Source organism: Amborella trichopoda, chromosome 11 (assembly GCF_054954075.1).
Source record: "Amborella trichopoda isolate Santa Cruz 75 chromosome 11, AtrichopodaSantaCruz75HAP2 v2.0, whole genome shotgun sequence".
In the NCBI taxonomy this organism is placed as follows: domain Eukaryota; kingdom Viridiplantae; phylum Streptophyta; class Magnoliopsida; order Amborellales; family Amborellaceae; genus Amborella; species Amborella trichopoda.
Window position 1 is genome coordinate 13,296,105 of NC_142346.1, and position 144,179 is coordinate 13,440,283.

General features: G+C 37.1%; 4 protein-coding genes across 7 annotated transcripts; 3 read left to right on the top strand and 1 right to left on the bottom strand.

The window, feature by feature from the left end:
- The first annotated feature begins 20,049 nt into the window (after nt 1-20,049).
- On the top strand, nt 20,050-33,544 carry LOC18426920 (uncharacterized). Its single transcript, XM_006835983.4, has 5 exons — nt 20,050-20,263; nt 20,560-20,813; nt 22,757-22,968; nt 23,107-23,374; nt 33,033-33,544. The coding sequence occupies exons 1-5, from the start codon at nt 20,173-20,175 to the stop codon at nt 33,342-33,344; spliced, it is 1,137 nt and encodes a 378-aa protein (XP_006836046.2). The 5' UTR covers nt 20,050-20,172; the 3' UTR covers nt 33,345-33,544.
- Nucleotides 33,545-46,927: 13,383 nt separating this feature from the next.
- LOC18426917 (GHMP kinase family protein) lies at nt 46,928-62,196 on the bottom strand. Of its 4 annotated transcripts, XM_006835980.4 has the most exons (10): nt 61,380-62,196; nt 60,095-60,293; nt 58,064-58,124; nt 57,729-57,792; nt 57,534-57,614; nt 49,251-49,337; nt 48,498-48,655; nt 48,312-48,360; nt 47,806-47,930; nt 46,928-47,343 (listed from the first exon to the last, which is right to left on the bottom strand). In XM_006835980.4, exons 1-10 carry the CDS (start codon nt 61,593-61,595, stop codon nt 47,124-47,126), a joined length of 1,260 nt encoding a protein of 419 aa, XP_006836043.1. In that variant the 5' UTR covers nt 61,596-62,196; the 3' UTR covers nt 46,928-47,123. The 4 variants fall into 4 exon arrangements, 3 of the variants coding, with proteins under 3 accessions (XP_006836043.1, XP_088708611.1, XP_088708612.1); XR_016044970.1 differs by lacking the exon at nt 48,498-48,655 and having other exon boundaries at nt 61,380-61,580; XM_088852485.1 differs by lacking the exon at nt 47,806-47,930 and having other exon boundaries at nt 61,380-61,580.
- A 10,803-nt stretch (nt 62,197-72,999) lies between these two features.
- On the top strand, nt 73,000-75,045 carry LOC105420097 (uncharacterized). The gene is made up of 3 exons (XM_011622357.1): nt 73,000-73,381; nt 74,015-74,411; nt 74,496-75,045. Exons 1-3 carry the CDS (start codon nt 73,000-73,002, stop codon nt 75,043-75,045), a joined length of 1,329 nt encoding a protein of 442 aa, XP_011620659.1.
- A 52,849-nt stretch (nt 75,046-127,894) lies between these two features.
- On the top strand, nt 127,895-131,973 carry LOC18426916 (protein trichome birefringence-like 36). The gene is made up of 5 exons (XM_006835979.4): nt 127,895-128,314; nt 130,031-130,202; nt 130,651-130,832; nt 130,915-131,073; nt 131,472-131,973. The coding sequence occupies exons 1-5, from the start codon at nt 127,920-127,922 to the stop codon at nt 131,773-131,775; spliced, it is 1,212 nt and encodes a 403-aa protein (XP_006836042.1). The 5' UTR covers nt 127,895-127,919; the 3' UTR covers nt 131,776-131,973.
- The last annotated feature ends 12,206 nt before the right edge of the window (nt 131,974-144,179 follow it).

Here is a 144,179-nt window from a genome sequence, read left to right on the forward strand (position 1 = left end):
GGGTCTCTTGACACGAGCCTGAAAACTGGATATCGCGGCCACGAGGTGGTCCATGATATTATTTTATTGGCCAAGAAGGCCTTTGTGATAAAAGTAGACCTGTAGGATGTCCTGGGGGCTATCAATACAGACTCCTAGGGAAAGAGGAAGTCGAATGATTTTGTTCCCCTATTGTCACCTTTGCAGAGATTTTCCAAGAAGGCAAAGATCTCAGGTTCTCATGAGGAAGCTACCGAAGCATCTACGACTCTTCTGCCGCCAACCTCTTTAGCCTTAGTCGTTCTCAGCAGAATTACGCAAAGCTCTATGGCTAAGGCGGCTTCTTTTAAGCCAGGGCTCCATCAGAAGACAACATCCAAGAAGTCAACGAAGATAGAGATCATTGAGATAGATTCGCTTGCCTCCCCAGATTCTCCGGGTCTAAACTTAGAGGTTCAGAGAGAGGATTCCCCTTCTATTGGTGAGAGGATGGAAACCTCTGTTGCATCAGATCGAGATGAGGGGCTTATTGATGCTTTAAAGGGGCTTTATCCTTTCCCAGGACAATGCGAGGGCTCTTCTTCGAATTCTAGCATGGCAAAAAGCCCTACTCCAAAAGTCAAGCGTACGGAGGATGACTTGAAGAAGGCTAAAGGAAAAGCCCATGTTGTGGAGAAGGATCCTCCACCGGTTGAATCTTTAACAGTAGTTGTTGTCTCGGCCGTGGGGTCGTCAACTGAGTCATTCCTCCCCTAAGTAGACGTGAATGAAGGGCTGACCATAGTGTTTGACAAATTAGCTGGAGGTGAGTTTTCTTATGCCGACCCTCCTGAATCTGGGCTTCCACCCCCACCAGTCGTGGTTGATAGAACTAAATTTTAGGGTATCTAAACTCTTTTTCTTCTTTCTTTTGAAAAGGATCTCTCGGTTCCACTATACATTTTGTTCTTCCCGTATATGCAGGGCATGTCTTCTCTCAAATAACCAATGGGGCTCTTATTAATACTCAAGCTTCTCCTGATGCGGAAGTGTCAAAGGAAGCCCGAAGGAATGCCGTTGCTGCCACCGAGGTAAGCATTGGGACTTCTGCTCTTGCATCTCATCTCAAGGGTAGTGGTTCTAAAGAGGCCGAGGCTAAAATCCATGAGACGTCAAGTGCAACTGAAATTCCTCAGATGCCAGAGACTGATCCTGTGGAGGATCTGATTGCGATTGTTGAGGATCTTGAGGGTCTTATAGAATCAGTGCTAAAAGGCCCCTCTCTGATGAATGCATTTCAGAGACAAATGAATGATGAAATGATAAGGACGATCTTCAGGGTTGTCGGCAACAGCTCTTTGCCCAGCTTTCATGATACCTTGTCGACACAATCTCTAATGATATCCGGTGCTAGGGCGATGGGGGCAGATGAAGACACATATATTTGTAAGGTCTATTTCAATTCCTTGATGTCTCACAATGAAACCCAGGAATTTCTCAGATTTAACCCCGAAGGCACACTTCAAAGGATTTTTCTTCAACTGATGCCTTCTCAACCTCTTAAACATAGCCTCCAGATCCGGGAGGTGAGTGGATCGATCATTTGACTTGACAACAAGGCCATCGACATAACACTCCACGACATCATGGAGAATGTCTTCAAATATGATTTTCATGGCGCATTGATAAGTGGCACCAACATTTTTTAATCCGAAGGGCACCACTTTGTAACAGTATATCTTCTTCGTTGTCTTGAAGACAGTCAACTCTTCATCTTCAGGGGCCATTCTGATCTAATTGTAGCCAGAATACCCATCCATAAATGAAAAGGCCTCACAAGCCACAGTCGAATCAATCATGATTTCGGTAAGAGGTAAGGGAAAGACATCATTGGGGCAAGCCGATTTGAGGTTACGGAAGTCAATGCACACCCTTATATGTTTGTTCTTTTTCTTAACTAGCATGATGTTGGCAAGCCATTTAGGGTATATCATTCCCTGATAAACCCGACTTTCACTAATTTGTTAACCTCAGCCTCGATCTGAGGCATTATGTCCAGATGAAACTTCCTTTGGGGCTACTTCACCAGCTTGATGTGAGGATCGACGACAAGCTTGTGAGTCGTCAATGTGGGGTCCAATCCAGGCATCTTATGGTAATTCCATGCAAAGATTTCTCAGTTAAGGTAAAGGAAATTGATTTATTGCTTTCTTTCCTCTTGGTCCAGAGATGAACTCAAAAACGTGGGTTTGTGGTCTCCTTCTTCACCCAACTCAATTTTTATTAACTCGTTCACTGTGGCTTGGCCTCCTTCCTCCAGTTGTCATAGCGCAAGCTCCATCTTATTTTCACCATCTGAATCTCAGCTGTCGTGGCTGCTCATAGATGTCACGGTGCATTGGATGACCCATTTCCTTTTGTGCACATTCTTTGAGCCAGTCTCAAGATTCAGGGTGTATCAGAGTCCTTGATGGTTGAATTGTTTCTGGGATAAACTCTCAACTACCTAAAAGGGCATTATCATCCCCTTCCCACCATTCAAGCCTTGATTAGTAGATAGGTCATATTCATATCTCTCATCATCTGAAGAGCCTGAGGGCTATATAACAACCATTGGAGTTTCGAGGCTCCGTCTTTCAGGGGATGAGTCTCATACTCTTCCTGTTGCCCCTCCTTGAATGTCGTCTTCAAGAGGGAGTTGATCACACCATCTCAAACATGGTATAGCATTTCTTGATCAATGTTTACCTGCACGATAGTAGTCAGTGGCCTGACTCCTTCTTCAATGTCTAAACCTTCGAAAGCTTTAATCAAAGCTTGCCCAATCTCGTGATCTTCATCAAAATCACTTTCAGTTTTCGATTCTTCGACAGGGTGAGGATCGAGGTTGTCGAGGTTGTAGAATTTGTCATCTGCATAATGAGGTTCCACTTTTGGTGAATGGTTTTCGGTATGTATTGACTGTGTGTTGCTTACCTTTGTGGAAATATTTGAAACACTAATGCAGGGTCGAGGGGATGATGCCATTGTCATACAACCATGGGAACCCCAACAATACATTGTAGGAAGCCTAAGTTTCAATGACCTGAAATGTCGTGTAGGACTCCAATTTACCAGTCTTGAGCTTCAATCTGATGCTCTCTACAGCTTGTTGGGTAGGCTGATTGAAGCCCTGTATCACCATAGGTCCTTCTTGCAAATTTTGGACATCCTTTCATATGGACTTCAACGTTCACAGCGGAAGCAAATTCCTAGCTCACCCTCCATCGATCATTATTTGATTGATACGAATGCCATGTAGAATCTTATCAACCATTAAAGGGCAGTTATGAGGTTTTGTCCCCAACTGCAGGTCTGTATTAGAGAAGGTGACTGGCATGGCATCAGGAAGGACTGTTGGGTCGAGTTCAACCTAATCGACTTCGATATGGAATTCTTCAGGAGATGAAAGGCTCTTATCAAAGCAGCCCGAAGTTCTTTTGAAAGCATGAGTGCATCATAGACGATTATAGCAGTAAGGATTCTCCTTAAATGGGAAGCCACACTATAGTCACCAGACTTTCGATTCACCAATTGTTTTGACTGACCAGCAACATTAGATGTTTCAACACGTACCTCTACTACGTGCATAACTTTCGTGAGGGCGACGTCTTTGGGAGGTTTGATCTTTACAGTTATCCTGTCGGACCTTAATTTTAACTACATGGTTTGAGGCTTAGAATCAACTTCGACTACCCATGTCATGTTAGTAATTGTTTTAAAAGAGGCTTCACTTGTCATCCTTTGTTCATGAAGCCATTCATCACCAGCAGTTTGGGCATGAAATAGTTCAAGGTAGGATATAGTGGTAAAGTCAACTGGGAACACTTGTTTCCACCTTTATTTATATGTTTTATTCCCCGAGGAGGAGCTTCCACAGCTATCCTAACTTGTGACAGTGTTGTTTCTAATGCCTTCAAACTGGCTCTTTTCATAGCCTCAACTTGCATGCGTTTCTTTTCACTGCGACTCACATAAGTGGTCCAACATGCTCCGAAATTTCCTCTATATCAACTAAAGAGTTGAGGGTCCCAGAATATTCTAAGCACACTCAAAGAGTTATGGGTAAGGGCAACCTTCAATTTTCTCCAATATAGGGACCTTGTAGATCCGATGTTTAAGAGGGGGAGCATAGATGACTATAGTCCCCTCATTTATTTTGTCTTATATTAAGTCCTTCACAGGCCAACAATCTTCCAACCCGTGAGTATTGGAATCGTGGTATCGGGAATAAGGAACTCTTTTCAGAGAAGGTCTCCTTCTTGATGTCCTCCTTCTTTTCAAAGGGGTGATGAGCCCCATGATGAGGAGATGGTCATATATGTTTGACATCATGGTCCTATCTAAGTCATAGGACTCTTGATATGAGGGGCCCTAAGTTGCCCGCGAGGGCTTGCTCTCGTTAATCACAAAGGAAACCATATTGGCCACCACAATTTCGATAGCTAGTGTTTCCTGCTCATCTGGTTTGATCTTTCCTTCCTTGATGAGATTCTCAATGATATCCTTTAAGGGATAGCAATCTTTTACCACATGTCCTACCATCTGGTGGTATACACATTAATCGGATCTATTTGTTTGACTAACTTGGTCAAGGTATCTTAGTGGGGGAATCGTGATGGTTCCGACCGCTAGAATATTTTCCAAGATCTCGGGCACTTGGTCTTTATTGAAAGAATACTCTACGTCGATGTGTCCATGATATATGCCTCTTCCACATCCATGCCTTGATGTTTGCAGAGAATCGTAGGTTTTGGGTGGGGCGTAGTTCTTTCCTCTCCCTGGTTGGGTGACCACATAAGTAGTCATAGAAGTCTTAGTCTAAGCATTTTTGGTTTGGCCTTTATCCGCATCTCTCCTAATGGTCACTTGCTTTGTGCCAAGCCCAAAACCTCCAAAGGCTTTCAAGATTCACTGCTTTACTCACCACATCATTGAAAGTCCGGGACTGGAAGTAAGCAAGGGTATTGCAATATCAATTCTCATGTTTTTAATGAATATGAGCAACTCTTGGGATTCGAGGAGCAGAATCGCCAGTCCTATGCTGAGATTCCTCGAGTGGGTGATATATTGGTGCACAGGTTCGTGATCCCTTTGCTTTACGTTGAGAAGTTCAGCTAAGTGAACCTCTCTTTTTGTGTGGTGAAATCACGCTAGAAATGCCTCTTACATTTGTTTCCATGTGAATATGATTTCAGGAGGCAGTTGCGAATACCAAGTGAAGGCCTGTTCTGATAACGACTGTACAAATTGTTACATCAGAAGGTTCCCATTAGTGTCTGTATCGACACATACTGATACCAAGTGAGCCAAACATTGGTGAGGGGAGTCTTGCCCATCAAACTTCATAAAGTTTGGGTGTTAGCATCCCGAGGTACTTCATCGACATATGTTGGATATAGCTTTTGATAAGTATCAAGCGATTGCATACTGGGAAGGTGAAGCAATCGCAAATTTTCCAATACCAGATCACGCACCGTTTCTGCTGTCAACGTAGTGTTGGTTATGTGCAAAGGTCAATGCGACGTAGGCTCATGGGTTGACCGGTTCTTTATAACTGGGTTTGAGGATTGTTGCCTGAAGGGTCACTTGGATTAGGAGTTGGTCTGGTCGTTCTCAATGCTTCAAGCTCGGCAGTTTGTGCTTGAAGTTCAGCTTCTCTTTGGGTCAACATTGTCCTAAGGCATACCATCTCTTCGGGGCTCAATTGGGTCATTCCCTGCGCCGACCATCATCATGTTTACGACAGGGTCTTGCTTGAGTTGTCCAGTGGATTCACTATCTGAGATTGGGATGGTGAATTCAAGTAGCTCGAAGGGGGAAGACAATGTAAGCATGATGGGCTCCTTTTGTGCCTTGGCAATATAGTGAGTGATGTGAGGATTCACGGTAACTTGATGGCGTTTTGACTTCTTTGCAGGAGGCTTTACAGGCGAGGGTCCCTCATTGGACGAGAGAGATGAGATGTCATCAAACCCCAGGGCCATCTTTCCCATCAGGGTTTCCTCATTTTCATCGAGTTTCTTGGTGGTAACCCCTATCATATTACAAGGTTATATTTTGAGAAGATCGTCCCCTAGATCATGTGAAATCTCCTTCCAAATTGACCTGGGCCCTTGGCCCAAATTTTGTGATCCCGTACTGATCATAAAATGATGGTCTGCCCGCATGGCTTCCCTTACTCTCTCAGGGATGAACTGAGTAAGGACCCCATGTGCGTGCTTAACGACACTCTTAATATCCATCCTTTGAGCTTGGTTGTACTTCTTGGATTCTGCCTTGGAGACACGGGGAGGCTTATAATCATCTTGTGTCAAGTCACATAAACACCTGGATGTCTGGTAGCAATTTGCACATGGTGGTCTAGGTGGATTATCATCATGAGGATATCTAACCCCCAGCCGGTGAACGTTATTGGGACTATGTGCGGTAGCATTATGAAAATGCTTAACTACTAACATATGAGCTGCATACATCAACTTAGACGGATTAGTATCGAGAGGATTTCGAACCGCCACCCGATGAGCGTTATTGGGACCAAGCGAGTTAGCGTTATGGAAACGCCTAGCCACCTGCATATGAGCTGCATACAGTGAGCTTATTGAATTAATATCACGAGGATTTCTAACCGCCAACCAATGAGCATTATTGGAATCAGGTGAGTTAGCATTGTGGACGCTTAACTGCTGGCATATGATCTACATATGACAATCTTGTCGGATTAGTATCGAGGATTTATAACTGTCAGCCGATGAATGTCCTGGACAGCTGAGCACGGAACCCTTATGATTAGAGGTAACAAACGAGAGCTCGGAGGTAATGGAATGGAGGGCTTAGACGGCGAGGGTACTGGTCTGAACCTTGCAAGAGTGGCGTGACTATCCTTCTTTCGTGCAGGGATGGTTGGTTTCGCGGAGCACGATGGTTGTGCATATTCTAAACCACTACGAGCCATAGCATTATTATCGACTTGTGTTTGCTGACCGTGGTTGGGGTAAGTAAAGACTACCGTCAGCGGTCTGCTACTTGGGACTAAGTCCACCTGAGCCCAGGATTTTCACGTCATCCTAGCCTTTGAGGTTCTTGGCTCGGACTCTTGTCCTTCAGTCGTTGTCCTCTCAGAATACATCCTAGCCACAATATTAGTGAAGGCAGATCGACCCCTACTTAGAAGGATGTTATTACAATAGGCATTGTCACCTCTGACAACCTATGATTGACGCAGTCACTCGTCAGGGTGAATAAAGAAGACATGAGAGTAACATGGAAGATATTGTGAATCAAGAGAGAGAGAGAGAGAGAGAGAGAGAGAGATTCAACTTCCTAGACTCTTCTAGAGATGAAAGGTAAAATTTTCCCCAGTGGAGTCGCCAGAGATTTGGAAGCTCCAAAATGTGGATGCTTAAAATGATAATGTTTAGAGAAACATTAGACTCCAAATAGAAACCCAAAGGATACCACATTCAGGGCCAAATTCACCCATGCACTTCATATAAAAAACACATGTTTTATAATATCTCGAGCATCGAACAATTCCATGTGTGTGATCCTCTGTTACAATTTACATCGACTAAAGAAAAATAAGCCAAACAACTTTGATTCTGGCCTTGAAACTTATACATTAATTTCCAAAGGAAGAAAATACATAGACATATCAAAAGGGAAAAGATACCATCGAGGGAATACTGGCCCATATACCTATGGATGTATGCATGAATATTATCCTTCGAGACTAGTCTTCCTAAGAGAACGGGTCTCAATCGAATCGTATGAGACGATTATCTCTCTCGTTGTGTCATGAATATTTCACTATTTTCCACTTTTATTTCTTACTGAGGCAAAACCTTGCAAGAACACTTATCTCTACTGAACTGTGTCTATAAGATATATGTGACCCCTCTTCAATCGAGAAGCCCCCTCTTATACTCCTAAATTATGGTTTTCAATGGATAACTATGCATTTCCCATCTTTGAATCTTTACCCTCCATCTTTATCTTGGATTTTTCCATTCATTTGAATCATAGAGTCTGCAGGGCGTAGTTCTTATCTTCATAGTGTTGTGTACATCTAGTGTTTATCTTTTAACGTCACTTCTGAGTTGTTTACGCAAATATGATCGTTGGCATTTGTCTTTGAATTTCAAACATTCGAACCTCATGATCTCGTGGGAGAAAAATCAAGGATTCATCAGTGTTGTTAATGGGCTGCAACCACTTCTGTTGTTCAACTCAATCCATGCTATACATTTTAAGGGTGACAAAGCAAGGAGCCAAGAGTTCAAAGATGTTGATTTCATGAGAGAAATCCTTGTACTGAGGATACAATTTCCTCATCGGTAACTGAATGTCTCACAATACATAAAGCTTTTAAGGTTTTAACTGCAGAGCAATGAGGATGATAGGTAAGCCATCTCCAGACAGCTTTAGACTGCCGATGATACTGAGATGGGTTAAGCCATCTCTAGGCAGCTTTAAATTGCTGATGATACTGAGATGGGTTAGGTCATCCTTAAGCAGCTTTAAACTGTTGTTGATACTGAGATGGGTTAAGCTATCTCTTGGCAGTTTTAAACTATTGTTGATATTGAGATGGGTTAAGCCATTCTTGGGCAGCTTTAAACTGATGTAGATAGTCAAATTGGCTAAGCCATCCTTGGGCCACTATAAACTTCCATTGATATTGAGACTTCAAGGGAAGGCTTATAATTCCTTGAACATAAACCTTTGAGAATCCCAACTTATCTTCAGAATACAAATGCATATTCCAACTAACAGTGGATGAGGACATGGGTTAAACCAAGTCCAAATACCGTCAAGAACACATTTGAGTGGTGCTATTAAGAATCATGCTTATTTCTGACCATTTGTCAAAAACAGTCATCCAATGTACATTACTGTCTTTGATGTATGTCTTTAATCAAGCGCTTGTTCGCAACGAATTTAGTCTTGCATGGAGACTAAGTGATGTATCTTTAAAGCAAAGTTTGTTAATAACTTTATCTGATGGCCACTGGCACCCCAATCTTCGACAAGTGTTCACTGGATGTATCTAGTTCTATAGAGACTAAAAGTACACCTAACAGAGAGAGACCAACACTTAGATGAAAGGAGACCATCACCTTGTAAATAGCATGGTTGTCAGGTGGTGTGGGGTGTGTGGATGGTATGGGTATGGTGTATGGATGGTATGGGATGGGATGGTATGGGTATGATGTATGGGTAGGTGTGGTGTATCGATAGATATGATGTATGGGTAGGTTTGGTGTGCGGGTAGGTATGGTTTAAGGTGTATGGAAGTGGGGAGTTTGGAAGTGTGACGTATGGAAGTAGGGAATTTGGAATTGTAGGTATGTGTAAAATATTCTCTCTCATCTCTATCAAGGATAAAGGGTTTTCAACAAAGCTAAAAAGAACACACACTCTCTCTCTCTCTAATTTCAACTCATTTCATTCCGTCCATCAAACTTTTCCAACCTAGGTTACAAATGAAGTAAAAGAACCTATATACGATCATCGAAAGATAAGGGTGGATGAGTAAAAGACAATATAATTACTAAAAAATTATATTAAAATGAATAAAATAATTAGTCCTGTTTTTGTGCACAATGACCATTTTGCCCTTAGTTGGAATTTTGGAAATGACAAAACCATCCTTCAAAAAGGGGCCTCTTGCCATAGCCATGCTTCAGGGCCTTTTTCAATGCCTTCTGATGACTTTTCGAGTGATCTAACACCGTAGAAATGATGTCGTCTCGAGACGATCGATTTGATACCCATTATGAAGCTTGAATCGAACTTTTGAGGTTGAACCCAAAATCCGACCGAACCCATAATCTTGATATTTTGATTCTTCAATTGGGTTCAACCTCAATTCTTCAATGCAGATTTTTCCAAGATTTGTGGTTGGAAAAATCTGCATTTTTATGGTTTTCGAGCAACAATAGCTTGTTGAATATTGGGATGTCGCGGTTCCAATTCAAATATCAGATGAAACAAACACTAATTAAGAGCATAGTTATCAACAAGACAGCCTGCAGGTGTAATCAAATTCAAACGAAGATATATGTTTATCATCTCCAGCTAAATCGTGCAAGATAATGATATATGGTCAACATTTTGGATAAGGATGATGAGTTTTCATGATTATCAACTTGTGGTCTCTTTATAAGCCTCACTTTTCAGTGAGAGGAGAATACACACAGTGGGATACATACCATTTTCCTGTTATCGTCGTGAGAGAGAGAGAGAGAGAGAGAGAGAGAGAGAGAGAGAGAGAGAGAGAGAGAGAGAGAGAGAAACCAAAGTGACTGTATCTACTGTACGTTAAGGAACATGCCAATAACTTTGCCATTCTTTAATCTATGGTGCAAAAATCTGATTGAGAGAAAGAATTTGTTTAATTTTAGACTCACTTGATGCTCGATTTTGTAGGAGCAGACCACAGGCAATACCCCTGCGATTAGTACAGGTATATGGGCCGGTGTTACCCACATATTGATATTTTTCCATTTGTCTGTGTATTTGTCTTTCTAGAGTTGTATGTATAGGCTTCAAGGCTCGAATCGGGGTATTCAGCCTAACATTTAGGTTGATATAAACTGCAACAAAGATTCAAGTCTTTAGAGTTCCTTTGTGTCTAGTATACATTTGTAAAACCCTTTGTTTCTATAATATACAGAATTAGGGTGAATTTGTCCTTGATTATTTTGCCCTCTGGTTATCCCTTAATTTGGAGTCATATTGTTTTAAACATTTTCATTAAATGCGTCTCATTTTTAAAGCGACCACTAGATCCCAAGGAATGCCTCAACAACATATCCCTAAGGGCTCAGAGCTAAGTTTTTTCGATATTAGAAACACCGGAAGAATGAGGGACCAAGCAGACATCAGAAATTTCTACCCCCATGCACTCAATATTTATCATTAACCAGATGAACTTCACCCACTCAAAACATAAAAAGACCTCATCGATGGTAACAATGTCGTCAGCGTCATTGTCAGTTGCGCTAAAATCCATAATGTTGAATTCAAACTCTTCATTTCGAGGACAACTTAGGGCGTCACCATGGCCACAGAAAAGAAAAGAAAAAACAGGAGAAGAAGATACTCGGAACAAACACTTCCTTTTCATTGAAACCAAAAACATCCATAGGGACGGTTACATAAACACAAAACCAAACCAAAGCTACAAGAGAGAAACTATGCAACAAGCAGAAACAAGCTAAAACTAGTGCAAACAAAAGTGAATACATGGTTTAAAGGAATGAGCAAATACGATCCAAGGGCTTCCTAGTTGCCCATCTCAAAAAAGGCACAATGCCTCCTCTTCAGACCATTCATTAAATTGGCCGCCCTCATTAAGCACTGCATGCCTCACCAAAGGGGGAACTCTCTAAACTCCAGCTTGGAAGATGACAAGTTTCTCATTTCCTCCTTAGCCTAGTCTAATAGGATCCCGGTCCCTCCGATAACCCTCACAAGATCAAATGTGACGCTATCATTCCTAAGGAATGAAGCTCTAATGCGGATTTCCAAATCAGCCTTGAGTTTTGCAACATTATCTTGACATAGGAATAAGGGATCGCTAATATGAGAAAAGCCGAAGCAGGGGCTCAATGGATGGAGTTCTTTCCTTAAAAATCCAATTTCTTATCTCAAGAACCTCCCTTGCTTAGCAAGCTAGTCTAGCCATTTCCCCTCTAGAACAATGGATGGAGTCCTTTCCTTAAAAATCCAATTTCTTATCTCAAGGGCTTCCCTTGCTTAGCAAGCTAGTCTAGCCACTTCCTCTTGGAGCGAGTCAGTGCCCGGAATGCCAACTCAACCAGCCAGTCCATTGATTACCTCAAGAAAAAAGGGGACATACCAAACTCATGTATGGAAGCTTGGCCCAAATAGCAATAAATGGCTTTAAAGATCTCACCACCTATCCCCACATCCTAAATATCAAAACTCATAAAGGTAAGACCCCTAATCCGATAAGGAAAAGGAAGACACGCATGCTCAATACAATCAGCACCGCTACACTGTGCTACTTCTGAATGGGATGCCAAGGGCAATAACTCCTCGTGATCATAAAGGATGGTGACCACCTAGTCGGTATCCCCATGACTCAAGGGCATACATCTAAGGGATCTAGTCGTACAATAACTACACATGTTGATAGGACGTCTAGATTATGAGAAAGCAAGAAAAGGATAGAGAAATTTGATTTTTAGATACTGAAGCTCCTTAGAATAGGTCATTTTGTGACTCCAAGGACCCCATTTTATAAACCTCGAACTTGAAAGGCCAATCACCATTGGCAATGCCACCATCGCAATTGCTAGTAGAGTCGCGATTAGGGTCACATCCCCATCAAAAGAAAGCTTAAGGCATCAATGTACGAGCATAGTCAGACTGAATCAGGCAGCCTGAATAAGAAAGGACAATTCCCTTGACAATGATGTTGGAAAAAGGACCAAAATACCCCTTAAGATGAACGCGGTTCCAATTATCGTTGGTGCCACTAAAAATGCCACCACTAGGAAATCTCTCCAAAATGAAAAGGATCACACCCGGATCCAACACAGATGTATATCGGATCCCCCCCAAAAGACTACCCTAATTATAGTAATGACATCCCAACAGGATCCTAATGATACATCCTCGGGGCAGTATCACACCAAAATGTTCATCACTGCACGACATTAAATTGTTCAGTCGGCTCCCTAGTCGCATGAGCCTAAACTGTAGACCACTTCATTTTCAAAATTATTTCTTTTTTACAAGCCCCACAGTGGAAGAAACCTTGTCTTCTTCAAAAACTTTAGATATAGGGGCAACTTGATCTAGGTATTTCCTAAAAATCTTTGTATATGTGATTTTCAAAACTTTAATTTCTTTGGTTTAAATGATAACCCGACATCAGTATCTATTTCTAGAACCTCCCTCTGCTTCCATAAATCTTCTTGAAAATGTTTTAAAAAACAAAGGAGTCAGATTAGCCTCGATAATGATGAACAGAGTGCACACAAGGTCACCCAAGTCCGAAAGCAAAAACATCATGGCAAAGAATATCACACTCCGCACACCTTGTTAAAGCCAGAAAAAGAAAAATAAAAATACCCCTATCATAAAACATATCAGCCTTAAACACCAAGGAATACACTAGGGCATGAGGTTGCCTAGGGCTCACTCTATCGAAATTTCTCCGCCCTATTATCTAAACCATACGAGTTGCCACAAAACTCAAAATTTCTCGAAATACTGGCACCACGACCCTAGTCGACAAAATGGACGGCGTAGTGATCGCTCAAAACGATGGCTAGATAACAACCCGGTCCCAGAGACCGTAGGCACCACAGGGTGACTGATGCTAACTTTCTAAGAGACGATGTCGTTTCGCACCATTCACGTGCCTCACCACCAAAATATGTGTCTTTGGCATCCACTTCTTTGTTGTCCCGTCTCGTACCACATGCGTGCGACACGAGTGATAAAGAGGGCAACTATAGACACCCCGGACCCGATCGAGGAAATTGTAGGAGAACAAAATATCTCGAGCAAGCCACCTCGAAACTTAAACCAATCACACCTAATTGTAACCAACTACAACCCACAACCATACATCCAGATCACTTGTCATAGCCCAAAACACTGGAGTATGCCCCATAAGATTGAGTAAGACAGAACATAACCAACAACTTCCAATTTGGAAGCCATCAGGAAGCAGAAAGTTTCGATGCCATTCAAACCTCCGACACAAGGATAACTGATCAGACTTCCAAAAATGGACAGGACACTGCATATGAGGCTAGCAGACTCAAAATAGCCCCAATGAGTATGGAAATGGCACTGGCACCATTGGCAGTAGTGACGCTCTTTGACATGTCAAACGACGAAGGCAACTTGGATGGACGAACAAGTGTCATTTATTAGTACGAACTTACACATTAGATATCAGTACGGGATGGCATCAACAACCTCATCAACCGTAGCATCTTCGAATTAGTTGAATGAAACATCACATCAGCTAACATACGTACGGAGACGCCTAATGATCAATTGATAACAACACGTTTGGGAACAGTGCCAACGACACTCCAAATGGCACTGGAACCTGATTGGTCAGTTAGATATACGAAAAAGAGCTCAAAGATTGACACGTGGAAACTTGTGTGGAAAAGGAATTCCAAATGGCGCTAACAACATTGCCAGTATTATTGGGCCTCTGACAGTCTACCCGCAAAAGAGTACCCGGTCCAAGATCACAGGATCCTGAGAATTAAATGATGTTGACCATAATTAATATTAATACATCACCATTGGCAATGGTGTCATAGTGTTTGGCAAGTGAATCATCACATGGATAGCCCAGATTTCATCAAAATTGACCAATGTTGATTATGAGATTGTTTTGCCTATAAATAAGGTGCTACCCCTAGATCAAAGAAAGGGCTGAAATAAGAAAGTGTGTAAGCTCTGCTGAACCAAATCTAAACCCAACTTGACCCAAAATAGAACCCAAACCCCAAGCTTTAAACCTCAAAGCCCACATTAAAAGCATTCAAATTGAAGGCGGTCTAGATAACCTGACTTTCCGGACCCTCTTCTACCCACAATCACTTTCCCAATAAAAACTCGAAGGACTAAGAGGAGACTGTGCAACTATCAACTCTGAACCGGCACCAACTTCGGGCATCGGGCCTAGGGGCCCAGCCTAAGGTATCATCTTCTTTATTTTTCCTTTGTTTCATTGATCACATATGTTAGCTTTCCTCTATTTTCAAACCCTACATAAATTATCTCTCCCCACCCCCCCACTAAATACTCGAAAATTCTTTCAAACTCTAAGGCTAAGGTCTTGTGACCCACTTTCACCTAAATTGTAATTTAACATAACCCATTTTGCTCTCTGCTCCTTTGACGAGTTTACACCTGAAACCAAGGTGGGGAGTGCATTCCTTGCTCGCATTTTCGAGTATAAACAGTTACTTACTTGAGAAACTCAAATTTGGGGCCTATATCAAGAGTTCGAGTTTATTTGCACCTTTATGCCTACTCTTGCTTTTTTGAATAATGGCTTTTGAATTTAAGAAATATTGTTCCTAGGTTTTGATTTTGGGGATTTTGTAGAGGAATTTCAGAAGAATCTAGGCTTAGGGTCTCTAGCATAGGGTTTTTCCTAGATCTAGGATTTCTAGAACCTAAGAGAATATTCTACGGTCTTCTAGAAATTTTTCCTAATTTTCTGGGGGCTTTAGGATTTTTCCTATTTTTCTAAGTAGTTTTGGATGAATTTTTTAGTTATTTTCTAATGGGGATCAAGGGGGTTATATAGGCTTGGGTTCTAGGGATTTCTCCCTAATTCCTGGGATTTTATGCATTAAAACACGTCCAAGAACGACTTAGGTCACCCTAGAAGGTTCTATAAAATTATGGGATTTTCTTGACAAAAATACAACTGAAAATGTATGCGACTCACCCCATATTGTGCAAGACTAAACTATTATTTTTCAGATGTGGTTAGCATGCGCCAAGCCCGCACACGGACAAATGCAGGCTTAGCAATGAATATATTTTTTAAATATAATTTGATCCTAATTTTTAGAGCATATATAATTTTTAACATGGAGATCATGAATATGAATAAATAAATAAACTTTGAAAACTAAAAATAATAATTATATTAAAAAAAAGCATTTGGACCCTTAGTTAAATTGTTTTGAGATGGACTACCTATTTGCATCCATCTTTAAGATGGATGCTATATACCTCTAGACCTCATATTGTACAAATGCGATCCAACCCGCATGAAACAATTGTTCTTATTTTTCTGAATAATTTTGCCTAGGCCATAACATTCAAACTGTAAATTGAATTCTAACGATTCTTGGACCATTGAAAATCTTGTGACCTCCTCTATAATTTGGAACTAAATTAGGTGAAATTTGAGTGACCTTTGAGGGACCTATAAGGCTAGGACTTCAAAGTCTCTATTTTAGGTTTCTAGGCATTAGTTTGGTGTTTGGATTAGTTTTCTATGTTCATAAGGCTTGGGAGTGTCTAAGATGACTATTTGAGGGTATTAGGATATTTTTTGGGTGATTTTAAGAGAATTCTAATATATCTTGATTCATTATAGTTCACTATGCTAAATATGGTCCTTAAAACTCAGAACGAAGGCTTTTGAAAATCCTATTAACCAGAATTTCTTTAAGGGGGCGGAAGTTGTCTACAGGGGCCATGCCTAGAAAATACAAATCGGGGGGTATCTTTAATTTTCTTTTTTTATTTTTGATATCAATCACTAAGTTTAAAAGGTTACATCCCAAAATTCGGAGTCTTAAATATACGTCTAGAGAGAATTTTATTCGAGGGAATGGGTGGCCGACGTGAGGGCATATAATCAATCTTTTGGCTTTTTTGTGACATTCTCTTGGTTCCAACTGTCAAATTTGAAAACAAAAGGAGCACTGTGTTTTTCAAATTTGAGAGGAAACGTAAAGTTCCAAAATTTGAGAAAAATATCATATGAAAGAAACTTGCAAACCTACAACGACCAGAGAAAGATGGTTAGCCACCAACTCGCGAACATGTCGACAAACCAACGACCCCCTAATCTTTATTGGGTGTGGTTTGTATAGAGCCTAGGCCTTAAACGATCAAATTAGAGCCTAACTTCAAATAATATCAAGATATGTGGTTTCAATACTGAAAATTTTTGTAATAGCTTTAAAATATATTTTCATCTTTATTTATAAAGTTTAAAGCTTCAAAAATAGTGTAGATCGACATATCTATGAAAACTTAAAATCTTGAAAATTGACGGTCCAAAAATGTGTTACAAAATACTCTATTTCCAAAACTTGGTAGGGACTTGTCTTCCTCATTGAATTACTCAAAAAAAAAAAAAAAAAGGAAGAAAGAAGAAAAAAAGAAAGAAGAAGAAGTGTGCTTGCTTCCATATTGATAAAGTGGATCTACATACTTACCCCAGGTTTCTATAAGGTTGTAACCTTAAACAATCCGATTAAGGTGCACCTTAAAATTTTATCACAATATGTAATTTTGTTATAAAACATTCTTAGTATTATCTTAAAATCCATTTTCAGACTTAATTAAAAAATTTTAAATTCCCAAAATGGTAAAAATCAAGTAGATCTATAAACATATGAAAATATTGAAAATGGACGGCTTAGATAATGTGTTGCAAGATACACTATTTTTGAGATTCAAAAACTTTTTTTTTTTCATATTCATAGATGTAGATGTTGAGATGATTGATTAGATGCCTTTTTCAACATTAAAACAATATTTCCAATAGATTTTTGAGGTGCATGTACATTTTAAGGTTGCAACCTTATATAAACTTTTCCCAAAACAAAGTACGAACTGAAAAAAACGTGGACCTATATTTTTTATCCTCACAAGATTTAATGGAAACTTACATTTTGGCGTTGTTGCGATAGTAACGTCGATGATTTTTTATTGATATCACCGAATAGATATTTTCTCCTTTTAAATTTATTTAGTGCGGTGATTTCATGCAACTATTTTATAATAATATAATTAAAAATACCTTAAAAAACCCATGTCAAAAAAACTGGTTTGACCCAAAATTTTTAGCGTTCACTTAATTCACAATTATGAACAATATCAACAAAATAAAATTTGCAAACACATAAGCAAAATAGACAAGAAATTAACCTACTCCTTTTCGTAGGTTTAGTATACGCTTAGGGGGAGAAACATGGGTTTTGGGTGAGGGAGGTCAAGGGGTTGAACCCTTGGTTTTTCTTTAAACGACACCGATATGGTTGTTTTTCTTGTGACAAAAAAAAAAAAAAAAAAAAAAATCAAAAACAAAAACAAAAACAAAACCCAAAACCAAAGCCAAAATGGATCAGATTTATCTCATACAAATTCTAATGGAGAATAGAATCTTGTGAGATTTATTATGCTCCTAGGGCATTTTGGATGTACTCTTTATCATGATCCACTATTTGAATAAAAATAAACTTATTGGTGGCTTTACATGTTTATTTAGTAAATTGGTGAAAATAAAGTGTTTTAACATAAATAATTCAAAATCTTAAAAATAATTAAATAATAAACTTGAATTATATATAATTTGAGGTACATACCAACAGGCAAACTAAAAAATATTGTTTAGAGTACATTGGCTTTAGACAAGATGGTCTCTAAAGTTAATTATCATGCATGGTTTTTAGGAGGGAAAAGTGTCGGAAAATAATTTTAAAAATAAAAAATTCGATTGAAAATGATAAAGAGAGAAAAATATATATGAAAATTTTTTTTTGTTATAAAGCTTGTAGATAACTAGAAAGATAGGCAATGGCTCTGAGATTTTTCTCAGTGTCCTGTAATGGGTGAATGAGCCCTGTTTTGTAAACATTAGAGCTTATATTCTTGCCACATATAGCAGGTTTTGCATCAAATAGTCTAGATTTATCTATCCTTATATCAATAGCAAAGCCTTTTTTTTTTTTTTTATGTTTCTCTCTCTTACCCCAAAGAAAAATGACTCGTGTAATGTGATCGCTAGAATATCATTAATGGGTGATTAAGAAAAAGAAAGAAATAAAACGAAATTTACCATCAATGGTATCCAAAAGATTTGAATGCAATGAGGTCATTATAGCATGTATATAATATAATTAAATTAAATTCAATACATTTAAAAATAGAAGGTAAGAGAGAGACCACCAACACTATGGTGGTCATGAAGCCTTAGTAGTCATACTCCAACAAAGTGTTACGTGAATCAGCCAGCTCTTATTATTCATGTGCAAGCTTCCTATAAAATATATCTCAAATATGCATTTTTTATCTAACATTTTAGAGTTCAATAATCTCAACCATGTCAATGATTTAAATTTAAAGTTTTTCTGTGTCAAAAAATATGAAAGCTCTTTTTTGAATTCTTTTCTTCACTTTCCATTTTAACTTTTAGTGGATGTAACATAATTTTGTAGGTTTTATGAAAACAAAATAAAGCCTCACCTCTAATCCCCGTCCATAAAGTACTTTCCTAGGCTTTATAAAAACAAAATAAAGCCTCACCTCCAATCCTCGTCCATCAAGTACTTTCGGCGATGGAAATTTCTATGAAGGCTATAGAATCAATTTCCAACACCGACAAAAAATTTTAAAACTCAAAAAATAGTACAGATCTTGCAGACTTGTAAATACTTATCTTGAAGGCAAAATGAACAATCTAGATAATTTGTTATAATATACATTATTTTTAGAGCTTGAAATCTGTTTTCACAACCTTAATGTTCAAGTCGATTTTTCCAATGCTTGACTTATAATTCCCAATGAGTTATGAGGTGAGGATTTACTATAGGGTTGCCGCCCTATCAAATTGTTTTGTATGTAGAAATGAGTTCACTCTTAAGAGTCTATTATTGAGATGGATTTTAGGAAAAAGTTTATATAGAAGGCTCTAAACAATCAAATTAGACCCCACCTCAAAAATTCCACTAGAAGGGGTTGTTTTGATGCTCAAATATCCTCAAATTGATCATCTTAGACATTAAGATGCATGAACATGAGAAAAAATGGATTTCAAGTTTTGAAAATAGTGCATCTTGTAATGTAATTTTGGACCGCCAATTTTCAAGATTTTCAAATTTTCATAGATTTACTCAATCTACAATATTTTTAAAGCTTTAAATTTTATAATTAAAGATAAAAATATATTTTAAGGCTATCACAAAGATTTTCAATATTGAAACCACATTTCTCGACACTATGTGAATGCGCACTTTACTTTGAGTATTTAGAGCTCTATACAAACCGCACACTTAATTTTATTTTATTTTATTTAAAAGACCACGTATGTCCTCCGTGCGATCTCGGCCGAAATATTGTCCGAAAAAAAGCTTCCTTTTTTTAATTCCAGTATATTTTCACTCCGCTCCGCTAAAATCCACTCCGAAATTTCAAGAAAAGAAAGTACGCTGACGTTCTCCGATTTTTCAAATAGACTCGGCAATTGTGAAAAGGACGACTTTTTAGTTTCATCTCATTTGATTAGAACCAGTCTTAGAATCCCCAGATCTGCTTCAGTTGAAAGCGACACTCGCCAAGCTCTATTGAGGCTACAAAAACTATCAGGGTTTAAACCCTAAAGTCATAATCTTTTTCTGCTCAAAATTTCAAAAAATGGCGGCTGTTAATCGAAAGATTTCAGCTGCCTCTGCTAGGTCTCACACCAGGAAAGCGAGGCAATCAAGTGGCTTTCGATTACCTTCAGGTTAATTCCACTTTTTTTGCCCTTACTTTCCGTTTAATGGAAAATTAACTGCTAAAAAAGATTTTCTCCTCTGCTGATAGTTATTGTAAATGGTTTTGAAGAATTGGGTTTTTGTTTCTCTTGTTTTCTTTCCATTTATGGATTGGTTCTGGATGGTTTTCATGTAAATTTTTTATTTTTTGGAAAAAGTATGAATATGGGGATTAGTCTTGGTTCTTTGTGCTTATGTTTGAGCTGCAAATCTTTTGCATTTTTTTGGTGATGGGTATTGATGCAAGAGTATTATTTGTTCTCAGGATTGTTTAGAAAAATAGGACTGGTTCTTTTTGTGGGTTTTGTGGCTTGGGCATATCAGGCTAGCCAGCCTCCACCCCATTTGATCTATGGTTCTACAAATGGTCCTCCTGTTACTGCAACTAGAATCAAACTAAGTGATGGGAGGTACTTAGCTTACAAAGAGAGTGGTGTGCCTAGAGAGAAGGCCAAGTATAAGTTTGTTATGGTTCATGGCTTTGATGGTTCAAGAAATATTCAATTGCCCGCTTCGCCGGTGAGAAGAATCTCTCTCTCTCTCTCTCTCTCTCTCTCTCTCTCTCTCTCTCTCTTTCTCTCTCTCTCTCTCTCACACAAGTCTGCTGATTCATGGCGTCTAATTTATGTTTCTCCTAAGAAATAAAGTTTGTGAATGAAAATTCATTTATTTCAATATAAAACGTTCCTGCTATGCTCAAATTTTTTTACACAAATTAGCCATCTCTGGATCATGTAACTCGGATTTTATGGTATTTTGTGGTAGTTAATAAATCCATCGGATGCAGTTCCAGTAATTTATCCCTTTATGTTTGTATTTCAATATAGTATGTAGTCCATAGTCAATGGAATTATGATGGACTGTTTTGACTTCTGTAATATAAGGTTTGACTGAACTTTTTAGCGAACTATTTATCTGTGTTGTTGATTTTGTGTTTTGAATTATTATATAGCATGTAAAATGTTCAAAAAAGTGCAGGTGGGTGCCTAGGGGTTTTGGGGGCCTAGGTGCCTAGGCGGCCGGGCACCCCGGAACAGGGATGGGTAGGGATTATTCACATAATAATTAAGATGAAAGTTAATGTAATTATTATTTATTAATTAATATCTATAAGATTTGGTTTTGGATATCAAATATTCGCATAATATCAATTTCTTCCAAAGTTTATAACTAATCACAAAATAATAAGTCCAAATTGATAAATGTTCCATCTACAAATATGTAAAAATATAAAAAGGTAAAACGAATCTAATAGGATATCAAAACATTACACATTGTACAAAATAAGAACCAATTATTTATAAAGAATTTGATATAGGACGAATTTCATCGTCCAAACGAGTTAATAATCAACTAATCACAACAAATCAATCTTTCCACTACAAACACATAAATTTATCATAAAAGGGAAAAAAGGCAAAAAAAAATCAAATGATTCAAAACATAATACGTTATAGCAAAAAAAAGTCAAAACCCTTATTTGAATATCATAATGGAATAATGCTCTAAAAATATCAAAATGAAAACGATGTCGGCCCAAACCTCGTCTATTCTATCGCCAAAGGTCCTCACTATCGGCCACTAAAAGCTCCGAAAACTACCACGAAGCATTGCCTTTCATTTCGGAAGAAATTGAAAAAATCGAAAATTTATCGGTCTTTCAATAAATCACAAAATAGAGGTTTTTTGGGAGTTTTTCTCTCTCTAGATGGCACGGATTTGGTTTTGGGGGTTTAGAATGTCCCCCAAAACCCGGAAAATTACTATTTTGACTGTAGCCGAGGGCATTTTTTGCCCCTTGGCAACCTGCATCGAGGTGGCGTGTAGGCGGCCGCCTTGAGTGTAGTGCTTAACCAGCGCCTTGCCCGCCTAGGCGATCGCCTAGACTCAAGCTGCCTAGGTGCCCCACCTAGGTTCCACCTAGGCGTTTTAGGTGTTTGGCCACCTATATACGTATGTATGTATATTAAAATTGAAATTAAAGTGAATTTTATGATGTTCTTACTGTGTGATTTCAAGTGAGGTGCTATTGTTTGATCATGTCATTTTCTTGATCATGATATTATAGGTTAGGACTGAATCTTGTAGAATCTTGTTTTATTCTTTTTTTTATCTCTCTTTTGTGCTTTCAAGCATATATGTGGAATCTAGAATAATGTTTTGCGTTAATCACCATTGCTTTTTCTCTCCTAAAATCTTTATGCATAGACTTGCCTTAACTCAAAATCACCTTCATGCTTTGCTCCTCTTTTTACAGCCTTTATTGATTTCAACTTGAATGTTTGATATTATCTTAGTTGATGCCATCGACAGTTTTGTGCATTGTGCTTTTAAAATGTTGCTTTAACATTCTTCTTCCTTTCTTTTTATACTTTGTTTTTCTTGAGGTGTTTGCAATATTTTTTGGTTTTCTCTGTTGATATGCATGACACAAAATGGATTCATGGGCGGGTGTATTGCAGGAGCTTGTACAAGAATTAGGGGTTTATTTTGTGGCTTATGATAGAGCCGGGTATGGACAGAGCGATCCCAACCCTAATCGTTTTCTCAAATCTGAGGCTAATGACATTCAAGAACTTGCTGACCAGTTGGAACTTGGCTCGCAGTTCTATGTACTTGGCACATCAATGGGTAGCCACTCTGTTTGGGCTTGCCTCAAGTATATACCTCAAAGGTAAACGCCTTTTCTGATATTATTTGTGTCTATGTGCCTTTTCTTTATCTCCTCTTTTTGCAGCCTTATATATCTAAATTTTGTTCATTTTCTTCATTGGAGACCAATCTCACGGTGAAATTTTTGAAGCATTTGCAGGATAGCAGGTGCTGCTTTAGTTGTTCCAGTTATCAACTACTGGTGGCCTAGTCTCCCTTCAAATCTATCAAATGAAGCTTATTATCAGCAACTCGTTCGGGATCAATGGATGGGTAGAATTGCACATCATGCTCCCCGCCTACTTTACCTTTGGTTGACTCAAAAGTGGTTCCCCTCATCGTCTGTGATGGAGAAAAATCCTATAATTTTCAGCGAGAAAGACAAGGAGTTATTATCCAAGTTCATAGAACTCAAGAGGAAATTTCCGGTATCAGCTCTCTTCAATTCGCCTTTATTTTCAGATTGATTGGCAATTGTTTTTTCATCAGTGAATGGGGAAAAGAAACTATAGCTGCAGCAAATGAGTGCCCTATGTTTCATGTGCTGGATGCCTGACTAAAATTTATTATTTTTCTTGGGTGATAAACTAAGAAAAATCTTTTATCCTTTTCTATATTTTAGCAAACTTCGAACTCAGTTCAGGACTTTGCTTAATCGAAATTTAACTTGGTACATGAACTAAGCATGATTTGGCCAATTCTTACACTCTTAAGAAAATATGCTATTATACAAGAGAATGGAACCATATAATCTCGCCACATGAGCTCTAAGTCATGCCTTGCCGTCCCTTGCAACTGCATGTCCTCCGCCATCCTCACCATCTCCCATCCTCCCTCCACCCCCTTCATTCCAGTCATCCCCAAGGAAAGAATCCTATCTTGTCGTTCCCTTCTCTCTATGATTCTTATTCCCATCTCATCCATACCAAGAAAACCTCCTTTCGCCCCTCACCCCTTGTCTCCTGTGCTTCTCATCCCAATCCCTAGCTACCTCCTTCTTCTGGGTATCATCATTCTTTCCGCCTGCCCCCCCATCCACCCCCCCACTCCAGACTCATAACAACTTTACCCATATCCTCCAAGCTAAATAACCTGCAACTTCATCTGTCCCTGTGATCCCCCAGCCTTAGGTTCATCCTCCAAATCCCTCTCCCCCTCTCTCTGCTCCCTTCTCCATTCCTGTGGGAGGAAGTCAAGCCACTTTCTTGGAGCAGGCATTGAGATTTTTGCTTATTGGTAGGTTCCAGCCTCCCTATAATGATGCCAAATTTATGCAAAGATGGGCAGCTGAAACTTGGGATTTTTCTGCTATCTCCTACTGGAAACTTTCATCTGGGGACTTCCTTTTCTCCTTCCCCTCAGATGAAAAGATGCTCGAAGTCCTTAGGAGCCAGAATGCATCTTTTCATGGTGCAACCCTTTCCCTCACTCGCTGGAACAAGTCGATGGGGGCAGCAATTCTGCAAAAGTTACGCTTGCTAGCCTCTTACCTTCCTCTCCATGCATGGACTATTGATCCATTCCAGCGAATTGGGGATGCCTGCGGAAAGTTTATCTCTGTGGATTGGAAGTCTACTAGTGTTCTCCCTCTTGGCTCCATTTAGCTTCTGGTGGAATCTCTTATTCCAGGCTAGATTCCCCAGACCCTCTGGTTGGAGATTGATGGGTTGTTTACAGCATCCCAATCTCATGGTCCTGTGCCTCGCCTCCCTTGCACCGCCATGTTTGAGACCATATGCCCTCTGCATATGGAGCACAGTCCAAAGTGATCAGGATGCCCTCCTCCCTTGATCATGAATGGACTATAGTGACCAGGAAGCCAACCCCCCCCCCCCCCCCCTAGTGAGCACCGTCCTTCTCATCATCGGAGGGCTCTTAGAGACCCTTCCCAAGAGTCTTTCTTCCTGCAAAGAAATGTGGTCCCGCCGGCTCATCCCTTGTGTCTAGCTGAGAAGGAGCTAGGGAGCGTAATTAGACTGTCCATCCCTCAGGGGGGATCGTCGCCGTCAACGCAGCCTACCTTATCTGGCGTTGTTCCTGGAGGCCCGACACGTATCCCACTCGTACCTAGTTCTCCTCGTTCCTTGCATCTTCTCTCGGCCCTTCTTGCATCGACCCTTGTGTCCCCCTCTTGCCAGGTGTCGACCCATTGCTCTGCCTTCCCTTTACCCTATCCCTCGCTTTCTCCATCGAGTTCGCCGCCTGTCTCGTAGAATTTTCATTATTCCCTACCGACCCCTGCACCCTCCCATCGTTCTCCTGCTCACCTTTCGCCAAGTGGTGAGCATCTTATGCTTCATCAGTGCTCTCACCTAGTCATCGATGGTGCGACTCCCATTTTTGGTTCCCACTGCTCCTGTCCCACAGTCGTTCGGTTTCTAAACTCCACCCTTTGCAACGGCTCTCCATCCTCAACCCCTCCTCTAGCCACCATAATGTTCTCCGGCCTGGCAAAACTGGTTTCTAAACCTCCTCTGAAGCCTAAAAAGTCGAAATCTCTAGTTGCTTGCCCGGGGAGTAAACGCTCGAATCTCAACAACGCAGTTACGTCGTCCCTCTCGACCTCATTTGTTCCTATGCCTAATCTCCCCTCTTCGATAATCCCTCTGTAGAATCTTTTTGTGCCTTCTTCCAACCTGCCTCCCTCATCTCTGCTACCTGTAGCCTCTTGGCCCCAATCTTCGCCCTCCCACTATTCTCTCCCTCTTTTAGCGGCTTCTGAAATTCTGAATTCAATCTCTCCTCCCAACCCCAATCTCCCGTCCCAATTTCTCTCACACATTTCTCTCCCCTCTACCCCCTTTCGCCCTCTCCCCATCCTTTTTCTAGAGCCCCTTTACCCCTAGCCGTCCTTTCCCCATCTTCCAAGAGCAGATCGTCTATTGTTTCTAGGTGCAACGTTTGACCCTCTACTCTGTCTATCTCATCCATCCCCGCTTCTTCTTCTGGATCAGCAACCCCTGGCAGTGCTCTTTCGGATTCAGTGGCCTCCGTTGACTCCTCTTTTGTCGATGGTTTGTACCGTGCCCAAGGCAATCCCCATGAAGTTTCAAAGGTGAGGGGATTCAAATTTAACGGCCCCAGGAAGGTGCCTGAAGACATCATCGACGCAGACACTAAGTCTCTCAGCAAGAAGAAAGGAAACAAGGGAGCTGTCCAATCTCCTCTCTTTTGGAATCAACGACCACTCTGGTAAGTTTTCAGTTCCATCCCTCTCGTCGACAATAGATTTGGTTTCCTCGGCGAGACATGCAACCACACACTGCTCAAGGCATACCGACCTGCCCCTAGGTCCCCAATGAAGATAATTATGTGGAACATCAGTGGCTTGGGCCACGCTCAGAAATGAAGGTCTATGCGAGATCTTTGTGCTAAATTCTCACCCTCCCTCTTAGCCCTTATAGAGACCAAACTCGCTACTACTAACCTCCGTACTATAGGAACAGTTGGGGGTTTAGACCTTGTAGATGGATAGCTTTAGGAGGTAATGGTGCTTCAAGGGGCATCTGACTTCTATAGGACCCCATCCTCAACAATTTGAGAGATTCATCCATAGGCCTTTTTTCGACAACTATTTTCTTCTCAAGACTTTTCGATGGGATGCAATGGAAGTGTACTGTGGTCTAGGGTCCCAATTCTGAAGGACTGAGACTGGCTTTCTAGGCAGAATTGAATTCCCTTGTGTCAAGAGCCCGTGCCACTTGGTGCCTGGGGGCGGGGGAGGGATTTTAATATAACCAGGTGGTCTCATGATCGCAACTCAAACCAAACTCTCTCTCCAACTATGGTGCAATTCTCTGATTTTGTATTCCAGTGTCGATCAATATCCCTTTGGAGGGTGCCCAGTTCACCTGGTCCAACCACTCCCTTAACCCAATCCTCTTTAAACTTAATAGGTTTTTCATTTCTTTAGAATGGGACCTCACCTTCTCGAAAACCTAGTCCTCTGTGTTATACCCAAACCTACCTCTGATCACCATCCTATCATCCTTGATACTGAAGCTGTGGACCAGGGGCCTATGCCTTTTAGGTTCGAGTCTTGATGGGTAGAGGAACCAAATTTCAATCAATTGGTGACAAATTCCTGGAATTCCTTCCAACCTAGGGTTCACGGGTGGCAGGGTTCTGGATCAAGAGAAAGCTTCAGTTGCTGAAAGTAGTTCTAAAATCTTGGAAGTCCCAACATCTAAGAGATTTTCGCGAGCAAAAATCATCGCTGCTCCAGGTATTAAATGATTTGGACGTGGTGGAGGAGTCAAGGCCTCTGCTATTGTCTGAATTTGAGTCTCGAGCCAAAACTAAGTTCGACTACCGGTCCACCTTTCGTAAAGAAGAGATGTATTGGTCCTAGAGAGCCAACGTTAGATGGCTGAAGTTGGGTGATCAAAATACTGGCTATTTCCACAAGATGGCGAACTGTAAAAGATGGGAGAATTCGATCACCCATCTCAAAATTGGGGATTCGGTCATTGATCATCCCACCCTTATCGAGCAAGCTGCTATTGCCTTTTTCTCGAACCTCTTCACCTCTTCTTCTAGTCCTAGACCTATTCAAGGTTTCAAAAAACGCTATGCGGCCCCAAGGAGGCCTGCCTAGCCCCTAGTGCCCAGCTCCTAGGCGGGTGCCCAGACCCTCGAGCGCCCCGTAGTTTTTTTCACTTTGGGGGTTTTCATATATTCAGGGTTTTTTTTATTTTCACTCTGGGGTTAAAAATATACCCCATAACGTTTTTATACAACCTTGGGGGTCAAAATGACCCCCTTTGCCCTTTTGGGCGATTTTAAAAAACGGAAAAGGCCTTACGGCCCTGGGCGCCCACCCTGGTACATCCGCCCGTGTAGGGCCACCTGGGTCTAGGTGTGCGGATTTTTGGTCCAGGCCGCCTAGGCGCCAGGCGGACCGTTTTTTAAAACATTGGACCTATTATGCACGACCTAGCCTTTCTCACCTTGATGCCGGAGGAAGAGAGTTGGCTAGAAAGGCCTTTTCCGAAGAGGAAATCATCCAGGCTTCTGAAGACTTAAGTGGTGACCGAGGCCCGGGCCCCGATGGGTATCCTATGGCCTTCTTCAAAACATTTTGGGGGGTCATTCGTTTAGATATCATTGACTTCTTTGCTGAAGTCCATGCTCATGGGCTAATATGCAAAGCTACAAATGCCACCTTCATAGCTCTAATTCCAAAAACCGAAGGGACAAATGAAGGACTTTCGGCCTATAAGTTTGGTCAACAGCTCTTTCAAACTTTTATCCAAAGTTCTGGCTTCTAGTTTAGAAGTTGTCTTACCCTCAGTCAGTTCCCCAACCCAAGGAGCCTTTGTGAAGGATCGTCAGATCTTGGATGGGGCTCTCATTGCCAATGAAAGCATTCATTCGCGGTCCTTAACTAAAATGTCGGGGTTCTTATGACCATGTGAATTGGTTAATCCTTGATGAAACTCTTTGACGGATGACATTCGAGTGTAAGTGGAGGAGCTGGATCTGTGGTTGGATCCAACCCTGTTTTTTCAATCATCATAAATGGCTCGCCTATGGTTTTCTTCCCTGCTAGTGGAGGCCTTCGTCAAGGTGACCTGCTGTTACCATTCCTGTTTGCTATAGTGGCTGAGGTCTTTAGTAGCTCAATATCAATACTTTAGCAAGCTGGCCTCTAGAGTGGGTTTCGCTCTAGCAACCATGGTCCTTTAGTATCCCATTTGCAGTATGCGGATGACACCCTCATTTTCCATGACTCCTCTGTATCCCCTGTGGATACTCTTTGGGTATTCCTTAAGTGCTTCGAGATGTTTATTAGGTTCAAGGTCAACCTGGGCAAAATCTAAAATGACTGACCCATCGATGGTCCTGTTTCTCTCCAACAGATGGGGTTGTTCTGTAGAGCAATCACCGCCCCCTTACCTTGAATTTCCACTTTGCCTTGGCTTGCCTCGACTAAATCAATGGAATCATATTCTCGATAAGTTTGATAGGAGGTTTGTGGGTTGGAAAGCGAGATTCTTATCCAAGGTGGGAAAACTCGCTCCTATCAAAGCAACTCTTGCTAATACTCCGGTGTTCCAGATTTCTCTTTCTCACATCCTGGCCTTGGTGGCTAATAGATTGGAGCACTCTATGAGGAATTTTTTCTGGTTGGGAGAGCATGGACATAAGTTTCATCTCATCTCATCAGATAAACTGTGTCTTCCAAAATCCCAAAGGGGGTTTGGGTATTTGGAGCCTCAGAAATCACAATAGGGGGCCCTCTTGGACAAATGGTGGTGGAGGTTCGCAACCCAACCCGGCCACCTCTGGACAGAGGTCATAAGACACAAATACTGTTTGTGGATTAGCCATTGGACCCCAGAATGCAAAACCAGTGGCCAGTCCTCGGTGGCCAAAAATTTCAGTTTGACAGGAGCCCTCAGAACTTGGAAGCCTCTCTTTAGGAGATCTATCTTCGACCATGAGCTAGCAGATCTTAGCTCTTTGGCTGAGAGAATCCACTCGGTCTTCCTACCTCTCTTTGGGGAGAACAGGATTATTTGACCCCCTCAGCCTCGGGTTCATTCTTGGTAGCATCCTTCTGTAGCACCCTGAATGCTCTCTCCATGCCTTCGGGTCCCATTCCTGTTATAGCAACCAAGGCATGGAACCCTTTTACTCCACCTAGAATTCAGGTGTTCTGCTGGATTGTGTTGCATGAAAGATTATTGACCATGGATCAGCTCCATAGAAGAGGCGTGTAACTCCCAAATAGGTGCAACCTGTCTATGCTGGATGAGGAGTCAAATGCTCATCTTCTACTCCACTGCGACTTCTCTCGAGCAGTGTGGAGGTCCACTCTGAGTTTGTTCGACTGGTTATGGGTAATGCCGTCTAACATTCCTCATTTGTTTCAAGCCTTTCTCTCTACACCATGGCCCAAGGCAAGCAGACTTCTTTGGAAAGCTGCGCTCTTAGCCACCATTTGGGTATTGTGGTGTGAAAGAAACCATAGGATCTTCAGGGGGCGTGAGATCATCGGTTGACCAGTTGGCAGAAAAAGTAAGAAACCTGGTGGCTTTCTGGGCCTCCAATCACTCTCTTTTCAAGTTTTCTTCTTTCACAGATTTTCACAGCAATTGGTCCAACTTATTGCTCCTTGCCAACGATAGAACCTCGAGAGCCTCTTTGTGGAGACCACCAGAATTGGGAGCTGTGAAGCTAAAATTTGATGGTTGCTCTCTTGGCAAACCCTGGATCCTCTGGAATTAAGGGGGCTTTATGGTTCTAGTGACGGTAGTACCCTGCTGTCATACTCGTGGCCTATTGGAATTGCAGACTCCACTCTTGCGGAGGCCCTTGCCCTTTTGGAGGGCCTGGCCTTTGCCCTTGTCATCATGGCCTTGGCATCTTGACAACATTTTTGAGGAGCTTCTTCATTTAGCAAGCAACTACAGGATTTCCTGACACCATGCCTACAGAGAAGCCAATTCAAAAGCCGATTGTTTGGCAAAAGAAGGGGCCTCATTGTACTCTCGGACAGTTAGGCTTCTGTGCCAACTGTCTGTCTTATGCCTCCCCCTCTAGCGGCTGGTTCTTGCCTTGTATTTTTGGGACCCTTCCAGGCTTGTATTGTGTGACCACTTTGGTCACCACCCTTTTGTATATTTTACCACTAAGTAATGCAATTATAGTGAATTTCTTTCAAAAAAAAGAAAATAGGCTATTGATTGATCCCAGTGGCTCTTAGATTATTTGTTTGATTAGTGAGCATGGAATTTCTTAAAGAATATGTGTGAGGTTATTGTAATAAATCACTTTTTGGTAGGAGTAATGCGCTCCAATGATAAGTTGAGAATAGCTATGGTAAAAACTAGTTCAAGACCTCAAGGATGATTCTTCTAGTCTTTTTTAAAGAATAAACAGAAGCCCAAGCTGTCATATTGTCATTTGTACAATTCTTTGTGCAACATTTCCTACTCCAAAAGAAAGGCAGCTGGTTCATGGGTGGGTATGCCAATAACCCCATACTTGAGATCGAAATAATTGATAATTATCTACTAAAATATCCATTTGGGTCAAGAATGTCAAAAGTCTACAAATCTTGGCAGTGAAGATATGGAGAATTACTGTTCATGAAGATAGTTACTATCCTTATTCCTATGGCAAAGAATACTCCCTTCCAATAAAGTCTCATATCTGAAGCTTAATTTTGATCAGAGTTTCATTTGGAAACATGGGCCTTTGACTGTGGTAGGGGACTCCATTCACAAGAGTTGTTTGGTGAATATGGCTTTCCCTAATTCTTGGAGACCTGTAGATGTGAGGGAGATACATGAGAATCCTTGCTTACCAGATATCTCGTTCCTATATGTTCTTACTGAAGCCAATGGAGATGCAACCTTCCTAGCTCAAGGTTTCAATGTAAGGATTGATGTTCTATAGTAATTCCCGTGTGGCTTGACTTATTCATCTGTACTTCTGCTATTTCTTGAACAATCAATAAAAATTAAAACTAACATATATATGTAAACATATGAAGGATGACATCGTCTCCTCTGTCATATAAATGTCATGGACATCATTGTTTTGAACTTCCTCTTTTACGATGAGTATTTCCCATGTGCTCCAACACATGAACCATCACATTGTCTTCTATGCTTTTCCTATATTGATAAATCATAGTCATCTTTAATTAAATCACTGGAGTTGTTTCCTCTCTATTCCTTCTTCATTCCGATGTTTGGGTCAAGTCTTTACGTGCATTAACTATTTTTCATGTTTGGTAATTGGGATTATGTTTCTCTTGTATTACCATTTTGTTGGGTCTGTTTCTTTATACTTTGTTAATGACTTGTCACTTTCGAATTCCTTAGCCTTTGGCTGAAATTTTTCCTAATGCGTCATTAATATTTGTTTTAGTCATGAATTTTACAATTTTAGGTGTGTTATCTATTGCACACCCTTTTTGAAATTGATAAATCTTTGCATACTGCATGTTGTATTGTTTCCCTAGACTGTCTTATTTGCATCTTTGTATTGTCTTTGCTTCAACTCACTGGACTAAAATTGTTCCACTACCTCTCCCTTATTTCTATATATGTCATCCCTACAATTTCCACACCACTACAATTGCCACATTCATTTGTTCAACTTGCCCAATCTTTATTTTCCAATACATGATCTTCAATGAGATTAGCTCTTCTTACCCTCTAGCACACTAGCTCCCTGCATATCCTTGGGATATAATCGCCCCTTCAAGGACCACCAGTGCTGGTTATCTTACTCTTATTGTCTTAATTCCTGACATAATCTTCGATGAGAAAAGTCTTGAGTTCTCCTTTTTCTTTATTGAAATCTTCTGCCATGTTGGAAGCGCTTTCATCATTTGTCGGCGGTTTTCTCGATTAAATCTGCCACGTCATCCATCTTCCAAACCATATGGAGGAGAGTATAGCCATTTTTTACTTTTAGATATATGACTACCAATGGTGTGATACTTAATGAAAGGATCTCATTGGCACCATCTGAGCATGTGTTGTTTAGTTAGATTTATTGTTCTATTAATGAAGAGAAATATTTCTTAGGGAAACTGAGATTTGGAGACCCAAATTAGAAGATTGAAAATCAAATATGGTGAATGTTTATTATTGCGAAGTATAGCTCATATATTGCAAACATGGTCGAGAGTATTTATTAGATCAGCATATAGTTGGATCTCTTCTAGTCATATACTTATAGGTTCCAGCTAAATCACTAACTCCCTAGCTAATTAGGAGGTAACCATATGAAACACCTTCTCTTGCTCTCAGATTTGTCTATGTGCTTTGTATTGTGTTGTATCATCCATTGCATAAATGTAGCTTAACAACACTCACACAGGCATGCACATACAGAGATAGATATATGTTTTTTGAACCTACACAGATATGTTCTATACATTTTATTACGGTTACTTTCAGGTGCTAGTGTATATCATTATTTTTAATAACTGCATTGCTTCTGTTAATTTTGTTGGCCTTTTAATGGTGTATCGGCAGTGGTGCTCAATTTTTAATGCCTAACATTTCTCTTGCCTTTTCTCTTTCTTATTCTTTCTGTTTGTCTTTGGGGGCAAACTGTCAGGAGGAAAAACCGAGTCAAAATGATTTCGAGTCTCTGCACCGTGACGTAATGGTGGGTTTTGGGAAGTGGGAATTTGATCCTTTGGAGATCAAAGAGAACCCACTTTCTAAAGGCACCGTTCATATATGGCAAGGTGAAGAAGATAGGCTTGTGCCTTACAAGTTACAGCGCTACATCGCTGAAAAGCTTCCTTGGATTCGATATCATGAGATAGCCGAAGCTGGACACCTGCTGTTATTTACACAAGGCATGAGCGATGCTATGCTCAAGGCGCTTCTTCTTGCAGAGGAGCTGTCAAATTTATCTAGCTAGTCCTCTCTCTCTCTCTCATATGAGTGTTTTGGCTGTTATTCTTGTTCGTGGCCAATCTTCTCAGACACCTGATATGAGTGCTGCTCCAATTTTGGACAGCGATTGTGTTTTCATTCTAATGTTGTCTTTAACTTATTTTCCCCATATTTATGTCGAAGGATTCTTAATGTTATGAATGCATTATCAGCTCGTTCAAGCTCTCTGCTCAAGTAAAACATGACTAGTGAAAAGTCATAGGTAGCAAGTTGGGGAATGATAATATATCGGCAAATCATAACCTTACTCAAATTAGTTTTATTCCAAAAAGTTGGAGGCTAAAAATTGAGTTAGAAATACAAAAAAATAAGGTAAGATAAAAAATTATGAATATTTCAGATTTGGTTAAACAAACAGAGTGAAAAAATCGGATATATAAATATCATATGATATATGATATAGAATTATGATTTGCAGTTATTATATAAATAGTTTAAAGCTTTTGAACAATAATTTTATGTCTTTACCTAGTATCACTAAAGTAGTACGTGACAAATTTTGTCAAAACTATCAATAAATCTAGTAACAATGCCTACTTTTTTTTGTCAAGACAAAACATCTAATGGGAGCATATGGTAAAGCAATGACGACAATACTAAACAGAAGAACTACACTAGTAAACAACGAGACCTATAACCCAAGGTATATGATTGCAGTTAACTAAAACAAAACACAAATACCCAATTATATAGACCTATAACCCAAGGTATATGATTGCAGTTAACTAAAACAAAACATAAATACTCAATTATATAAAGTAGTGGACCATCCAAAATGTTATGTTGTACGCAAAAAAAATAAAAGATAAAAAAATGAAATTAATTGAACTTCTCTATGAACAAAAAAAAGTAACAAAATGCTTAAGCAAATCCAAAAATTCAAATCTCACATTAACTCCTACCTGCTTAAATATTTACTGTTACTTAATTTCTCTGTTGCTCTTTATAATAATGCAAGAAAAATATTTTTCATTGGGCTATTCTTTTTCTAACTCTACCTATTATTTTAAGATATACGATTGTTTTGATATCTTACTTTTTTGGGGAATAAATTTCCTATAATTTTTTGTATTTTTTTTCTAAAGGAATTTATTGGTGAAACTTTTGATGGAGTTTTTTGTTAAATCAAGATTCTTAATTTACTTGCACTTTTAACGTACTTATCTCTAAATCAAAATTCAATAATATTAAGCAAATGAAGAAATAAAATTATAGCGAAGAAGTTCGTTTGAAAATGTTTTCTGAAAAAAAAAAAAAAATATAAATTTATATCGGTTCTATTAAAAATAATAATTTTTTAATATCTTTTGAAAAACTTGGAGTTCTTAACAGCATTCCAAAACTCAGTTTTTTTTTTTTTTTTTTTTTAAAATCATGTTTTAAATGGAGACTTGCTACCTATGGTGAAAACACGCTAACAATGAATAAATTCTTAGCGTCTCTCTCTGTCTAAAGAGCCAACATTTTAAAAATTGATAAACTAGACTGAAACCAACCGGTTGAGATCGAGAATCATTAGTGCCAGTTCTGTTGAACCAGCAAGTTCCCTCCGAAAACCAGCTAGCTCTGTCAGAGAATCACCTAACTAAATATCCTAAATATCAAGAACTAGCCAGTTCCCTTAAAAAACCAACCAGTTCTGTTTGAGAATCGCCTAACTAAATATGAGAATCACCTAACTAAAATAATTAAATATGAAAATCAAACCAACCAATTCTGTCTGAGAATCACCCAACTAAATATGAGAATCGCCTAACTAAATATAACTAAATCTGAGAATCACCTAACTAAATATCAGAAACCAACCAATTCCCTCCCAACTAAATTTAACTAAATATGATAATCGCTTAAGTAAATATCAGGAACCAGCCAGTTCCCTCCGAAAACCAACCAGTTCTGTATGGGCTCATTTGGGTCATTGGATTCAGATTTCCAAGCGTCCCTTTTCCTAGAAAGTTGGCCCAATCATGTTTGGTTCGCTTAGAATTGACTTTTCCGTTGGAATTGAGTTTTATGTGGGATTCTTGAATACTCATTTTAAACCTAGGTTTTGGAAATCTCAATTCCACCAAAATAGGTTGAATTGACATTTCATAGAAATTATCCATCTTGTTGTTGAAGAACATCAAAAATTGTAAAATTTTAGAGAAAAACTGTATCAAATTTTAAAGAGAGAAAACATTAAAATTTTAGAGAGGGAAACTATATCAAATTTTAAAGAGAGGAAGTATACAAATTTTTTTAGAGAGAAAATATACAAAAAAATTTAGTGAGAGAAACTATCTCAAATTTTTAGAGAGAGAAACTATCTCAAATTTATGGTTTTAGAGAGACCGTATTAAAATTTCAGAGAGAAACTATCTCAAGTCTTAAAGTTTAGAGCGATAAAGTATCTTAAAATTTTAGAGAGACAAACTACATTAAATTTTACAGAGTGGAACTACTTAAAAAATTTAGAGAGAAATATCTCAAAACATTTAGAGAGAGAAATGATCTCAAATTTAAGTTTTAGAGAGAGCATATTAAAATTTTAGAGAGTGCATATTAAAATTTTAGAGAGAGAAAATATCTTAAAACTTTAGAGAGAGAAACTATATCAAATTTTAGATAGAGAAAGTACTTGAAATACTTAGAGAGAGAAACTATTTTAAAAACATAGATAGAGAAACTATCTCAAATTTTAAGATTTAAATAGAGAAACTACTTGAAACTTGTAAAGAGAAACTATCTCAAATTTTAAGTTTTAGAGAGAGAAAATATTTTAAAACTTTAGAGAGAGAAACTATATCAAGTTTTAGATAGAGAAAGTACCTAAAATTTTTAGAGAGAGAAACTATTTGAAAATTTTAGATGGAAAAATTATTTCAAATTTTTAGTTTTAGAGAGAGAAACTATATTAAAATTTTAGACAGAGAAACTACCTTAAAATTTTAGAGAGAAACTACCTGAAAATTTTAAAAAGAGAAACTATCTCAAAATTTGGTTTTAGAAAGAGCATCTTAAAATTTTAGAGAGAGTAATTATATCAAATTTTAGAGTGAGAATGTACCTAAAATTTCTTACATAGAGAAAGTATCTTAAATGTTTAGAAAGAAACTATCTCAATTTTAAGGTTTAGATAGAAAGTATCTTAAAATTTTAGAGAGAGAAACTATATCATATTTTAGAGAGAGAAAAACTACCTGAAATTGTTTAAAAAGAGAAACTATCTAAAATTGTTTAGCGAAAGAAACTATCTCAAAATTTTTATAGAGAGAAACCATCTCAAATTTAAGTTTTAGAGAAAAAAAGTATCTCAAAATTTTAGAGAGAGAAACTTTATCAAATTTTAGAAAGAGAAAGTATATAACTCTTTCACTCATCCATGTTTGATAGAGCGTGTGTGGTAAATGTTAAGCAATGCCGGCCTAGAGCAAAAATTATAGGGTAGAAGCCGTATCAATGACTTGTTATCTTATCAACCGATCACCTTCGGTAATATTGGGAAGAAAAATTCCTAATAAGGTATGGTATGGAACTCCAAGTGACTACTCCGATTTAAAGAATTTTGGTTATGATGCATATGCACTTATTCCAAGTTGCCAAAGGAACAAGTTGGATCCAAGGTCAAAGAAGTGCATCTTTGTGGGTTATATCAAGGATGTAAAGGGGTACCGGTTATGGGATCCAAGTACTCGAAAAATAATCAATAGTCATGATGTGCATTTTAATGAATCCAAAGTATTGGCAAAAGAGATATTGATGAAGGACAATGGTCAAAAAATGCAACAAGAGAGCTAAGAATTTGAAAGCAACCTTCAAATACTTCCACCAAGTGCAACCCACCGATCATAGTGAAGAGTATGAAGGACTACGTAGTCAAGATGAAGAACCACATGGCCATCATGATGAAGTTGTGTCTTTGATATATCGACGTTCTATTAGAGAAACTTGTGTACTCAGGTGGCATAAAGATTATATGGATCCAAATACTTTACATGCTTTGATAGCCGAAAATAAAGAGCCAACATCATTTCGTAAAATCATTGATAGCAATGGTACCGAGCATTGGAAAAGAACTATAGAATAAGAGATATTGGCCCTTCCAAAAAACATTTGGAATTTAGTGGAGTTACCAAAAAGTAGAAAGGTCATTGATTGTAAATGGGTGTTCAAGATAAAGAAGGGGTTCGACGGCAAGCTCTAAAAATATAGGGCAAGATTGGTGGCAAAAGGTTTTTCACAAAAACAAGGCATTGACTTTGATGAAATTTTTGCACCGGTTGTCAAGTTGGTCTCAATTCACTTGGTGCTTCGGTTAGTTGTTATGCATGATTTAGAGCTTGAGCAAATGGATGTGAAGGAAGATTTTTTGCATGGAGAACTTGAAGAGGAAGTATACATGCAACAACCAGAAGGCTTCATAGAGAAGGGCAAAGGACTTGTGTATAAATTGAAGAAGTCTTTATATGGGCTCAAGCAAGCATCAAGACAAGAGTATATAACGTTTGATAAGTTTATGACGAACCTTGGGTACACAAGAAGTAAGTATGACCTTTGCATCTATTTAAAGTTCTTTGATGATGAATGGTACATACTTGATTTTAGTTTTGGGTGTCGTTTCTATAAAGTTGCAACCTTAAACAATCCAATTAAGACGCACCTTAAAATTTTATCGTAACATGTAATTTTATTATAAAAAATTCTTAATATTATCTTAAAATTTATTTTCATAGTTAATTAAAAAATCTTAAATTTAAAAAATAGTTAAAATAAAATAGATCTATAAACATATGAAAATCTTTAAAATGGATGGTCTAGATAATGTGTTGCAAGATGCACTATTTCGGGACTCAAAAACTCTTTTCTTTCATATTCATATATCTCGATGCCGAGATGATCAAGTAGACGGTTTTTTCAACATTAAAACAACATTTTCGATAGATTTTTGAGGTGCATCTATGATTCTACATTTTAAGGTTGCAACCTTATATGAACTTTTCCCTTTAGTTTTATATGTGGATGACATGCTTTTGGTGTGCAAAGATAATGCAAAAATTGATAAACTCAAGACTTCTTTGAGCAAAAGATTTGAGATGAAGGATCTAAGGGCGGCAAGGCAAATCCTTGGGATTGAAATTGAAAGGAATAGATAAAATGAAACTTTTTCATTATCTCAAAAGGGTTACATAGAAAGGGTATTTGAAAATTTTGGCATGAACGATGCAAAGCTGGTGAAGACACCCGTAGCACCTCACTTCAAATTGTCTTCAATGCAAAGTCCGAAGACGGAAGAAGAAAGAAGAAGCATGGCTACGGTTCTTTATACAAATGTGATTGGAAGTTTAATGTTTGCCATAGTATGTACAAGATTGGATATCACACATGCGGTTAGTGTTCTACGTTGGTTTATGGCAAACCCCGAAAATGTTCATTAGGGAGCAATAGAATGGGTGATTCGGTGCTTAAGAGGTATAACTAGTTATACAATCACATTTGGCAAGGGCTCAATTCCAATACAAGGTTTTGTGGATGTAAATTTTGCCGGTGATCTTGATAGACGTAGGTCGACTACCGCATTTGTTTTTCGATTTGCAAATGAACCAGTTAGTTGGATGTCAAGGCTCCAAGACAAGATAGCAATGTCAACTACTGAAGTCGAGTACGTAGCGGCAACAGAGGCATCAAAAGAAGTTGTGTGGCTTCAAGGATTAATGAGTGAGATGGTCATTGTATGCAAGCACATGGAACTATTTTGTGATAATATAAGTGTTATCCATTTGGCCAAAGACCCGGTTCACCACAAGAGGTCAAGGCACATATTTGTTCAATATCATTATATCTGACAAATTGTTGAAGATGGAAAAGTTCGATTGGTCAAGATCAAGATCGAAGACAACCTTGCGGATATGCTTACGAAGCCAATCCAAGTAGAGAAGTTAGAATTGAGTCTAATCTAACTTCTCTAGGTTTCAAAAAAGGAAAGAAGTTAAGGGTTGGCAAGACAATGATGTGATTTTGCATCAAGGTGGAGATTGTTGGGATGTGATGCAAACAATCACACCCTATGGTATTCTCCCTCTTGTTAAATGGTATTTTTGTCACTAAAATAAGCCTTTTTAGTGGAGGGTTTTTTTAGAGAGAAAAACATGGGTGAGTGAGGGAGTTATTATAAAGAGAAAAAGGAAATTTGGCGTTTTGCAACAAAATCCTAGCACCACCATTTGAGGCTCATCTTGAGCCTTTTTTGTCGGCATTTCTTCACAGCATCGGTGAATCGAAAAAAGGAGTCGATTGTAGGTGGTTTAGTGGTTGGAAGTTCTTTTGTTTGAGCTTTCTTTGAGATTATATGAGATAACTCTTCCTCTTTATAGTGAATACATATTTGCCGTCTGGCCATTGGACGTAGCCCATCTTAAGTGACCACATATATGTGCTTTGAAGATTTTCTATACTGTTTATTTTATTGTTTTTATATTTTTTCCAATTATATTGCAATTGTTATTGCATTTTGGGCATGTTATTTTAGTGTTGAATGATTGTGGTGTAGTGCTTACTACATCTAGTGGGATATGATTTGAAATATCCCGATTCGCTCAAAAGGGGTGATTGGGCTATCCTGAGTTTACGACACCCTCATGCCCCTATTGAGAAGCCCCAAATACCTCTGCTTCCTTAATGAGCTTCACCATATTTATAGCAATGCGATTCTAACTTCTATGAAGTGGGACTAAATTTCCATTTGCTTTGTAGGGTATACTATGAGACCATGTACCATTGCAACAAGGAGATCACAATTATCTGAAACCATCTGATGTAAAATCTGATAGCTTGGTCCCTAGTCAATGAAATAAATGTAGCCACTTAATTTCATATATGATGGTCAAGATTAATTGTGAACTCCATGTACCAAAAACAATTAATCTCATTAGATACTTTTCCCTTTTTTTTCTTCATAAGATAAAAGGAAAATCGTTTCATGGGGCTAGACTACATTTCTACAATGTGCGTTCCCAAGGTAGAGAATCCACCATAAAGATTAACACAAATAGGTGATCCATCTTAAAACAATTGAAAGTAACGGTCCAAATGTTTTCTTAATAGAATTCTTATTTCTAATTTTCAAAGTTTATTTATTTATTCACATTCATGATCTCCATGTTAGAGATTGCATGCGTTTAAAATTAAATCCAAAAACCATCTCAAAAATAGATTTTTAAGAGTTGACTCATTTCTACATGGACTCATAGAAACCATGTCCTCATATAAAATGCCTTTTTACCACATATGAAATGTGAAAAATAGCACAAATCAATGTATGTTAATTCATTATTTGAAAAGATTTGAAAAACCCAAAAAGATCATTAAAGAGATTAATTCTTCCCATAAAAAGCCCAATATCTCTATTGCATCTCAACTTTTGCATCGTTTCCACCTGGTGCAAATGATATTGCATCGTTTCCACCTGGTGCAAATGATAATGATGATGATAATAATAATAATAATAATAATAATAATAATAATAATAATAATAATAATAATAATAATAATAATAATAATAATAATAATAATAATAATAATAATAATAATAATAATAATAATAATAATAATAATAATAATAATAATAATAATAATAATAATAATAATAATAATAATAATAATAATAATAATAATAATAATAATAATAATAATAATAATAATAATAATAATAATAATAATAATAATAATAATAATAATAATAATAATAATAATAATAATAATAATAATAATAATAATAATAATAATAATAATAATAATAATAATAATAATAATAATAATAATAATAATAATAATAATAATAATAATAATAATAATAATAATAATAATAATAATAATAATAATAATAATAATAATAATAATAATAATAATAATAATAATAATAATAATAATAATAATAATAATAATAATAATAATAATAATAATAATAATAATAATAATAATAATAATAATAATAATAATAATAATAATAATAATAATAATAATAATAATAATAATAATAATAATAATAATAATAATAATAATAATAATAATAATAATAATAATAATAATAATAATAATAATAATAATAATAATAATAATAATAATAATAATAATAATAATAATAATAATAATAATAATAATAATAATAATAATAATAATAATAATAATAATAATAATAATAATAATAATAATAATAATAATAATAATAATAATAATAATAATAATAATAATAATAATAATAATAATAATAATAATAATAATAATAATAATAATAATAATAATAATAATAATAATAATAATAATAATAATAATAATAATAATAATAATAATAATAATAATAATAATAATAATAATAATAATAATAATAATAATAATAATAATAATAATAATAATAATAATAATAATAATAATAATAATAATAATAATAATAATAATAATAAATAATAAATCCCCTTATTTTTTTACATCATTCCAACAGTCTGGGGACTGTTCTTGTTTCGCATCCTCTCACAGGGACAAGACAGAATTGTTCTACTTAAGCTCGTGCCATGAGTACGGCCCTAAGTGCCAAACACAAGCTGGCCTTTATTGATGGAACTACACTTAAACCAGAGCCTTCTTCTCCATTTGGGAGAGATGTATGATATGATTTTGTCTTGGCTTCTTAATGCCTTGTCCAAAGATCTCGTAAATAGTGTTGTGTTTGCCTCCATAACGCATGACGTGTGGACTGACCTGCAAGATTGTTTTTTACCTAGCAATGCCCCACAACTTTACCAAATCAAGGAATCAAAGACATTGTGTGATACTGCCACCTTTTCTACGAGAACCCTTGCTGTGATCTGCTTGATCCATATTTATCTCAAAGATCCAAGGATTTTCTTTGAGGTATATATTCTTCTTTTTGTGTTTTAAACTTGATGGAACAAGTTCCGCATTGTGACTATGGTTTAACAGTTGACAAGCGTGGCTCCTGATGTGAGGATGGTTTCCAGTGATTCTCAATATCTTACTGTCATGTTTATCGTGGCCATGGACGTCGAAGGTCTGCAACTTTTCAAGGAGCAGAAATGATCCATTAGAGAGAGAAAGTTATAGATCGGCTTAATAAAGGAGGGGAGCGGTACTGTACAAGTTGTTAGGAATGAAGGGTTGAGGGTGGAGAGAGAATGAGAGATGGGTTAGAGAGAAAGTAAAAGGTTTTTTTATGGTTTTCAGAGATCACCGTATAGAGAGAGTTATTGTGATCTGCTCAAGATAAACCATGCATTAGCCATTTGGGGCAATCTGAGGAGCACTATTGCCAGAAGCTCTCGATCCTCGTAGGAGCAGGTTGCTTGGATTTGGGCTTGCTAAAGATGCTGGTGCTTCAAAAGTTTCGGATTTTCTTTTTATTTCTGTTGGCTCTTTCAAGTGCCTCATGTTTGATGATCGAAGCTTTCGATCCTAATTGATGATCAAGTTTTTCGTTACTTGATCATGTTTGGTGATTGAGTTATTCGTTACTCAATCTTATGGGATGATAGAGTTTTCCATTACTCCATCTTGTGTGATGATCGAGTTTCCGTTACTCAATCCTGTTTGATGATCAAGTTTTTTTTTACTCGATCTCGTTTGTTCCCGAGGTCGTCTATTCTGCTGTTAATAGAGTTTTTCGTTACTCGATCCTTCCTGAGGTCGTCTGTTCTTGAGGTCTGCTGCCGCTTTTCTGTGCTTGTTGTTCAAGCAATATGTGCTTATGGTTCAAGCAAACTGAAGATCACTACTCGTTTTTTGTAATTTAGTATTATTCAAACTCCAGTTGTTTTCTGTCAAAGCATCTTGAGTTTGAGGGGGAGATATCTCAGGTTCATATTGATATACATCATTATGGATGTATGGGTATATCTTTTGATAAGATTAGGTATCTAGAAGATAAGAAGAGACCAAATCAAAATTACTTGATCGTCAAATTAGTTTGGTGATAAAGTCTCATACTATTTACCTATATCTCCAAGAATCATATCATATTTATCTCCTATAATTGTGTGATTGTCATCTATATATAGAAGTACTTATTGATGTAAACAATCATCCAAAATGGTGAAGATGTAGCCCATCCGTGGACGTAAAGCTTCGGCCTGAGCTACGTAAATGTTGTGTTCTCTCTTCTACTCGCTCCATTATCCATTCAATGTCTGTGCATGTATGCTCCCACAAATTCTAACAAGATCACCAATCTATTTTTTAAAACCTTGAAAATAACTGAAATCTAGGGCGCATTCATTTCCGAACAAACTTTCTATGCTTCCCCTACAACATTAGCCTTATATACTTCCCCTTATTCAACTCTCCATTCCGATTGGACGATGGAGATGGCCCCAATCACCATGTCATACTTATATATATATATATATATATATATATATATATATATATATATATATATATATATATATATATATATATATATATACAAAATATTTTGACACCAAATTTTGGGCTTCCATTCCTCCCTTAAACTCACACTTGTTAAAAATATAAAACAAATATTCCCAATAAAATAAAATAACCAAAATACCCCTGAAAAATTCTAAGGATATTTTGACTATTATATTATATCAAAAAAAAAAATTACTATTTCTTTTAGGTGCACCCCATTGAGAGTATGAGACATACCAAATTTCATATTCATACAATTTGTAAAAAAAATTAAAAATAAAATACTTTAAAGGGTCGAATCTAGATCAAACGGTGAGAAGCGAATCCCTTGATTGAAATTGGACAGCTGAATGCTGTACGGGAAGTACTGAAACCTTTTAATTCATTTATGTCCTATGCCAATTGTTTCACGGTTTGCCTTTCTTAACCCACTCAATAACGATGGAAAAGCATGAAGAGTCCGAGGCTGATTTCCCCAAGGCTCCCGAGGTCCGTTAGCTCCTATCTCAACCAAAACCAGCTTGATTCATCTTTGAAGCATGTAGATTTCCTAGATATTTTAAGGAAAATAGTTTCATGTGGGCTTGACTGCATTTCTACATACTATGCTTCCCCTACAGCATACAAGCTTTATCTTTCGTCTTATCCAACTTTCCATTCTGAATTGAAGGTTAAGATTGACACAATCACAATGTCACGGCTCTACACTATTTTATTTTTAATTTTTTTCTATAAACTATTTTGATACCAAAGTTTGGACATCCATTTCTCTATTAAACTTGCACTAGCAAAAAAAATATAAAAAATATTTTCAATAAAATAAAATAACCAAAATACCCCTTAAATCTTCAAGGGGTATTTTGATCATTATATTTTATCAAAAAAGTATTGTTAATATTTTTTATAGGTACATCCCAATGAGAAGATGGCACGTACCAAATTTCATATTCATACAATTTGTATAAAAAAAACTTAAAAATAAAATACTTTGAAACATCGGATCTAAGATCAAGCGGTGAGTGGCTCTCTTGATCAAAATTGGATGGCCAGATGGTCGGGGAAAGATAGAATTTCTATATTGTAGGAGAAACATAGAAACCTTTCCCTTCTACAGATACGGTCCATAAAGTATAAAGAATCCATCTTTAAGATGGATGTATGTAGGTGCTCCATTAAAAATAATGGAAACTAACAACCTAAATGTTTCTTACTAGAATTATTATTTCTAGTTTTTAAAAATTATTTATTTTTTTCATATTCATGATCTCCATGTTAGAGATTACATGTCTTTAAAAGTAGTCTTAAAATCCATCTCAAAAATAGATTTATTAAGAGGCCCGCATTTCTACATGTGCAGGCTTGACCACAAAGGCCCGTATTTCTACATATGCAAGCTTAACGGCAAAGGCCCACATTTCTACATATGCAAGCTTAACCGCATAGAAACCGGTCCATATTTAAATGTGTGGTTTGCCGATCAACTTTGTACCGAATGGGTTTTTCTTTTCTTTTTCTTTTGTTTTTTTTTGGGGTAAACGACTGGGTCTTTCTTCCCGAGTACTTTTAATCCTAGAACGTTCTTGAATATGTGATCTTCATTTGAATCTTTTTCAAAAGCGTGCATACGATGCAGCTGTCGGGATGTCATACATCAACTCCCTCAAGCAGATTACCTATTGAGAGGATAGTTTCAATTTTAAAATTTTGGGAACCATTTAAAAATTATTTGATGATTATTTTCAAAAGAAAAAAAATTCAAATTTCAGTTCTAATACTTGGATCCCACCATCAAAAAATTGATGATTATTTTCAAAAGAAAAAAAATTGAAATTTCAGTTCTAATACTCGGATCCCACCATCAAAAAATTGGATGGCCTCCGTTCAGTCTCAAAACATCATTCTTTTAAGTGCATAGGGTATCATTTTGTGAATTGTTTTTATTGATGTTAGTATATGAGTTGAAATAGAAATATACAATCAGAATTTTATGTGATCACCGCGACACCAACTTCACTTTATAAAGCGAAATGTTAGACAATCAAGAAACAAAATATTCGTATGATAAGTCTAACTAAGACAAGGTTGTTGAGGTAGCTTAATAACTTGATAAAAAAGGTAGAATTCAAAATGAATGACTCAAATATACGATTAGATAAGATAAAATAAACTTAAATGAGCTGACCATATTCAACATAGACCCAAAACAACGCTCGTTAAAAGGTGTGAATTGGATCAAGTGAAAAGCTCAAAAAGCCTAAAGGCAAGCTCAAAAGCATATAATTGAAATTAGTGAAAAAAGATACGAAAACTTTATGACCTCATTAAAAGTATGAACCTTGATAAAGCAAAATAACGAACCAAGATTGCATAACCAACCCCAAATAATTGAAAAAAAAAGTTGAGAAAGTTATATACCCAAAATTTTCAATCATGAGGCTATCTTTTGGCTTTTCAAATACACGTGGTTTAGACACGGACCATTCACTTGTTAAAAACATCCAAGTACTCGATGCCTATTTTGATGGAAAAAACACAACAATACTTTAAATCCTGATGTTTTATCCCTGAAAACACGCCCTTAAAGTGACAAATAGCTAAATTCCTCAAGGTTTTAAGACACTCATTGATGAAGAGCACCAATCACTAAACCAACAAAAAGATTGATCTAGTTAAAACTGGCCAGTCCATTGATAGAACTAGTTCAATTAAATTTTAAAATATAAAGAAAATATCAATAATACTTTTAAAATATATAATATAGTAAAAAAAAATTAATATTGTCCAACTTTGTTTGGTTGGTCAAACCAATCTAAACCAGCTGGTCGAATCGGCCAAAACCCAAACCCTAATTTTGACCGGTTTTTTTACCAATGACAGTTTTTACTTTGAATTAAACAAGTTAAAGACACCAATCAGCAGTCGGATCACTACACTAGTTTGGTCCAGTCTTACTAACTGTGGTTGTAACCAAAAATAATAGTAGTTTTCGTCGGTTACAATAGATGAAGTTGCTAAATGCTCACACTTCAAGGCCTGGCCAAAGAAAAAGGCATGATCGGCAATCACTGTTAGTGAGGGCCTAACAAAAGTCTAAAAATTAGGACGATGATGACAACAACAAAAAAAAGGTTTTAAGGGGAAGAAAATCCACTAGAAAACTCACTAGAGGCCACTGCCAACGAATAAAACATGAAAAAATTACAAGTTCATCCATCCTCGGAGTGGACTCCTCTCAAGGAATTCCGAATTTCCATACAAACAAACTGAAAGTAACTACAACACGAAGCCAGGGAGAGAGAAAGAGAGATTTCGGTCAGGTATAAACTCACTTTGGCAGACCAGTTTGAGGGTGGATAAGAGCATCCCCATGTGCACGCAATTCAGGACCTCGCCCTGGCCTTGTGCAGATAAAATAGCTCACACTCCCGCCATGTTTTGATAGAAATTTTGAATCTTTGGTTTCAGGAGGAGGCGATAAGCTTTGGACATCTTTCATTGACCCTATACCGGCTTCTTGGAGTATTGACTGGTCCCCAATTACAAAGCTAAAACAAAGACAAGACCACTTAATATTGTTCTGGTCTTCCCACTAAAGCATACTTACAAGTTCCTCGCGGGGAACATCACAATAGATGAAGAAGAAAAATGGAAAACCATGTTATCCTCACTATTCTAAGTTTTTTTTTTTTTCCTTTGCTTTATTTTTTCTCACTTAATCAAGAAAGAGGAAATGTGTGCTCAAATGCAAGTACATATTAGCACAGAAAACTTGTGATATATTCATTTTAAAAAAAAATCTAAAGGCATAAAAAAGCAAGTTGAGGAAAAATAAAGTTTAAAAATATAACAATTATTTTGGTAATTATTTTCTAGATTTGACATAATATTCCTTGTTTTTAAATTTCCCAAGACCTTTCTTACAAAATCCAAAACCTTCGAAAAATTATTTAAGAAATTAATTTGCCAAGAAATTCCAGAATAAAACTTAACATTATGTAAAAATATACCTAGACAAATCATCTCCTGGAAGTGGGGGGAAATAGAAAAGCAGCCTTTGAAGCAAAAGACTAGCAACTTTTCTATTGGGCGCAAACATGACGGCGTTGGGGCCCGCATCAAAAGTGTATGAGACCTGTGATACGTGATAGCATGAAAATTACAGGAAAACAATTGGATCTTCACAAAAACAATTAAGGAGTCCAAGTGCATTCCCTTGGAAGGTTCCAGAGAAAAAACACATTATGTCCACGCAGAACCCCCCCTTTCTTTTCTCCCTCCCTCCCTCCCCCCCTCTCTCTCTCCCTCCCTCCCTCCCTCCCTCCCACCCTCCCTCCCTCCCTCTACAGATATTATCATCCCAGTTCACACTACCAATAACAATTTTTGCCAACAATAACAATAATGAGAATAACATAACATAAACCATGTCATAAAGGACACAGTTCAACATGTAGTTGATATGAAGAGAAAAATACATCCACAACAAACAAAAGGATAATAGAAAAGTTCATACCTGAGGAGTTCCTTCAGACTGGTTCCATCTTTCAATGCAATTGATTATCCTGGTAAGCAAGTGCTTAATTTAGACTCAACACCTTGTATGCCAAGAACACACCAATAAATCTTAACGAAGTTCAACACATCTATGAAAGACAAGCAACCAGATACACGACACTCTCACAATTATAACTAAACATGCCTATGAGATGTATTGTTCATGTAGAATATAGGGGGAGATGTATCCAAGCACACAGCATGAAACTGATTACTATCTGCACTGGTCAACTTTGCAAAAGTTGTGAAATCGCGATTTCTAATGGCTTCTTCCATTTGCTTTATGCGTTTGGGGACAATATTCTGTGTCAAAAAGCGAGGAGTTTGTGTAAGCAGTGAATGGTATTGCCATCCACTCTAAAATGTTTGATACACTAAAGCAAACAAAATAACACCTGAAACAGCAACATCAAATGAATATTAATAAGATGAACCAGAAAAAAAAAATCACGTGCATAGTTTGTTCTTATAACTTTTCTTTTTTTTTGGTAAATAGCAAAATTTCATTAATGGGAAGCATGTACAAGCACCGAATGAAAGTTAAGCTGCAATTTGTTTCTTGAACAGTATATGTCAATGGAAGAACGTATACCATACGCCTTTGTTAGTGTATGGTACACATCCAGAGCATCAATCCTCAACAATGGGCAATGGAGATAGGTCGGAATTCCCGATGATAAAAATTCTTGTAGATCTCCATTTTCTGTAAACGAAAGGGATGGTGGATGTCCCATCTATGTATACTTATCAAATGCTTGTAACCAACAAAAACTTTCTTATGCAGAAACAGATTGGATATGGAATGAATTCCAAGTAAGATAGGCTAATGAATTTTGCACAACATGAAATTGCTCATAATCAATGCAATGAAGAGCAGAGTAAACAAATTGAACATTACCTGTGATCTCTGAAGCAAAAGCTCACTTGTTTCAACACTCTCACGCATACCAGTGGTGCTACTTATTTCCTTCTGGTGTGAACTCACCTGAATGACACATTTATTAAGGGTTTAACTCATGAACAACTGTGGCAAATATGAGACATCAACAATACAGAATGAGCATAGTCCACAACATTAATGAGGGTTGGACTTGAATAAAAAACTTACTGTTTGCATTATAAAAAAGTTACACCAAATTAGGCAGCAGTAACATACAGCCTGGAATACTAAACCAAAATAAAGACCTGAAGATCTGATGTATGTCAGAGGAGCTAAAACCAACATTGCGAAATTCGCTTCGCTTCGGCCGAAGGGGCCGAAGCCTCCGGTTTTCCACTCTAAACCGAAGTGATAGGAAGAAAAATGCAGTCGCTTCAGCCATATTCGCCGTTCTTTGGGTTGATTTGGCCACTTCGGTTGGTGAATTCGGCTGAAAAATAGCGCTTCGGCCGAAGAGGTTGAGGGAGAAAATGAATCTCTCTCTCTCTCTCTCTCTCTCTCTCTCTCTCTCTCTCTCTCTCTCTCTCTCTCTCTCTCTCCCTTATAAGGTACAAACTAAAAAGTAAAGAGTTTTAAAGGTTAAAAGTAAGATCAAATTTTACAGTGGATCTCCTGGACTCTGGTGCATCTCCTGTCTCCACCTTCAAGGTCTCTCTCTTAGCAAAAATCACAGGTACTCTCTCTCTATCTCTCTCTCTCTCTCAAGTCCCCGAGCATAACTCTCTCTCTCTCTCTCTCTCTCTCTCTCTCAAGTCCTGAGCATAACTCTCTCTCTCTCTCTCTCTCCCTCTCTCTCTCTCTCTCTTCCTAAGACCTGTGCACTATAGTTGTTCCCTAAATTTGGGCTTCCCAAGACCCTAACGGTGCAAAATTTTGGGTTCCCAAAGAAGCACATGGTGCCCAAAATTTTCCATGACTGAAAATTATCCCTCTCGACATTGTGCCCTAATATTGGGTATTTGGGTATTCCCAAAATGTGCCCTAATTTTGGATTTTCCCACACCATGCCCAAATTTTAGACTTCTCTTTTTGATGTTTTCATCACTGAGAAATACTTTAAATTGATGTGCTTAATCTACTTCTAAGGCATGTATGTATCTTTATTAAGTTTGCGCATCTTGTATAATTTTTTGTTTTTATATTATAAATAGATGTTGTGTGCTTCTCTAGTTCTCTTACACTGATTTTTCTATTTGTTAGTGTTTTCTTTTATTATTAATCTAGTTGTTAATCTTTTTTTTTGTGAATGTTTAGTTGTTAATTTTTGTATGGTTGTTTGTCCTTTTTTTGTAAGCTGATTTTTTATCTTAAAGATCTTTTGTTTTAAATGTAGCATCTGGTTTTTAAATCTTGTTCTATTTGTGCAGCAAGACCCCGAATCACATTATTCATTATTTATCCTAGGATTTCATTCAGACTTCATTTCTCAATTTTGGATAGGTGGCTCACAGCATATCAGAGAGCAATGCTTTTGGTGTCTCTCTCTCTCTCCCTCCCTCCCTCCAAACCCAACCCACCATTTTTTGAAGAATTATCATATATTTTTTCATTACCACTATTGAGTTTATGAATATCTTTTTTTATATTTTTCATTGCCATTGTCGAGTTTATTAACATATTATAAAACTATTAGTTTCTAGAATATTTTACTTGAAAATTGAAATTGTCATGAATTATTTCTTTGTAGCGTTGTGTGAGTCATGTCAAGCTCTGGATCTGGATCAACCTCATCAGTAGGGATAGCAAGATCTAGATCCTCAGACCCTGCATGGGATTATGCTAAGGCGGTTTCTGGGGATTGTAACCAATGCATATGTACTTTTGTGGTAGATTAATTGAAGGATCCGATATATTTCGATTAAAGCAACATCTTGCTGGTGGCGTGCAAGGTCATGTTGCACCTTGTAAGGAAGTTGCAGCAGATGTTAAATGGCGAATGCAGCAGGCTTTGGATGAAATTAATTCTCAAAAGCAAAAGAGGCAAAGAGTTCATGATATCATTGGGAATCCTTACAGACTCTAAGCAAATAGAGAAGGTGAAGAATATGAAGGGATTGAACTAATGTCTACTTCTATACAAAGTAATGTAGTTCGAGGGAGAGGAAATGAGAGAGGTGGTAGTAGAGACGGGGGTTGGAAAGAAGGGAGGAATGAGAGGCTATTTTGGCCCTAAGACCACACCTGGGGCACAACCAAGCATAAAAAGTGCTATGGCTTCGAAAAAAATTGTTGAGCAAGCAGTCATAGTTGTATGATACTGCTATGCCATTTAATGCGGTAAATTCAGACTATTTCTGACCCATGGTTGATGCAATAGCTACCATTGGTCCTTGTTATAAAATGCCAAGTTATCATGACCTAAAGTGCAATCTTTTGCAAATGAATGTGAATTAGGTCAATGGATTTTTTAGGAGTATAGGGAGTCATGGAAAAATCAGGATGTTCTATTATGGAAGATGGGTGGCTATATAGAGTAAACTGAAATTTGATCAATTTTTTGGTTTATTGTCCCAAGGGGTACAATGTTTATCAAGTCTGTGGATGTTTTTGATGTATCAAAAACTGTTGTGCTTCTTTGCGGTTTGTTTGATGATATTGTCAAAATAATTGGTCCCCAATATGTTGTTCAATTCCTAACTGATAATGCAACAAATTACACGACAGCTGGACTAATGTTGGCTGCGAAGTACAAAACCATGTATTGGACAGCATGTGTTGCCCATTGTATGGATTTGATTTTAGAAGATATAGGAAATCCGGAGAAATATCCAAAACATTTTCGATTTCGGGATATTCTAGAGGTCCTAAAGTCGGCAAGAAAAGTTAAAAAATTATATATAATCATACATTAGTTTTGAGCATGATGAAGCGCTATTGTGGAAGGGAGTTGGTTTGCCCAACTATTACAGGCTTTGCCACCAACTTCCTTAAGTTTAGAAAGCCTGGTGAAATCAAAGACTCCCCTTAGGAAAATGTTTACTTCAGAGGAATGGATGAAATCACAACATGCAAAAATGAGAGCCAAGAATGAGGTCTCAAAGATAATTTAGTATCAGAGATAATTTTGATTCTTTCTTTTGGAAGCATTGAGAGCATGTGGTAGATGTAACTGAGCCACTAGTAAGAGTTTTACACCTAGCTAATAGTGAGGAGACGCTTGCAATGGGGTACTTTTATGATCCAATGGATAGGGCTATAAATTGGATATAGTGTAAGCTTAAGAACAGGAAATCTTTATATGGACCTTATCTGGAAATTAGTGATGATAGGTGGGAATCTCAACTTTATAGCTCCCTACATGCAGTAGACTTCTATCTTAACCCAAATTATTTCTTTCAAGCATCTCCCTCTAAGCAATCAGAGGTGACAACAGGATTGGTTCGTGTCCTTGCAAGGTTTGTACAAGATGACCATGTCCAAGACAAAATCAATATGCAATGTGAAGAGTATCACTGGGCTAGTGGTGACTTTGGTTGTCTAATGGCAATCCGCAGCCGGTCCACACTAAGTCTAGGTAAAATTTCATTCTTGATTTCCTTCGAATTATTTATTAGTGTCTTTGAATGTACATTTCATGGGAAAGAAGGAGGGGTGGGAGAAGAAGACGAAGGGGCGGATGGGGTGGAAGGGTTAGGAGAGGAACAGGCCAAGAGAGGAGGATGAGAAGAAGAAAGAGGAACAGAGGACGAAGGAGAAAGTGGAAGAAGAGGAGAAAGGATGGGGATCTCAACGGTGGTATAAGAAGTAGGAGGATAAGTGTCCCCAAACGAGTTCAAAGGGCAGGGCGCTGGGGCAAGGATGAAGGAGGGGACGTGTATAGGTGGCAGGATGGTGGACAGTGTTTCAAAAAGTGCTAGGCAGCACCTAGGCGGTCAGGGGGGTCCGGGCCGCACAGCGCCTAGGCAGGCACCAAGAACCTGGGCAGCCCAGTAGAATTTTTTTTTTTTTTGGTCTTTCTCCTTCTAAAATAGGCTCTAATGGGTTTTAGGTTCAAATGAACCTAAAACCCACAATTTTGCACCTTTAGTATTAAAACAATACTCAAAAATACCCTCAACGAGAGGCATTTCCGCCCCTAGGCGGGATGCAGGCCCTAAGCGACCACCTGGGCGGGCGCCTAAGCGGGTTCTCGTGCGCCTAGAGATATCCGCCTAGGCCTGAGTAATGGGCCCAAGCTTTCTGGGCCGCCTAAGCGGTCACCCAAGCGTTGGGCGATCTGCTTTTTAAAACATTGATGGAAGATAGCGGCAGCGTGGGTGAGAGGGAGCGAGGGGTGGGCTCGGGTGTAGAGTTTGGAGGGGGCCGTACTGACCAGGTGGCTAGAAGCAGGTGGAAGATGAGGGGCAGTGAGGCAAAATTGATGACACGACAACCGAGAAAGGTCGTCGGGTCTACGAAGGAAGGCTAACCTGGCCCGAGGAGCCAACATCTGATATTAAATGCAGGCGGCTGGGGACAAGTTGGGTCAACGTCCAACCCAACTGCTTTCCCCCCATCTGGAATAGGCAGACCATGTGGCGAGGCAGAGAGCGCCTCAGGCCCACAAGGGGAGCTGGGCTATTGAGATGGCCCGATCAGAGTTGCCAGAGGAAGGGTATGGGGCGGCTGGTGGGCACCGTGATTCTGGCCTGGTTTGGACCTTCGAGGTTGCCACTTTCCAGAAGAGGGCAACGGATCGGAAGTGGTATGAAACCTCGTTTGACGTGAAGGTTTAAAAATCCGACCACCGGGCTGGTGGCTTCGCCGAGAATGCTGGCACTTGCTAGAGACTTCAGTCCAGTCTGAAGGTTCGGGTTTCCTGTGGGTAGAGGAATCATCTGAAGAATTGAAGAGAAAGGGAGAGAGAGCAGTGAGGCAGTGGACCATGCTAACTGAACAAGGAAGAATGAGCCTTCAATCTCTAGCCAGATGGATGGTGGGATGAGCCCAGAGTCCAAGACTTCCAAGAGAAGAAGAATAGAGCCTAAGGGGCGAAATTCCACAGATTCCAATAGATCTCGACCAGCGTACTGCAAGCTTCAACCACCATCTTGAAAACGAGGGGAGACCAGGTGTGAAGGTTGAGGGGGCGCCTTTAAAACGAAGGGGAGGATTAAATTGGAGGGCTCGACGGGCGCTCTCCTCAAAAGGGAAAGTAAACAAGATAGCACCATTAGAGAGGCGACGACACCCAAGGTTTGGTTCTTCCCAGATCTTTTGGCCCCATTCTCAATGGCCCTGAAGTCGTCTCTTCTGGGCTGGAAGGAACCAACCAAGGAGCGAAGTTTGGATTTAAGAGGGGAGGAGATTTTTTCCAAAGTTGGAAGAATCAATGGAAGAAAGGGGGAGAATGGCCATGGAGGAGGTGCATGTGGCAGGGTAGAGAATGGTGGAGAAGACTCAGAGTTCAAAGGGGGGGAGGGAGACGAGGGGGATGAGGCTGCAACGTAAGCGAAGGAGGCCGTAGGGGGGTTTGGCTGACCCAATACTGCAGGTGAAAGAGAGGGGGGAGTAAAGGAAGAGGTGTGAGAGTAGAGATTGTAGATTTTGCTCCAATCCACAAGGGGAAACCAACGATTCTTGTTCTTCCTTACCACTCTTCCCTCCTCTACATGAAACAATTATCCCTCATGTCCATACATCTTGAGGTCGAGATGATCGGATTGAGGTTTTTCAGCATCGAAACAACCTCATCTACTGAATTTTTTATCTGCACCTTAATTTGATTGTTTAGGGCCTCACCCTTATATAAACTTTTTCCTTCATATATTATAATTAGAATTATATATATTTTGTTTTTGCAAAATTATTACTATATATTATATATTGTATACTATTACTATGTAATATAGTACTATAGTAAATTAATAATGTATTATGGTGCTATGTTATTATTACATTAATATCAATATTCAAAAATTCGGCCGCCAGACCGCCTAGGCGGCTGGGCTGCCTAGGTGAAAAGATTTAAAAAATGCCTAGGCGTTGTTTGGGTAGGGTCATTACGAGCCCTGTCTCTGGGCACCCACCTAGGCGCTACTGTTTGGACGCTCGCCTAAGCGCCGCCCCATGACACTTTGCGGACAGGTGGAAAAACCCTCGGTGAGGGTCAAAAGATGTAATTTTTCCTCCCTAATAAAGGGGTTGGGGGGTATTCTAAAGCCCCAAACAAAAACCGTGGCTTTTAGGGTGAGAAAAACCCGCCAAAAACCACTCTTTTGTGATTTATCGAAACAACGATAAGTTTTTTATTTTTTCGATTTCTTCCCAAAACAAAGGTAATAGTTCGTGGGTGCATTTTGAGCTTCTAATAGTTGCTTTTGAGACCTTTTGGCAACCCAATAGATGAGGTTTGCACCGACATTGATTTGATTTTAATATTTTTAAAGTATTATCATTTTTTTTTTTTGAGAAAAGTTGACTTTTGTATTGCTATAGGGAGAAAGCTTACAATTAGGGATTGATCCAAGAGTACCCTCTAGATGGGACTCTTGGTAAAAAATAGGTCAAACAAACCCTGTAACAAAAAATGGGCTTATAAACAATGCCCCCTTACAAAGTATTATCATATTTGAAAGAGGGTTTTGATTTTTGCTACAACATATTATGTTATGAATCATGTGTTTTTTTCTTTTACTTTTGTTTTTTTTCTTTTATGATATATTTACATGTTTTTTCTTTTTACTTTTGTAGTAAAAAGATTGATTTTTTTTATTAATTGAATTTTTTTCTCATTCGGATGATGAAATTGAGCATATATTATATTCTCTTATGAATAGTTGATTCCTTTTTTGTACAATGTGTCACGTTTTGATATTCTATTATTTTTATTTTACTTTATTTGATAAATAATTGATTATGTGATATCTTAATGGGATAAGTTTTATGTGAAAGTGAAACTAAGATCTTATATACTCATCTAAGCCTTATTATAAAGTAATATTAACATATTGTAATTTTAAGGACACATCTTGATGTATTTGTTTTTTTATTTTGCTTTGTTGACTTTGAGTATCGTTTCTAGTCTAGACTTCGAGTTTCCTACAATGACATTTGGGATTTCCAGAATTTTAATGTCTTTACACCTTACAAGTTACAATCTCTTTGAGACTTGTACCATCGGTAACTCTGTTATGTGATTGTAGTATTCTATTATGCTTTCGTCTATTTCACGATCACGAGGAGTTTGGGGCTCTAAAATTACCCTAAAAACTCCCCAAGGCTTTTTTAAACCATGTCCTAAGAACTCCCCTGTTTTTTTTTGTTTGGGGTGGGGGGGAAGGGTTCAATTTTGGTGAGGGCACCCTGCGTCTAGGTAGGCGCCCGAACGCCTAGGCGACCAGGCACCCAAACCACCTAGGCAGCCGAATCGGCATTTTTTAATATTGATTAACATATCACATAGTATTCAAATATTATAGAGAGAGTCTTGACCCTCCTCCTTTTATCTCTCTAACTTTCCCAACCCCTTATATGTATATCATACTATATATTTAAATTAAACCAACCCCCAACACCCCGTTGCCCACCTAACACATGAGGCCCTCACCTAGGCGGGCAAGGCACCATTTAGGCGGGCAAGGCGCCATTTAGGCGGCCTGGACCCCTGGCTTTTACAACATCCAGCCACAGGAAATTTAATCGATACACTGCTTTTCTGAATTAGCACAGCATTACCACATCATAACCTCAATTACTACAAGGTATGATGAGTTACAAGATGAAAAGAACTAAAACCAAATATGAGTTTCAATTTTTGTTTACCAGCATCAAGGATCCACTTGAAAGGTGGGGGAAAAAAAAGTAAAACTGAATAACAGAATTCATTTAGTGAATTTTTTAGCAAGGACCGTGTCAACATTTAAAAATTTGGGGGAATTTATCAAAATACACTTATGAACTGTTTTCATTAACCATTTCCATCTGTTCCAACTCACAATCATCTGTATTTTGATGATATTTTTGAAACCAAATCAAAACAAACAGGTAAAATGTTAAATAGGTCATCTCTCGGGTACACTTTGATAAATTTCCAACAATTTTGCCAAGCGAAATTTTATGATGCCTAAACAAAGAAAGCACAAAGGCTCAGGAAGCACTAGATATATACAACAGAACATTAGTTTCAGGGGGACCTACATGAGGTTATGAAACCTATGCAAAGACAGAGAAACAGTTATTTTCAATCACCATGTGCAGGAAAAGCAGAAAACAGAACGCCAAGTAGTAATTGCACTAAAAAGAATGCCATGTAGAACTTACCACAGCAATAAGAATTACAAGATCGCTCCAGTGTGTTTCACGTGCAAGTTGAATGGCAATGCTGTCACTTCCGTTCACATCCTGAGCATAGAAATCATTTCATTTACAAAGAGTATGCATCAAAGCTTGACAATTAAAATTCTATAGTGAAAGCTATTTAATAGCAAAAGGATACAACACAGATCTCATTCTTACATTTCCCATTGCCCACTTCACAAAGCCACCATAAAGACTTCGACAAGCACTTCCAGAACCTTGTCTACAATGTGAATGCAAAACATTAAGAAATCCATTTCCTCGTAACTGTTATCCTCCATATCAAGGTTGGTAACAAATTTTTGCATTGATGATGCTATCATATACACAAAATACCAAGTTCACCATTATTTTCATTCCCATCATGATGCTACATATCCACACATCAGTGACCAAGACAAAAAGCTCACACCGAGAATTAAGTTCAACAAAAGGAGTTCATGTAACACTCCCATTGCATGTGAGGTAAAGCAAGAAAGCATATTACGACTAACCGTGCAATTGCTGAAAGCTCATATTGCTCTTTCACATTCATCAATTTTGAAAGGGCATATACTGCAGAAGAACAAAAACTCAGTTAGACTTGCGCATTAAATATAACCACTCCAAAAGAATAATCTAGAACCAATGTTTGACAAGTAGAAACCCTCTGAAAATTTTATGAAAAATATGCGCCATACTAGTGGTAACACCACAGTGGATGAAATTGTATGAGAGTATATGGGGTTCATTTTCTGCACAACTAGGTTTGCTTCATTTGGATGGACACATCACTGTTGGGGAAGCAATTTTGTTTCGTATCAATCTAAAGATTATGAATTGTATTTCATTAACTCCAAAGTGTAAAATATAGTGCATGCCAAGCAGCCAACGATGAAATTACATCATGGTCGGCCTCAGATTTCTAATATCACGATGTAGCATACTAATTCACACATTATGCATACATGAGTGCTAAGTTGCATGGATTCTTCCACCTAAGTGCTGTACCCATGTTTGACATGGCGGGACACTGATAGTGGTACAGGTAAGGCATAGTCATGACTGGATTCTCCATTCCAAAGAATCCTGAACACAGGATTCATGAGACATGTTGACACATGGAATCTGACAAATCCGCATTCTTCTCATGATGTGAGGGATTCTTCTCTCAAAAGAATCTTATAATATAATATTATGTTATGTATTTCAATATTATGGTTTCCTTTATATAAACCCTAAACATAGAGAAGGGAGGGATGCATCTCAAACCCCATGTAAACCTAATATCTCCTAGCTTCAGATTAGTCAAATACTCAAAAATCCTCATTATGACTTTGTTGGATCTTGGATTCTCCGCTTGTTCTTGTACGAATATTATGTGCATCAGATTCTTTCTGATTTTGTGCAGCAGGCAGCAGTACATCAATGTTGCAATCATTAGCATTTTTTTTTTTTCAATCAATATAAATATAAATATATATAGGCATGGGACAAAAATGAACAGTAGATTAGGTCATGCTCCTACCCATTAGATCTAGATTGGATGGTTGAAAACAAATGTCACTATTTGAATTATTATTATTATTTTTTTTTTTTTTTTTTTTTTTTTTTTTGAAATCGGTTTGAGCTGAAATTTTAGGTGTATACTTGATACCATCACACACAACATGAAAATATTAAAAAACTAAATTCAAAACTTTAAAATGACCAAATTACCCCCATCATTCTGCAAGGGTTGTTTGGTCATTTTAGATTTTTAAAAATATTTGTTTTATATTTCTTCTTGTGTGTACAAAAGTTCATCTTGATTCGATTTGTAGAAAAAAGATTAAAATTCAAGTTGTAACACGCATTTTTAACCATCTGATAAAGATTTGACGATTAGGAGCATGACCTAAACTACTATTCATTTTCGGTCCAGATCTATTGTTAGCTTTATATATACGTTTATATGTATGTGTTTGAGTGTGCGTGCGTGTGTGGGCCTATGCCTGTGCATGTGCATCTATATGTGTATTTGTGTAGGCACACACATAAATAGCTCGACGTGTCCAATTTTAACGCTCAAACAATCCAACACCTCATATTCAATATCTAACATTGAAACTCATAACCGCATCTATGCAATATAGCATGAATATTACAATCATGTATGTAGAACACAAAAGACAATCAAAGAAATTCAATTACATCTATCCATCATAGTATAACAGTTCTTACCATGTGAATATGAGGTGGGAAATCTTAAGGAGATTAAAGATGCCAATGCACATAAAGACAGCCTTCTAACATCAGAACTGAAGAGACGGAAGAAGGAATGCGTAAAATTATCAAAAGAATGCATCAGTGGAGCATGGTGAGTATGCAGAGCACTAGACAAGAGTAAGGAATATCAATTGTAACCACTGCAGTAGCAATTGGACTATTAACTATGTTGTCCACATTCATGGACCATGTTTACATTCTGTTTAGAATTAATACAACAGGCAGGGTTCACATACAAACCGCCATTAGCTAGTGAAAAAATATGTAACAATTCTTACCTAAACATGCAAATCCAGCAGCTGAAGAAGCTAACCCAGCTGCAGTAGGAAAATTATTATAGGAAGCAATATGCACATGCAACTTTTGCCAATCTTCTCCCTTAATGCAAATCCCCTTATTCTCATCAATCACATCTCCGGCTTGTTGTCTGATTTCCTTGAGACAGCTCTGGTATCTACCTCCAGAAAGGGAAATCTCCTACTCTAACCAGGAAAAAATAAAAATAAAGAAGAACAAATATTGGAAATTCCATAAAGAAATAAACTAAAAACCAATTACACGGGGTGGAATACGAACAAATTATGAGAGTGAAAGACAGCAAATGAAAAGTTTAGATGATTTGTACTCTCATTCATTGTACTACTTCTATGCCTTTATTCTAGACAATTACACTAATGAGAACAAAATAATATATGAACTTTAATAAATAAAATAACAAATTCTATTCATTAATGAGAGAGATGTCAGAGAAATTTAATGGAAAAAATATTAAAACACTAACAAATGAAACAGTAACAAAGTAATGCAGTAAAATCAGGGGAAAGAAAGAAAAAACAGGGGGAAAAATTACAAATGTAATAAAAATAGGGAAATTTGTCAAAATACACCTAGGATACTAATTATTTAACAGTTAGCCATACGCTTTGCTTTAATTTCTAAATTTCCATTGAAATAGACATCTTTTTGAGTTGGAATAGTAGAAAAAGGGTAAAATGTTAAACAGTTTAAAAATGGGTTGTAATATGATAAATTTCCCAAAAAATATAAGATATAACAGCTGGGCATTAATATTACTTCTTTATCTTATAACAGCATTAATATTTATTAAAGCAACAAATAAAGGTCACAATAGAGCAGCCCAACCATTTGAATAAAAAATAATTAAAATGCAAATAACTTCAAATTAATTAACCAAATCCAAAAAACATACGGGAAAAAAAGGACAAACAAGTGATTGTCTAATTGCAGAGCATGTGTATTTCTTCCCTTTCAAAAATCAGTTTAGGTCATGCACGCACACTCAAACACACACACATGCACACGCACGAACAAAATAAGTTCTTTAGCTGGGACTAAACAGCTCATACTTCATAGCATGCACAAAATAAGAAACAATACAAAAGAGCATTCACATCTAATATAAGAGAGTAGATAGATTAACAGCATTCACATCTAACATTCAAACGAACATAAAACAAGGAAAATCAACAAGTTTAATAGTACATTGATGGATCTTCATAGCTAGAAGAAAATGTCAATGAAAAATATGTGAGAAAAATGTACCTTTCCATTAAGCCACATGCGATCAGACTCAAAATTAGGGCTAACTGCCACAGTCGTTGTAGTGCATAGGTGATCTGGATCAAGAGTCACACTAATGCTATCATTTATAGGAAGGATCAAGCTCTCATCTCTTTTTCCCCAGTATTTAATTACTGCAATATTTGTGGGAGCTCTTGCAGTCACCATTAACATCCCTTCCCCTGAAACTTGAAACATATTGGCACTTAATTGACTCAGAACCACCTAGCCTGAGTGGTTTTCAAAAGCCAGAAACAAGTGGCTCTCTTTCTCTCTGATCTGATAAAACCTTACTAAAAACTCTTTCTGCGATTTTTAATGTTTAATGAAGCAAATCCAACTGTTTCAAAGACCTTTTGGAACCAGAGGAAAGCGGTTCTGATCTGCCCTAATCTAATGAAATCCTACAGAGAATGTCACCAAAGACCGTGATTTTTCCCCATTTTTGAGGAGGAATAGATCAAAAGCTGCTGGTTTTAAAGCGGTTATGGAAACCAGAGAAAACGTGACTTTAATCAAAATCAAAGCGTTCGGCAAACCATAGAAATGCGCTTTTAATCAAAATTAGGGCAAAAAAAATAGCACAAAATCGGTTTTTTTAAAACTCTCAAAATAAAGCCCACAAACAAAATGAGCTTTCGGGGAGGAATGCATTGGCCAGTGGGGCAGGGCTTTCCAGTGTTTATCGGAGCAAGAGCTATTTATAGGAGGATCACTAAGAAAAACCCCTGAGCTTTGTAACAATATCGAAACTAGATCTTGCCCCTGTGCTGGCAACAAGTTTCAGCGATGCCCCTGTGATTTTTCCGTTTAGGGCGAACCTTTTTAATAACGAAAAGGGTTTTGTTTTGTGGACAGTTGGATTGGGCTTTTGCCAGTATGAGATGTCCGCAATGTTACGATCAATGGTTTAAAAAACGGATCGGTGATCCGGATCCGGCTTCCAAAAAACCGATTCGGATCGGCGAATCGGCGATTCGGATCGGAAATCAGGTGAATCGGTCAAAATAAAGCTTAAAAAAAATTCGAAAAAATTATTAAAATTCATTATAAATATTGTTTTTTAGGAATTCAATAAAAAATGAGGATACTCCTTTAAGAATTTTCATGTTTTTGAATGAATATGTGAATATTAATATGTTCTTTCCCTGCATGAACCGCCATTCAGCATTTAATTTACAGTATTTCGTGCTCATCCCTACACTGTTGCTGTTGGGACTCGATATGTGAATAATATGGTTGGGATAGGGTGGCCTCAGAATCATTATCTCTCTCGTTTTCTCTTTGAATAATATGGATTAAAAAAAAAAAAAAACAAATTTTCAAAAAAATCGATCATGGATTAAAAAAAAAATCACAAATTTTCAAAAAATTCTATCATGGATTACAAAAAAAAATTCGATCATGGATTAAACAAAAAAAATCACAAATTTTCAAAAAATTCAATCATGGATTACATAAAATTCGATCATGGATTACATAAAATTCGATCATGGATTACAAAAAAAAACAAACAAAAAAAACAAACAAAAAAAAACAAAAAATTCAATCGTAGATTACAAAAAAAGAAAAAAATAGTTCGATCATGGATTACAAAAAATTCAATCATGAATTACAAAAAACTCTATCATGGGTTACAAAAAAAGCAAAAAACAAAAAATTCAATCATGGATTACAAAAAAAAAAACAAACATTTCGATCATGGATTACAAAAAAAAACAAACATTTCGATCATGTATTACAAAACATTCGATCATGGATTACAAAAAATTCTATCATGGGTTACAAAAAAAAAAAAAAAAACAAAAAAATCGATCATGGATTACAAGAAAAGAAAACAAACATTTCGATCATAGATTACAAAAAATTCTATTATGGGTTACAAAAAACCAAAAAATTCGATCATGGATTACAAAAAAACAAAAACAATTCGATCATAGATTACAAAAAAATCGATCAAGTATTACAAAAAAATCTATCATGGATAACACACACAAAAAAAAAAAAAAAAAAAAAAAAAAAAAAAAAAAAAAAAAATATTCCGTACGGAATCGCCGATTCACTGTACAGAATCGTCCGGTTCCCTCTAGAACCGGACGATTTCCGATTTTTTGGGCGATCCGATCCCTTTTCACGATTTTCGAGTCGAACCGGGCGAGTCCGGTTCGACTCGACGTTTTTTAAAACGCTGGTTACGAACAAATTTAGAGCACTGTTATTAAGATTGGACAGGCCACTAGATCAATTTAAATGGATTTTTTTAAAAAGGATGTGGTTAGCTTGTCAGCACATTTAGAAATACCGGTTTGATAATAAACATATTTTTTAAATATAATTTGATATTAATGTTTAGAGAATACATAATCTTTACCATGAGATCATGAGAAAAAAAATTGAAAATTAAAAATAATAATTATATTAAAAAAACATTTAGACGGCTAGTTACAATTGTTTTTAGATAGACGACTTATTTGCATTCATCTTTAAAATGGATGTTTTATATTGTAAGAAGAAAAAATATCTTTTTATCTTTTTTTTTTTACTTCTCTTTTTTACCAAATTTAAGGTTCGAAAATGTTACTTGTTGAATAAAGTTCATTTTTTTTATCTTACGACCTTTGTATTTTTTTATTATAAATTTTTTACCCTAAGTACTAAAATAACACATATCTCTCTAATCACTTTCTCTCCCTAGTACCTAAAGATGCCCCTTTTTACATCTTCTAAAAAAATAAACCACCAAACTTTTTCAAAACACCCAAAGTACCCTCTCTCTCCATAGTCAAGGGGGGCATTTGATGGTCACTCCATAGAGAGAGAGTACGAGGGAGGGAGGGAGGAATTTAGAAAGAGGATTGAACTGCTATCTGTTGTTGTGAAGGTTGAGAGGATTTTAGAGAGAGAGAGGATGTTAGAGAGAGATTCAGTTGTTCTCTGATAAGTGTGGTGGAGGGAGGGAGGGAGGGAGAGAGAGAGATTCTACTATTTTTTGTTGAGAGAGAGAATATCAGGAAGAGGTAATTTCTAAGAGAGCGTTTGTTGTTATCTGCATCACAGGATTTGGGTATTAGATAGAGAGAGAGAGGGAGGGAGAGAGAGATAGAGCTTGAAAGTTCGATATGAGAGGGAGAGAGAGATTTTAAGAGCGTTCGGTGCTTTCCTTGAAACACAGGTTTTTGCCGTTAGAGAGAGAGAGGGAGATTTTACAGATTGAAGGAGAGCAATTTGAGAGAGAGATAGTACAGCTCTCTGTGACAAGTAGGAATTGCTGAGAGAGAGAGATTAAATAGAGCGAGGGAGAGAGATTTTACAAGGAGGAAAGATTTTATTGCTCTTGGATGAGGGAGATAGAGAGATATTTTACTGAAAGGTTTGACTGCCGTCAGTAACATTCAGAAATTCGGTGGAGAGAGAGATTTACTGCTATATTCAGCTCATGAGAGAGAGGAAAAAGAGACCATGCACAGAGGGTCTTTGCAACTTTGGGTATTAGAGACTAAGATGGAGGTTTGAGAGAGAGAGGATGATTTCATAGAGAGAGATGGTACTTTAGGTTTTTTAAAGGGTATGTGGTTTACTTTTTAGAAAGAGAAGAGATAGTGACGATGTAGAGAGGGGTAACTTTGAGCATTAGAGAGAGATAGAGTGTTGAAAGAGACGAGGGGCAACTTTGAGTATTAGAGAGAGATAGAGTGTTGAAAGAGAGACGGTGATTTGATAGAGAGATAGTGCTTTTAGAGATAAGTGTTATTTTAGTATTTATGTGAGTTAAAAATTTACGGTAAAAAAAATACAGGGGTTGCAAGATAAAAAAAAGATGCAGATTATAGGTTACAAGTAACATTTTCAAACATTGGGTATGATGAGAAGTAAAAGTAAAAAATAGGAGGTAAGGAGATATTTTTTCTTGTAGAAATGCGGTCTAGCTCGCATGAAACAATTGCTCTTTTTAAAATAAAAAATAATTATAAAATTAGAAAATAATACAGTATCATTGCGAGGTATGTATTGAACATATTATATTGAGTTTTTTTTTCTTTTTAATTACCATTTTACCTTCAATTTGAAAGTTTGACTTTTGAATTGCTTCAAATACAAATAAGATTGATCACAAAAAAAAAAAATGTATTTGGGTTTAGGCAATTCAAATTTTGGATTTACGAACTGCCCAACAATTTGGTTTTGTTTTCCTTTTCTTTTTTTCCTTTTTTTTTTTTTTTTTTTTGGTGACTTAAGCTATAGGAAAGTACAACTTTCAAATTACCTAAACCAACTTTTCTTGTATGAGATAGTTTGGAAATTGGACTTCCCAATAACCAAACACACACATATATATGGGAAAAGTTTACATAGAACCAATGCTCTAAACAATCAAATTTTAGCCTGTCTAAAAATTTTCACTAGAAGAGGTTGTTTTGATGTTCAAATATCTTCAAATTGATCATCTCAACATCAAGAAGCATGGACACGCGAAAAATATAGATTCAAGTTTTGAAAATGGTGTATTTTGTAACACATTTTTAGACCGTCAATTTTTAAAGTTTTCAAGTTTTCATAGATCTATCGATCTATACTATTTTTTTAGCTTTAAAATGTATAAATATTTTTATATTTGAAGGCAATCACAAAGACTTCCAATATTGAAATCACATTTTTCAATACTATTTGAAGATAGGCTCTAATTTGATTGTTTAGAGCCTATGCTCTGTACGAACCACACCCTATATATATATATATATATATATATATATATATATATATATATATAGGTAAAAGCTGGGGTTAGCCGACTAGCTCATATGAACATATGAGTCCAACAGCCCAAATTGAATCTGGGCCGATCAGACGATCACTGATGTCCTGTAGTGTTTGAAATTTTTTTTTTCTACAAATCCAAATCACTTGAAATTTGAGACGTGTGTTCATAAAAAATAGGTGAAAATTTGAAAAAATATCAAAAAAAATATTTTACATGAAATAAATTGAAAAAAATACCCCGAAAAGTTTTGGGGGGTATTTCGATCATTTTGTTTTTCACGAATAAAGTTTTTATATTTTATTAGATGCGCCTTGATGAGAAGAACACATACTTAAAATTTCAAGTGATTTAGATATATAGAAAAATAAATAAAATTCAAGCATTATCGGATTTCTGTGATCGTCAAATCGGTCCAGATTCAATCTGGACTATTGGGCTCATACGTTCATATAAGCTAATAGGCTAATCCCAGCTTTTTCCATATATATATATATATATATATATATATATATATATATATATATATATATATATATATATATATATATATATATATATATATATATATATATATATATATATAAGCCAAGGTACACCATCTCATACGGGGGCTGTGTACACAATGGCAGCGATAAAACCATATGAAGTCCATGACCCGCATTCCTCTCTTTCCATTGGGCTTGGGCATCTCTCTCAAACTCTCTCTATTTGCAGTACAAATATCCTAGGACTAGGACATCTCTATGTAGCAGCCATTAAATCCCTATCAGCCCACACAGAAGAATCCCTCTTGCCCCCACATAGCAGAATCCCAAATTATCAACTCTCCATCGATCTCTCCATTAGCGTCTTAACCAGGCACATCCCGTGCTGTGTTTCAGGTATGGAATCCAACTAGATATGTATATAAGAAAAAATGACATGTTTCCCTCTCTCTCTTTGTCGTTCTTTGCTTTAATTGTGTTTTCTTTGCCCTAAATTGAACCGTGAGAACCTGATAAAAAGCACATAAAAATCTCAGATTACAACAAATAGGATTCCACACTTCATGCTATTTACTCATTTAAACAAGTTCTAAAACAAATAGCATGTTTGTGACTAATTTGCCAATCTTTGCTTCAGATGGTGATGACCATAACGGCTTATGATTTTCCACATACCAAAGTGTAATTTGTTTTGACCAAGTATTGGATCATACTTTACTTCCTGCGTGTTTCTATAGTTGATTAGTAATCTGTTTGGTAGATAAATTAGTGCTCATCCACTGCCTTTTGTTGTCGTTGATTTGGTCTTGCTTTCTACTTTGTGCACATCTTCTTTCTACTCTTCCTCGCCTCCATAAATGTTCAAGGGTTTTATCACGGGCTTTGTGCACCAGCTTCCCATATGCGAGATACAATATCCTCAGCTTTTTCTCACACATATATTATTAAAAAACAAACACGTCAAAAATCTCATTAAAAGATTTGTATAAGGTGTCAACCTTAAACAATTGCACAGTAAGGTGCATCTTAAAATCTCACTAAAAGATGTATTTTGGTGTCAAAACTCTTATCATGGTTTAAAAGTCTATTTTCACCCCTATATTGAAATTGAATCTTCAAAAATAGTGTAAATCTAGTATATCTATGAGTATTTGAAAATCTTGAAAATGGAAGGTCTAGATAATGTGTTACAAGATGCACTATTTTTATCACTTAAAAATTCATTTTTCTTTGATATCTATATATATCGAGATCAAGATGATCAATTGGAAAAATTTCTAATGATGAAACAACCTTTTTCGATAGGTTTTTGAGATGTACCTTACTCATATAGTATAAGGTTGACACCTTATATAAATTTTTTCTTTTTTTAAAAGAGAATCGCTTTGTTGCTCAAAAGAGTATTCCAAGTAAATCACACATCTACGGACCATCTACTCAATAGGAACAACTCCATTTCAAAAACTCAAAATCTTTTTTGCCTTTTGAATTTGTCAGCTACTAAAAAGTAAACCCCGAGTTTTCAAGTAAAAAATATCATAAAACATGTTTTTTTTTATCACGTATAACAAGTGTGAATTTGGTACAATGGGACTATGCCATTTATCTCTTAGCGAAGTGATTGTGGATGCATCGATAACAGCATGTTAAAGTTTAGCAAATATACATTGAAAAGTATAGTAATGAGAGTTATAGCTATCGTTCATGACACTAAGGCTGGGAACAGGTTGGATCGAGTCCTGGCCGACATGGACTCAAACCGGGCTCGACTAGGTTTAGGTTGGACCTAGACCCGTCTTAGACCAAGGTATGGTTGGGTTCAAGTCAAGAAATTAAAAGAAATCTAAAAATATATTATGTATTTTATAATACATAGTTACTATAATTATATATTTATATATACTTTACACATATAAATATTAGGTTGAGTTGGGTTGAGTCGACCTTGCCAATAAGTAAACTCAAGTGAAAATTGCATAAAACCCCCCAAAATGGACTTTCTAATCAATTTACACCCAACCTAATTTTTCTTGGCAACTTCTCCAAAAAACCATGTTTTGTCGCAAATACCCCATTACAAAAAAAAATTTTGGATGAAAATACCATTTTTTTATCTAACAAATCATTTTAGCTGGAGAAGGTTGTGCGCCGTTTGAAAAAGGCGGTCGGCGATTATTTTGCTGGAATGGGTGATGCTATTGGAGAAATGGGCAATCTGACATTTTGAAATAGCGGTAAGACATTTCGAAAGGCAGTTCAGCATTTTGAAGTGGCTGTACCGCATTTTTAAGGGGTTCGGCGTTTTAAAGTGGTGGTCTGGCATTTTGAAATGAGCAGTCCGGTACAATCCGGCTTTCCTTTTATTGGGATCAAAAAATGATTTGTTAGGTATGAAAATCATATTTTTGTTAAAAAAAAATTGAACTTTTTGTAATGGGGTATTTGTTAAGAAACATAATTTTGATAGAGAAATTGCTAGAAAAAATTATGTGAGGTACATTGATTAGGAAGTCCTTTGATGTAATTTTCGCTAGACTCAAACCCAACCTAGAGAGTCGCACACCGCACCTGCGATGCATGTAAGAGACAGACGGAGAGAGACGTACGTCCACATCAGCTATGCGCATACGAGAAAGGGAACTGCACATTTGATCAGCTTTATAGGTAAGAAAAGCATGACAATTTATAACGGTACGTCCTAAGCTCAATTTATAATTAAGGTTGGGCCGTCTTCCCACCGGGTCCCCAAACTAAATGAGCTTTATATGTACGAGAGACAGAGAAAGAGCACGTCTACATCAGCTATACGTGTACAGCTGAGAGAGATGCACTACAGCATAAAAAAATAAGAAGTGAGTTGCACAATTTTTATGTCCTTTATAGGAAAGGAAACATCTTTATAGGAAAGGAAAATTGTTTCCTTGAGTTGGGGGAATGCATTTCAACATTTGCGTCCCCGGGTATAAAACATCCATCTTTACTATTTTAAAGATGGATGTAAATGGGTGGTCCATTTAAAAATAGTTAAATTTAATGGTCTGAATATTTTTTTATAAAATTATTATTTTTATTATTTATTTATTTATTGTATTCATGATCTCCATATTAGAAATTATATATCCTTAAAAATTGGGCCAAAAAATCCATCTCAAAAATAGATTTTTAATAGTGGACTCATTTCTACATGTACTCTAGAAACCGTGCTCTTATGGAAAATCATCCCATCCACATCAAGTAGATGGGTGGAAGGGTATTTTAATAATTGAGATTTCACAACATCTCACACTAATTGTAATTTTTTGTTTTAATAATATATTTATCTAAATTTTGAGCTATAGATATATTTTTAAGAATATAACTACATAAAATGATTTAAAAATAATTTAAATAAAAAATATCAAAATAATATAAAATTAATTTTACATTTTTTATTTAAATTACTTTTAAATGATTTTATTTAGTTATATTTTAAAAATATATCAATAATTCGAAATTTATACCAACCCGTGATATATGTGTTACCACCCTCAGTCGTTGGATTTGGAAGTGTAGACAATTCAATGAAAGGCTTAGCGGTACAACAAAAGATAAGTTTCACTTGCATAGATTTAAAATGCCAAGCACATCAAGCCATGAGAGCCTCACAGTCGAGTAATGAGTAACACTTTGAGCAGCAATACTTTCACATGCTCTCGGCTTATTTATTAATAGAAAAACGGGTAGGGGCTTCTCCCCTACTGACTTACCTTCCAAAAAAAAAAAAAAACTATTAGTGTACGAAGCAGTCAACTCAGTACCATTCAATTAAGCTTAATGGCATCCCCAACAATAGCTTTTGGATTGAACGTATAGAAAAATCTTCATGGAAATTGGTGCAAGGAAGGAAAGTGAAATGACCCACCACTTTTGAATGTTTGTTTTTTTGGGGTGCCTGCTAAGTACATGGGGTTTTGGAGAAGAAGAGCTGCAGAGAGGGTTAAGATAGATCTAAACTGGGGCGGAGAGATGAGAGAGAATAGATGAAGAAGGAGGTGCTATGGTAGCCAATTGCTTATTGGCTCGACAAAGAAGAACATGAAAAGAGGGCTTAGGGTTTATCTTTTTGGGCTGGGATGTAGATTGAAAGAAAGTAAGAGTTAGTAGATAGAGTTATTAAGCTTATCTTTTGGAAAAAAGATTAACATGAATAGTTGGCCAAGGAAAGTTGTAAACGGGTTTTTCCTGTGGTTTGATTAAACGGGGAAACAGAGAGAGAGAGAAATGATCTAATGGAGTTCATCCCTTTCCGAGTTACATGCAGAAGAATGTAGCCAAAATTGCTTCCCCTGTAGACAACAAAAGGTTGGACCACAAGGTCAAAATTTCATAGACGAAGCTCTGGCCTGGAGCCCAAGCCTATAAAAATGGAGAAGTGCGATTCATGGCCTAGGGTTAGGTTTTTTGAAAGGTGGTGTTTTTAGATTTGGGGTTCTCTAGTCCGGATCTTGGATTCAAGGTTTTTATTACTAAAGGATCATCTACCATAGAGGTGAGCCATTTAAAGGCGGAGGTGAACATGGTGCTGGAGTTTTGTGAGAAAGAGGATAAATTTTAATAGAGGTGGAGGTTTTAGAGAGAGAGTAAAAGGGGCAGCAGCAGAGTGGTAGTGGTGGTCTTAGAGAGAGAAAAAGGGCAGTATTGATGGTCGTTTTAGAGAGAGAAAAAAGGGCAGTAGCAATGGAGATGTAAATAATGGAGGAGTCCAAGGTTTTTGATGGGGATGGTGATGCTGAAGGTGGAGATGACGCGAATTTGGTCAGTATTAGGTATGATCATTCAGGAGGCATTCTTTCAGAGGCATAGTTCCTGGTGGTGGGATCTTTCTCTCCCCCTTCGACGGATATTTTCGATCTTTCTGACTAGGCTAGAAGGAGTTGGAGATTGTCATGTGCTCCAAAGGTTAAAGTTATGAGAGAGAACAAGATCATCTTTCTCCTTCTCTCTAAGATGGACTCTGTTGAGGCTTTGAAGAATCGTTTTGTGCATATTAGAGAGGGAAACTATTATCCCTTGACCCTTAGAGGCCGGATTCTCATCAATCACACCTACGAAAATGTAGTCTGTGGATCAGACTATTGGGTGTTCTTGTCCATGTTTGGTCGTTACAAACTTTTCGTAAACTCGCTAACAAATGTGGTGAGTTTTGTGATATTGATAAGTCTGATTTCATTGGGGCTGATCTTAGATCTGTAAGAGTTCGCATTTGGAAATTGGAAGGTGCACATATCCTAAAATATTGACCTTGTGAGTGGGTCAAGAATTTTTCTCCATTTCTGTGATGCAAGAAACTTTTGAGAGAGGCTCTTTTCATTCAGGACTACAGAAGGTTGACAATGACCCTGATGGAAAATCTGGGTGGAAGGAGGTCATACACCGTCGTAAGCCTAGGCCAAAAAAATGGAATTCCGGCCAGCAGTGGGTAGGTCCTCGCAATTTTGGTAAGTTGCAGAGGAAACATAATAATTTGAAATTTCGTAAGCGTTGGGTGCCTGTCAAGCGTTTCACGAATAATACGATGGGCTTGGAGCAATCCGTTATTGACCGTGTTGCAGGACCAACAAAAGTGATTGAGGGTCCATCAAATATACATTCGCAAGTTTCTAGGGAAGTTTCCAAAAAGGATGAAGGTGTAGGTATGGGAGTTTTATCGAGCTGCCTAAATGAGCAGTTTTCCTTGGGATGGACGCAATCTATGATGGTTAGACACCTGGAGCTCCCTGATATTGCTAAGAAGGGGGGCGATCGGTTCACGAAGGTGTAGGCGATCGATTATGAGAGGTTTGCCTCTCATCCCTTAAGTTCAAAGAAGGTGCTCCTCCAACATCGCAAATCTTTGACTTCACAGTGGGAGATACAGAAGAAGTTGATAGTTATTTAGCTGATACTTGCGATTCGGACCACCATGTATCCTCTGTGGCATTGACGTGCGGCAAGGAAGACCTGAGCTATGAAGAGGTTGCCTTTCGATCCTCTGTTGGTTAACCTACTAGCTTTGGTGGTTATAGATGATGTTGAACCAATTGCTATGGCAGAGGATGGTGATGTTGAAGACCATGTGTTGAACTTACCAAAGAATGTTGTTGTGCCTCAAGAAGAAGAGCAGGAGTTGGTGTCGAGAATGGAGGTAGTGGATGTGGCCCCACTCTCTATCATTTGTGAGGAACGTCCCCTACTTCTGCATCTCTCTAAGACGGTGCCTGGTTCAGTGCCAGAGGAGAATCAAGACGGAGAGCCGCTGGGGATGGACTTGGCTTCTGCGGTGGATGGTAGGGTTGATCAAGCAGAGTAGTTAGTGGGGTCGATAGTTCATGACATTGGTATGGACTTCGATTTACCCATTGGGGTAGTTTTTAATGACATCATAGAGAAAATCAGGGTTGGAAAATTGGCTCCCACTAGAGGTGAAAATCAAAAGTCCAATTTATTGATGTCTGGTGGAGATGCTGAACCTCTTACCCCTGTTAAGGAGAAGAATGCGAAGAAGAAAACAGGTAAAAGCCATGTTAAAGGTACTCGCTCATCTGCTAGATTGTTAACGAAAGGGAAGCATGATACGGAGGCTGGAGTGGTCATCAGAGAGGCTCAAATTAATGATATCGCCACCACTTCTTCTTCCTCAGAGGATGATGCTGATGATGTGACCATGGAGGAGGCGATGCTGCTCAAACATGTCTACTTTGGACCAAGGGAGGATGGTTCTGGTTCTTCCCATCCTAAATATCTTTAATGTTATTGCTTTCTTAAAATGTTAGTGGTCAGGTGACCCCAAACACAAAAAAGACGTTCTATTTTTGGTTAGTAAGTATAAACCTACTGCTCTTATTTTGCAAGAAACCAAACTTCCAAGCCCTACTCTTTCTGGGGTTAGGGAATTCTAGGGACATGGAGCAGTAGATTTTGTGAGCATTGATTCAGTGGGTCAGTCTAGTGGTATTTGGTTGATTTGAGACCCTACGGTTTTGCTTTCTTTTCGTGTTGTCAAAAAAGATTTTTTATTGCTTGTTGGCTTTGTGGGTCATGAAGCCAAGTTTCAATTGATGAATGTCTATGGTCCACATAGTTCTGCTCAGAAATTTTATTTTATAGAGGAAATGACTGAAGTCATTTCTCAATTTCTATATTCAATTTGTATTGGGGGGATTTTAATTTTACCCGTTGGCCGAATGAATGCTTTGCTAGGGGAGCGATTACTTCGTCAATTCGTCTAAGCCTTCATTGACCTTCCAATTGCAGGGGCAAAATTCACTTGATCTAATGGGAGTGCGACTTCCCTCTCCATGTCTAAACTATATAGGTTCCTGGTTTCCCCTGAATGATTTGAATTTTTCCTTTAGCCTCTGTTAAAGCACTCCCCAAGAGCTCTTCGGACCATACTCCGATCCTGTTAACCTCTAAGGTTTTTTTGGGAAGTATTATACCTTTTCATTTTAAAATTGGATGGTTAAAGGAAAATGATATTCTAGACCTTATCAAAAGCACGTGGGAGAATACGATTGTCAGTGGGTCTCTTGATTTTCAACTCCATAAGAAATTGCTCAATATTAAGCATAAGCTTATGGATTGGAAAAAAGAGAAATTCTATTCAATAAAAGGGAAAGTTGATGAAGTGTTGCTTTCTATTGAGACCACAGACCAAGTAATGCAGCAAATGAGTTCTTGGACTACAGAGATGGATGGGGAGAGAAGGGCCAAGTTGAATGAGTTACAAGAGCTTAGGAGGGTGGAAGAGGTGTATTGGAAACAAAAGTTTAGGGTCAAATGACTGAAAGAGGGGGATATGAATACGAAATTCTTTCATGCTATTGCAAATGCTAGGAGACGCCAAAATGATATCTCTGGCCTAGCGGTTGATGGCGTTGACACGGATGATGGGGAGGGTATGAGTCATGCTATTATTAACTACTTTCACCGTGCTTTTACTTCGGAAGTGAGTTGTACCCCTAGATTGAGCCGGGTAGGCTTCAAAGTTTTACCGCCTCACTTAAGTTCTATCTTGGATAGAGATGTTTCTTTGGAAGAGTTAAAAAAGACAGTTTTCGCTTTACCTGGTGACAAGGCACCTGGTCCTGATGGCTTCCCTCTAATATTTTTTCACCAATTTTGGAATTTGATTAGTTCTGAGCTATTGGAAATGATCAGGAGATTCTTGCGAAGTGGAAACCTTTTTAAAGGGTTTAACTCTACTTTTATTGCATTGATCCCAAAAAAGTCTATGATTGCTGCATTGAGGAATATTAGACCAATTAGCCTTCTTACGAGTCTATACAAAATTGTGGCTAAGGTCTTGGCTGAGCAACTAAAGAAAGTTTTACCTGTTATTATTTCTGGCCCGCAATTAGCTTTTATTAAAGACAATGATATCTGATAGTGTTCTGATTGCACATGAGTGCATTCATTCTCAGATCCTTAATGGGAATCCGGCAGTGGTTATTAAATTGGATATGGAGAAGGCTTATGATAGGGTGGAATGACATGTTTTGATAAAAATTATGAAAAATATGGGTTTCAGTGAAAAGTGGCGGCAGTGGATTTTAGGTTGTTTGTCTTCAGCTCACTTTTCAATTCTTTATAAAGGGAGCTCGATGGGACTTTTTAAGGCCACCCGAGGGCTACGTCAAGGGAATCCACTTTTCCCTTTCTTTTTTACTATATATGTGGAATGCTTCAGTTTGATGCTTACCAATATACCGAGGAATGGTCACTTTGCAAGTCTTTTAAATGCCCAATGGAGGACTGTGTGTTTCACACTTGCAATATGCTGATGATACCCCTCTTTTTTGTGAAGCACAACAGGCGCAAGTTAATATTGTTATTTTTTTGAAGTGTTGTGAAGTTGCATTGGGTTTAAAGGTTAATTTTGGGAAAACAGTTATGGTAGGTGTAAATTGCCCTAATGCTGAGGTTTCCTCTTTTGCATAGGAGTTTGATTGTAAGATTAAATTTTTCCCTATTACCTACTTGGGTATGCCAATTTCAGATGGTCGTCTCCCTATTGCAGTTTGGGATAAAATTTTGCAGCTTAACCAAGTTAAGCTAGATTTGTGGAAATTTAAGTATTTATCTTTTGGGGGGGAGGATTACGCTCATTAAGATATGCCTGTCAAACTTACCTATTTATCAGATATCTATTATACAAATCCCTTATTCGATAGCAAAGAAAATAGAGACTATGATGAGAAACTTTCTGTGGGGGTCCTCTGTGGAGAAGAAGAAGTTTCATCTCCTTCGCTGGGATAGAGTGTGTACGCCTAAAAAAGAAGGGGGGCTTGGGATTAGGAAAATCAAACTGGTTAATCACGCTTTGCTTTGTAAATGGTGGTGGAGATGTCTTACTCTTAAAGACCACTTTTGGTACGAAGTGATTGCTTCAAAGTATGGAACTGATAGGTTTGGTATGTGGGCGGGGAATAGGAATGGAGTAAGGGGCATGTCAGCTAGTTGGAGGGCTATCCATTCGTGTAAAGGCAATATACATCGTGATATTCAGTGGTGTGTGGGTAATGGCTGCAATATCTCCTTTTGGCATCATAAATGGTTGGGGGACTTCCTATTGAAATTAAGTTTTCCTTTGATTTATCATTTGATGACTAATCAAGAAGCCACTATTGCCGAGCTTTTTATTTGTAGGGCTAGTAATGTTGAGTGGAATATTGGTTTGCCTTATAATAGGGTTTCTAATTTGTTTTTATCTCAGTTTGCTGGTCTTCATAGACTATTGACAGATGTTTATATCCTGCATAATGCTTCTGATGAGGTAGTTTGGGAGATTGACAAAAATGGGATTTATTCAGTTAAATCTATATATCATTTACTCTACCATGATAGGGTGCGATGGTCTATGCCTGAAATAGCTATCTTGTAGAAATGGCCCCTACCTCTCAAAGTGCAATGTTTTCTTTGGTTGGCGGTTCAAAACAGAGTTCTCACGGTTGATAATCTAATTAAGAGAGGGAAAATTTTACCGAATATATGTCTCATGTGCAAGGAAGACGAAGAGACTGGTGATCATCTCTTTCTCCATTGTCCGTTTGCCAGCTGCATTTGGAGGTGGTTTTTTGACAAGCTTGGGGCTGCATTGGTAATGCCACCGTCGGTGATTGGGGTTCTTCATAATCTTTCACTTACTTTACCAAGGACTGGGAGTGTTGTATGGAAAATCTCTAGAGGTGTCATTCTGTGGGAGATTTGGAGAGAGAGAAATAGAAGAATGTTTGAAGGTATCTCTTTGCCGGTCGAAAAAGTTTTGGAGAAAATCTTGCATTGCGAGTTGTAGACATAATATTTTTGAAGTGAATGTGAGATGTAATCTTTTTGACCTTTTCCATTTGGGTTTGCAAAAGTGTAGGCCCAAAGGCAGATGGATGGTCCCACCTTTTGGGGTTTATAAGCTCAACTTTAATGATAGCTCATTGTGTAACCCGGGTTTTACTAGTTTTGGAGGGATTCTTTGGGATTGGATGGGTAATGTGATCTTCTCCTATGTAGGGCCACTTGGGGTGCGGACTATGAATTATGCAGAGATCTTTGCTCTTCTCTTTGGCCTTCGTTCCCTTGTGGAGAGGAATTTGGGGACTTCTTACATTATTGAAGGGGATTTCCTCAATGTTGTGAAATGGTGCAAAGGAGATCAGAAACTTCCTTGGGAGTTGAAATCTTTGTTATTTCAGATTTTGGATCTCGCCTCCTCATTTTCTGTCTCTTTTGTTCATGTGTATAGGGAGGCTAATGTGCTAGCTGATTCCCTGGCCAACGGAGGTTCTACCCTCTCTGAAGCCGTTATTTTGGATTCTATAATCTCGTTCGAGATTAATAATATCTTTGAACTTTTTCCCAAAAAAAAAAACAATAGCCTTTGGATCATGTTGAAGAGTGTGGATCTTGGGATGTCTGATGTCAACTCATTTCTTAATTCTTTTCAATGGAAAATCTTGTGGTTATTTTAAAGCATCAAGAGGCAATCGCCTGGAAGACTCTTTGTCCCCGTACTTATATAATATTGCGGCTGAAAGTTTTAGTACTATGCTGAATTCTGTGGTGAGTAGATACCTCATTTGTGGATTTCATGTCGGTATACTAACAATATCTCATTTACAGTATGCAGATGAAACTACCATCTTTTGTAACCCAGATGAACAAGAAGTAAGGAACTTGTGGGTGTTCTTAAAGTGTATGGAAATTGCAACGGGTCTCAAAGTAAATTTAGAAAATACCAATTTCATTGGAATTGGATGTTCAGATTACTTGGTTGCATCTTTGACAGAAATTATTGGGGGTGGGTGGGTAAGTTACCTTGCAACTATTTGGGTATTCCTTTATTTGGAGGATCGCTAGCTATATGGGATCCTATTATTGAAATATTTAATAAGAAACTGGAATTATGGAAATCTAAAGTATTGTTGTTTGGAGGAAGATCGAGTATTATTCAGTCTACTTTATCCAACTTACCAATTTACTTTATGTCCATTTTCAAACTGCCAAAGCAGTTGGTGAAGACTTTAAAAAACATTATGAGATCTTTTTTATTGGGCAATATGGGAATGAGAAAAAGAACTGAAACTTGTGAATTGGGAAAATGTATGCACTTCCAAGAGAGATAGGGGTCTAGGAGTTAAAAAGCTCAAATTGATGAACATTAGCATATTGACTAAGTGTTAGTGTGCTTTTAAAATCAACATGATGGTTTATGAGGAGAGATGTTAAATGAAAACTATGGAGTAAATGTGTTTACTGCCCTCATTCAAAGTCCAATATCTAAAGCTGGTTTTTTAAGTATTTGGAAAGAATTGATGCATGCCGTTCATTATATCTTAGTCATTTTTGCAAAGTAGTTGGAAAGGGAGATGAAACATTTTTTGATTTGATAAATGGCTGGGTAACTATGCTCTTTGAGATTCTTTCCTTGAGGCCCTCTCCAAAGTTGACAATCCTTTAGCCTCAGTGAAAGATCTCAGAGGCTCTGATTTTATTAACTCCTTGCAAGTATAGGAGGGTCTCAGACTCTTTCATTTATGAGTTCCAATTGCATATGAATCTGTTGCATATTTTTTCTATATTCTCAATAAAGATGATCGATTGGTGTGGGAACTCACAGCTTCAAGGGATTTTTCAGTTAAATTTGTCTCTCAACTATTGTATGAGGAGAATCACAGAATGATTGATCATAGTTTAGTGAAAATATGAAATTTGCAGGTTCCTTTGAATGTTCAGTTATTTTTGTGGGTAGCTTTTAAAAAAAAGCTGCCTACGGTGGATAACCTTCGTAAGAGAGGTTTCATAAATGTTAATATTTGTACGCTCTGTTTGAGGGATAATGAAATATATTCTTTTATAGTATCCTTTCACTCTAAGCTTGAAGGAGTGGTATAGAAAGTTGTTGAATTTAAATATTCTGGTCCCACAAAGCACATAGTTGATCCTCTCTCAACGGATGAACCCCGGTTTGCGGAAAATTGGCACTGTGCTATGGAGAACTTTATGGGTGAGCACTATTTGAAATATTTGGAGAGAGAGAGAAATAGAATAACCTTTGAAGGGACACAATGTGAGATTGGAGATTTAAAGTCCAACACCTTAGCAATAGTAACTTAATGGTTTTCAACAGATAAGGATTGTGAGTTTATCCCAAAGTCACAGACTTTTGAGAACCCATCTGAAGTTGCTAAGCATAATAATGATAGACATGTTCAAAATGTCATTTGGATGTCTCCTCACTAAAATTGCTTAAAACACAACTTTGATAGAAGCTCGATTCGAAATGCTATTTGGATGTCTCCTCACTAAAATTACCCGTATTAGAGATCATATGGGTAATTACAAATTCACTTGCTCAGGACCATGTGGACATACAACAGTGAATGAAATTGAGGCAAAACCTCTTTTGGAAGGTTTAAAGATAATAAAGAATCTCAAAGGCCAACAGATAATTCAAGGTGATTCAAGCAATGTCATTGTTTGGGAAAAGGATAAATGCAGTCACCTTGGAGATTATGCAATATTTTTGACGAAATTTTTTTATTTTAAGTAGTAGTTCTTTTGAGTTATCTCATTGTTTTAGGGAGGCTAATATGGAAATTGATGCTTTAGCAAAGGGTTGTGTGCACCAACTTTCGTTTTTGGTTACATCATTTTCTTCTTAAACCTCCTTGTAATCGTTTATGGCTGATGCTTGAGCAAAGGGTAGTGTGCACCAACTTTTGTTGGTGGTTACATCATTTTCTTTTTGAACCTCCTTGTAATCGTTCATGGATAAATGAAATTCATAGTAATCGATTTAAAAAAAAAAACAACGATAGCCTTTGGGGATGGGGACCAATTTCAGCCCAAATCAGGATAATTGAGAGTAAGAGTAGATACAAATGATTTATCACCGCAATTTGGTATGCAAAACAATGTTAATAATGTTAATCACTAGCATTATGATCCCTATTACATATAATGCATATCAAAAGTGATGCATATGCCTTTCAAAATCTTATCTTGTCATTCTATGTGCAGCTTTGCGCAACATTTCATCACTTCACATATGTCAACTCGTTTGGACACTCTCTATTTGAAGATTCAGTTGGGTGAAAATGGGGCAAGAATGAATATAAAATAGGCAAAAGCCTTTCTGTTTTCGAGCAGGCACAGCTCTTTCTCAAGATGATATTTACCCCTATTCGATACTGAAATAGGTGTACAAAAGAAAGACAACTCGTTCTTGAGATAAATGAAAACAAATGGTCTAATTTTCAATGCTTCAAAGTTCTATGCACTTGAACCAAAAGCCCACTGTAAATACCAGAGTCTTGCGTTGTTTAATGAGAGAAAAAGAGAAACACGAGTAGAGAGAGAGAGGGATGAGTGCTTTGTTATGCTCGGTGTGAGAAAAAGGTGTTTTACAAAAGGGAAATAAGAGAACCGCACACATGCCCGGGTGAGGGGCGCCTCATGCACAGATGCAAGCATGTGAAGTGCAAAATGCACTATCAAACGCCCTTTATTATAAAAGTATAAGACATGAGAATGTTCACACTTAAGTACCACTCAATTCACACTCTCCTCTTAAATATGGGACACCACACCTTTCTATCTTTATAAAATAAAGCTTAGGGAAAAAACACACATAATCATAGTGTTATTTTGAAATACAAACAAGTATTTCTACAAAATAAAAAACACTAACATCTCCTCCATTATTTTAAAATAACAGCAAAAAATATGGGAAACATATTATTGACATACCATGGAGGTATCTTTTGATTTGGACCTTCCCTTAAAATATACACTATAAAGTCAATTAAGTACCATGGTGGCATATAGCTTTGAACCGGATTGCTTATCTAATAGACCGTTAGTATAACTCACAAATAATATTCATCTTTGTTGTCATTTAGCTGCCATCACATTTTGGGATTGTGCTTATATCCCGATTCAATAAGTGATCTAAAGATGAGTCCCATCTCCTAGGAAGCGGCCTCACTTCCACATATATAGGTGTGTCTATCAAGAGTATCATGTATATAATACACTGCGACCTATGTACAGTCCAGAGAAAATATTAAGAGTATAACTCAACCTACTAACATACAAGTCATCACTAGACTTATCGATCGTATGGATTTTCCTCGAATGTGATCTTATAATATATTGACATCTACTAACCAAACTAATCATATGTATAACTTGTTTTTACCAAATTGAACCTAGAATTTTTAGGTTACAGAAGACTAGGTTGGGTTCCTACTGTAGGTGATTACTCAATCAACCCTAGCCCTATTCATTTTGACATCTTACTAATGCCATTCCTTGCGAGGCTTTTGTCAATGGATGAACCAAAATTTTCTTTGATCGTACATATTCTACACTAATCACTCTTTTTGTAATTAATATTGTAATGGAATTACGCCTTCACATAATATGTGTAGATTTTCCATGATATAAATCATTACAAGCTTTTACAATGGTATCTTGAATATTACAATTTATTGGTTTTGACTGTATGATTATGTCATATAATAAGTTCTTTAGCCATTCGACATCATTACTTGCAGAGTCTTAGTAATAATTTCGGACTCCATAGTGGAGCGCAGAATACACATTTGTTTATATGACCCCTATGATATCGCACCACCTGCTAGTGTGAAAATCTATTCGAATGTTGATAATGAATATTAGATTTCTTTATTCCATTATCATCACTATACACTTCCAACATTCTTAGAAAACCCCTTATAGTATATGCCATAATCGATACTTCATTTCAAGTATCTTAATACTCAAGATATAACATTCATTGCTCATGACCATGGCAACTTGTTTTTCTATTAAGTTTACCCATCGCATATATAGTGTCAGGTCTCGTGCTACTCATTGCATACATTAAATTACCAATTTTCCTGACATAGTCAATTTGATATATACATCTCTCATCATTTTTCTTTCATTTAATATGAGGATCTATAGAGGTAGAAACTAGTTTACTATCAGTATGCTCAAACTTATGGATTATTTTATCAATGTAGTGAGATTAAGTCAAGATAAACTCCTTTTCTTTTCTCACTATTTTGATACCAAGTATCACATCAGCCTCTCCCAAGTCCTCCATATCAAAGTTAGATGCGAAGAATATTTAGTTTCCTTCATAATTTATTGATTAGCATAAAAAATAAACATATCATCTATATATAGACAAATTATGACAAATAAAAAATTTGTTTTCTTATTAGACATACATTTATCACCCTTATTTATCTGAAATCCAACACACTGTCAAATTTCTTATACCATTGTCTTGGTGCTTGCTTAAAGTCCATAAAGAGATTTAATTAATTTACAAACTTTGTTCTCGTAACCTTACATCACAAACCTTTTGGGTTGTTCTATATAGATTTCTTCATCCAAATCACCATTTAAGAAAGCTATTTAACATCCATTTGATATATGATTAGACATTTAATAAAGGCTATTGCTAAGAGCAATTGTATAATAGCACTTCTTGCCATATGTGCATGTATCAATATAATCGATGTGCTCTTTGTGTTTGGATCCTTTGACCACTAATCTTGCTTTGTGTTTGTTAATAGAATCATCAGCATTATGTTTTCTTTTAATGATCCATGCCTATGAGTTGAGAACCAAGTGGAAGATCTACGAATTTTCAAGTTTTATTTGCAATTGTGGAATCCATTTAACTATAAATAGGTTCTCTCCAAAACGTTGCATCTGAAGATGCCATGGCTTTACTTGATGATGTTGGGTCTTCCTCCACATTTGAGATTATTAATATTGAATTTAGTATCTTATTTTGCTTAGCCTCAACTAGATAAGAATACAAATTCAGGCCAAAGTTATAAGGTGGATCTATGCTTTAATATTTTATGAATATCCTACAAACACACAGTTAGTGGTATTAGGACCTAATTTGTTTCTTTTAAGATCTCAAAAATAACATATGCAAGGCAACCCCACTCATTCTATATAGAATTCTATTCAAAATAAAACATGCTGATAATAAGGCTTGACCCTAGAAGTTTATTGTTATAGAAGAAGAAATTAGCGTATGATTCACCATTGCTACTAATGCTTTATTTTTCGTTTCAACCAATCGATTTTGTTGAGGAGTATAAGAAGCAGGTCACTTGATGAATAAATCCATTATTTTCACAAAATTTATTAAAATCATTTTACAAATACTCTCAACCCTTATCTCTTCGTAAGATTTTAGTTTTCTTACTAAGTTGATTGTCCACTTCTCTTTTGGAAAGTTTAATGTTTTCAAAAGCTTCATCTTTATGTCTAACCAAACAAAAATAAGCATATCTCAAAAAATTATCAATAAATGTAATGAAATATCTTTTATCACCTCTTGTTAAAATAATTTTTAAATCACATATATTTGGTTGGCCATGATTTTTTGACGCTAGGGATGGAAAACCTTTTCTTAAAACCGCGGTGTCCCCCCTATGGGTCCACTCGTATATGCACGTGCGTGTGACCCCAGTGCCCGCTAGAATAAGGGTTGGGTGGTGCGATTTGTGTGGTTCAAACGAACAAAGAAAGATGTGAGGTAAGGCTTACCTCACAGGAAGGGGTCGAGACATGCTCGGGCACTGAACCTTCTTAGGTCAAGATTGAAAAGCCACCCAACCTTTCGGCTTTGTTTGATTTCAGCTCCCTTGTGTTCTCACCTATCTTTCACACACACACTTCAGAATGGCTTGGGATTAGTGACTCCTTGTTTTGCCCAAGTGAAGTTGAGAGTTATGAGGTTGGTTTTGAGAGGATTTTGAGGGTTTGAGAGGTTAAGGAGGTTTTGAGAGGGTTAAAGATGGTTCTTTGAGAATGAGCAGTTCTTCCGCGTCACCTCCCCAAGAAGGTAGTTTTGGTGACTGAAATAAGGGCACTAGGCACTCATCATAGATAACCCCGGAGGCCCCTCTTTGGTACTTACCCTGAAGGGACCTTAACTAAGAGCAAACCTCCATAAAGAGGAGTTGAGCAAGGAGAAGTGAAGAAGAAAGAAGAAAGAAGAAAGAAGAAAGAAGAAAGAAGAAAGAAGAAAGAAGAGAAGAAAGGGGAGTGATGAGAAGAGAGAAAGAAGAAGAAATAAGAAGAGAGGTGCAACTTAGAAAGTGAGAAGAAGAAGAAGAGAAGAAGAAACCAATTTGCGACCCATCCGGCGTCACCTCCCTTTGGAGGCGATGTCGGTGACTTGCGAAAGGTGCTAAGCACCCCAGAGGCCCCTCTTTGGTGCTTACCCCGAAGGGAACTTATCCAAGAGTGAACCTCCTTGAGGAGCGATAGAATGAGAAGGAAAGAAGGAGAGAATGAGCTACTTCAAATGTCTCTCTTTAGTGCTTACCTTGAAGGGACCTTAACCAAGAGCGAGCCACCACCAGAAGTGATGAAATGAGAAGAAGAAGAAGAAGGATGAAAGATGAGAGAGAGGAACTACTCCAGAGGCCCCTCTTTGGTGCTTACCTCAAAGGGACCTTAATCAAGAGTCAACCCTTGCGAGAAGTGATGAAATGAGAAGAAGACTAAAGGGATGAAAGATGAGAGAGGAGGAACTACTCTTGAGGTCCTTCTTTGGAGCTTACCCTCAAAGTGACCATAACCAAGAGCAAACCGCGAGAAGTAATGAAATGATAAGAAGAAAAGAGGGATGAAAGATGAGAGAGAGGACAGTGGAGATAGAAAATAAGAGAGAGAGGGAGCGAGATAAAGAGCGGATGAGAGGAAGAGGGAAATAAAGAAGGGAGAGAGAGGGAGGGGGAAAAAATGAGAGGCGGAGGAGTGGGATGGCGGCTTTGTTGACGGTTCGAGGCGAGAGAAAGAGAGAAGGATATGGAGAGGGTAAGATAGAGAGGGGGGAGAGTGAGAGGGAGACGAGTGGGCCGGCTGCTTCGTCGCTGAACTGAGGTGAGAGAGAGGAGAGTGAGAGGGTGAGAGAGGGGGGAGAGAGGGAGACAAGCTGGTAGCTTAGCTGTCAGTTCGGGGAGAGAGAGTTCGAGAGAAAGAGAGGGGATGGGGACAGGCAGGGGGCTTAGCCGTCTGTCTAGAGATGAGAGAGAGAAATGACTGGGGTACCTAGATGGTGAGCCGGTGGCCAAGCCTGAAGGTTAGGTTTGATCCCAATGGTTCTTGAGAGCTCCTTGAGATGGGAGGTTAATGTTTTGGGGTAGAGGATTAAAGTGTATGGATAGGATACGCTAGGGTATATGGTGAGGTTAAGCTAAGGTGTATGGATAGGATATGCTAGGGTGTATGGTAAGGTTAGGCTAAGGTGTATGGATAAGATAAGTTAGGGTGTATGGATGGGATGGTCTAGGGTATATAGATAACATGGTCTAAGGTGTATAGTTATGCTAGTCTAGGGTGCATAATTATGAGGGTATAGGGGTATGAGCTCAAGGTATAAAAGTATTCTCTCTCATCTCTCTTAAGCTAAGCAATGAAACACAAGAACAAGCGCAAAGGGGCATTGCTTAATAAAAATGCCCATTCTTTTACAAAGAGAAGCCCATAGGCTTATATAAAGGGCTCCATTAATATAAGTGGATGTCCAAAAAGTAATCTAATTGATTAAAATTATAATTAAAATGAATAAAACTTGAATCCCGCTTTTGAATTAAAATTATCGTTTTAGCCCTAGCCAAATCATGAAAATGCGTTTTTCCATCTCCGTATGGTTTGGTCCCATTTTCAATACTTTTTGACAACGTTTCACGTGATTTAACGTCTTAGAAATGTAGGTCATCGTGAGGCTATCGCTTTGATATAAGATTTGTGGCTTGCGGCGGAGTTTTGTCTATGGTTCCAAAATTTCGACCAAACCCACAAACTTGAGATTTTTGATCGATCTAGCTTGCCTTGTCATATTTTCGGTCTTCATTTTCATCATGACTAGAAGGACAATTCGATGTGATTGTTCTGCAACAAAAACCCCTCGATTTGGACCCGTTTTGTCATTTTTCTCTTTATGGAGATGGATAATGGGTTTTCGGCAACCGGAAAACTGTTGGTCATTGGAGTGGTGAGATACCACACACATTAAAATATGCAATTTCATGTTCTTGACAACCTTTTCTCTAAGATTTCTCTTAGCCCGGGGATCCCCACCATGCGTACCATCCACCAAAATGTGTGTCTTGATGAGGGGAGCAACATACCAAAGTTTGAGCTTGATCCAATTTGAGACGAAGAAGATACAAGCTTCACAAGAATACATGTTTTTGGGAAAACATAGTTACTATAAATAGTAACTGGTTTTTGATGGCTCATGTGAATAGTAATATTCTTGTCTTTTTGGGAAAGTAGAAACTAGAAAGGTCTGTTTGAGTTGAAATTGACAGACATATTGGTTTTGGCATTTTGAATCTATATGTGGTGGTTCCATGGTCATTAGAAATCTCTATCGTACATTTCTAGCTATGGTACACCACGCGCACGTTAATGATTTGGGCTCAAAACTGATTTTGCATCTGTTTCCCATATTTACACTCGAATCAGAAAAAACTTGGAGGGCGATTTTAGAACTTCGTAGGGGGCTCATATGCTTTCGGGGCTGAGAGGACACTGTTACCATAGCTTTTCAAACAAGGTTTATTTTTCACGAGCTTCCATAGTCTATAAGCATTTTGGTACCTGCAGATCTAGGTCGCAACTGTCTCCTCTATTATTTGTGTCGGAGATACAAGTGTGTCAAAATACCATATAATAGCTTGTCCCATTGAATATTGCGCTTCAAGAGGAGTGAGAAGTGTGACGTTTGGAAAATAATTGTTTGAGTTCATCTTTCGAATCCTTAGTGAGGCATCATTATTGTCTTCCAATTTTCATCTCTCCCCGGTCACTGGCATCTACACGACATTTGAGAGCAATTCATGCTAGGCTTCGTCCTTGAGGGGTGTCTGAGCCTATTTCTGGTTCCAACGACTGGGAACCACGCTTAAGGGCTTGTAAATCCAATTTGTTAGAACTTTGAGGAAGTCTGGTGATTGGGGGCCTTGCTGAAGGGCTTCCTTCCCAACTCATCATGCTTCCATTTGATCTTCTGGTGGGGACCTTGCTTAAAGGTTTCCTTCCCACTTCAGGAGATATTATTTTTTCCAATAACCAAGGGCCTTGCTTAAGGGCTTCCTTCCCACTTCAGGAGATATTTTTGGTTTCCACAACTAGGAGCCTTGCTTAAGGGCTTGTGATCTAGTTCGTTAGAACTTTGAGGAAGTTTGGTGGTTGGGGGCCTTGTTTAAGGGCTTCCTTCCCAACTCATCAAGCTTTAATTTGATCTTCTAGTGGGGGCCTTGGTTAAGGGCTTTCTTCCTACTTCGGAAGATATTTTTGGTTTGGACAACTGAGAGCCTTGCGTAAGGGCTTGTAACCTAGTTCGTTATAACTTTGAGGAAGTCTGGTGGTTGGGGACCTTACTTAAGGGATTCCTTCCCAACTCATCAAGCTTCAATTTGATCTTCTCGTGGGGGCCTTGCTTAAGGGCTTTCTTCCCACTTCAAGAGATATTTTTAGTTCCAACAACTGGAGGCCTTGCTTAAGGGCTAGTGACCCATCTTGTCAGAATCAGGATTTGTCTAGCAGTTGGGGGCCTTGCTTAAGTGCTTCCTTTCCAACTCGTCAGGATTTCAAGAGAGTTTGGTGGTCGGGGGTTCCTTACCAATCAATCAATAATTTTAGTTTTAAGGGAGTTTGATGGTCGGGGGCCTCGCTTAAGGGCTTCATTCCCGATTCACCGGATTCAATTTTGATCAACTGGTGGGAGCCTTGCTTAAGGGCTTCCTTCCCACTTCAGGAGACATTTTGGTTATGGATAGACAGTCGATGGCCCTTAATGGACGAATGAGCTGCTTCACCATGGTATAAACCAATTGGCAGGTAGGGAGTCTCTTCAGGCTTGAACCCCAATCTACGATGGGACTGGAGCACTGTCTGTCTCCTGGCTCTCACCCTAGCCCTTTGAACTCGTGCCCTTATACCCTATAAATGTGTTGGGTTCCTCAGATGTAGTTTTTTTGAAGAGTAACTTTTCTTTTATCAGCTTATTCATTGATCCTTCTTTAGCAAGAACAATTTATTTTTCTTCTTCTCAGGCAGGGTTTCGCTCGATGGAGAGATGGGGCTTTTGTCTTTCTTCTTATCCTTGGGGTTTTCCACCCAAACAGGAGCTTGTCGTCGCTTGTTGGACTTGATAGTTGCAGCGTCCACTATCACGTTAAGATCTCGAGTGAAGGGCTCTTTAGATCTCTCTTGAACCCTCAATTTGATCCCCAATAGGGCGGCAAGATGATGATAAAATGAAAATCAGATTTCTCCTATTACGTGCTTTGGGACGTTGTCACCCACAGGATGTTCAATGCTCACAAGGTTCTAATCATCAGGGAAATATAGTCCCATTTTCCACGCACCTATAACGTCGTCAATCTTTGGCTTAAAACGAGTACATGATGTTACTTCTTGTCGGAATAGGGGCATGTCTCCTACATGCTCCAGAAAATGATCTCGTTGATACCCATTGTACCAGAGACAATAGTTGCGAGTTGTGACCACTTCTTGGCTATAGTGAGGAATGATGAATTTGGATGATTGACCAAACAACGTGTAAGAATCCCATTATGACTTGATGCTACTACTGAGCCAGTTGTCATGTAATAGCACTAGGCAATCTTGATGCATTGTGTGTTGTCTGGCAAAACGGTGGGGGCTATACAGCTCAATACATTTATGTACGCCCATCCTCCGAAGGAGCAGAACCCCTCGGAAGTTAAGGAGATACATGATCTCTTAGCCAGCACGCGCATCCCTATCAGATTGATACATGTATTTATCCACGAATAAACCTGTCCTATAACCCCCAATTGGGAAGGGATTAATTCGAAAGAAATCTCTAACCTAAAAGATTTTTCTTGCATGGGTAGGCGAATGAAATACCGTTCTACTTCCCATCAGACATAGCAAGTAGGAAAAGGTATTGACATTTGTATCAGAGGTGTATTTATAAGTGCTTGGGAAATAGGCACCCAACCATCCATAGACGTAATGAATGGGGAAGGGAGTTCTGGAATTCCCTGAAACTTTGATCTGTTGTTGTTGTTAGCCCATTATAGATACTGCACAGAATGGGTTGAGGCAAGGCATACTTATGGCCTTTAGCCAAATTACAAGCAACATAGAGGCACTATGGTATGATCATGTGACCTCTGAAATCTGGAATAGCAAAGTGACACAAGAACATGACAATATAGGAGGTCAAATAGACTATCCCTTCCAAGTTGGCAGGAGGAGATTGGGTTCTTTGACTCATATTTAGCCTTCCGCATATCAAAGGAATGATTAACCCACACTTGGAAGGCGATGCCTTTGCTTTTGCATGTGGTAGATAACTTCAGAAATTCTTTGACCAATTCTTTTAAGCATTTGGGATTTTGAAGGCCCTCGTATGACGCAGATCTGAAAATGATCTCATTTTTGGGATTACATTTTTCATAGCATTCCTGTAAGAAGGAAAGACCGCTAGCAAAGTGTAGGTTCAATAGAGGCATTCTGGTGTCTCCGTGGCTGAAAAAGTTGGTGTTCATTGGTTGAAAAAATTGGAGTTCATCTCGGGACACCAAGTCTCCAGATATGCTCGTACGACATTAGCTCAACGATTGTAAGGGAATGCCGAGAATGCGCAGGCACCAAGAAGCCCTGCAGATTGAAGTCTCTTTCTAAAGTGCACACATATCTCACGGGTTCAAGTGTAATAGCCCATAATATATCCACTTCCCCCTTCACATCTAAAACTCGAAGTCGCTCATGATACGGATTGTGCCTAGATGTGGTGCCCTAAAATTGGAAGAGGACTCAACCCAACATTTTTGTGGGCAAAATGTGAAAGGAGGCTACACCAGGGAAGGCAGTGAAAGGAATGATGGGTGAACTCCCCACACTCAATGGACTCCACTAGAAATTGATATGCGCAGGCCATGTAAGGTTTTCATGATAATGACCGTCGTTCTGGCATATGGGTTGGTGTCAAGGCATTGAAACACCTATGCTTTCTTTCCTTCAGTTGTCCCCCTCATTTGGAAACAGTTTGGAACGCATGATGCGTGAAAAGGGAATGATTCCATGTAAAAAACCTGGGCATCCATACATCCTCTATATGGTTTAAGGTTTCTAACCTATGACCGATGCCATTGTGGCTCAAGACGAGGTTTGATCCTTAGTTCCATACATCCTCTATATGGTTTAAGGTTTCTAACATATGCTCGATGCTTCATGGCTTGGAATGAGGTTCGACCCTTAGTTTCATACATCCTCTATATGGTTTAAGGTTCCTAACCTATGCCTGATGCTTTCCCAGCTTAGGAGGAGGTTCGATCCTTAGTTCCATTCATCCACTATATGGTTTAAGGTTTTTAACCTACGCCCAATGCCTTCACGGCTCAGGACGAGGTTCGATTTTTAGTATCATACATCTCTATATAGTTTAAGGTTCCTAACCTACACTCGATGCCTTCAGGGCTCAAGACGAGGTTCGATCCTTAGTTCCATACATCCTTTACATGGTTTAAAGTTTCTAACCTACGCCCATGCCTTCACGGCTTAGGACGAGTTTTGACCCTTAGTTCCATACATCCGTTATATGGTTTAAGGGTCCTAACCTACACTCGATGCCTTCCCAGCTCAAGATGAGGTTCGATCCTTAGTTCCATACATCCTCTATATGGCTTAAGGTACCTAACCTATGCTCGATGCCTTCGCGGCTTAGGACGAGGTTCGACCCTTAGACTCATATCCACCATACACAACCTAAGGTTCTCAACCAATAACCGACGCTCTTACAAGCTTGGAAGAAGATGTTTAGAACCCTGGATTGTTTTTAATGCATGCGGCTGGTCGCCTTTTTAACTTATGCTCATTAATATGAGATCTAAGGTTAAAAAGCCTCAAATTCGCTTTAAGGCTTGGACCGACGGGTGATGATCTAAGGCTTGATAATCAAGTGTATGAGGCATTCGATTTGAAGCCAATGCCAGTCATAGAAAATCAAGGGGACTCAGGATTTGAACCTCTGATTTCTAAACTGACACTTCACAAAAAACCTAGCCAAACCTTGAAGAAACCTCAATCGATATTTACGAAATTTGAGCAAAGCTTTCGCATGAAGTATTGAATCTCAAAAATCTGATGTGTCCAATTGATCAAAAGCCAAAGTCTGGGGCATAACCCCAGAGCATTGGCTCAGACCTAGAGGAAGGGATTGAATGAGTGTCACTGAATCGTTTCCCTGTTGTGAGCAAACGCCCATGAGTCAGGTTACGACCAGGAATGGATGCTAAAGTTGATACTAAGGAAAAGGTGGGACAAGATAATATACATCGGAGAATAAAAAGAGAGAATAGACACCGGAAATAGAATAGAAATGGGCACTTACTAATTTTTTCTGAAATCTTGTTGAAAAGGTTGGAATATGGTTGTGAAAAGCCCCAAATTTGGAAGCTTTGCTTTCCAGAAATGGGTGTTATTCAAAGCTTCGAGGTCACTGGAGTTGGATGCAAAGGATCAAACTTGGTCGGAAGGCTTTCAAAATCACGAGGTAAAAGATTAAGAAGATTTCTGAGAAGAAAGAAGTCAGATATGGGTCGACAAAACTTTCTTCACAGGTTAGAGCATGTCATGGAGGCTCGTTGAGGCTCATTGGGAAAACAAGAAGCTGTCGAGAAATACAAAGGGATACCGGGAAAGTTTATGTGGCTTGAGGTTGAAGAATGAAGAAGGATGAAGAAGAAGTGGGATTTAAGGTAGGCGTGAATTTTGGGTATCCTCCCGTTGGAATATGCAAGGATGATGCAAGATAATGATGAGAAAAGGGGAATTTTACCACAGTGCCCTCGTCTAAAAATCAAGACTCTTGTGCCCCATGATTTTACCATAATGCTCTTGTGATTATCCAAAATGATTAGGGTGAGGACATCTTGATTTTGAAATTAAGCTCATCCTGTGCCTAACAAGTGGGGATTGGACAATTCTGAACTACGGATGCATAGAGCATGAGATACGTAAATGTGAATGAAGAATTTTTTTTACAAGATATATTGAGACATGATGATGAGAAAAATTAGGACCTTTATTGATATTGGTTTTTGGACATAGCCCTCACATAAAAATAAAAATAAAAAAAAAGAAAAGAAAGAAAAGGGGGACAAGAAAAATAGGGCATCACTCCCTGAAACAAATTAATCTCTTGACCCGAGCCAGCTTCTTATTAAAAGAGGCCAGGGTCTCCGTGGCATGTTCGATTTCTCCTCGATAGAAGTTGGACATATTTTGGTACTGTTCCGCCTCACGATGGAGACTTGTCATCAGTTCCTGGAGACAAGCAATCTCTCGGGACTTTGGATCCTTCATTAAGCTGCCCTCTAATGCCGCCTCAGGGACTTTAGCCTCAAGGACCCCTAGTTTGAAGAGGACGCCAAGCCCAAGCTATGAAAAGATGCAAGATTATCGTGGCTACTCTCACCCTGAGTAATAGCTTGAGGGATGTCAATGGCATGACGTTCAACGCCTTGGATGGTAGCAGTGAATTCGAGGTTGAGAGATAGATAGGTGATGGGGCAAGACTGGAGAAGTCCTGTTTAGAGGATAGAGGGATGTGATATGGCAATAGGCTCCTGTTGCCAATGGATTTATAGAGCACCGTGAAGAAACCAAAGGGGTTTATATCCTGGGAACAAGTAGTGATGGTGGGTGTGTTGAGAAGCGGGGAGAGATGGTTATCCGTTCCCTCATTAAGTTCATGTGCTTAGAATGAGGTGAATTGTTTGTAAAAAATTAAGGCATGCAGGCATGGCCTTAATGATGGAGATGCACTATGTCGGTGGACTAACCCATATCGACCTGAAGTTACATGCCTTTTGGGATTCTCCCACGTGCGCAATGCTTGGGGTAGTTTTGTTGAGTGTATTTTAGTTACATACAAGACTAAGTACATGCTAATGAGCGATCAATAAAGATTGAGGTGATTATAATGCATGCAGATAAAATATCTTAATGATGGATAAAGCCTGATAAGCTTAGAACCTAGAAATGTGCCCTGGGTTGAGTATGCTTTTAGCCCTCATATGAGGCTGTGTATTCTAACCAATACTTGATAGATATTAATTTAGAAAGTGTTGAACTGACGCTTGATACAAGGAGCAATGTGAGCACAAATTTTAAACCGATGCTGGATAAGCGTTAGTTTTATAATGAAAGTTGGATAATTTTTTCTTAACGGACACTGAATGAATAAGATATATAAGTTGACAAGCTTGGTTTTTGTTCCTTAGTCACCATGTAAGACTAAGTGTGTTCTAACGAATGCTTTCTAGATTAAAGATGCGAAATATACAAAGAAGTCGGTAATGCACGCTAGAGAACTGTCTTAACAGATAGTCGATAAGATACGAGCATAATGCTTGATACACCTGCTTAGATATGCCCCATGATATGAAGATATGATATAAAAGATATGACATGCTTAGAATTCATGCTATGAAGACCCCAATATGCCTTCAAAACCCTAACTTGTCGCTCAGCCTCAATATGTTCTGACTCACGACCGATAACAGATGTGATAACTTGTCAGTTAAGCCTGTTCAAGTTTAACTTATGGTCAATTATAGAAGATATGAAAGATATCTCATTGTGAGATAATTTCTAGGATGCTTATGCTCCTAAGGCTTGATATACATATCCATGTGATATGTGGAGGAACCTAATGTGATTTGATACAAATTTTTTCTTGAATCCATCGTTAGTTACACATATGCATTGTAACTTATGGTCTCTAACAAGAGACCATGAAGACATTTCAATTTGAGTCCGAACTCTAGGATACATGTCCTTTCATGGCACATGGATGCCTCTCCGCTGGATATTGGGGGAATTCTGAGTGAGATGTGATATGATTTTTTTAAACCGTCGTTAGTTAAAAAATGGGGTTTTAACAGGTTGAGCAAAAGGGAATCCTCACCTGATGTTTATTGAGGTAAACCCTTAATGATATATATGTTGAGGCCTGATATGACTTAAAGTCCGATATAACTTGGGCAATACTCGGACTTGGCTTAACCCATGTCCATATCCACCGTCAGTTAAGACATGCCTAAACAGACAACCCAGAATTTCATGTTTTGGAATTGAGTCGAGACTCTCAGGGGCTTATGTTCAAGGCATCTTGGTCCTCACCCCGAAGTTTCGTATCACCTGGAGGTAAATTCGTTCATCATCTAGATAGTCTGGTAGTTAAAGTCCTAAAAGCTTTATGCTCCATGTGTTACAGCTAGGATGATACCCGGTCACTAAAATAGAGATTTCTCTCTCGCTATGAGGAATTATCTTAGGAGACCATGGCCATTGGATTCTTGTGTCGATGCTTTTTCACCCTTAAAAGATGTGGCATTGATTGATTAGTATATCGGAAGAGGTTGCATCCGCAATCCACTGTCATTGCTGACACAATTTCTAGAAAAAACACAATATCTTGAACGGACCATATCTCTTTCATCTGAGGCTCATTTGAAATGAGACTTGGACCATTGTGTTCGACTCTGAGTTCTCTTTCAGTTCTCTAAATTTTGAGATCAACAAATCAACCATATGAAGGCCGTTAAAGGAATATGGAAGAATGTTACAATTGCACTACAAAGTTTAATTGCCAAGCGATAAGACAGAAATAACAGATTTCCTGATTTTTCTCGTGTGACAATTTATATTGAATATGAAATCTGTGAATTCAAAATTGAATGGCATAAGGATAAGCATTGACTAAAACGAATGATTATTAGCAGGAGATGATTGTGCGCATACATATTTATTTAAATCATATGATTATCATTTGAAACAATGAGATAAAGGCACATACTCCGCAGATAAATCGAGATAGTTATGTGGTTTTGAAAAAATGGACATGAAGAGATATTCGACATATCAATATTAAGATCACAGAGATGAAGAAAAAGGGTGAAGATTAAACGAAAAACATATGTGATTATCAAGAAAAGATTATGGGTTATCGGTATGAGAAAAAAGATAAAAACGCATCTCTCAATGAGAGAGGGATTCACAATTTCTTTTTGGATAAGGACACGCTTCTAGAGTGGACTTTGTCTTGGAGTTTACTCCTGTGAGAGTTCAGAAGCGACCGAGATATATGAAGTGAAGCAGAGACAATTGCATCTATGATGTTTGTCCTAGAGTGACTAATATAGATAGAGAGAGAGAAGATTATTTATGTGATCCACTTGAAGCCCGTTCTTGAAGGAAGACCAGACTTGAGGATCCCAACGTGTAATCACAGGTATATGGCGCAATATGCCTTTTGATATTATTCTCTCTTTTGATATCTTTGTATATTATCTCCCTTAGAAACAAATGTATAGGTTTCAAGGCTTGAATCAAAGCTATTCGACTTATTTTCCTTTTTTTGGTTGATGTAAATTGTAACAAAGGAGTAAACATATGGAATTGTTTTGTTCCTAGTATATGATATAGAAACCTGTGTTTCTATGATATAGAATGCAGATGCAAATTTGGCCCCAAATATATTTTTCTCTGGTTGTTCAATTGGAGACTTGTATTTATTTAAAGGGTGCAGTTGGCATACAGGCATCCATAGCTGTAGAAGTAGGTACACCTTCAAATTTTATCATGGTATATAATTTTGATATAAAATAGTCTTAGGATTATCTCAAAATCTATTTTTATATCTAATTATAAAATTTTAAATTTAAAAAATGGTTAAAATCAAGTAGATCTATAAACATATGAAAATCTTGAAAATGGACGATGTAGATAATATGTTGTAAAATGCACTATTTCTGAGACTTAAAATTTTTTTATTTTTCATGGTCATACATCTCAATGTTGAGATGATCCATCAAAGGGTTTTTCAACATTAAAACTACCTTTTACGATGGATTTTTGAGGTGCATCCGTAGTTCTACATTATACGGTTGCATCATTATATAAACTTTTTCCTTATTTAAAACCTTGTTTTTTATTTGATTAAATCTGGCATTGCACTTTTCGGAGAGTATGTACCTAAATGAAAAGATTTTTAAAAAGTATTACTGTTTGTAAGATTGTTGATTTAGCTCCCACATTATTTAGGTGTTTTGACCTTTTTAATGGTATTGTCCCAATAAAGATTTAACTAAGGGACCCCTTATAATGCTTAAATTAATTATTACATATGTAATGAAGGAAGAGAAGAAAGAGTTGGAAATAAGGGGGTTAAACGGGGCAAAATAAAAGATGCACGTAATTAAATATGCTTTAATCTCTCAGATCTGAGGCATGATATGTTGTTTTTTCAAGGCAACATTTGTCCCCATTTATACAGAGATAAAATGCCTTTTTACCGACTATGCGTGATTGTTCAATTGTGCATAAAACAATATTTGCATGTCTTTGTAAATCTCCACCATTAGAACGATGTATCTACTATATATGATGTGCAACAAATGTCCTACAATCACATACTCCGGCGAGGGGCGCCTTATGCACCAATGAGCGTGTCAAGTGTAAAGTACACCATCAAATGCCTCTACTTTTGCAAGTGCAAAGTATGCTAGCTGCTTGGGCGATAGGGACCTCATGCACCGATTTGAGCGTATGAAGTGTAAAGTGCATCATCAAGTACCATTGCCTTTGCAAATGCAAAGTGTGTCAATTGTATATGATGTGCAACATGATATGCTACAGTAATATGATCGGGCGGGTGCTTCATGCTCCAATGCACGCATACCGACTGCAAAGTGTGTCATTAAGCGTTATCGTACAAACACTTGTGTACGCACATTGCGAGAAAGAAGAGAAAGACATGGACTTTGTGGTTTGCAAGTACATTTATAACACATGGTCAGGCATGCAAAAACATGGTTAGTAAGAAACTTTTATATCATAAAATCTTTATATCATCTTTAATCACCTCAAAGATCAATTTCATAAAACATAAAAAGAAAAAGAAAAAAATTGATGTGCAGTTTTATCCTTTTTTCAAGACTAAAAAATCCTTTTTTTTTCTCAAATTTTTCTTAGTTTGTTTTTTTTGAATTGATTTTTTTCTTGGGGTAAGTCAGTAGGGATTTGGGCTCCTACCCATTTTTTCATTAATAAGTAAGAATGGTACAAAAGGATAAATAGTTTATGGTCCAGATCTTTCATGAGAAGTCCTGACCATATCAGAAGAAATTAGAGGAGAATTGAAATCAGGTGGTTGAGCATGCCAAACTGTGGCCTTAGAGAGACTTGTAGAATTCTTGGCCAAGTGACCGGCCACCGAGTTAGGCTCTCGGTAGACATGCTTAATACTATTGGAGCGACCATCGAGGTGGTAAAGGCAGTTTGCTATCATAATACGGAGATTCCAGGAGGGCTGATGGCAGCTGTGAAGGGAATGCACTAAAAGCTGCGAATCACTCTCAATGAGTAGTGGAAAGCAATGCAGCTCAATAACTAGTTGAATGCCCCATTCAAGGGCTGAAAATTCAACAACATTGTTCAATGTGTACCCTAGAGGAACAACAAAAGCGGTACAAAACCCTCCCATATCGTTTTTGATAATTCCTCCACAACCAGTTGCTCCAGGATTGCCAAGGGACGAGCCATCAATATTTAGTTTATAGAGACTTATTGGGGGTGGAGATCATGGGGCCAAAATCAAAGTTTAGGATGCATTGGGTGCCACTGGATTTTGAGGTTATCAACTATAGGTTTCTCTGATGGATTGAAAGTCCATCTTTTCACCTTTGCTAGGATCGCAACAATAGAAATGATCCGGTGCAATAGTTGTTCTCTTTTGGGTCTCTTTCCTTCAAAGATACACAAATTTCTCTCAGTTCAGAGGAACCAAATGGTTGTGGAGAATAGAGATATCCAAATATTATGTAATTCTGCTGATCGGAACTGGAATTTGACCCAGCTCTCAAATATTGAAGGTATCGATGGGCTTATAGGGAAAAATTTGCTACATCATCACATAACAGACCGCCAGAGACCCTGTGAGAAAGTACATAACAAAATAATATTGTTAACAGAATCACCTTCATTCAATCACAAGGGGCAACGGTGTGCTAGATGGATCCCGCCAGACTGTAGTAGTTCAGATGTAGGGAGGCGAAGGTGAAGGGCAATCTAAGTGAACCATTTGGCTAATAAGAAGTCCATACAATTTTGAAGATCTCTCTGGTGGGGGCCCTATCTCTAATATAGTTCCAAGCGCTCTTAATAGAAAAAGATCCATCCAAGGAGTGAATCCATACAGGGAAATCATCAAAAGGTTGAAGAGGGACTGTGAAAGACTTCCCTGCTTGCCAAGCTCGAAGCAAAGGCCCAGTAGGTCCAGTGGTGAGGTCAAATATACACCATTATTGGGGATTATCAGAGAGAAAATTAGTCAGAGTAAACTTCGTAGATAGAGCCAGGTCCTTAGGTATATTATGTCCAAACTCGTCTCAGCGAGAGACCTCTGAAAGCCATGGATCTACCCAAAATTGGATGGAATTTACCATTACCCACAACCCACTTTTTTATCTAAACTAGAAGAGATGCCCTTCCAAGCATGAGATGCATCCTTGGTCTTAGAGAGCCATATGGAGGAGTTTCTGAAATACTTGTGTTGGAAAAATCTAGAAATAAGAGATGATCGGTTTGCAAATAGCCTCTAAGCAATCTTCATCATGCCAGCCATGTTTGCTTCCTGTAGATGTCTAATACTAAGACCTCCCTCCTCAAAGGGAAGACATATAGTCTCCCAATTTAGAAGATATAGTCCCTTCGTATCTGAAGAACCTACCCCAAGAAAGTTCTGCTAACGACTCTATAAAATATTGCACGTCCGAATGGGCAGAAGGAATGATATAATCCAGTAGATTGAGGAAGCACTTAAAAAGTGGTATGTCGGTTGGGATTTCGGCCCCTACCATTTGGTGAGAAAGGAATCGGAGACCTCACCATAAGGGTTGACAATACTACCACCAAGGTTCCAAGCCATTCTCAAAAAGGCAAAATGAGAAAGTCTTCATATAAAAAGAAATTCTCCTAACTATATTGTTTTGGTTCTAAACCAAGTGTGAAAAGCAATCTCAAGGGCATTGAGCGACCACGAAATATGCGCTGATACTAACCTAGTGTTGGAAAGATCAACTTGGGCAGGTACTCGACCTAGACCCAAGTGTAGTACTCGGCCCAAGCTAAAAAGAGTTAGCGGCAAAAAATCTAAAAAATAGGAAAAATATATTTAAAGTAAATTAAATAAAACATAACTATATGAGAAAAAAAAAAATTACAAAAAAAATATTTTGAAAAAAATCAATTTGTGCTGGGAGACATTTTAGAGATAATCTAAAATAAGGGAAAATGTAAAAACAAGTAATCATAATGAAAACATTTTTCAATATTTGCTGAAATGATAGAAAATATATAAAAAAAATACAAATAAATATATTATTTTTTTGATTTTTTATAATTTTTTATCTTTTTAAGAGCCCCGAGTTCCACCAAACTCAGCCATGTCTTCATCTGTGTGCCCATGTGATACATGTTTCCTTACCCTAAACACAAACCCAGTTTGGATGTTCCTCTGAAATACTTGAATATCAAATTGACTGTTGTCTAGTGTTCTTTGCTAAGATTAGCGATACTTGAATTTGTTAATGGTGTTATTGTCAATCCATAGAGTCACTGGTGGTAAAGTGATTCACTTTTGGTCAAAGTGGTGATTGACGATCCATTGGTCAATACTTTGTTTGCATAGTGGCAATTCACTGATGGTCAAGGTAATGACTAATGGTTTGCCGGTCAAGACTTTCTTTCCACAGTGGGCACTCACCCACACCTTTGCTGCGTGTGCTTCCTATGGTCAACCCATAGAAAATTTATGCGTTTCTTCTAGTGTTCGCAAAATCAAATCGGAATGGTTAACCTGACATGGGCATGGAAGCGGTTTAACTGGCCTAATTGGTAAACAGGCTGATTCAACCGCTCTAGTCAGGTAAGTCTTGGGTGGTAAAAAAAATGTTAAAAAAAAATTAAAAAATACAAAAAAAATCTACTAAAATATGAAATGCATACAAAGAGTGTTTAAAACAAAATACATTCAAATGGACTTGAAAATTAATGAAAAAAATGGATTTTAACCCATTTTATATTTTACAAGGGCTTTTTTAAAATTTGTTTAAAAAAGATGGAAAAATATAAAAATGAGTATTAATGACTAATTTTTTTTTTAATCTTTACCATAATGTAAAGAATATTAAAAAATGCATTAAAAATCAAATTTCTTATTTTTGCCAATTTATATACATTTTTTTATTTTTTTTTGAAATACCGGTTGTACATCCTAACCGCCCCAAACCGCAAAACCGAAACCGGCCATTGGCTGGTTCTGACTAACCGGGCAGTTAGCGGTTAGATAGGGCGATTTCACGAACAATGGGTTTTTTCCTTCTTCCTCTTGGTTGAAGAGATCTACTGACACTCAACCCATGCGAGGTAACTGACTTCTTGGTAGATTTCCACCCCTTGCGAGGTAACTGGTACAGGGTTCATGTCCCGTAGAGGACCTCCTCAGTTCAATTGTGGGTGGGGCTTCTTGAACAAGTTGCTCCCCCTGTTCCACATTACCCTGAACTGACATATCAACTCTTTGGACTCATCTTTTATTTCACTTCTCCCTAGTCTTCATTTACTCCTCCATGACCGGTTCTGAACCATTGAAGATTCATAGATGTGCTGCCTTCTTCATGTCTTTAATAGTAAGGTCTTTCTGAAAGACCATCTGTACCCCTAATCACCTTCATATAATCAGGATCCTGTAGCCTAAGCTGAAATTTTCATTTAAGTACCTTTAGAAGATGCATGTGAGTCATTTCTTATTCAAACTTGAATCTTTGTTCCTTGGCACGTGCACCAATGCCGCAAACACCATCGAGTGTGAATAAGAGATGTCCTTTTCAGTCCAACCTCTCTTTTGGATTTGACCATCTAGAGAAAACAACTGGGATCGATTTAGGTAGCATGCTATGAGGAATGTTTCACCCCAATACACCTTGGTGGTGGATAACATGCTTCTAACCCTGAGACACTTTAGCAGCTTATGTCCCCCCCTTTCCACAATGTGTAGAAATCTTGAAAGATCTCAAACACCTGATTTTTCAGTTTCACCCATACTATTCATGACACATCATCGATGAAGGTGACGATACATGATGCGCCACCAAAAGACTCTGATGCTCTGATATCTGCAACTCAATTTGAGTTGCATGATGCAATTTTAATGCATCCTTCACCACAGTTTTCAACCACAACAACATATGTAGTTTTGCATGCCATCACCTATGGCATTGTCCTTATACTGCTCATCCTTGAGCTTCCAGCAATCTTTCTTGAGGTGCTCTTCCTTTCCACAATGAAAACATTTGATCCCCTTTTTCATCTTTAATCGGTTTTGATCCCCATTCCTAGACCTTTATTGATTTGTAACAAGGGCTTGTGAGTCCTATGTGTCAGAGGCTTGTCTTCTTATGTCTTCAGGCAACAGGCTACTAGTGACCTGAATCATGGTCACTATCGCAGCTGGTGTTGAGTTACTCACATAGACTACCAGTGTCTCCCAACTGTCTGGTAGTGAATCGAGCAAAAACATAGCCTGTAGCTCTTCTTCCAAGAACAACTTCATCGTTGTGAGTTCGTTAACAATGCTTTGCACTGTATTCAGGTGCTTCGCAACAGATTCCCCATCCCTGAACTTCATGTTCACTAACTTCAGAATCAAGAATGCCTTATTTTCAATGGTCTTCCTCTCGTATATGTCATATAGCTTAACTCACAAGGACTTTGTGGATGTCTCCATCGACACATGGTGGTATACATTTTCTTCCAACCATTGTCGGATAGTTCTAAGAGCCTTTTGGACCAGTCTCTTCCACTCATCATCTGTTATACTTTCAAGCTTGTGTTCTACCCTACAATGGGTGTGCACAAGTCCCAACAATATAGTAGATCTTCTATCTTTGGCTTCTAGATGACCCAGTAATTACCATTGAACGATATCATTCTGCTCCCAGTATTGGAATCCATCTATATATACAAATTGTCTATCTTCTGTGTGATACGATTAACTATCGCCCGATCATTTTGGTTAACTGCCCATCGATCGTGAACTGCCCATCGATCGAGAACTACCGCCCGATCGTGAACTATGGCCCGATTGTGAACTGCCACTCGATCGTGAACTGTCGATCGATCGTCAACTGCCTACCTATCGTGAATTGCCCACCAATCATGAACTGCCCCTCGATCGTGAACTCCCGCCCGATTGTTGTGTCGTTCCATTGTTACTGCCACCTTATGAATTTTGTTCTTCCTTACTCATCCTACGACCATTATGTTCGCTATCCTATAAAACGGTGATAGGGAGGACCAATTAGCAAGGGAAAACGTGCTCTGATACCACTTGTTGGGCTCACCCACTTAGAGCCCTATCGCACGAATGCAGATGCGCGTGGCGGAAACCAAAAACTATAAAAGCACAAAATATGCCAAAGTATCCTTGTGTGTGTGTGTGTGTGAGAGAGTGAAAAAAGATGCAATAAAGCACATAAAAATAAATGTTACTGGCACCGAATTTACGTGGTTCACCTTTTCACGCTACATCCACGGGAGAAAAGAGATGAATCCATTATTAAACTCACAAGTTACAATAGTCTTTGAAGAAACAACCTTTCTTGTGATCACCGATTTCATCTAGAGACTTCTCTTTAGGATATCCCTCTCTGATCTTAGAGACTTCTTTTCTTTCTAGAGGTTTTCTTAATCTAAAAGAAAATTTTCTCTCTTTGTCTCATTTTTCTTTCCTTCACCCTCTTTTCTCTCTTAACAAAGAAAAGCTTAAGAGTAGGATCACTGACTCTCTTTCATCTTCTTCTTATCTCTAAGAAGAAGGATAACTCTATCTTCTTCTCTCTATAAAGAAGGATAACTTTCTCTCTTCAAAGAAGGATAACTTTATCTTTTCTTCTTCCTCTTCTCCTCTGCAAAAGAAGGCTTATTGTATATTTGATACACCAAGAGGAATCCGCCTAAAACTGGCACGAGAGAGATGCATGATCAAAATAGCTCAAGAGAGATGGCTTTGGTCAAACCAACCAGGAGCACAAATAGCTTCTCATGTATTCCCTTTTATGATGGGCCAAGTGATAACTATCACATTTTGAAGTGTATCCCTAACCTCCTAAAAGGAGGTCAATCTCTATTTCTCTTTTAGGAAAGATATAAGAGGAATACCTTCCCATACCAAAACCACATGAGACTTCCCATATTTCATGGGATCATGACTTGGTCAATAAGTCATACTTCCATCTTTCTAAAACTGCCCTTTTTAGAAAGATTATTCCATTGGTGTGCCTCATGGGATGGAATTCTCAATAACTTGGATGATGATAATATTGACGAGGTAGTTCATCATTAGCAACAGAGTCATCACGCATACATGGGGGCACCGATTTCGATATTTCCTATCAGATTGTAAACTATGAGACCATTTACTTTTAGTACATGGAGGTCACAATTATTTTGAGCCATTGGATGTGAAATCCAGTACATTGAAGTGTGTGATAATATTCAAGAAATTTTACTTCGGACTTTATGCCCAATCAATGGATCATTATCAACTACTTGATTTCACATCTAATAGTTAATAATAATTGTGATCATCTTGTATTTAAATAAATGGTCTCATTATATACATTTCCTTTTCATACTGGGCAGTGTATTGCCGTAATATTGACGAAGCTCCAATTCGCAAAAAACATATGCTTGCTAGAATTAGGAAAGTCAAACCCAGTCCAAGAAATTTCAAGGAATTCTAATCAAGCTTAAAGGTGGAAACTTTGCTCACATTGCTCATGGAATAAAATTGTAAGTTGGCATCGAGGAACATTGGGCAGTTCATTAGTTTTTCCCACATCAATTTCCAAAGGAAAACATTTATGTTAGTTGTCAATGGAGTAACATTAGTCAGAGAAAGGAACTTTGAAAAAATAATTGTGCCCCACACAATTCTTATGGTGGTTCTTTCATTGTATATATAATGACAATACAATAGTGTAATATACACTTTCTTATCTTGTTACAGGCAATATGTACTTCCCTATCTTGTTACATTCTCCTCTCAAAAGGAATGAGTAATACACTTTCCTATCTTGTTTGAATTTTATTTTTATTACTCCCCCTTGTAGGCATCCCATTTTAAAATCGACAAATTTCGAGGTTTTCCTGACCATAGGACCACACGATTTCAGTAGACCCCTAAACCATAGACCGCTACAATCGATGGTCCCATCCTATGATCCATTCTACACCTAACAAATCCCAAGCTTTTAGTAGTTATCCATTCCACGCCCAGCAATCCCCATGTTTTAGTAGTATTCTATTATACATCCTTGTTAGGTCTCTAAGAAAAATAAAACTGACGTCCCTTTTTTGGAAAGGAGGTGGGACATGGGAGACTAGGAACATCTCTTAAAAAGCTCGGAAATGTAGGTTAGAAGGAAGGAGCTGGGATATGGAAGGCTAGAAGTTAGAGAGAGAGCTCAGAGAAAGAAAAACCTAGACCTAAGAAACCCAAGTTCTAAGCTATCTTTAGTTCAGAAAAACCATTCAACCAGGCTAAGGCCTGGTCAACACTCGGAGAAAGAGAGACAAAGAGGACACCGGTTCTGATACAGCCGAGTCCTCGAAGACTTGAGACTCCCGGGCCATCTGGCCGTTTTTGGTATCGTTTCTTACTCTTTTAATATTTCTTTTATGTTTTTATTACATTTTAATTAGAAATAGTTAGTTTATTGCTTTTTATTCAGTGTTTCGTATTTCAGATCTATGCTGGCTCTGCCACTGATCTGAGAGCAGATCTGGCCTCAGATCAGAATTCGATTTTCCCCAGATTCTTTATCACATTATTTTTATCAGTTTAAGGTGTCAAAATCCGAGAGATCTTCGTCGGAAGATTTGTCCGATTTTCATCGTAAATAGTTTGGCACCCACCATGTGGCATTTCAAGCTAGATCCGTTCACGAAAAATAAAAATAAAAAATAACAGCCCCCGATCTCCTTTTGAGGGCTACTTTTTTTTTTTTTAAAAAAAAAAGAGAATCCAAAAAAAAAAGAACGAGAAAAAAAAAAAATCTCTTTCCATAGGAAAATCTCGTTTTATTTCTTTCTCATAACATTTTTTTTTTTTTTCCGTTTATCTGCTTGTCAGTAAAAAAAAAGAAAAAAGAAAAAAAGAAGAAAATTCGGGATTTTTAAAAAGCGTTTCTTTTCTGTTTTGGGAATGGGTTCATAGTATGAACCATTATCACCATTCCCACTTTTATTGAATCTTTTCTCTAGATTTATTTATTTATTTATTTTATTTATTCATGTGGATTTTTTTGATGTGACATCCTCATCTTCTCTTTCCAAAAGAAATCCATGCTCTCTGTTGCCTATGATTTGGATGGATAAAGCGTGTGAATTTTTTTTTTACATATATTACTTTTTGGTGCTTATGATATGGCTAGATTAGTTTTGTTGTTGTTTTCTGTTGCTTACAATTTGGTTAGATTAGCTTTGTTCACATTCAAATTTCTTGTCTCTTGCTAAGAATTATTTTGTTAAAAAAGAAGAAAAAACTATCTTTCCATTCTTTGGAGTTGATTTTTGTAAATGGTTACCAATTTTAATCTTCTTTGATATTCACGGGATTTTGTTACCAATTTTAATCTTGTTTGATATTCATGGGACAATTTTTCATGTCAATAGTGCTTGACTTCATATTAAGTAGGAGGAGGTGTGTGAGTTGTTAAGATATCAACTAATCCCTTGAGAGGAGATTTACTTAAATAGCAATTAATCCCTTGAGAGGAAATTTATGGAAGATTTAGATGTAGATGGATAAAGAAGGGAGATTGAGAGAAAATAAGGAGAAGAAATAGGGAAACAAGATTGGGAGAAAATAGGGAGAAAAAGATCGTGAGAGAGAGAAAGTTTTAAGGGCGTAGGAAAGAGAAAATACTTTTTTTTTAAAGCAACTTGTTTTCCACAAAAAAACAAAAAAATTTTTCAAGGCTTTTCTCATTTCTAAAAAAAGAAAATTTGCTTTGCAAAAAAAAAAAACAAACTTAAAGCTTATTTGGTTTCAAAAAAAAAAAAAAATTCTTTTGTTAAAAATAACTTTTTTTTAAGCCATTTTTTTTTTCAAAAAAAAAAAAGAAAAAAAAAATCTTTTAAGGGCATCTTGCTAAAAAAAAAACCTTTAAAGAACTTTCTCATTTTCAAAAAAGAAAATTTTATTAAGAAGAAACCTTTTTTTTGGAAGTCTGTTTGTTTCAAAAATAAAAATAAAAAAAGGAAACCTCAACAAAAAAAAAAGAAGAACTTTCAAGACCTTTCTTCTTAACAAACAAAAAAATCTCTGCAAAAGGCAAAAGAAAAGAAATTTTGAAGGCCTATTTTGTTAAAAAAAAGAAGAAGTCAGTTTTGCTACTAAAGTTGTTTTTTTGTAAAGCCACTTTAGTTTCTAAAAAATAATAATAATATTCATTTAAAAAACAAAAACATCTTTAGGACTCTCTCTCTTTCCAAAAAAAAAGAAAAAAAAAAGTCAAAAAAAAAAATCTCTTGCATTTCTTTGCTTATGATTCAACATTTGTCGCTTCTCTCCATTCATCAAAAAAAAAAAAAAATCCAGGGTCAGCTGCACCCTCTCTCTAATTGTGCCCTGATCGAGTCACCCTCGATTAGGCACTGACTATGCCTGGTTTCACTGTTTTGATGGAATACCTTCTTTGGGGTTGCTTAGCCCCACATCTGAACTGCGCTTTTGGTTTGTCAAAAACCAGACCCGAAGCACACCTCACTTGGCACGATTTGTGCAAAGTGCTCTGCTAATTTTATTTTATTTTCACTTGCGTGCTTCTTTAGACACTCTCACACACACCAGATTGAGAATGCCCTGGAAACCAACAAATATTTTCGAAAACCCCCAAAATCAACAATAACTGCGTGAGGGGAAGCCTAGCATTGAGAGTTGAAGAGGTTGGGATTCGCGTAACTTTAACTGTGAGCTCCCCTCCGTAATCCTTTGCCTCAAAGCAACTCCACACACAATAGGAGATGGTAAAAATCCTATAACAAGAAGTCAGGACATACCTGGGGACTTACTCAGCCTAGCTGCATTTCAATAGTTAGGAACCCACTCGGATCGAGCCTACCCATAATTTAGGTCAAAATTTTTTGTGTGTTGTGTTTGCTTATTACAGTTTTTTAATCTTAGACCTCAGTCCGGATCTGCTTCTGGTCCAAGCTGAACCCTTTGGGTTTAAGTCCACGCTTATACCCAGCCAGCTCGTTGGGTTTAAGTCCACGCTTATACCCAGCCAGCTCAGGTCCGAACCAGGTTCACATCTTGGTCCGAGCCAGGGCTTGTGCTTAACTCAATCTTTGGTTCAGTCCGGGTCCACACCTGGTCTGATTATCAAAACTCTCTGAGTTTAAGTTCAGGCTTGTACCCATCCTAGCCCAGGTGCGAACTAGGTTCACTTCTTGGTCTGAACCTAAGCCCCCTTTTGGTCCGAGCCCGGGCTCGCGCCTAACTCAATCTTGATCCAGTCCGGGTCCATACCCAGCCGGATTTTCCAAACCCTCTTGGTCCAAGCCAAGCCTTGTATCCAGCCCAGGCCAGGTCCGATCCAGGTTCACACCCATGTCAAAACTTAGGCCCACTTTTGGTCCGAGCCGAGACTCGTACCCATCTAGTCTAGATCTTAGTCTAGGTTCTAGCATATGTCTAAGCATAGAGTTGCCTCTAGAGCTAGACTAGGTTTACCCTAGTTCAGGGTATAAACCAAAACCCATCAATCCAGTCTAGTCCTAGCCTAGGTCTTAGTTAGGGTTTTGCCCCTAGAGTCAAACTAGGTTTACCCTGAGGCGTCGAGTCTAGATCTCACCGAGTCTAATAATCATGACCTAGGATCATAACAAAGCAAGGTCCAACCCCATGGCCCCAGCTCAGTCTAGATCTAGAGAACCTAGTTAGTCCGAGATGCACTGTCATAGTGCTCCCTCACATATCATCCATAGCACTCGTGTCAGTGAGCCGACTCTCGACCCACATGGAACCAAACCTAGCCTTCCAAGCCGCCTTCAAGGCCACCATTTAGAAGTCACAAGCCAACAAGTTGATAAGGTTCGCAACACCTTGAATAGTCAAAGGGTTAGGCTGGGGGCAATCCTCCAAGACATAGGGGTTAACCTCAAATCCAGTTGGCACAACAAGAAAAAGGCTCCCACCCAAATCTCAGAGTCAGCCGATCTTAGCTGTATGAGCCGTAATGGTGGGTTAGTGGGCGAGTGATTCACATACAACTAAGGAAAGTCTACCCAAGCAACCCATTACTAGTAAAGATCATGGTTTTGACCTAACTCGATATAAAGACAATCCTAAGGTGCATGCTTACTTTCAAGAATTATTCAATAGAGGATACACCATCCAACGCACTCAATCCAGGAAAGTTAGGCCAGAAGCTCTAGTTATAGGCCAAGCCCAATATTTTGGCTCAAACCAGGATAATCCTTGGGCTGTTAGCTTGTCAATCCAACCCACTACGGGCCAATGGTCTAATTCTAATCATCACCTGAGCCTAAGTCTACCTCAAGGGCAGACTCCATTTGCCAATAGCTATGACATTCCTTCACTCTTTCAGTTCAGTGTCGGGGCAAGAGAATACCCTAGCCTTAAGGATATATCACCCAATCAAGGTCAGGGGCAGGTAGACCTAGCCACCTGAGGTCAGAGGTCTAGCTTTCATAGCAGCTTGAGTCGTCCGTCCTAGTTAAGTGGTGATCCTATCCTGCAGGCCTCCTTGCGTGTTGTGCAACCTCTGAGTGATGGGTATTCTCTAGCCCAATTCAGCGCGGGTGAGTTTACAAGCCGACAACCAGCACATCAAGTTCAACCCATTCTTGAGGCTCAGTCCTTGGGGCAACCCGCTACATGGGCCCAATAGCCAATTTATACAAGCCACATAGCACAAAGTCAGGTTCAATAGACCATACAACCGAGCCAGCTCACAGCTATAACGATGGCTCAATTCGCTCGTATGAAACGCCTCCATGCCTCTTTAGAGCAAATGAGAATATGAGATTTCTCAACTCCTAAATCTTATGTACAAGAAATTCTAAGACACTTAGAAGATCTACTAGTGGGCTTTGTGATGCCACAGTTCAAAAACAGTTTTTTAAGGAAAGATGATCTTGAAGCACACATTAACGTGTAGTTATTGATGGTCCACACACTGCGAGACCGACCCAACCAACTTAAGGTCATGTTCTCATATAGCTTATAAGAAGAACCTTTGATGTGGCACTGAAGATTCATGAAGGACGACCCTCAAGCAACTCTCGACGAAATGTTCAGGCAATTTTCCTCTTGCTATCGTGGAGGAAGGCCAAGACTTGCCACCCTTGGTGAGTTAACTTCCACCAAACAGAAGTCGGGTGAGTCTCCTTCTAACTTTATAATCAGATTCAGAAAGGCCGCTATGCGGGTTATTGAAACTCCACTCCCTGAAGCAGTGAAGGTAAGCATGACATTAGAGAATATGACTTTAGAATATGACACGTTCTTCAGCATGGGGGCAGTCCCTTACTCATTTGATGTTATGCTTGAAAGAGTATCATGATATGAACGAGCCAAGGAGGATGAGACCATAGTCTTTGATAACTCGACTAGTAGAGAGTCATCTCAAGAAGAAGAGGTGAACATGATCAAGAAAAGCAACCCTTCTACAAACCATTCACAAGAAAAGACTAAAATTTATTCTACCACATGGAGAATACAGACTTCCACACCAAGGGGAATTCACTCTTATTGATGAGCCTATGACCGATGTCATTTAAGAAGTTGCTTAAGGTAAGGCTCATAGAATTATCGACAGAAGCTAGATTCTTCCTTTTCATGGAGGCGATACATCTCGATGGTGTGATTAACATCAAAATTATGCCCATAATACTGAAGAATGTCGAGCTGTCAGGCATAGAGTTCATGATCTCATTGATAATGGCACGCTAAGTGTCAGAAGAGGCTGATGACATAGAAAAATCAGCAACTCTAGATGCATCGATAAACAATTTTGATGTCAACCTGCTAACTCAGAAGGATCTCAAACTGTGCTCGAACCCGAAGAACATCCACAATGGCATTGGAACACAAGAAGAAATCAACTGGAAAGCCTAGTCGATGAAGAACAAAACGAGCATAAGCTCATCCAGGAGTTAATGATCTCCAAGCCCATAACCCAAGAAAGGGTGAAAGAAAGGTCATCACATGCGAAATTCCACTCCAAGGTATACTCTCAAAAGTGGCACAAGAAATCCCCTTCATCAAGAGTCACACTAGGACATATGAACCCTTCAACTCGCACTTCCAAGTTAATACAATAAATGGTTCATACATGTATGGCAACGAATCAAACTTGCAAGTGCAATATGAACTCGAGCATAAGCTGAACCAAGGTTTTGAAGCTATGGACTCCCAAGCCCATGATGGCAAAAAAAACTTTCGTTATGAGACAATAACTCGTGAGGGGGCAAATGAGCAAGTGCTAAAAGGAAGCCCTTCACCTCAAAATCTTGACGACCCACCTAAGAGGGATCAACGAGAAGGGATCATCTTCCAAACAAGGGGTCAACACCGTAAAGTCTCCCATTACGCTTCCAAACAAGGGGCCAACACCTCAAATATCAAAAGAAGGCGAACCTTTGGAAATTCTAAGGGGCCGATCTGGGCCACCTTCACCAGACTTCTTGGCCAACCCACTTATATGGGATGAGGAGCCAAGCTTAGAAGATTTAATCGAGCCGCCTCTCGAGGTGAACCCAGTTATAGATTATGGAGAAGCAAAGAGCCCAAATTTGATTATTCTCAAATATTTGGCATTTTCACTAGAGTTGATAGAGTTCGAACCTTTGAAAATTCTAAGGGGCCCACCTGGGCCACCTTCATAAGAGTTCTTGACTGATCCTCCAAGTTGGGATCAAGAATTGGATATTAAAAATTCGACCATATTACCTCCTCAAGAGGCAGGCTCTCTAAAGGTCATTAACGACATGAGCACAACTCCGATAACCGGAGCACCACCATATTAAGAGAATTCTTCCTGTGAAGAACAAGTTCCCAATGGAACAGAAAGCCCTACAGGGGCAACCCCATCAAAATATTCAATAAGGGCAAACTCCTCTTATGAAGAGGATACAATAGGGGCAACTAATGAGATTGAACTCTCGTTTGTTGATTCTCAACACGTCATAAGGCTATTTAATACAACAGGGGAAATTAATGAGATTGAACCCTCATTCGTTGACTCCCAACATACTGTAAGACCATCTAATACTAACTCAACCACTCTACTTGTGCGAGAGTATCACCTTAACTCAAGCACTAAGAAGGAGCCTACCACGGAGTTAACCTCCGAAAAGCAATTCGAAATTTACAATGAAAAAGATTACCAAAAAGGAGTTGCGTGATCACTCGTCATTTTGCAAATAACCAAATGAGGCATTCATGCCTCACACTTTGAGTACTCCATTAACGGGAAAACCCTAATGAGCCTATTAGTCCATACAAAAGACTAAGGGATTAGGAAACTGAGAGCGATTTTTAGTCCCAAAATCAAGGTTCAAGTGGAACATTTTAAAGGAAAAGTTCAATAGAGATTCAAAAACCATTGTCAAAGAGAATTTGGATGCCAACCTTGGTCAAGGGAAATCAGAGGAAGACCGATATTAGGACCTCCCTGTCACTTGGAGGAGAGAAAGATGATCGAATTCTTACATGATCTTAAGGCGAATTGCTAAAAAGAAAAAAGGGCACCTTTGACTCTTCTCCTTCCTCTCATTTTCTTTTGTCATTCGTTTCTTCTTCTTAATCTTCATTAAAAAAAAAAGAGTAGAAAATTTCATCCGCTGGGCTAAAATCTGAAATGATTCCCAAGCATTGAATAAAATGTCACCGAGATGAAAATCCAAAAGGAACCCCATCGGGGCGATGATAAAATAAATAGAAAATCTCATCCTATAGGCTAAAATCCAAAAGGATTCCCAAGCATTGGAAAAAATGTCACCGAGATGAAAATCCGAAAGGAACCGCGGGACGATGAGATGAAAGAAAGAAGTTCTCTCCTTCCTTCTATTTTCCAAAGTCCTTTCTCTCTAAACATCTTCTCTTCCTTCTTCCTAAGTCAAAATGGAGTCAAGAGAAAAATCAAAGAGCATTAGCCTGATGGAATATTTTTACGGTCCTCGATCATCTGGAGCTTTGAAAGGTGAATGGTGGAGGAATGAAATCGAAAATCCAAAGAGAACACCAAAGGGTAGTATCCTCTATTTTCAAAACTATGTTTTTCTCGAAAACTCCAAAGAATTCTCATTTGAATTGAAATACAAGAGCGGATGTTGAAAGATAAAAAAATACTTTATGATTCATCGTCCTAAAGATTCAAGCAAAGAGCCGACGTGCTCATATAGGGTCCACCAAAGGGGTCACAAGTGCTTAAACTGTATGACTCACATTTTTTTTTAAAAAAAATCTTAAAAATTTCATTTCAAAACATTTTCTAAAAAAAAAAACACAAAAAAAACTCCATGGTTGTATGAGTATAACTGCCAACTACCCTGTCCATTGCTATATGACGTGAAACTACTTAGAGGGCTCTATGGTTGCAGGAGCTAAAACTGCTAACTAAAATTTGTTTTTCAAAATATCTTTTTCATTACAAAATTTCCATTATATATCTTGTGTTTTCAAAAACTTTAATTTCTTTGTTAAAATCGTGACCTGTCCAAGTAATAATGATTGCCCCTTGCTTTCAAAATTCTCCCTTGTTTTCAAAATTCCCCCTTCTTGTTTTCAAAATTTCTAAAAATTCCTCCTTGTTTTCATAATTTCTAAAAATTCCTCCTTGTTTTCATAATTCCCCCTTATTTTAAAATTCCCCCTTGTTTTCAAAATTTCTAAAAAGACTTTTAATAATGAAGGAGCTTGGATACATGTATATGATGATTACCACGTTGCCGCCTCATCTCTCTCTTCAGAATTGACTAGGCAAATATTTTCTTAAAGCAAGTAAAACCTATAGACCTTAAGAAACCATAAGGAAATCAAAGAAAATGGCAGGTTTAAAAATTTGAAATTGTGAAAACCCCTGAAGTTAAGTGGCATGTCAAGAAAATCCAACTCGAGTTTCAAGCTTGTGTAACTCACCGACATCTCACGCCGAAAACCTTAAGACGAAAATACCCTAGGTGAGTGAGTGGGGAGCGCAATGTCTTGGAGGGATAGTTGATGTGCTCTCTGACCACGAAATGTTTGGATGAAAGTTAAAATGTCTATCTTATCTTTGCCACTCACCTGCCTCTTGAAAGACAGGGAGCGTCAAAGAGTGTCTACTTCTTTGCCACTCACCAGTCCCTCGAAGGACAATGAGTGCCAAAGAGGAGCAACGGTAGACACCCCATTTTAAAATTGGCAAATTCCATGGTTTTCCTGAACCTATAGGACCATACTATTTCAGTAGACCCCTAAACCATAGACCACCACAATCCATGGTCCCATCCTATGATCCATAATACACCTAGCAAATCCCCAACTTTTAGTAGTTATCCATTCTACACCTAGCAAATCCCCTTGTTTTAGAAGTCATCTATGCTACGTCCCTATTAGGTCTCTAAGAAAATAAAACTGACGTCCCCTTTTTGGGAGGAGGTGGGACGTGGGAAACTAGGGACACCTCTTAAAAAGGTGGGACGTGTAAGATAGAAGGAAGGAGTTGGGACGTGGGAGGCTAGAAGTTAGAGAGAGAGCCTAGAGAAAGAAAAACCTAGACTTAGAAAACCCTAGTTCTAAGCTATCTTTAGATCAGAAAATCCATTTAACTAGGCTAAAGCCTTGTTAACACTAGGAGAAAGAGAGACAAAGAGGACACCGGTTTTGATACGGGTGAGCCCTCAAAGGCTTGGGAGTCCCGGGCCATCTGGCTCAATTTGGTATCTTTTCTTACTCTTTTATTATTTCTTTTTTGTTTTTATTGCATTTTAATTAGAAATAGTTAGTTTATTACTTTTTATTCAGCGTTTCGTATTTCAGATCTATGCTGGCTCTGCCACTGATCTGAGAGCATATCTGCTCATTGCTGAGGAGATCTGGCCTCAAATCAGAATTCGATTTTGCCTCATTCTCAAGCACATTATTTTTATCAGTTTATGGTGTCAAAATGTGAGAGATCTTCGTTGGAAGATCTGTTCGATTTTCATCATAAACACCCCTCAAACTCGGTTGAAGAGGCATTTGAAGCTCAAGTTTGTAGCAAAGATCTCAAAAAATATATTGTGGCTAAGGCTTGGTGAAGATATCAACTACTTGATTGCGAAAAGAAACAAATTGAGTGATATGTAATCCAAGAGTAATCTTTTCATGCACGAAAATCATAGTCTAACCAATGTGCTTTGTCCGGGCATGAAAAACAAGATTAACTGTCATGTAGAGGGCATTACTATTATCACAAAAAAATGTTTGAGGTTAAGGAAGAGGCACCCTAATATCTCGAAAAAATAAAAGCAAGCCATGTCAATTTTGCAGCAGTGGATGCCATACATAGGTATTCTGCTTCAGCATTTGAATGAGCGATAGTTGATTGTTTTTTCGCACACCAAGATATGCAGTTGGAACCAAGACAAGTGCAAAAATCCGTGATTGAATGGCAAGTGTTTGAACACCGAACCCAGTTTGCATCAGAGAAAGCATATGACTCAAGAGAATTATCATATAAGATTATTAATGGTTCCTGGATATAGTTGCCGCCACTCATATGATAGGAGATCCAGGTAAGCCCTATAGAGGAACAAATATAGTCATGGTTGGAAATGGTGAACAATTAACTATTTCACATGTTGGTTGAAGTCTTTCATACTGCAGTCTTTGTTATCAATAGAATTTCCTTTACTAATTGAAAAATGGATTTACCATACTCATTATTATTTAGACGCTTACCAGACTACTCCTCACTTTGAGTATTTGAATGTCAGTGTTTTCCATATTTTCGAGATGATGCTACAAACAAATTTAGTGCCTATTCTCTTCCATGTGTATTCTTGGGCTATAGTATCCAATGTAAGGGCTACAGATGTCTACATCGACTTACAGGCTGAGTCTATATCTCTAGACATGTTGTGTTTGATAAAAATATATATCTTTATGATAACCCCAGTTCTTTGTTTGATAGCACTCAAGTTCAGGGGGAGCTGTCCACCTATATGGAATGGTTAGAATGTTAGACATACAAACTCCTTCCTCTTCTGATTCATCACCTCCACAAGAACCACCTATACGGGATGCCCTTATCTGGTCCCTCAAGTCCTACTTTTTCCATCACCACTGATAGCACTTCAACTTCTCTTATAGAGGAAGATGTCACCATTGCAACACCAATCCAAGGTGTCCAAGATGATGCAATACACACCCATGGTGATGAGCATGTTGCTACTCAAGAAACCAACCAATCTAATTTTTTTACTAGCCTTTGAGCATCCTCATCATCACATGGTCACAAGATCTCAATATGGTACTCGAAGACCTTGAATTCTCCTATCCATGACAGCAATATCAAGTGCTCCTACTTTTGAAGCTATCGCTTTCAAACCTAAAACCACTAGGTCTGCCTTGGGTGATTTGAGTTGGTATCGTGGGATGGAAGATAAAATTGAAGCCCTACTTGTTAATTCAACTTCGGAGCTAGGTCCGCGCCTTTCAGGTATGAATGTTGTTGGCTGTAGTTGGGTCTATATGACTAAATTAAAGTATGATGGCAATCTAGAGAGACTTAATGCCAGACTAATTCTAAATGATACAATTAGATTGCTGGAATTGATTTATCTGAAACATTCAATCATGTTATTAAGCTTGCTAGTATTCGGATTGTGCTCACCATAGCTATTGTACGACACTGGCCTATCAAACAACTTGATGTAAAAGATGCTTTATTGCATGGCTTTCTTAAGGAGCCTGTATTTATGGAACAATCACTTGGATTTGTGAGCTCAAAATATCCAAATCATGCCTGCAAATTAAAAAGAGTTGTATATGGTCTCATACAAGCACCTTGAGCCTGGTTTTATCGATTCAGTACCTATTTATTATCAAGGTATTATTATCCTTATTCTTTATGTTGATAATATTATTGTTACTGATGATAATTCAGATCTTATATAATTGTTCATTTCCCAACTTGGAAGGGAATTTGCAATGAAAGATCTTGGATCTCTTCACTATTTTCTTGGCGTAGAGGTATCTTATTTTTCAAGAAGGATTTTTCTGTCACAAATCAAATATGCCCGAGACCTTCTTGATCGTGCTCAGATGCGTGGTGCCAAATCTATTTCAACACCAATGACAACGAAGAATAATATTCATGGGAATTATGATCCATTTTTCGATCCATCTCTTTATCAGAGCATTGTTGGTGCACTCCAATACATTACCATAGCACGACTAGACCATTACCATAATGTTAATATAATGTTTCTCTTTATGCATGCCCCTACTATTCAATTTCAATCAGTTAAGCGGATTCTTCATTATCTCAATGGTACACAATCCTGTGGTGTAAGAATCATATCTGCTAGTTCCCTTGAGTTGTATGCCTTTTCTGATGCAGACTGGGCTGGGTGTCCAACTACTCATTGTTTCACCACTAGTTTCTGCACCAATCGTAGTTCCAACTGTATATCTTGGAGTGCTAAGAAACAGTCGACTGTGGCTCGTTCCAATGTTGAAGCAGAATACCGATCTATCACATCCACTGTTGTCGAATTGACATGGCTTTATTTTATTCTTTGGGACATAGGGTTCTTACTTCTTCAGCCACCAACACTTTTTTACGATAATATTAGTGCACTCTACATGATAGTTAATCATGTTTTTCATTCACGGATAAAGCACATTGAGTTATACTATCATTTTGTGCTTGAAAAAGTTGATCTTGGATTGCTAATTACCCGTTTTGTTTCCTCTCGCAATCAAGTAGCTGATATCTTCACCAAGCCTTTATTAAGAAATATTTTTCGAGATCTTTGCTTCAAACTCGGGCTATAGATGCCTCCCGAACAGAGTTTGAGGGGGAATAATAAAAACTTGTAACAAGATAAGAAAATGTATATTGCATTTTCCTTTTGAGAGGGTAATGTAATAAGATAAGAAAGTACATATTACATCATTGTATTACTATTATATATACAATGAAAGCACCACCACAACATTGGTGTATGGGCACAATTACTTTTTTTAAAAAGTTCATTTCTCTCTCTAAAGTTTTCATTACCTAGATCTTTCATTGCATATTCCATTCAAAGTTGAGAAATAAATCATTCTAGAAGATCTGAATTATCACAAGTAACAATAATATCATCAACATAAAGGAGAAGGATAATAATGCATTGAGTAGTGTGGGAAACAAATAGAGATGAATCAGCTATGTTATACGAAAACCCCAATGATAATAAATAGGCATTAAATCGTTCAAACTAGGCCGATGGTACTTGCTTGAGACCATATAAATCTCTTTCTAATTTGCAAACATGATTTTGATGTTTTGAACTCACAAATCCAAGAGGTTGTTCTATAAATACAGGTTCCTTATAAAAGCCATGCATGAAAGCATTTTTCACATCAAGCTATTTGATAGGCCAATGACGCACAATAGCTATGGTGAGCACAATCTGAATACTAGCACGCTTAATAACATGACTGAATATTTCAGAGAAATCAATTCCACCAACCTAATTATATCCTTTAGCAACTAGTCTGGTTTAAGTCTCCCTAGATTACCTTCAGACTTTAATTTAGTCTTATAAACCTAACAATTACTAACAATATTCAAACCTGGAAGATGTGGAACTAGCTCCCAAGTTGAGTTAACATGTAATGCTTCAATTTTCTCTTGCATTACATGATGCAACCTGGATTTGACCCAATGGCAGACTTAATAGTTTTAGGTTCAAAATGGATAGCTTCAAAAGTAAGGGCACTTGATATTGCTGCCATGGATGGGAGAATTCGAGTACCATCTTGAGATCTTATGACCATGTGATGATGAGAATGTTCAGAGGCTTGTAAAAATTAGATTGCTAGGTTTCTTGAGTGACAACATTTTCATCATCATCCTAGACGTTGCAATGGTGACATATATTTCTATAAGGGGCCATTTGGATACTTGGAAATATATTGTCTGTGAAATATATTACTGGCGTAATTCATTAGTACATAATACATTACCTGCTAATGGATTATTACTGTTTGGGTAGTGTTTAGATGTTACTGTTTGGCTATATCAGGAAGAAATATGGAAAATGTATTACCAACATTTTATCAGCACTTGCCTATAAACTATCATTTCTTTCTTTTTTGTCACAAAATTCTACTGAAATGTGGAATTAAAGTCATTATCACACTATTCCAAGAAGATTTTCTAATAATAACATCATCACCATTCCAAAAATATTTTTTAATAATAACTTGTACCATTCTAAAGTCATCATGACACCATTTCCTACTTATTTTGCATGCCATTAGCACTTACATGGAATCACATATCTTCTAACATAATTAAACTTTTGTTTCAACAAGATAAGTCATTGGAATAATATGATTGGAATAACATGATTTTATGTAATAACCCATATTTTTATTTATTTCAAATAAACAATAAATTTATGATACCAAATTCAAAATCTTTGTGGTACAAATTAAAAAATGGGAAGAAGTTTGATTAGTAAATTAGAATGTTTGGTACTTGCAGTAGAAAATTTTGAGACATTGGAGGAGACTAAAGAGGTATCTTATTTCAATTGAGCTTTTACTAATCTCTTATGAGGATTATGTTTTGTGAAAATTTTTATTATAATTGTGTTGTGTAATTTTTTATTGATTACCAATTATTATTTTTATTATTTTTATTTTTGTATGAGAGCTAATGGCTTCAGATGAGGGCTACAACCCAAATTGGGGATAAAGGGATGTAGAAATGGATGTGCGCATGAGAGTGTAAAAATGGAAGAAATAGATGTACGCAACAAACATTTATAAGTGGAGTTTAGAAAGAGAAAGTAGAAATGGATGTGTGTAGGAGAGAGGGAGAATGACAGTAGAATAGATGGGCACAAGAGAGATGGAGAATGACGAGAGATAAATGATTTTTTTGGGTGAGAGACGCGCATAGTCAGATTACCCATTAAGCACATAATAGATTTCACAGCCCCATTCTCCGCCTAATAGATTTCACATATTTTGGAGAAATCTTGTGTAATTTATTTCCATTTTCTTTTTGTTGAAGTGTACCCAAATATGGTAAATATCATATGTCCTCGTAATATATTTCCAATTTTCAGGTACCCAAATGACGCTTAAGAGAAGTGGGAGAGCTATCATTGGTTATGAGAAAAGAAAGACTCGATGAACCATATACATCAAGGGTGTTCCATATAGGTGGTTTACGTGGAGTTGATGAATCATAAGAAGAGTTTGTGTCTTAGTCTTAGATCATTTTGCATAGGTGGACAACGCCTCCTGAACCTGAGCACTATCAAACAAGAAATTCGAGTTTCTTGTGAATAAATATTTGCATCGAATATACATGTCTAGAGATCAAATATAACATGTCTAGAGATATAGACTCACCCTTTGAGTGGATGCAGACACTTGTTACCTTTATGCTGAATATTGTAACCCAAAAATATATATGGAAGGGAACGAGGACAAAATTTATCTGTAACATAGTCTCAAAGGTACGAAAAACACTGATAACCAAAAACCCAAAGTGAATAGTCTAGTAGGCAGTCAAATAACAAAGAATATGATGAATCCATTTGTAAATTGGCCAAGGGAATCCTATTTATTACAAAGACTGCGGTATGGAAAGCTTCAACTAAAACTATTTAGGAATTCGTACATGAAACATCATTGTAAGATCCAATTCTATAATATTTCTATATTTCCTTTCAACTATTACATTTGTTTCAAGGGTCCTGGACATGATATATGTTGCACAATTCCATTTTCAGTAAGATGAGCAATGAATTTTTTAATAGCCAATGCACCACCTCCATCACATTGAAGAGTTCGAATTTATTTCTCAAATATCCTTTCAACATATGATGAAATTTCACAAATGTAGAGAAAAAAAATAGATTTTTATTTTCAAATAATAAATCCAAGAAAAACGAATGTAATCATCCACAAATATCATGTAAAAGCAATAACTCTGATTAGATAAAACTGAAGTTGGACCCCATAAATATGAATGAATATTAATAATAGGTTTTATAGATGTCTTATCAGTACCATTAAACAAAAGTTTACAACTTTTTCTTGTCTAACAACTAGCACAAATAGAATGAGGTTTATTTCATGCATCAACATTAATCAACTGTTCAAATTCTAAGTAACAAACTAGTTTATTTTGATGATGTCCAAAGTCATTGATGCCATACATCTTTTAGTGTTCTCTTATTTTGATTAGAAAATAAAGTTTCATTCACATCCTCAAGTGCATAAAGTGCGTCATTTCTACTCTCGTTAGCTTGAGTTCTCCTTGTGCTCATTTTCTTAATCCAAAAACCATTTGATGGGAATTAATAAATACAAGAAAAATCTTTTTGTAAACCGACTAACAGATAGTAAATTCTTTTTAATCTTTAGCACCAAAAAAACATTAGACATATTAAAATTTTATAACCCAACACCAATATTTACATTATCAACATGTGAAATAATCAATTGCTCACCATTGCCAACCATGACTATATATCTACCACTATCAAAGCGAAGGTTTTTTGCAGTTTACTTGGGTCTTCTGTCATATGAGTTGAGGTACCAGTGTGTGGGAACCATTTTGAGTCTTCAGAATTTGCTATTGTTACTGTAGTAAGAGCTTGATGAATGTCTTTTTCTTGGTACATATGATTGAATGGTGCCAGCAGTTTAATGCAGTATGTCCAAATTTTCCACAAATTTGACACTTTACTTGGGTGTCTGACTTGATTGTTGTATTTCTAAATTTTATTGGAACCTGTAATTCATGTGTTGCATAGGTGTACCACCACTTTTTTTGTTTCTCTGAGGCATACCACGTTCCCTATTATTGTTCTAGCATGTTTGAACAAATCCACGCCCTCGAGAATTTAAAAACTGTTGACCACCAAAGTTGTGTATCCCTCTACCTTTGTAATTTCTAATACCTTAGATCCAAAATTTCTTTGTTTTGCAACAAGAGCCATATTTTGATTTGAATATGAGTGTTCTTCAGAGACATGAAACTGATTTCTAATCTCATGGCTTTGAAGAAGTATAATTTCATAATAGAAAGGAACTGGAGGCTTAAGTATAGTGGTAGCAAAACTCTCATATTTTAGACCAATTCCATTAAGAAGCAAAAATACCTTATTTTTATCGGATACAGGTTTGTCAATAGCAACTTAATCATTATAAATACTCTTGAATTTACATATGTATTCTGATAGGGTTGAATTCCCTTTCATGTAGAGTTAGAGTTGCTGGGTAAGTTGGAACTCCCTAGCTTAAAAATTACCTACATAGGCATTCTTCAGGCATTTCTAAACTTCTGTAGAAGTATTAAGGCCAACAACAAGGCTAAGACACTCTTTTGATAGTGTCTCTATGATTTAGGCTTTAAGAAGCCAATCCGACTTTAGCCATGATTTGTAGAAAATGTTTTGTCTTGATGTAGGGCTAACACCATTCATGAATCCAAAAAGTTCCTAATTCTCAATGAGAAAGAGCATTTGAGTTTTCCATAATAGACAGTAGTTCTGTGTCAACTTAATAGACACAAGTTTGCTATATTAAGAGTGAAGGAATATGGATATTCATTTGACGATGATGAAGTATCCATTAGAGTGAATAAGTATTTGATGGGAGAGGGAAAGAAAGTGGATTTAGGTTTTTTTTTTTTTTTTTGGTTGAGAAATTAGGTATGTAAGAGAGAGTGTTATGGGCTTGCATGATTTGGTTATGATATAGGTTGCGTGTGGCATTGGATGATTTGGTTGAGTGGTAAGAAATAATATAGCTATGTGAAGTGGGATTTAATGGTGATGGAAGGAGTGGGTTAATGAAGGATGTGAGGTGAGTGGTTTCAAGCCATATGAGTATTGAAAGACGTGACGTGAGAATATGCAGGAGACAGAGAGAGTTGGATGTGGAATGAGAGAGAGAGAAGAATTGGGATGAAAGGACTCACTTCTTTGAGAGAAGTTGTTGATTGTTGGGCTTGGTCTCTTGCTAGGGAACCCGTAGAGAAAGAAACCTATGGTTTTGATACCATGAAGAATTTTAGAGAGAGAAATGAACTTTGAAAAAATAATTGTGCCCACACAATTCTTGTGGTGGTTTTTTTATTGCATATAATAGTAATACAATGATGTAATATACACTTTCATATTTTGTTACATGTAATATACAATTTTCTATCTTATTACATTTTGCTTTCAAAAGAACAGAGTAATATAGTTTCTTATCTTGTTTGAATTTTTTTTCTATTAATCAATCTTATACTTTAAAAGTAAGTTACATCTCAAGAAAATATTGTTTTGATGTCAGACATCCCTCTATTTGATTATATTAACCTCAAGATATGTTGATATGGAGGAAAAAAGAAGAAAAGTAAAAAGAAATAAGAAAAAGATTTCGGGATAAAAAATAATGTTTTTTATAAAACGTAATTTGAACTGTTTATTTTCAAGCTTTTTAGGTATCTAGAAATTTGCTCGTCTACATCATTTTCTGAACTTTAACTTTAATTCTATAATGGGATGTGAAACTAGACTTTTACATTAGGGAAATTATAAATCCATCCTCGCCCACCTCCCCCCCCCCCCCCCCCAACAAAAAAAAAAATAAAATAAAATAAAATAAAAAAGTGAATATCTTTGGACCAAAAAACCCCACGCTTTAACCCTTGATTCCCATCCGGGTAAAAAATGTGTCGGAGTAGCTTGTGCCGGTCGGACATGTCTTGAATATAGATATCCATTCTGATACAAAAAATGAGCTAAACTAGTTCTATAATCAAGTTGTGTCAGTCCGACACAAACTGTGCTAGACGGTTTTGTGCTGGTCCGGCATATTTGGTGCCATACCTGCTAAGAGAGAAAGTAAAAAACGTAGCCTAAAAAGGTGGTAGTTTGGTCCAAAAAAAAAAAAAAAAAACCTACTTTTTTTACTTTAGGAGGTGGTAGTAAATATAAAATGTTTTTGGTATTAGGCGTGTGATTTACAATGTTTTAGGGGGTGGCATGCTTAAAAAATAAGCTCAAGGAGGATATCTATAGTTTTCCCTCTATATTACCATAAGTGATTCACACATAAACCACATAATCCAAACAGGATTTAAAGGTGTTCAATTTTTTTATTTTTTTGGGGAAGTCCGTGGGGAGAAGCTCCCTACCCAATTTTTATTAATAATAAAAACAGAATCCAACTCATAATTTTATAGTCCTAGAATAGAAAAGTTACGCCACATCAAAAAATAATACCGAATCCAACCCATAATTTTATAGCCCTAGAACAGAAAAATTGTGCCAAATAATACAGGAGACAAAAAAAAAAAAAAAAATCTAGCGGTCAAAATTGCCCAACATCTGAAAATTAAGTGCCCCTTATTTTAATTGTCCAAAATTAACGCCTGAAACAGGCACGTTATTTCATATGAGGTGTTAATGATATTTTTTTGTTGCTTTGACGTTATAACCTCTAGCAAACCAAAAACAAAACCAAAACCAAAACCGAAAAGCTTGCTTTGACACGATCATTGTCATCATTTTGAAAAGCCTTCCATCAAGGCCATCTCCGCACCCTACGCCGATGATCACACGTATGTCCAGCCCTAATTTACGTAACAATTGGCTCTAAATATATTCGAATATTGTGGCTTTCTTATATAAAAGTCTTGTACCGAGCATTATAGAGATGAGAAATTTCAACATCAACCTCATGTGCACACATGAACATTGGAGTGGCCATGACACTGGTGATCCAGCTTGACCCGGTCCGCCTGGTCCTAAAAAACTAGGGCCTAGGCTAGAAATTGTGGCCCAATGGCCGGGTATACACTAGGCCAAGACTGGCCTGGCCCTTGTTTTTTGTTTTATTTTCATTTAATTTTACTTGGCCCAACCCGGCCACGCCCAGCCCACTGCTATCCCTTGATATGCATGCCCCGCGCTTTGGGTTTTCTTTGGGCTTCCATTTTTATGTGGATCTCTTTTTTAGAAACATATCTATATGTATTTACTCGGTGAAAATCTTGTTATAAGTTGCAATATTTTTAGGACTTGAAATTATTATTATTTTTATATCCATACATCTCAAACATCGAGTTGTTCAAATGGAAGGCTTTTCAACTTTGGAACACTCTTTTGTCCCAAATTTTAAAGGGATTGTCTTCAAAGAGACCATTTATCTTTTGTAAATGGAGGTCACAATCATTCTCACTCATTAGACATCAAATTGGATGACCTAGGATGAGTCACAAAGTCCGAGAATTTGTTTTTTGGAATTTTATGTCTATCCAATGACACTTATACAACCACCGATTTTGAAATTTAAAAGAAAAGAATGATTTTGATCTCCATGTACAAAAGATAAATTGCCTTTTTGTAAATAATCCCAATTTTTAATGTGCATCATACTTTTATAGTGTAAGGTTGCAACCTTATATAAACTTTTTTTAAAAAAAAATATTAAAAATTCAAATAGATATTGCTCATGTTTGGATAGCATTGTGATGACGATAGGGTGCTTAACTATAATGTAAGGCTGGGAATGAGTCCTGGTCTGATTCGACTTGGACCAGACCCAACCCGGCTAGGTTTAGATTAGACACGGCCCAACCCTAACCAGGTTAGGTCAGATGCATCCAGGTCTAGAAATAAAAAATATGTTTATCTATTTAATAGTATATAGCTATTGTTAGGATTGTGGATAATATGGCATGACGTCTTGAGTTCCATTCTAGCCTACTCTAGCAGAAGCATAATGTCCATTTACTCACTCAGGTAAAAGCCTACTTAGAATTAATTTAAAACCCCAAATTTTTGGGATGTGATTTATTCAATCCATAGATTAACTTCCATAAAGGACTTTCTTAGTTGTACCCTCTATGCACTTGAAAATTTTAATATCTCAAGATCTAATAAAGGCCGTTCAATTTTTAAATGGTGATATTAATTATAAAACTCAAATTGTAATTGTTTTTTAGAATAATCATTTAGTAATTATTAAATGGTTCCCAAATTTTCAGATTAAGAAAATCCTCCCAAATTGGTCTTCTGACTAAGGCAACATAAAATGTGTGTGTGTAGAAAATAATGCACATAAATCTCAGGTCAAACTTCGTCATGGTACATTATGACGGTCCTTGAGGCAGGGCAGTTAGTGTAAAACTTGACTGCATCTTTTCATAAATTTTGAGCTTGTCTAATTGAGGCTATGATCTTTGATAAAGTAGAATGGTAAAACAAAATTCATGTAGCTGATCCCAATTAATTGAGATAAGACTTGAATGATATTAATATAAATGCTAATTGGGTTAGGTCGGATTTACCCCGAACCTACCAGATGGGGTTCAACTCCCGACCTAGACCCGATTAGGATTGGGTCGACAGCTTGACGTGACCCGTTTCCCATCCCCAACTATAAAGCCATATTTATCTTTTAAGGTAAGATGGATAGGTTGAAATGTTTTTGTTACTTTCTACTTTTACTGTTTATTGTTTTGATAACGAAGAAAAAGTGACGTTTTCTTACTTTTGTGTAACAACTAAATTATGAAAGCAAACTTTTCTCCGCCTTTCATGGCCAGCGAAATGAGTGTGGAAACTTGCTTTCATCATTCACTGTCAAACAATCCATGGCCCATTGCCAAGCAGTCAGTCAACCCAATAATCCCAAAGCCCGAAACTACCGATTCACACCAAAAAGTTTCCATCTGCTTTTCCATTTTTGAGGTTCATTCCTTTCATTTATTCGTTGTTTAGTTACCTGTCAAATGTGATTTTATTGTTATTTACATGATTTCATGAGTTAAATCCTTTTTTTTTTCCTGAACGAGAATGCATTGATTCCAAAGAAGAATAAGAATAAAAGAAAAAAGTTCAAATAAAAGGGAAATTAACTTCTTTTTTTTTCTCACTTAGAAAAGGGAAAATACCAAATAAATGATCATCCACCTCAAATGTTAAATCAGCAAATTTCGTCAAAAAAAAGGAAAAATGTTGTTACTTTGTGAAGATCCTCTCACTTGGGTACCTCTTCAATGAATTTGTAAAAATATACACATTGCCCCTATTTCGAGTTTGAAATCCAACAAGTACGGGAATTTTAGTAATTTACCCATCTTAATGGACTAAAACTGCATGATGTAATTGATCCCTGCATGTGCTTTGGTCTTCATTTGGAGTTTTCCATAATCTAAACTCAAAATATTGTTGCTTTCACTAAATCTAGTTTTGAACCTAGGATATGAGGGCGTTTTTTTCATCAATTAGCTCGACATGTATGGGTTGAGCCGTGATGAATGTACCCAATTTTGTTTTGGGTTTTTGAACACAAATTTTTTTTTTCGATTAAATTGCTTGTTCCTAGTTTGGAGTCTAAATCAAGTATGAGGTTTTTAACAATTTAGTCACTTAAGTCACTATGAACAAATTACCAATAGGGTTATTCTCATTTTGGATTGCTAACCGTGATGAAAAGTTGATCAAGCATCGGCCATCGAGGAGGGACCTAAGTGAAAGAATCTTTATAAAGTAACCACTTTATTGATAAATTGGTTAATTTAACATCATTAATTTAAAGTGCTAATACTTCCTCCAAAAAAAAAAAAGTCATTTGAAGTTTCTCTCAGTTTGGTTGGCACCATAGTCGTCCACAATGGTCCACAACTTAAATTAGAATTGGATGGTGATAAACCACATAGCCCTGTTATTGTTTTTAGCCGCACGGGGGGTATGACATTTTCCCAATTTCAATTTTACATGTTGTGAACATTGGATCAACATACAGAGGGATCAACACCATCCAAAATTTAAGATTTATTTTTATTTTTATTTATTTTTGTGGAGGAGGTAGTTCATCGGTAGGAATTGAACTTGATATATAGCACTAGCACTGCTAAACGTTAGCGGCTAACCACTCAAGCCCAAGCCCAATTCTTAACTTTAGGACTTATCCAAGGCTTCACACATCGCTTGTTGTAGATCACCCTACCTATTAATCCAACGGCGATCAGGGTCATATCGCACAATAACATGGTCAGTTATCATGAGATTGTACCCCACATCATCTCAAGTTCGATTCCTACCGCTGATCTACCCCAAAATAAAAAGATTAACTCCACATTGACGTTCCTTTATTTTTCCTTCTTGTGCATACAAAGCTCTAACCAGGGCATTTTTTGCCATTAACCAAATTGTGTGGCATTTTCACCCTTGACAAAGTTTAGGTGCAATTCAGCAATTCTCAAGTTGCACAAGGGCCCATGTGAATGCTAACCCTTATATCAACTCCTCAGGGCTTAGGAGTTTGAAAAGTTGGAACAAAGGGCTTTCCAAATGGGTGAACCCAAATTTCCTCTTCCTTTTCTCCTCTTCATCTTCGTTCTATCTCTGAACCTCTTTCATGGGGTGAAATCTCAACCAGGGTTTGAGCTCGAGACATGGAGACCGAGAAGCTCGGAAAACAATACAAACCCCATGCCATGGCAAGAAGAAGATGAAGAAGCAGAAGTGGAAAGAGAAGATGGAGAAGAAGAAGACGTTCAAAGCAAGAAAACTTTTCGACAAACTTGTGATTACTCTGTTGGAAAGTGGGTGTTTGACCCTTCTTATCCTCTCTACGACGCAAGCTGCCCTTACATTAGCGGTCGGGTGAGTTGTCGGAAAAATGGACGGCCGGATTCTGTGTATGAGAAATGGAGGTGGAAGCCACAGGGTTGTTCCATTACTAGGTAATAAATCCGCACTTATTCTTCTGGTAATTGGTAAAAAGACAACACATATTATATACATGGAGTGTGTTAGATCTACATTGTAGCGGCCATAATAGGATTTGGTTTTTATTGTGCATTATGACCGTTCGATATTGCTGCTATCATGTTTTGTTCAGCTGTTTTTTTATGTGTGTTTGTTATGCAAAGCGTGAATCAGGAGATATCCAAGTGTGTGAGTGTGTGGGGTGAGAAAGGATAGTTTTGGACACTGTTGGAAAATTTCACCCAGCGGAGTAGTTGTCCGAGTTTGAGTAAATCGGCCCGAGCCAAGTAATGTGGTATTTTAAATTTTTTTAAAAAATAAAAAGAGAGAAAAAATCTCAAAAAACATATTCAAAGCAAAGTTTAACAAAACACAACTAATTCTGGTTAAAGTAGTGGCAAATAAAACACGACCACTTTTACTGCAACTAATTTAATTTATAGTATGATGTAATTTTTTCAATCTTATTAATAAAATCAACGTAAGGGCCTTCTCCCCATGGGAGCATACTGTATGTTTACTCTCTCAGGCAGAAAATTAACTTGTTGAGAGTTTTTTAATCCAAAATTTGGAATCTGAGTTAAATCACTAGATGACTATATTAAAAAAAAAAAAAAAAAAAAAAAAAAAATTATATTTTGAGTTTTCTAATATTTAGATCTCACCTTTTGATGGTTTCTATTCAATCCTAAAGTTATATTTTCAAACCTATAAAGTGATTGTAATTTCTATATGAGAAGTCAACAAAATTTTTATTTTGATAACTCTAATCTTGAATACATTTTTGTTTTTTTTTAATGTACCTCTAATCTTGAATACTTCGGTTTTATCAAATGTAAGCTACATTCCTAAAATTTGAGGTTTTGTCCAAGGGAGTAAATGGGCAGCGTGCTCTCTCGGAAGTATGAAATCTTCAGGCGGTACCAAAAACACTGCTAACTTTTTCCCCGTGTGTTGCGCGGGTCGTCGATCTGGTCTTCAGTCCTATTCTCAAGTCTCAAAATTTAATGGCTTCTTTCTTCTAGTTTTGCCCCCTGTCCAACATCATTTTTCATTTTTAAAATTTTTTCAAAGTTTGATTGATAACATAAACATTGCTATCTCTTAATCTATTGGATATTGACCTTGTCAAACCCCATGCGTGTTCAACGTCATTGGTATTAGACATCTCTAAATCCTTGCCTTTGGGCTGTCTAATATTTTCAACACCAAATAGGTCTCTCGCCGAGGGATGAGGTATCGGTGTTAGCAACATCGACCAATATAAAGGCAAGGATTTGGAGATGTCTGATACCACTAATAAGTTGTATGGCTATCCAACCTCGTAAATATCCAACAGACTAAGCGATTGGAGTGGTAAACATTTCTAATATCGGACGGGCCTTGAAAATAAAAGGATAACAGTGAATTTCTTTCTGCCATTGATGGCTGGTCTCCGCATAATCATAGAAAAAATATGAAGGAGACTGAAATAAAAGGAGGGACACTGGTCTGTACGTCATTTTTCCTAAATTTTATCACAATACTCACGATCACTCTACTGGCTATTCAACCAAGAAACTAATAAATTACAATTATTAAAATTCTTGTCAAATTTGTGTATAATATGAATAAATGACTATCTACCATATCCCGAAGAACAGGTAACAATGAGGCATTTCGTTTGGTGATGTCTGAATATTTTTTTTTAGGTTTAATGCGTTGGCTTTTTTGGGGAAAATGAGGAGGAAGAGGATAATGTTGGTAGGTGACTCCATCATGAGAAACCAGTGGGAGTCATTGGTTTGCTTGGTTGATGCAGTAATCCCAAAGGAGAGAAAGACGGTTTCTTACCATGGCATCTCCATGGCTTTCCATGCTTTGGTAACATAATTTCAATTCCATTGTTTCTTATTCATGAAAAAAAATAATCCAACATCTCATACACACACATAACACACTCCTTGTAACTCTCTCTCTCTCTCTCTCTCGTATTTGTATCAATAGTAAATGTAGTGGTTAATTCCTTGATAGTATTTCTCTTAGGGCACGTTTGGTTCATGTGAAAATATTTTTTAAAAAACATTTTCACATGAAAAAGTTTTGTTTAAGTGTGAGAATATTTTCACACCAATTAACTATCAATTAGTGTGAAAAGATGTAGAGGGATCAATTGATGTGAAAATATTATCACGCCTAACTACATGAAGAAATTCTTTTACGTAAAGATACTTATCGGGAAATATTTTCACATGAAAAAATGCCTTTTAAAGAACTTCAATGTGATGGGGGAATTCTCGCTGAGGGTCTGACCATGGCTGTGAAATTGTAGGACTTTGAAGCATCTATTGAATTCTCATGGGCCCCTTTGTTAGTGGAACTAAAGCTTGGAGGACCAAATGGAAGGATCCTTGATTTGGATTCAATCGAAGGGAACGCAAAGTATTGGAAGGGAGTTGATATCCTTGTCTTTGACTCTGCTCATTGGTGGACTCACACTGGAAGTGGGAGATCGTAAGCTCTCTCTCTCTCTCTCTCAAATATTTTTACCCTACTTCCTAAGCTGTGGGAAATGGATTTACTGGATTGAATGTAGGTGGGATTATTACATGGAAGGAGGAAGGCTCTTCAAAAACTTGAACCCAATGGTGGCCTACGAGAAAGGACTGAGCACATGGGCCAAGTGGGTTGATCTAAACTTGGACCCTCGAAGAACCCGAGTCATTTTTCGAAGTGTTTCTCCAAAGCATAACAGGCAAATCCACCACTCTCATCATAGTTTCTTTATGTATAGCATGGTCCTGCGGTAACGTAGTGCGCTCTTACTCCCTGGGGCAAAAGACCCATTTAGAAGGATCTTTTTAATTTAAATATAGATATCTTCTCTAGAATCACCAACAACACCTACAAGTATTTGAAAAGAAAAAAATGGTTTTGAGTTACTCTGCGATAAAATTCGAACTTGAAAACTAGACATTCTATCTTCAATCCTATGACATTACTTTTTTCAAGCACATGTGAAGTGCTAATGAAATTTTTCTTGTTTGAGTTTTGATATGGTTTTGCCCCAACATTGAATTTTTCTATACATTTTGTTACCCTTTTCCCGTTTCCATGGCATCTTCTCTTGGTTTTGAAGTTGTGATGTTGCAGGCAAAATGGGCAGAAGTGTTACAACCAACATGAGCCAGTGAGGCGCCCAAGTTACACACCACATGTGCCACCACAACTTGTTGTGGTAAGAGGAGTGCTGAGAAGTATGAGGTTTCCAGTGTACCTATTGGACATTTCTGAGATGTCCATGTATAGGAAAGATGGACACCCTTCTGTTTTTACATGGCCCATTAAAGAGCAACAAAGGGCGCCACTTGACCACTATGCCTCTGATTGCAGCCATTGGTGCCTTCCTGGGGTCCCTGATGCCTGGAATGAGATATTGTATGCCTCTATAATGTGATCCATCTTTGAAGAGAGATAGAGAGAGAGGGAGGGGGATGGTCTTTGGTGCTTTATGTAGTGAGTGTGATGACATTTACTTGGTGTACTAATGAGGAGATGGCTATGCCACTCATATTGTGTACTAAGGACACAATGTCTAGACTTGGTTAGTAATGCTTTGTTAATTGAAGAACTAAACACTCCAAATTGTGAGAAATTTGTTGCTGCCTGTGTATTGAACTTGTGGGAGAAAATCTTATATATATATATACAGAGGTGGTTACATTATACAGCTTGCGTGATATATAAAAAAAAGAAAGAAAATAATCTAATACAACCTGTAATCATGAAAAGACCATCCTATCTAGTAAATAAATGAAAGTAAAGATACACAAAAAATTACAATTTCACAGTCTCCCTCAAGAATTGATTGATAAGATGGACACCATAAGCAATGTCTAGCCGAGAGATGTTCAAATAAATCAAGCTTCCAATAAGATGCCTGTAAAGTAGAGTCACAAAAGGGTTCACCATCTAGAGAACAAAGTTTGACATTCAGCTCTGTAGGTGCGTCAACTTGCTTTGTATCATCAGTTAGACGAGCTCGAGAAACTATATTTATAGCATACTTGAGTTGTGAGAGCAAATAACTATGATAAGAATAATTCTAGGCCCAAAAAATATTTTAAGAATCACTCTCATCTCAAAAAACTGATTACGTTGGTACTTGATTAGATGTACGATAGCCTTATCACCATCAGAAATAATCACATCATCAACATAGAGAAGAAGAATTACACAGCTTCTGGGTGTAACTGAGACAAACATGGCTGGCTCATGATGGCTCTGTTGAAAACCTTCGGAGATAACAACATAATTAAAATTTTCAAACCAAGCACGATGAGCTTCGTCAAGCCCATAAAGTGTGCACCGTAATCAACAAACTATGTTATCAGGAACGAAGTCCGAGGAGGTAACTTCTTATATACTTTGTTTGCAAGATCACCATTAAGAAATGTATTTTTAACATTAATTTGATACAGAGGCCATTTATGAATAACAATTACAAAAATCAAGGTGTGAACTATAGTCATGTAGACAACAGGAGCAAAGGTTTTAGCAAAATCAATCTCAAAATATTGATTATAACCTTTAGCTACAAGTCATGCCTTATAGTGCACAATACTGCCATCAACTTTAGTCTAGATATTGTATACCCACAGGCAGTCAATGGCTTTTTTATCTTAGGGAAGAGGAACAAAATTCCAAGCATGCATTTTGTCAAGAGCAGTTAATACTTCTACTATGGCATGTGGCCACTTGGGTTGTTTAGCAACTTCCCCATGAGTATGAGGCTCAGAGTAATATGAACAATGGCAATAAATGCTCAATGCTTAAGTAAAACGGTTTTATAATCAACAAAATGACTAGGTAAAGCAATGACACGATTGCTACAATAGACAGAAGGCATTTGTACATGAGCATAAGGTGCAGGTGCCTGAAATGGTTCAGCAGTAGTAGTTAAGAGTTCTACAATTGGACCATCCACATGAGAATTGGGTGAGGCTGTAAACACATGAGAAACATCATAAAAAAAAGACAAAAACAGGAGCGGAAGAAGAGTCAGCAACAGGAGGAGGGGAATAGAAAGAGATATGCTCAGAAAATACCACATGCTATGACACTATAAGTGTTTTAGTCATAGGAACGTAACATCTCTATCCCTTTTGGTGGTAAGAATAACCCATGAAATAATATTTAACTAGTTTGACAAACATTTTGTCATGTTCGTAGGCTGACAACATAATAAAGAAAAACAAAAAAATATGAAGAATTGAATAGTCTGGGGGTTGAGTGAACAATCATTCAAAATGGTAACATCCAGATAAGGTAGTGAAAGGAATAATATTAATCAGATACCCAAAAAACCTTTGAAACTGAGGCTGATACGAGAAGAGTTTGTATAGGTTCTAAGGTGTGGTGATTTTTTACGTTCAAAATGTCATTTTGGTAAAGAGTATTTGGAACAGATTTTTTATGTTGAATATTCTTGTCAAAAAGAAATTTCTGAAATATCCTATTAACATACTCCCACTAGAATCAGATCTTGAGTTTTTGATTTGGTAGAAAATTGAGTTTCAATATAGGATAAAACCACGACAAAGATGTCATCTAGTTCATTGTAGTAATTCATTAAATTTGACATAGATCTCTAGAAAAATTATCACATGGGTATGAGACTTGATTTTTCTAGAAATCTGTACCAAATTTAATAGTGATCATTTGAGGTCCTACACACATGGGTGTGAGAGGGTCTCATAGGATCATTACCCATATATATATATATATATATATATATATATGTGTGGGAAAAGTTTATAAAACGTTGCAACCTTAAAACATAGAACCACATATGCACCTCAAAAATCTATCGGAAATGTTGTTTTAATGTTGAAAAAACACTCTAATTGATCATCTTGACATCGAGATGTATGAATATGAAAACAAATGTTTTTGAATCCCGAAAATAGTGCATTTTGCAATACATTATCTAGACCGTAAATTTTCAAGATTTTCATATATTTATAGATCTACTTAATTTTAACTAGTTTTGGAATTTAAAATTTTCTAATTAGGTATGAAAATAGATTTTAAGATAATACTAAGATATTTTTACAGCAAAATTACATGTTATGATAAAATTTTAAGGTGCGCCTTAATTGGAATGTTGAAGGTTGCAAACTTGTAGAAACTGCACCCTATATATATATATATATATATATATATATATATATATATATATATATATATATATATATATATATATATATATATATATATAAACTTTACAACCCTTCAAATTACAAAAGTTCAAGATAGAGAGAGTTGTGAAGGGTGGATTTATTAATTTTGTACTCTATTTTTTAAAAAATATTACTTTTGTGGGGTAATTTTGTAAATATTACTACAAGAGAAAGGGTACTTTTGTCATCTCTATAAGGGGTAAAGTTGAAATTTTAACTAAAGAATAATGGCACTCTACAAACAAAATTCTAAGACACTAGCTTTCAAAATATCATTGTATTTTTGTGAAAATTTCAAATTTGCCATTGCTTAATGATAAAGTTACTTATTTAAATAACTTTTTAATAAAAAATAATGATTGTTTTGATAAATATACCCATCACAACCCCTTCTAAGTTGAACCTTTGTATTTTGAGGGGTTAACTCTAGACAAACCCATATATATATATATACGAAAGATACTACAAAACACCTATAGGAAAAAATGAACAGTGATTTTGCCTATCCTCATCACCGTCCAAAGTTTATCGTATAATTACAATTGTCCTATAGTGTTTCATTTTTTTATTTTTTTTACAAGTTGGAACGACCTAAAATTTGGAGCGTGTGTTCATAAAAAACAGGAGAATCTACGAAAAATAACAAAAAAATATTTTACATGAAAAAATTGATCAAAATACCCCCGTATTTTGGTCAACTTATTTTTCTCAAATTATTTTTTTTTATGTTTTTATTAGGCACGCCTCACTAAGATGTACACACGCTTCAAAGTTCAGATCATTCTGATTTATAGAAAAATTAAATAAAAAATAAAACACTACCAGACAATCGTGACCGTACGATGAACTTTAGACGGTGATGAGGGTAGGAGAAATCATTGTTCATTTCGCCTATAGGCGTTGGGAAGACTTTTTTTTTTTTCTCTCTCTCTCTCTCTCTCTATATATATATATATATATATATATATATATATATATATATATATATATATATATATATATATATATATATATATATATATATATATATATATATATATATATATATATATATATATATATATATATATATAAATTAAGCCAATCTGTAATTCTGGGAACTTCATTTCTAAATATGCTCTACCCAATAAAAATCGAATTGAAGCAAACATAGAAGGACATGATGTGAAATTTGAGTTTTTCGAAATGCAAAAAATGCGAGAAATTAATAATGTAAGAGAGAAAATTTCTAATAAAGAAAAATTCTTATATTTCCTTAAAGAGGAAATAAAATATAAAACAATAGAAATGAAGCTTTTACTTCCTGAAAATAAAAGGGTAACAAAAACCTCAGAAAAAATATTGAAACAGAAATATGCGTTGAACTTCCAAATGCTTTTTAGAATAGGAAAAAACATATTGTTCATCTACCTTATGAAGCCAATTTCCATGAAAAGAAAATTCCTACCAAAGCCTGACCAATCCAGATGAATCCCAGGCTTTTGGAAATTTGTAAAAAAGAAATTGTTGATTTACTATAGAAAAGGTTCATTAGAAAAAGCTCATCTCCTTGGAGTTTAGAAAAAAAAGGGAAAAATGGAAATAGTTTCAATACCAAATAAAGCCTTAGCAACATCTTCATCACCAATGACCCCAAATCAAATAATTAGAAAACATGCTCAGAAAAAAACCTTTTCTCCTGAACCAATACCAATAGCTATGAATACAACTGGAGAGAAGTGTAAGTTCATAGAAACCTGTTTCATAACCATCACTATAATAGAAGACATTCATAAAACCAAGGACCCATGGGAAGTAGCCGCTATATATCTGAGAAACCATTTGCACCCATATAATGGAGAGAAAAGCCGAGAGTGGTATGAAACTATCCTTCTTGAAACCAGATATGTTACCATAGTCCATTTTTATAAAAAGAATAAATAACATATTCCAAGTTTCAAATAAGAAAAATAATTTCATACAAGGAGTGGGCTCAGACCCCTTGAAACCAAGAAAATTACAAATTGAAGGTTTCAATGATAAATATTATCAATATTTCCAATACATCAAAGCATGGCATTAGGTCTTTGCTTTTTAGAATATTAATAATTCTCATACATGGTTCGTCCAAATAAAAATACCAATACCAGGAGAATTTCCAAATTGGTTCAAAAGTTGGTTCTAATTGTGGGGATCTGGAATAGAAATATTGCCACCTAATATTCAAGCTTCACAATGGAAGTTTGTAGAATATAACAATAATAATGATAAAATAGATCTCTATATGTATTTTATGGCTTTATACCAAATACCATGGATGATTTTACAAATAACAGATGATTTTACAAATAATTGGGAATATATCCCAGAAATAGGCAAGCAAATATATACAAAATGGTGGGATGTGTACGAAAATGAAGCCCTAAACCCAAACAAGATAAGAATGAAAAAGGTACCATTTTCACCCCCTAATACAGAAGTAAAAATGGCAGACTATATAAATAAGATTCGTCAACAAAACCCTACTTCAACTAGGGAAGAACTCAAAAAGAAACTACTCCAAATATTTGATGAAGAAGAAGAAGCTATGTCCACGTCAACTCAAAATGAGGAATCCCATGAGCAAGAAAACGAGGATATGGACTTTGGAATATCACAATAGAAGATACAATAATACAAGGGATGGAACGACTACAACCACGAGCACACGAGTCCTGCCGACAAAATAGTAAACTGCCTACGAAATAGTAAAAGCCGTCAACAACATCTTTTCCTATTCGTCGATAGCATCTTCCTGTTCACCGACAGCATCCCTCACCTTTTCCTATTCACCGACAGCATCTTTCACCTTTCTGTCCCACTCAGCGTCACCAACACCATTGGTCCTATCACCTAAACCTTTTCTACCGTTTAGTCCCATTCAATGTCAGCAACGCCTTTAGGTCTTGTCCAGCACCAACGAACTTGAAAATAAGATTTAGAGTCCACAAGCTATAAAAGGGGAGGAAGGCCATTCATCTGGGATATCCAGAGTTTTCCCCCTCAGTGCTCTCTGCAACTATACTCTCTTTCTTTCTCTCTCTCTCTCTCTCTCTCTCTCTCTCTCTCTCTCTGTGCAACTCTAATCTCTCCCGATTGTATATCTGGTGTGTATCCAGCCAACCAGATCACATTTCTATTAGAGGATTTGCTATATGTGTGATTGTAACTAGCACTCGTTATCCAACTACTGTCGACACGAGTGGAAGTTGTTTTCCAGTTTCTGCATGTGTCATATGTAAGTTATCTATTTTTCTTCATGCAGTTTAAAATAGTTATCTACATACGAGTTTGGCATGCTATTTATGTTCATTGGATTATTATTAATGTATAGACTCCATTGTGTGCTTTCTGTCTTATAGTGTTTATTTTTACAAAACTGTTATCTTTCCTTTAAAGTTTCTTTAGTATAAGTGTTTTCTGTTTTTATTATGCTTATGTGAGCCTTCTGGTATCAGAGCCAAGAGCTTACAGTGGTGAACTGTATAAGAACTGTGCTAGAGTTTAGGGACTAAAGAAATTTCCCACAACGATATTCAGATTGACACCAAATAGTCGTCGTGACCTGAACTACCGATAGGCTAGGAAGAGCCACGAAAGGTACAGTTAATGTTTCCGATTGACTCTGTGATCAACAATTATCTGAAATGGAAAATTTCATTACAACTCTATCCAATAGAACAACCTCTTCTTCTAATAGTACAATACACGTAAGAAACAAAGAAGAGATAACTATAGATAATATAGAAAAACAAATTCAGAATTGGAATATCCCTAAAGTTCCAATTCAGAATTGGAATATCCCTAAGGTTTATAAAAAATGAACCTTTGAATTTAAAACAAGTTTTTCTATTAAAACTGTAGAACAAAATATTTCTATTACTGGTGAGCAAAATAGTTTTCAACTTCTCTCAAATAGAATGATACAAGATCATAAGAATAAGAGTTACAAATATTTACATATAGGACTAGTCCAAATTGCAATAAAGCCACTCACTCGAATTAGTTTAAATAACTCTGTTCTTCTCTGTCTCAGAGATGAACGGCACAATAAATTCTCTGATTCTCTCTTAGGTATATTAGAATCAAGTCTATGTAATGGCCATATATACTTCAATTGCTTTCCCAATTATTCGGTGGCTTTAACGGATCCTAACCTCCTAAAGGTTCTTACCTTAAACATAAAAACCCAGGGGTTCGATATGGATATAGGATCCCAAAATATTGCTCTAGTCTATAGGATTTGTTATAAAGTGATGAACACTTTGTGTCCAAACGCACTCCAGATGGATACAAAAGGACAAACAGTGTTTTTCCAGATCAATATTGAAAAATCTAATACCGTGATACCAAGGTCTATGGTCTGGTCATAAATAAAACTCCCTGAAAAGTGGTCCCTACACTGTGAAAACCAAAACTCCCTGAAAAGTGGTCCCTACACTGTGAAAACCAACAGTCTAGAACCCCAATAAATAGAGAACCGAAACAAATAATAGAGTACCCAGATGGGGATGTAGAAATACAATTCAACTCAAATAGACGAAACCAAATAAATATTTCTGAAACCCCTTCTAGAGTGCCTTCAAGATGCTCTACTTCCTCTGTTCCGCATTCAGAACATGAGTAAACTCACAGGAGACCAATCGTCGAAGGACTGACTAGAACTAATAGTCAAGTGCAACAACCAGTTTATAGAATATATGAACCTAGTTCTCCAGATAAAGAACCAACACCTTCTGACTTAGATTTTAATATTTTTACCCTTCAAAAGGAAGAAAAGTTTAAGATAGATAAAGAAGGGATCAAATAGGACTTTTTGTCCGATGAAAATAAGAAAATCAGATACTGGTATCTGGCGGAATTTCCCCAAGAATTATTAGATGCTCTGCATAAAAAATTCAATAAATTTATATTAAAACATAAAAAGAATATAAAATTCTTTGATTGGTTAAGATACACTCTCAAAGAGAAAGAGATCGAAGTTCCAGAGTTTGATCTCAATACTGTTGAGAGTTAGTATCAAACTTTTTATACTACGCAAGGGGAAGAACTGAACTTCGTTCTTCCCCCTGAAACAAAGTCTTCAGATGAAAGGAAAATCAGAAGATAAACCTGAGGCTAAAGCTTCACCTTATAAAATTACCCCAAAAAACAATGATCATCATACCCATAAAATAGATGCAATCCCGGATATAATTGAACAAAATAATTATATTAATCTCTGTTTACAAACTATTGAAAGATATACTATCAAGATTGAATATATGATGAACAAACCTCAGGATAAAAAGACGGATCATAAGTCTGAAAGAAAGAAAGCTTTACTGTTCAAACCTCCTTCAACTATCAATAAAGAGCAGTTTAGTCTTCAAGGAATAAAGAAGAAAGATGACAATAAAGAATTGGTGGATGAGCTAGTAAAAAAATTAGCAAAGTTAAATATAAAAGAAAAGGGAGTAACTTTCAAGACTAGTTCTGATCAAGGAGCTATGGTTCTTCAAGAAAAATCATTTTTTAATAACGAGCTTAATGAACTAGAACAAACTTTCAAAACAGAAAGCCTTGAAATAAATAGAATAGATTATGGGAAAAATTTTAGGCCTACTTCACAGACAAGAATGTATTATCCTAGGCCTACTCTTGTAGATCTCCAGTTCGAAGAAGATCTAATTATCAACTCTATATCTTATTCTGGAAGATCCATTGTAAATTGGAATATTGATGGAATGTCTGAAAATCAGATTCTTGATTTATTGAAGCATATGACCATGTACGCAACTGCGTGCAAAATAAGTGGAAATCAAGACCAATAAATAGCTAAAGCCATTATTTGTGGGTTTACGGGATGACTAAGAAGATGGTGGGATTTCAATATGGATGAAAATACAAAAAATGAAATATTAACTGCCACCAAAAGTGGGCGGTTGAAAATGAGTTTGGGCAAGATGTAATAAATAATGAGAGTGATGCAGTTAATACATTAATATATACTATTACTCTCCACTTTGTGGGAAGTACTGTACTACTCGATGCTAGATAAGAAGATCTACTTTCTAATCTCAGATGTCCAATACTATCCCATTATAAATGGTATAAAGATGTGTTCTTCTCCAAACTCCTTTCTAAAGAAGATAGTAAATCTGATCACTGGAAAGAAAAATTCATTTTTTGTTTACCTCATCTTTTTGCCGAGAAAGTGAAAACACAATGAAAGAATAAACATGAAGGAATAATCACATATTCTTTATATACATTGGGCGAGTTATCAGCCGAAATTTGTGCAGAAGGCCTTGCCCTCTGTACAGATCTAAAGCTGAAGGGACAACTAGAAAAACAGAGAATGATTGGAAGAAAAGAGTTAGGAGATTTTTGTTAACAGTTTAGATTTAATACTCTGCTTTTTTCCAAAGATTCTGATAGAAAAAGATATAAAAATAGAAAATATAGCAGCAAGCCAGGATCCAATAGAAATACTGTTAAAGAAAAATTTTCTAAGAAATTTTCCCCCAAAAGTAATTTTAAAAGGGCCAGGAGAAAAAGAAGAATCCGTGTTTGCTATAATTGTGGTAAAGTAGGACATTATAAAAATAAATGTAGAATAAAAAAGAAAATAGATGCTTTACAATTAGAAGGTAAAATTAAAGATCAACTGTTTAATATACTGCAAATTAATGAGGAATCTTCTGATAATTCTTCTGATTCTGAATTAGAGATGCTAAATGGAGAGATGGAAAACGAAGATTTAATCCTTAGCAGTTCTAACACAGATGATAATAATATTGATGCCTCTTGTTTATGCAACACCCTAACCAAAGAAGAAAATTTAATTATAGATATAATTGATAAATAACTGATCCTGAGACTTAGCGGGAAGCTTTAGTCCAATATATAAAAATAGCCAAAATGAATAAAAACCCCTCTCCTCCTCTAGTTCGCACTCAAGAGGACTATAGTTTTGCCAAAATTCTTAGAAGGGTTGAGGACAAAAATAATGGTCCCAAAGAACCTTATATCTCTGAATTGAGGTAGGAAATAAATGAAGTCTGTAATGAACTAATAAGCCTAAAACTAGAGTACAGATTATAGAGTTAGCCTCTAACCCTGTTGAAGATAGCCCTGTTAATACAGATGATGAGATAGAATTTAATAATATTATAAATAATTATAAAAATCCTCTGCCACTTTCGGTAGAAGAATTTCTCCCTAAAATAGTTAAGGATGAACTAGAATCCTCTAATACAACACAAAATTGTAATTACGTTAGTCTTCTTGACAAAGTAATTACTCAAAAATGGTTCACTATGATAAAAATAATAGTTCAAAAAGAATATAGTTTTCTAACTCTTGCTCTAATAGACTCAGGAGCAGATTTGAATTGCATAAATGAAGAATTGGTCCGTACTAAATATTTTAGTAAGACCACTCAAGTCTTAAACACAACAGATGACAGTAAGATGATCATAAACTATAAACTGTCAAATGCTGCAGTATGCAATAATGACAATTGCTTTGAGTTTCCCTTTATTATGGTAAAAAGATTAAGCCAATCTGTAATTTTGGGAACTTTATTTCTAATATGCTTTACCCAATAAAAATCGATAATACTTGAATTGAAGCAAACATAGAAGGACAAGATGTAAAATTTGAGTTTTTCGAAAAGCCAAACACTTGAGAAATTAATAATATAAGAGAAAAATTTTCTAATAAAGAAAAATTCTTATATTTCCTTAAAGAGGAAATAAAATATAAAACAATAGAAACGAAGCTTTTACTTCCTGAAACTAAAAAGGTAATAGAAACCCTTAGAAAAAATATTGAAACAGAAATATGCGCTGAACTTCCAAATGCTCTTTGGAATAGGAAAAAATATATTGTTCATCTACCTTATGAAGCCAATTTCCATGAAGAAAAAATTCCTACCAAAGCCAGACCAATCCAGATGAATCCCAGGTTTTTGGAAATTTGTAAGCTGATTTACTACAGAAAAGGCTCATTAGAAAAAGCTCATCTCCTTGGAGCTGTTCAACATTCTATGTGGAAAAAGCTTCTGAAATAGAAAAAGGGGCTCCACGAGTAGTTATAAATTATAACCACTTAATAAAGCCTTACGATGGATAAAGTATCTCATTCCTAATAAAAGAGATCTGCTAGATAGACTTGTTAATGTCTGTATCGTTTCTAAATTTGATCTAAAGTCTGGCTATTGGCAGATCCAAATTGTTGAAAAAGATCGGTATAAAACTGGCTTTAATGTTCCTTTCGGATAATATGAATGGAATGTTATGCCTTTTGGGCTAAAGAATGCCCCTTCAAAATTCCAAAATATTATGAATGATATCTTCAATCCTTATACTAAATTTATGCTGGTCAATATTGATGATGTTCTAGTATTTTCTGAAAATCTAGATCAACATATAAAAACATCTAAACATTTTTGTCAAAGCAATCAAAGTAGCGGGGTTGGCAGTTTCTGCTAAAAAGATTAGTCTTTGTCAAAAAAAAAATATGATTTTTAGGACACAATATTTTCTAAGGAAGAATAATCCCTATTGATAGAGCAATTGATTTTGCCAATAAATTCCCAGATGTGATCAAAGACAAAACTGAGCTCCAGAGATTTCTGGGTTGTCTCAATTATATTGCTGATTTTTATAAAGATTTAGCTATTGATGCTAAACTATTATTTCAAATATTAAAAAAGAATCCTCCTGAATGGACGGAGGTGCATACTTCAGCAGTAAGAAAAATAAAAATAAAGGCTAAAGAGTTACCCTATCTTACACTCTCCGACCCTATAGCTTATAAAATAATTGAGTGTGATGCTTCAGAGAAAGGGTTGGGAGGAATATTAAAACAAAAAATTTCTAATACTGAACATTTGGTTCGTTTTACTCTACTGTTAAAAAAGAACTCCTTGTTATTGTCCACTGTGTTACTAAATTTCAAAATGATTTACTCAATCAAAAATTCCTCATTCGAACCGATTGTAAGGCTGCAAAAGACATCTTTAAGGAGTACGTCTTTTGCAGCCTTACAATCGGATCGAATGAGGAATTTTTGATTGAGTAAATCACTCTGAAATTTAATAACACAGTGGATAATAACAAGGAGTTCTTTTTTAACAGTGGAGTAATTTTGTTGGGTCATATTCCAGGCTCGGGAAGTAAAACGAACCAAATGTTCAGTATTTTTCCCTTTTCTACTAAACTCAAACTCCTCCTATCCCCCCTGCAAAAACTCACGAGTTAAAAAATCAAGAAGGTAATTAGTATTGCCTTTAACATATTCAATCTCAAATTAGAAGGAAGAGAAAATGCGTTGCCATCGAGCAAAAATTTATTTGGAGATAAGGTTTTTGACATCTTTAATGAGTACATCGTTTGCAGCCTTACAAATGGTTTATCAGATATATAGTGGCTACTTCCCATGGGTCCTTGGTTTTATGAATGTCTTCTATTACAGTGATGGTTATGAAAGAAGTTTCTATGAACTTACTCTTCTCTCCAGTTGTATTCGTAGCTAATGGTATTGGTTCAGGGGAAAGGGTTATTTTCTGAACTTGTTTTTTAATTATTTGATTTGGGGTCATTGGTGATGAAGA

What these genes read in the sequence shown, in the direction of transcription:
- LOC18426920 (XM_006835983.4), top strand. Translation starts at nt 20,173, where the DNA reads ATGGCGGCTGTTAATCGAAAGATTTCAGCTGCCTCTGCTAGGTCTCAC. An exon ending in TGGCTTTCGATTACCTTCAG is followed by an intron (nt 20,264 to 20,559) that starts GTTAATTCCACT and finishes ATTTGTTCTCAG; the next exon opens with GATTGTTTAGAAAAATAGGA. An exon ending in CTCAAGTATATACCTCAAAG is followed by an intron (nt 22,969 to 23,106) that starts GTAAACGCCTTT and finishes AAGCATTTGCAG; the next exon opens with GATAGCAGGTGCTGCTTTAG.
- LOC18426917 (XM_006835980.4), bottom strand. Translation starts at nt 61,595, where the DNA reads ATGTTTCAAGTTTCAGGGGAAGGGATGTTAATGGTGACTGCAAGAGCT. An exon ending in GAGCTTTCAGCAATTGCACG is followed by an intron (nt 57,793 to 58,063) that starts GTTAGTCGTAAT and finishes TTCACATTGTAG; the next exon opens with ACAAGGTTCTGGAAGTGCTT. An exon ending in TTTTGCTTCAGAGATCACAG is followed by an intron (nt 48,656 to 49,250) that starts GTAATGTTCAAT and finishes TTTTTGACACAG; the next exon opens with AATATTGTCCCCAAACGCAT.
- LOC105420097 (XM_011622357.1), top strand. Translation starts at nt 73,000, where the DNA reads ATGGACTTCGATTTACCCATTGGGGTAGTTTTTAATGACATCATAGAG. An exon ending in ACCAAGGGAGGATGGTTCTG is followed by an intron (nt 73,382 to 74,014) that starts GTTCTTCCCATC and finishes TTTTTCCTTTAG; the next exon opens with CCTCTGTTAAAGCACTCCCC. An exon ending in CTTAGGAGGGTGGAAGAGGT is followed by an intron (nt 74,412 to 74,495) that starts GTATTGGAAACA and finishes TGCAAATGCTAG; the next exon opens with GAGACGCCAAAATGATATCT.
- LOC18426916 (XM_006835979.4), top strand. Translation starts at nt 127,920, where the DNA reads ATGGGTGAACCCAAATTTCCTCTTCCTTTTCTCCTCTTCATCTTCGTT. An exon ending in CCATGGCTTTCCATGCTTTG is followed by an intron (nt 130,203 to 130,650) that starts GTAACATAATTT and finishes GTGAAATTGTAG; the next exon opens with GACTTTGAAGCATCTATTGA. An exon ending in CACACTGGAAGTGGGAGATC is followed by an intron (nt 130,833 to 130,914) that starts GTAAGCTCTCTC and finishes GATTGAATGTAG; the next exon opens with GTGGGATTATTACATGGAAG.